The following is a 143183-nucleotide window of genomic DNA, read 5'->3' on the forward strand; positions in this document are numbered from 1 at the left end:
AGGAAGTTTAATCTGGCAGCAATGAGTAGTGAGAAACTGGAAGCAGGGAGACAAGTTAGGAAGTTATTACAATAACCTGTACAATACATGGAAAAGATGGATGTAAAAGACATTACGAAGGAGCCCTACATTTAGAGCTGGAAGAAACCTCAGACACCTTCAAGTGCAAGATCCTGGTGCATGACAGATGAAAGAATCGAGAACCTAAGACCATAAGATCCTAAAGAGAAGAGATGCTAGAGGCCACTGGTTCAACCCCTTCATTTTACAGTGGAGAAAACTTAGAACTAGGAGGTAAAATGACTTGGCAAAGGTCACCCAGATAAGAGTGGCAGGGCCTAGGTTCAAACCTGGGTCCTCCAGGGACAGATTGGACACCATTTTGGCTCTGCCATTTTAGGATGGAATGACTATAGGCCATCATGAGATCATGGCTCTAGAACTTGACAGGAATTTGGAGGTTATCTAGTTCATTTCCTTCATATTATAGATTCAAAAATTTAGATTGGGAGAGGGAGACAGATCAATCATGCAGGTTGTTAAGGGCCAAGCCAGAATAGAATGAGAAAGGAGTCATTTTCACTCAAGGCTATAGGGTTATATAATTGGAATAATTGCTGTCATCCTGACCTAGATGTGGGAGGAAGTCAGGAAACAAAGTCCATTTAAGGGTGAAGATGAGTTGTTAGGGTTAGGGATCATGCAGTAGAATTGGGTGGGACCTTTGGGATCACTGAAATCAATCCCATCAAAGGATGATGGGAACAGAGATTTTGTGCTAGAGAGTTCCTTGGAGGCTGTCAAGTTCAACCCTCTCATTTTAAAGAAAAGGAAACAGGCCAGAGGCCACTTGGCCAGAGTTATATAGCCAAGAATTATCCAATGCAGGATTCAGACTGAGTTGATTCAGTCAACAAATATTTGTTAAGTGCTTGAGAAGGTCAGGCACTGTGCTAAGCACTGAGGATACAAAAACAGCATAAAGCAGGGGCCTTGAGGTGTTTGCCTTTTCATGGGAGTCTCTGTTTACTTTTCTGTAAAATGAAGTGGTTGGACAAGATGATCTCCAAGGTCTAAATCAGAGGGTCTTGGTTAGTCAATGACTGAAGCCTATAAATGAAAGAAATAATATTGTACTGTGAGAAATGAATAGGAGGAATCTAAGCCAACAATAAGCATTTATTAAGCACCTACTATATACAAAATCAGAGTTTTTGGTCTCCAATTTTTGGGCTTCAATTTTATTGGAAATCAATAATAACACAGGAAGACAACTCCTTTTTTTTATTCTTTGTCTCCTGGGACACTTGTATTTGTTGATGTTTATAATAAATATAATAGAGGATTGGCTAAGGAGAACCCAGTCCTTTTGAGCACACACAACAACTTTGCCTGATACAATCCCAAGTATATTCTAGAACTCTTTCCTGTCTGCTTACCTTATGAGGGAGAAAAGGACCTCTCCAACTGGCTGCTGAGCTAGAAATGATTGTGCATAAAAAGTTTACCAGTTATAGACCAGCATCTGTCACCATATACCAAGTTAAGGTCAAAATGGGTACATGATTTACACATAAAGGGTGATACCATAAGCAAATTAAGAGAACATGGAATAGTTTATCTGTCAGATGTATGGATAAGGGAAGAAGTTAGGATCAAAGAAAATATAGAAAGCATCACAAAATGTAAAGCAGATAATTTTGATTATATAAAATTAAAAAGTTTTTGCACAAACAAAACCAATGCAACCAAAATTATGAGGAAAGCAGAAAACTGGGAGAAATTTTGCAACAAGTATCTATCTCCCTACATATTTGAGAACTGAGTCAAATATATAAAAATACAAGTCATTCCCCAATTGACAAATGGCCAAAGGATATGAATAGGAAGTTTTCAGATAAAGAAATCAAAGCTATCTACAGTCATATAAAAAAATTCTCTAAAACACTACTGATTAGAAAAATGCAAACTAAAGCAACTCTGAGGTACCACCTTACACTTATCAGATTAGCTAATATGACAAAAAAGGAAGATGTTGGATGTTGGAGGGAATGTAGTAAAATTGGAACACTAATGCATCATTGGTGGAGTTGTGAAATGATCTAACCATTCTGGAGAACAATTTGGAACTATGCCCACAGGGCTCTACAACTGTGGATACCTTTGATACAGCAATATCCCTGCTAGGTCTATATCCCAAGACATCCAAAAAAGAGAAAAGGACCTATTTGTACAAAAATAGTTATAGTAGCTCTTTCGTGGTAGCTAAGAATTGGAAATCAAAGGGACATCCATCAATTAGGGAATGGCTAAACAAGCTGTGGTATATGATTGTGATGGAATATTATTGTGTTGTAAGAAATGACAAGTAGGATGATTTCAGAAAAACCTAGAAAGACTTACATGAACTGATGCACAGTGAAGTGAACAGAACCAGGAGAACACTGTACACAGAAACAGAAATATTGCTCGATGAAGAATTGTGAGTGACTTAGCTATTCTCAGCAATAATGATTTAACACAGTCCCAAAGGACTCATGATGAAGCATACTATCTGCCTCCAGAGAAACAACTGACATTGTTTGAAAACAGACTTTTCACTTTCTTTTACTTTTCCCTTTTTGTACAAAATGACTAATATAGAAATGTTTTACATTGCTGCACATGTATAACCTTTATCTGCTTATGTCAGGGAGGGGTAAGGGGAGGGAAAAAAGGAGGGATAGAATTTGGAACTCAAAATTTTAAATAAAAATGTTTTAAAAATTTTTTAAAAATATTGCCCAAGGGCAACCTGAGGGTGATGATGGAATGGACTGTCATGAGTCTCCAGGTGAGAAGGCAGTTGGTAGTAATGGTGGCCGCAACCTCCTGCTATGGCTGCCTATCTCTCCACCTTGACCAACTTGTGGCAGTGAATATGGTGACTCTGTTTCTCTGCCGCATTGCAATTTATTCTTTCCTGCTCTTAGGTGAAGGAGTTGGTTGATTGTTGTCTGTCTTCGAAGAGGACATGACATCACCACGATAAAGTGAAATTTCAGTGTGTTCAACTGTGGCTGATCAGACCAATACGAGCTTGGAGACTAGGCTGCAACCTTGTAAGCCTCAAAAGGTCAGGAGAATCATCAGGAGTCCAGGAACTTCAGTCCATACCTGAGTTTGCTGGCAGCTGAACCTGATGAGGCAAGCCTCAAAAGCCTTGAGGACTAATCTGCTTGGCATGGCCCATAAGTGGATTGACTTCCAGATTATGACTCCTGCTGTAGCAAGGGATTATTACTCAGTCCATCGCCATCATCTGTACTGTGTTTGAAAGTGAACTTCATGAGGTGAATGCTTTGTATTAACCTCTTTGTAGCAGACCAGTGCTGATAATGCCAAGGTCACCGGGTTTCTCCCAGTAGATGCCACTAGGCAGCTAGGTGTCACAGTGATGTGAGTTCTGGGCCTGAAGTCAGAAAGATCTGATTTCAAAACTGGTCTCCGACACTTACTAGCTGTGTGAGCCTGGGCAAGTCATTTCACCGTTTGCCTCAGTCTCCTCATCTGTAAAATATGTTAGAGAAGAAAATGACAAACCACTCTAGTATCTTTGCCAAGAAAACCCCAGATGGAATCAGGAAGAGTTGGACACTACTCAAAACAACTGGACAATAAAGCAGCCCTATGTCCTAGGGACCGAGGTGGCAGAGGGGAGAATGCATCTTGGGTCGGTGGGGATGACTGTGAACTTCTATCCTTGCTATATCTTCTCGTAAAAATCCTTTTTGTAAAACCTAGTTAGTGTTAAGTTGATTAAATCATTTTGGAGCAAAATAAATGCTTTCTGTGCTATTAAATGACACTGATTAGAAGATATTGAAGAGCTAAATTAGCAATTGATATTGGGGGAAATCCTCCAGACTGGGGGCTTGAGGTGATAGTGTTAGAAAGTTACCTCAGCCCTAAGGGACAAATGTAGCTAACTCTAAAGGACTGGATTTATTAGTTCAAATAAGAGAGGAGATAAGGACCTTGAACATTGCTATAAGCTTTATTAAGAAAAAAAGAAAATTTAAAACAAAACCAAAAAATCTGGAGGAATGATTGAGAGGGAAGGAAGCAGAACCAGGTAACAACAGGCACAAGCCTCTGATGCAAACGGAATTGAGACCCAGCTAGAAGGCAGTCGACTCTAGTTAACTGTAACAACCAGTCTCCATCTTAGAAAGTCAAAAATGGCGCACACTGCTGTATCTTGGTGGGAGCTGGAGGCCTATGAGGGTAGGCTATGGTGGCATGGTTTGGTTTCGCTGAACTTATTTTTTTTGTTGGTAGGACAAGTTCGAGGAGTAGGAGGAGGGTGTAAAGGCATCAAGAAAACATACAAACAACAAAATTACTTTACAAAAATCCTATGGACCGAATGACAGGCACCAGCTCCATGCTTTGCAGCTCCCTTTCACAGGCGTCAAGGAGTTGGGGAGACACCTGGTGGCGGAGAGGAGCAGTGCAGTGGCTTCTTCCTCCTGGCCTGCAGCTGCCCTGCGTAAAGGGGGTAAGCAAGGGTTTGGCTGAATGGACCTGGGAGTCTGGTTCCGACCAGAACTGGAGAGAACGGCGGCTTGCTTCATAGCTTTGTCTGTGCAGCTGATGCCAAAGGACTGCCGGTTTCAGTAGGTTCATGTTCTCTTGCTGAATTGTTATTGTAGGTCCTGTGGGATACACAAATCCTGGTATGGAGGCAGATGAAATTAGAGAAAGGGAAAGCAGAGTGGGGTACAGTTTCATTCAGTAAGCGCTAATTAGGCACTCATTATGTGCCAAGCCATGGGGATATAAAGACCTGTGTGTGTGTGTGTGTGTGTGTGTGTGTGTGTGTGTGTGTGTGTGTGTAGATAGATAAGTTGTTTTTCAGTAGTGTCCGTATTTGGGGTTTTCTTGGCAGAGATACTGGAGAGGTTTGACATTTCCTTCTCCAGCTCATTTTACAAATGATTAAATGAAGGCAAACAGGGTTAAGTGACTTGCCCAGGTTCACATAGCTAGGAAGTGTCTGAAGCCAGATTTGAACCCAAGAAGATGAGTCTTCCTGACTCCAGACCCTGTACTCTATCCACTGCATCATCTAGCTGCCTAAGATACTATTATGATTCCTATGTTACTATGAAACAAAGGAGGAAACTGAGGCAAACAGGGTTAAGGGACTTGCCCAGGGTCACATAGCAAGTAAGTATATGAGACCAAACATGAACTCAAGAAGATGAGTCTTCCTGACTCCAGACCCTTCACTCTATCCTCTGTGCCACCTAGAGCCATCTCTCTCTCTCTCTCTCTCTCTCTCTCTCTCTCTCTCTCTCTCTCTCTCTCTCTCCCTCCCTCCCTCTTCCTCTCCCTCCCCCACCCCCGTGCTACCTAGCTGCCTATACATACATATACACATAGACAGCTAGGTAGCATGGTGTATGTGCACATCTGTACATCTATATACATATACACACATATATAACAGTGGCTATCCTCAGGGCGCGTAGGTTCTATTGGGAGGAAATAATTTCCATGCAGATAAATACATAGTTTATGCCAAACAAGGTAGTGTGATAATAGAGAGCCAAAAAAACCCCCAAGTAATAGATGGAGTGCTGGCCTCAGAGCCAGGGAGACCTGGGTTCAAGTCCAGCCACTGACACACACTGGCCAAGTGATCTCAGGCCGGTTCCTTAACTTCTCGGTGCCTCTGGTCACTCTCTAAAACAAGAGGAAGAGAAACTGCCCAACAGCAACACTGGGGAAATTCCTGATCAGGAGTTCCCTTTAGTGAGGAAATCACAAGTCAAGAGTTAAAGAAGAAAAGAAAATAGAAAAAAAAAAAAAAAAAGGAAACACCAAAGCCCCAGCTGCACCAGCAACTAGGGAACTGAACACGGTCCGCAGGCAGGAGGGAACCGAGCCTTAGCTGAGCCTTAAAGGAAAATAGAACGTTGAGCAAAAAAATGGAAACGGAATCTTATGAAATGATCATGCCCAAGCTTAGCCCCACAGAAGGGTCTGAAAATGCACATCCTCCCTTCTTTGCTGGGGTGGGGGGCCATGGGTATGGAGCACCATATTTAGGCGTTTAGTTTTGCTCAATTCTTCTTTTCTCTTAATTCTTATGAAGCACAGCTCTCAAGGAGGGCTAAGGGGAAGACTACCTCAATAAATGAAGGTGAGAGAAAAATAAAGCATAGGAAAATTTAAAATAGGTATTTGTTGGACTGAATTAATTCATGAGATAAAAGAAGAGGAAAAGCTAGAGACTTGATCTCTGACGTTATTGGCAAAGGACCCTCTCCTGCCTCTGATGTAGGCTGCCACCTTCTCATATTTGCCCAGGCTAGAGCCTTGATCAGCTAAGTGACTCACCCAGAGTCACACAGTTGGCATGAGTCAGAGGCTGGTCTCTGGGACTAAGGCCAGCTCTCTAAGCCACAACATAATGCTGTCCAAAAGAAGGGAAAAAATACCTAAATAACCTTCCATGGTGGTCATTGATGGAAGAAGTCACAAGTGAAACCCTCATCTTCAGCACAAGTAGTGGAGAAAGGGAAGTTCCCCAATGTTCAAGACTCTGTCAAATGACTCCCCCTCACTTCCTTCTTCAAAGGGAGCCTTGGCTTCCTTCCCCAGGGCACTGCTGCCCTTTTGACCAGTGCCAGTGATTTGATCCAATCCCACAGGCATTAAGGAAGTGCTGTCCATGGGCCAGGTGCTGTTTGAAAGCAATAGGTTGAACATACATCACATACACGAATATAGAGCAAATATCATGCATGAAAAACAACCTCTGCTCTCGAGCAGCAGTAGTGGAGAAAGTGCTGGCCTTGGAGCCAGACAGACTTGAGGTCAAATCCTGTCTCAGCCTTTACTAACAGTGGGACACTTTTTTTTTTTTTACTAGCGATAGGATTTCTTTCAGCCTCACTTTCCTCATCAGTTAGATAAGGTATAAAAAGGGCACCTAAGGATCAAATGAATTTGTAAACCTTCCAATGTAGACATAGCCTAGCTATTGTGATAATGATACTGTTAGGGGCTCTTCCTATCCCATAGAGAAATAAAAGAATGGCATGGTAGCAGGCACTCTGCCCCTCTTGGGGAGACAGTGACCCCTTCTTGATGCCAAAAGAACCAATAATAGGAGTAGGGAGGGACAGATGTCCCTGAGGAGCTCCTAGTCCAGACTGGGCTCAGTTCCCCAAAGCCACTGCACTCCAAGGTGTGTAATCTTATTATGAACAAGAGGGAAATGTTTCTACATTAAGGACCTTCACCTGGGGAAATCAGGCTGGCAGCTCCAGCAGGGCCCAAACAACTAGAGGATTGGGAGGGAACAAAAATCTTCCTCAGCCACTGTAGACTCCTTCTGATTAAGGAGCTTGATCCAAGGCACCCTTGGAAGACAGAGCCTAAGAATGAGGATCTTTGTCCAGCTCAGTCTTAGGTTAGAGAGGGCCCAAATGCTGTGGAGAGGTACTATCAGCACCGGAGAGGCGGCTAGCAAGTATTTACTCCCACAAACGGTGTATGAGTGTACATGTGTGCAGTGTGTATGAGAGAGAGAGACAAAGGGAGAGAGAGACAGAAAGACAGAGAGAGAAAGACAGAAAGAGACAAAGGCAGAGAGAGGGGAAGGAGGAGAGAGAGAAGAGAGGGAAGAGAGAAAGGAGAAAGAGAGAGAAAGGTGGGAGAGAGAGAGAAGGAGACAGAGAAAGAAAGAAAAAGAGAAGAAAGAAAGGGCAAAGAAGGAGAGAGAGGAGGGTAGGAGGGTGAAGAGAAGGAGAGAGAAAGAGAGAGAGAGAGGAGGGTAGGAGAGAGGGAGAGAAGGAAAAAGAGAGAGAAATATCAGTGAAAGTTCTTTAATTTCAATACTTGGGGGAAACAAGCTCTCAAACACTGCCAATGCCACCTACTTTGAGCAATAGTTCTTTATTCCCTGAGAAATATTCCTAGATTTGGAATTAAAAGGGACCTTGTGGGATAATTAGTCCAACTTCATCATGTAATTGATGAGGTAACTGAAGCCTATGGAGGTGAAATGACTTACTTGAGGTCACGTGCATTATTACATTCATACTAATAATGATGATGATGATGGCAATAGTGATGATAATTGGCATCTTTAAGTTCTGCAAAGCGTTTGTATATCTTCACAGCAACCCTGGGAAGTTGGAGCCATTATTAGCCCCATTACACAGATGAGGGAACTGAGGCTGAGAGGTTAAATGACACAGTGCTGAGTGTTGGGGGCACAAACAGTGGCAGGATTTGGACTCCTTTCTTCCTGACTTGAAATCCAATGCACTGTATCTATTGTGCACTCGGTGAGAGAAGCAGATTTTGAACCCAGTTCTCTGCATTTATATCCAGTTTCTTTTCTACAGCACCACACTTGAGCTGGCCAGCGTCTCAAAGATTCCCTCACTTGATCCTAAAGTAATGTGGAGCCTTCCAGTTTGGACACCCCGTCTAAAGCTGTAATCAGAGATGTTTCCAGACAGAAACATTCCAGCTTCTAAGAAGTAGGTGATGGTTTTGACCTAACAACAATGAACAGAACCCCATTCAGTTCTCCAAACATTGGAAAATAGTCTGAACCTTCCCAATGTAGGGGCTAGCATAGGAATGGGAGGAGAGAGAGGTATTCAGCAGGCCCTCCCTGAAGAATGATGGAAGGACTTCATGGATTGGGTCAAGCACAGCCCAGGAAAAGCTTGAAATGGGGCTAGAGGTGGAAAGTCCAATGTGAGGCTGGCCAGTGTCATGTCATTGCTCCTGATAGGGCTGTAACCTGAGGCCCCACCTGGGAGCCAGGACTGAGTTGAAAAGAGGCCTCGGAGAGACAGGCAGCCCTGGGACCAAGGACAGAGCACATACCTGGGGCTGCCTCACGATCCACAGGCAGGCAACTCGGTGGACTCAAGGGGGCAGTGGGTAAGTCACTTGCTCTGAGAAGAGATGATAAGATTAGGGTGGGGAAAGCAGGTCAGCCTAATCTCTCCAAACTGGGATGTACACCTATGTTTAGGGAGAGCAAAAATATATAGGTGCCCCTTTGTTTTTCCTCCCCATATGTTCAGCCCCTGCCTTCACCTTGTGAAGTATCCATTTAGAGCTGGGAAATCGTAATGGAATCAGGACTAAGGGAAATTCTCATTTAATAGATGAAATTGAGGTCAAGAGAAGGAAAATGACTTCCTGAGTGGAGTGAATCATGCTATGATAGATTGATCTAAGCTGTCTAACTACCTATCTGTCTGTCTGTGTATCCATTATTTTATAGTCAGGATATCCAATCATGTGTTTCTTGCAAGTCATTTCACTGTACCTCCATTTCCTCATCTGTAAAATGAGGGGGTTGGACTTAATGACCTCTGAGATCTCTCCAGATCTAAATCCTATGATCCCTCAAACACCAACGTGCCTTCCTCTGCAGAGAGAGACAAGTAGGCTGAAATTGGAACCAGAGAGGTCCTCCAAACCTCCCTCCCAAGCACAGCTGTGGGATACCTCTGGAACAAGATTTTGCCTTGAGCTGAAATTCGGGACCTGGTTCAGGCACCCACTATTCTTATTGTCCAACCTCAGTGGGAGCCTGTTTTGGCTATTGAAGCCAAGCCCTGAGATGCCTCTGCAGGCCTCCAGGACCCCTCAGTCAGGACCCCCTTGACTGCATGGAGACCTGTTTCTGTAATAGCTTTAAGGTTTGTGAATCATTTTGTTTCATTTAATTCTTACAAGGGAGGTAGGGAATGATAGGTGCTATTATTATGCCGATTTTTGGTTGACTTGCCCAGGATCAGTCAGTCAATAAGTATTTTATTAAGTGCCTACTATGTGCCAGACACAGTGTTAAGAGCTGGGGCAAAAGACTGCCTCTTCCTGAAAGGAACTCCCAGTCTAACGGGAGAGATGGCATGCAAACCACATTGTACAAACAAGGTAAACGTCTGCAGGATAATTTGGAGGTAATAGGCTGAAGGATAGTAGCATTAAGGAATTGGGAAGGTCTTCCTATAGAAGATGAGATTTTAGTTGGGACTTGGAGGAAGCCAGGAGGTGGACACAAGGAGGGAGAGCATCCAGGCACCAGAACAGCCTGCTACGAAGCCCTGAGTGGAGAGATAAAAGTATCTAGTTTGAGGAACAGCCCGGAGCCCAGAGTCTCGGGATGGAAGGGTGGGGTTAAGGCGTAAGAGGACTGGAAAGGCAAGTTAGGAAGGCCTTATTTGATCCCGGAGGCGAAAGGGCCACTGGAGTTATTTAATACAGGGATGACATGGTCAGATCGGCGCTTTGGGGAGGTCTCTTTGACAGATGAAGAAGGGAGGAGGGGCTGGAGTGGGGAGAGACTTGGGGCAGGCAGACGCCTCCCCTCGCAGGTTATTGCTATAGCCCAGGTGTGAGATCTGCGTCAGTGGGGTGGCAGGGTCCGAGGAGAGAGGGGGCGTATCCAGGAGGTGGTGCGAAGGTGAAACTGATGAGGTGAAATCGACAAGCCTTGGCTACAGTTTGGGTGTTGGGGGTGAGAGGGGAGCAGGGACACAGGAGGACTCAGGTTGTGAGCCTGGGGGACTGGAAGAAGGGTGGAGCCCCAGGTAAGATTCCAGCTCAGGTCTTGCTGATTTCAGCTGTCTTCGACACCTTGCTTTAGTGCTGGGACTGGAAATAGTATTTAGCCCAAATGAGGGGAAAAAAAATCTCTAAACTTCTTTAGAGATTGGCCCAATGTCACACAACTAGTGAGTGGCAGAGTTGGAATTGGAACCCAGGTCCTCTGACTCCAAGAAAAGCCCTCTTCCCCCTCCCCTACACTGCCTTTCTATTCCTTGGGAAGACGGATCCTATAGGGACGGGGCAGAAGATGACAAGAGGAGATGGTCTAAGGGTCAGAGCCACGGACAATGAGGGGAGCAGGGCGGGTCGGGGGAGAGAAAGGTGAACCCGTCTCCCCGGCCAGGGCAGGGAGGAGCTGATTGACAGCTGCCACAAACAAAGGGCGTGGCCTTCCGCTGTTTCCATTCTGATTGGTCATTTCGCGAGATGGGTGGTATAGAAATGGGTCTCGGGGTGGGTGGGGTGTTCTTTGTTCTAAATGCTGATTGGTCATCACCCTCTTCCCCTCGCGGTCGGACAGAACGGTTCACAAATGGCTTAACCTATTAGATTAAGGAGAAAGGCTTCCATCCGAGGTCACACCCCAGTCTAGGACGTAACTGAAGATGGATCAAGGCTTGGACCCTCCTCCCGTCTTTCGGTTTCTCGAGCCCGCTGACTTCTGGGATTTGTAGTGCAGCCTCCCTAAGAACAGCCCAGAGGGGACTTCCAAAAAACTACCATCCCCGAGATGCTCCGCGGGGAGGGCGGGGCAGCATTGGGAGGAGCTTAATCCTGGACCTCCTGGAAGGGGGACATGGAGGCCCTGGGCGGCCCTGGGAGCTCGTTGTGTGACGGGATTGGCTGGGATGGTGAGGACTTCTTTCCCTGGTTGTCAAATAGAAATCACTTCCACGCACCCAGCCCCACCCCCCAACCTGGAATGATGGTCCTCCTCCCACCACACCCATTCCGCACCTCCCACCCTGCTGCGCCTCCTCCTGCAGGAAGCCTTCTTGGCCTGGGGGCCTTTCAGCTGAGCCATCCCACTCCTTATCAAGCTCCAGCTTACTGTAAACCCGGGGCCGTGGTCCTGTTCCTTTTACCTTCTTCCCAACCAGCTGGTGCAGTGCACGGAGCCCTGGACCTGAAGCCAGGAGGACCCGAGTTCAAATCTAGCCTCTGACACTTACCAGCCACGTGACCCTGGACAAGTCACTTAACCTCTGCCTGCCTTGGTTTCTCTCCTCTGTAAACAGGAGGGTGGTAACGGCACCTACCTTTTAGGGTTGTTGATGGGAGACTATCAGTGTCAATATGATTAACGTGTGTTCGTGGAGGATCGATCACCTTGCTGCTGTTTCTCTGATGTTGGTAGAGCTGTTACAGTAACTGACTTTTCCATTTGAATACTGTTACTACTACTGACAGGGATGTAATTGACATGGGAAACTCCTGATCATCCATAGACGTCACTATCCTCTCACTACGTGCCAGGCATTGTGCTAAGCATAGTGCACATAAGGAGAAGCAAAAGACAGTCCCTGCTCTCAAGGAGCTTCCAGTAAAATGGGGGGAGACAAGCAAATAAATACGTACAAAATGCGCCAAGGACAGGATAAATAGGAGGTAATTACAAGATTATTACGGAATAATCACTGGAGCCCAGGGGAGGACAGTCCCCCTACCAAAGCAGACTGGCGCTGTCTTTGTAACTTGGAGCCTTCAAAGTTCAGTGACTCACCCAGAGTATGTGTCTGAGGCAGGAAAGTAGCGGTTCATATTTGACAGAGCGCTTTATATTTTACAAAGCGCTTTCTCCACAGCAATGCCCGCGGGGTCTATGGAACCCTGGATCTGGAGCCAGAAGGACCCGAGTTCAAATCTAGCCTCAGACAACAGCTGTGTGACTCTGGGCAAGTCACTTAACCTCTGCCTGCCTTGGTTTCTCTCCTCTGTAAAAGGGGTATTGGCATCTACCTTTTAGGGTTGTTGTGAGGTTAAGATGTGATATTAGTGTCAATATGATTATCTCTTATCTCCAAGAGTGGGTATTACCTCATTTTCTCCATTTTTCTCTCTCTATTTCACTCTCTCTGTCTACCCTACTCTCCCCTCATTGTGGTGTAGTGGACAGAGTGCTAGACCAGTAGCCAGAATGACCCAGGTTCTAATGTTTGCTCTGATCTGACCCTCTTACTGTCTGTGTATCTCTGTGTGGCCATGGCCAGGTTTCTTAGAGCCTCAGTTTCCTTAGCTGTAAAATGGGGATTAAAAAATGCCTATAGTACCTACCTAAGTTTTCATTAGGTTCCTGTGGGATAAAATAGGCAAACTGGTTTATAAACTTCAAAATGTTTTAAAATGTTGGCCGTGATGAGGATGATTCATAAAGTGAGAAACGTCAAGACTGGCAAGACAGAGTCTGCTTTCTGAGGAACAGCTTAGCTAAATATTGGGAAGTTTTTCACCAGTAGGTTGGTCAATCAGTGATGAATTCTTTGCCCATGAAACAAAGAAAAAACACAAGATGGCCTCTGTCCTTCCAAGCCCCTTTTCACTTTTCTATTGAGGATGGCAGAGAAAGGGGACAGAGAGTGCTAAGAATCACACCATTTCTAAATTATCTATAAAATTCAACTTAGATGTTCCTTCTCCAAATGTGAAATCCTTATTCAGTGACCCATGCGTAGATGTATTACAGTAGGAAATAAATTCTATCCCTCTCCACATTCTCCCTGTAAATAAAACCAAAGGAAAGAAGGAAGTTGCAACCACGTCCAAAGATAGGCCACATGGGTATATGAAGGAACTGGTAGGGTTGGTTTTCTCATGTGCCTACAGGCACATGAGAAATGTAAGCTCTCCTTATTCATTTATTTAGTCAGTATTTTTATTTTGTTCATTATTTTAAAACACATTATTTTTAAATGGCCAAAGGATAGGAAAGGCAGATGTCAAAGGAAAAAAGACTCAACAAACATACAAAAGATGCACCAAATCACTAAAAATTAGGGACGTGAGGATTAAAAAACTCTGAGGTTCCACCTTGCCCTCTTCAGATTGGCAAAGATGACAAGAACAGAAAATGACAAGTATTAGAGGGACTTTGGGAAAAAGGCACACTTCTGCCATCTATTGGTGGAGCTGTGAACTGGTCTAGCCATTCTGGAAAGGTAGTTGGAATTATGCCCTCCCATTCGTGTGTGTGTGTGTGTGTGTGTGTGTGTGTGTGTGTGTTGGAAGGTCATCTCTAGCTGTCCTGACCTATGTATTGCCAATGGCCTCATAGGACACTGGGAAAAGTGAGGCTGATGACTTCGAACAGCCCTGCCTCACTGAAATCCAATTCAATTGCAAGTTGACCATCACCCTCCTGATGTCATTGGTTCTCTTTGAGTGAGAACAACCTAAAAACAACAATGTGTATGTATGTACACACACACACACACACACGCACACTCACACTTTGACACATCAGTGTACCACAACTAGGCATATATCCTAAAGAGATAAAAGAAAGAAGAAAAGGAGCTATGTGTACAAAAATGTTTATAGCAACTAATTTTGTTATAGCAAAAAACAGGAAACTAAGAAGGTGCCCAATAATTAGAGGATGTCTTGAACTAACTGTGGTATATAAAATGGAATATGGAATATTATTATTTTGTAAGAAATGTCAAAAGAGGGTTTCAGAGAAAACAGAAAACTATGAACTTGCTGCAGAGTGAAACTAGCAGAGCCAGGAGAATATTTATACAATAACAACTGCGTTATAAAGAACAACAACTTTGAGAGATTTAAGGACTCTGATCAGTGTAATAACTGACACTAATTCCAGGAGACCCATGATAAAGCAGGCTACCTGCCATGATAGAGACATGAGGGACGCAAGATGCGGAATAAGATACACGTTGTCAACAGAGTTAATGTGAAGATGTGCTTTGCTTGACTATATTTGTTCCAAGGGTTTTGTTTTTCTTTTTTTCAAAGGGGGTGGTGGTGGTGGGAGATGTTGAAGGAAGAGGGTTGCTAAAGGATAGAATAGTTAAAAGGAAAACATTTAAAAAGGAAAAATGTGTCATTGAAGCCTTTTAAAAAATGTACAGAACCGAAGATGAAGGCCAGAAAGAATCTCAGACACAGGTAAAAACAGCTTTGTTTTGTTTTTTTTTTTAATTATTCACTTATTTATTTTTAGTTATTAACATTCATTTTTATAAGATTTTTAGTTCCAAATTCTTTTTCCTTCCTTCCCTCCCCCATCCCCCAAATGGCAAGCAATTTGATATAGGGTATACATGTATAATCATATTAAACATATTTCCACATTAGTCATGTGAAAGAAGAATCAGAACAAAAGGGAAAACCCATGAGAAGAGAGAGAGAAAAATTAGGTTGCTTTGATCTGCATTCAGAATCCATAGTTGTTTCTCTGGATGTGGATAGCATTTTCCATCATGGGTTTTCTGGAATTGTCTTAGATCACTGTATTGCTGACAAGAGCAAAATCTATCAAAGTTGTTCATTGTACACTGTTTTTGTTACTATGTACAGCGTTCTCTTGGTTCTGCTCACTTCACTCAGCATCAGTTCATATAAGTCTTTCCAGGTTTTCCTGAAGTCTGCCTGCTCATCATTTCTTATAGAAATGTCTTATGTTTCTTATGATATTCCATTACATTCATATGCTATAACTTCTCCAGTCATTCCCCATTTGATAGGTATCCCCTCATTTTCCAATTCTTAACCATCACAAAACTGCTGATATAGATATTTTTGTACATGTGGGTCCTTTTCCCTTTCAAATGATCACTTTGGAATAAAGTAGTGGTATTGCTGCATCAAAGGGTATGCACAGTTTTATTGCCCTTTGGGCATAGTTTCAAATTGCTTTCCAGAATGGTTGAATTAGTTCACAACTGTACCAACAGTACATTAGTGTTCCAATTTTCCCACATCTCTTCCAACATTTTCCTTTTTTGTTGTATTAGACAATCTGATAGGTGTGAGGCAGTACCTCAGATTTCTCTAATTTCTCTAATGCATTTCTCTTATTAATAGTGATTTAGAGCATTTTTTTTATATGACTATAGATAGGTTTAATTTCTTCATCTTAAAACTGTTTGTCATATCCTTTGACTATTTATCAGTTGGGGAGTGACTTGTATTCTTATAAATTTGACTCAGTTCTCTATATATTTTAGAAACGAGACATTTCAAAGTCACTGGCTGTAAAAATCGTCTCCCAGTTTTCTGCTTCCCTTCTAATCTTGGTTGCATTGGCTTTGTTTCCACAAACCCTTTTTAATTTAATGTAATCAGAATTACCCATTTTGCATTTCATAATGTTTTCTATCTTTTGTTTGGTCATAAATTCTTTCCGTAGGACAGCTTTGAAAGCTACATGTTGGATTTACTATATATTTTAAAATAAAAGCATAATAGAATTATGTACGTAATTGTATTTAGTAGACAATCACAGCTGAATGTATGAAATTCTTTTTTGTTCTACTATTTATATTATAACTTCTAAAGTCATTTCATGGGTTGTTTGGTCATCCCACATTGCAGGACTTGTGATAAGTTTGGCAGAAACACAGCCATGAACAAATGTAGCTTGTGTGCAAACAAACACTGGTGATAGAAGATGAAACTGAGAAGTTCAGCGAGGAATTTTCTACGGCATCCATATTGAATCTGTATATGCTTTGCTGTTCAGTGACATCAGGGCAAAGGTGGAAACGGGACAATAGATTTAGAAACATTTTGGAAAATATAGACCAGGAGAAAAGAATAAGAGAGGCCAAAGATCGATAGCCTTATCAGAAGCCTCCTGCCTCTAGATGATGAATATTTTCTTCAGAAAAAGAAAAATCTTTCTTCAGAAAAGAAAAATTAGCGTATGCTGAGTATGACAAGCTCTGACTAACCACATAAAGATGAAATTGCTTATATTTTAACAGACAGGAAACAACTTGTGGATGTGGGAGTTTTCTATGAATCAGCCATCTCTATACAGTCATACTGCCTACTTAAGGCAGAGAGTCAGATATGGCAAAGCTAGGAAACTAAAAGTGAGAAAAAGATAGGGCATGTGATTCAAACCACTACATCCGGACTTATCAAATGATCAGATGAGATATTTGTAAAATGCTTAGCAGAGTAACTGGCACATAGCAGTCACTCAATAAATGCTCATTCCCACCCGTTACTTAATTTTAAAAGTTATTAATGTTGAAAAACAGGGGCATAGGTGGAAGAAAGGACATAGGCAAAGACTACAAAAATTTGTCACCAAATAGTGATTAAGTCCTTACTGTGTGCTAAGTGCTTGGATACAAAGGCCAAGGTGAAACAGTCCCTTCCTTCAAGGGAACCTTTTCCAACCTCGCTGGAGGAGACACGTCCATATGGACATCTCTGCTCGTTGACTTTTTTTAAAAAGTCCTTTTGGTCTCCTTGCTCTGGTAATGGGCTTACATCAGTTAAACTTCTTTATGCAATTTTAATATATTTTATAAATTTCATGTATATACACAAAATACCTATACATACACATGTAAATCTACATATATTTGTGTCTCTATGAACATATATATGTATACACACATGTATAGGAAGGAGGAAACCCAAAACATCTCATCTTCTTTGTTCACCACCAGAGAAAGAGAAGGGGGCTGAGTCATCCATTTATTGTCTTTTTCAAGCATTCTTACTTCCATTTCACCAGCTGATCAAAGATCTCTTCACTTGGTAATGAGCCCTGAAACAAATTGGAATGGTCCAAATTGAGGGGCAGGGCCATTCCATCTAGAGGCATGCTCCTTTTCCACATGGGCTAGCAGTGGAGAGAGCAAGCTGAATGTACTTAGGCTGGAAAGGTAGGAAGGGGTCAGATTGTAATGAACTTTAAATGTCAAACTCAGGATTTATATTTGATCTTAGAGGTAATAGAGAGCCACTGGAATTTATTGTCAGGGTGTGACATGATCACTTGGAATTTGAGACATGGCAGCCTAGGGCCATACTGGCTTAGAACATAATCTCATTTGTAAAATCTTACAGGGAAATATGATTGATAATTATGAACTAAGCAATGGAAAATAAAACCAATTTAAAGAGAACTTAGAGACTCAACTGAGCAAAGTCAGTGTGAGAACATCTAAGGATGAAAATGGAAGGACAATAAGTGGAAGGAAAATGGAAAAGATCTGCAAGGATTTTGATGACAATTTTTTTTACCCTGTCAAGGACAATTAACCTGTGAACTCACACTTGAATGCTAACATTACAATCCTGATGTACATATAGAACAGATAAAGATGGCACTAAAGAGAACAAAGATGGGAGAACCACCTATGCCAGATGAAGTTTAAATGGACATGATCCATGTTGGAATCAGCAGAATTCTCTCTTCTAGCATTCACTGAGACCTGGTTCGCTCTAGATGACTTGAATTGGCTGCTCTTTGTTTTATATCCTTCAAGTCACTTGGCATGATGGGAGGGTCAACATACTCCATGCTCCCTATTTCTACTTCCAAATTCACCCTCTACTGTCATCACTCTGTCCTTCTTTGAAATTAATGAGTTTTAGTCTAAATTTAGCTCCCCATCCAAATTCTGAAGCCCATTATCTATTGACTTTAGGATATTTTCTCTACTTCCTCAATGAGTTTAGTGCCTGGACCACAGTCTTCCTCTCTACTGCAACTCCTACACTCATTCTAGGGGACATCAAGATACCTCGAGAGTGTTTAATGACCTCAACTACTCAGTTCCTCAATCTACTCAAATCTCACATCCTATTCTACTCCACCTCACAAGGATGGTCATACCCTTCATCTTGGAATTACTCACAAATGTTCCACGTCCATGTTCAAGAATTCTGAAATTGATCAAAATCTATTGTAATTTCAACTTTATGTCTTACTGTATCCTACTGTTGTTAAAGCCAGTTCTTTGTCATCATCAGGAGTTTCAATCTCTCCATCCCTTAGTACTTTCTCAAGCCATTACTCCCCTCCTCTGGCTCTACTCTCCTCCCTTCCCAATCTCAACCTCTTGGTAAGCCAGTTCAACTCTACACTATACTCTCCTCTAAAATCCCTTCCCTTCTTATCCTACCACTGACCACACCTTGCTAAGACCCACCTTAACTTTTTACCCAACCTCCCACCATCTTACTCCTTCTATCCTACTCACATGATGCTGAACAGAGTTGGAGGAAAGAATGACATTATGCTGACTGGGTCCACCACAAATTTGTTATCTGATTTCAGCAGGACCCTCAGCACCACAAGGCAATTTTTCTATTTATCCCTAGCAAATTTGGTCTCATTCACCACTACAGTTGGAAACCTTCTCTTCTCAAGTGCCTTCCAACACCCTACCAGCTGAGTCCTTGCCTCACATTGTACAGAAAAAACATATCAGTCACCACCATTCACCAAGATGTTTCTTCTTTTTTCACTATCTTTATCACTCATCATATGCCAATCAAAATGAATCCCCCTATTGTCCATATCAAAAAAAAATGTATGTCTCATTTGATATCGTTAGTCTTATCGCCTCTGTCAGGGGGTGAGTAGCAAATATAAGCTCCTTCAGAGCAGGGGTTGTTTTCATTTTTGTCTTTATATCCCCAGAGCCTAGCACACAGTTGTCACTTAATAACTGCTTATTGATTGGTTGGTTGTGAAATATATCGAGGAGTTGATTTACAAGACAGCTATCGAAAAGAAAAGATTTTAAAGACCTGGAAAAACACTTGGGTCATGTGAATCCAGAATTATTCAAGACTCTTTGAAAAAGTTTAACAACAGAAAGAACTTTGTTTGATGACCATTGGATGATAATTATCAGATGATGTATCAAATAGGAGATGTGCTCACCAGGCGTTCATCACAGTGATGGTGCTGATTTAGAATAGAGTCCATATAGAAGAGGCATTTCCTATGGATGGTGAAATCCACCAGATGTTACTGTTTGCAGGTGACAACTGACTGGTTGCATCAAATCTTGAACCACTGTGGAGATTCCTGGAAGAGATCTGTAATGTCTCAACAGAGTTTGGCCTGACCAGTCACAGGAAAAGCTAAGTAGATGAAGAATGCCTGCCATTGTCCAGATTGTGACATAAGTTAGATGGATGACCACTAGACTTGAATGGACAATTCAAATGATCAACAGCACTTGGCACATTGTAGGTACTTAATATTCATTGACTGACTGACAAGTTGGATCCAAAATCAGACAGGAAGACAAGAGCAGGCTGGATTGCCTTTGGGAAATTACAAAATTCTTTTAATGACTCCAAACTTCTCTTGGAAATAAAGGCCCATCTTCTTAATACCAGGTTGCTGTAGATGGTGTGACTATAAGTCACAGAACATTTTAGTCTTTAGAGAATTATAAATGGATATCCCTCAGAAGATCACGGGGAGCTGCCTGGTGGTATGAATAGACTGTGATATGTAACAAATAAGGAACTATGAAAAAGAACTGAAATAAACAGATATGTAGAATCCAAAAGGATAGGCTAGTCATGTATGGAGACCAGTGGACAAACCATGTGGTTTGTTGACATCTTTTCAATAGTCAGCGAAATTAAGGAAGAATCCCTGGCAAGTTGGGTAAACTCCCTGTGGGGGACATATAGGATATATATATATAGAGAGAGAGAGCACATTGATAAGACAGCAAATCAATTTGAGGATTTGATTATTTGAGAGGCTCCAAGGGTGATGTGACTTGGCCTATGAAGCTAGCTAAGTACATTGAATCTCAAAACCAAGTTTTGTCTCCAACTCCAATTCTCTTTCCACTGTACCCCTCAATATCTTCCCCCAAAGAGTTGTTACTAGAGCAGGAGGACCACAGCATCAATATTCAGAGAGTATTACTGGCCAGCCCTTTAAGAGAGAAGAACAACTGAGCTTAGAACCTCTCTAGCTCTCTCTCCTCTACCCCCAGATGCCTCTCTAGGTCGAAAGCATCATTAGTTTAAGTAGGAAGTTTGCAGATGGCTTTCTTCCTTCCTCAAATGCCTACAATGCCCACACTCTAGGTTAACTCCTTCCATCCCAGCCTTACCCAGTGGAATTTGTCTTGAGAAGCTCATTTGAGGACCTGTTTGGTGAAGTTTAAGTGGCATGAAAATTGCTAGTTATAACTCTAACCTCCAGTGTTTGATGAATTTTGAAAGAATGTATGAAACAATGAATAAAAGAATGCACAAAATACGAAGAAACTAGGAGTAACCAAGGGAGAAGCAAAGTGACTGCCATATGTGCCAGTAGAATCTGGATTTTTTTCACATCTGTGAAAGAACCTTCTCATTTTCCTTCATCTACAATTCATTTCAGTCATTGTAATGATACGTACATGGACATTATATATAGACACATATACATGCATACACACACACACACACACACACACACACACACACACATATACATGCACATACACTTGAATGGGTCCTACAAAGCCCCTTGAATCTGTGGCAAAAACCTAGTGATGACTGCCAAGCCTCAAGTAGGAATGGAAGAGAGGACCAGGGCTGAGTCTCAACTGTTAGAACAGTCACTATCCTGGGGAAATGGAGACCTAAAACCTTTGGATTTCAGGGTCAAAATGCCCTTCTTTGACCTTGGTTGCAGATGCAGGAAGGAAGCACCACTCTCCACAAAGGCAGATCTCAGCCCATCCCTAGGGCTTAGTAGATGAGCCCAAGGGAGCTGTTGAGGGTAAGTGACTTGCCCAGTGTCACACAACTAAGCATAAGATGGAAAATTTAATGGGCTATGCTGCCTGAATTCCTCACCTGAGGGGTAATCAGGACCATGATATCCTCTGTAAAATGAGGGGGTTGCATTAGTTAGTCGACATGTCTTTATTAAGCATCGACTTGTGTGCCAGGCACTGTGCTAAGTATGATTTCTTCAGGGCTTTTTCCAGCTCTAAATTTCATGATTAAAGAATAATGGCTTTCTTCCCCACCCCCACCCCCATCAACAGAGGAAGAGAAGTAAAGAGGTCAGGTGCCAATCAAGGGTGAAGGTTGGCATTATAGTCACTCCTTAGTTCTATAATGTTTTCCCTATTTAATCTTGGCAACAACCCTGTGTTCGAGGCACTGTGTTGGGGGAAAAAGGCAACACGGTAAACAGTCTCTGCTCCCCAGGATCTTACATTGTACTGGGGAGATGAGGACGTAGAAAAGTGCCAACAAACAACTCCCCGATGATGAAGGCAAGACTTGGTGCTTGAGGCGGGTCCTGCAGGATGCTAAGAATTCTAATAGGTCCCAGGTCACTCAGGGCCAGAGGGGGAGAGCTAGGACCCAGGGCCAGCGCCCTTTCTCCGTGAAGCCACTAGAGCTCCAGTCCCCCCGCCCCTCAACCACACCAAGGCCCCTCCCCTCTGACTCACACAAAACCAACTTTACCCAAAAGTTGTCTGGCCAGTTAGCTACTGGAACACCGAGCCAGCCACGAGCAGCAGGAGGCTCTCAGGCAAGTAGAGAGTGGGGCAGCCACTGGGGAGGGGATAAAGTCCACCAGGAATAAAAGGTGAAGGATGAAGAAACAGGAGGAGCTCTGGAGGTGGACGGTGGGGACAGAGGGCAGGGCTGCCCTACCATCAGACTGGCATCCTGCAGCAGGGGAAGCTGAGCTCGCCTTTCTCCTGGCTGCCAGAGTGGGGAGGAGTGTACCACAGCTCCCTGGGCGTGTGCTGCAATCTGAATGTAGTTATTTTCCCCCGAGGGGAAGGTGGGGAATGGATTTCTTCCTTTTGACTTAAGGCAGGGCAAGTCTGGAAAGAAATCCCCCATCTAGAATATGGACAGAGACCCTGGAGAAAGAGGTAGAAGTCTGGGAGAATTCTATAAAGAAGTTAACAAATGGATTAAGAATGTCTGTAGGGAACACATTTATTGTTGAAATCCCAAGCCCATCCCAATTGGAATTCCTCTCATCCCCTTTAGTTTCCGAGGGAAAGACAAATTCAGGCCAAGAAATCTGATATGACAGATTCTGAATCACAGGAATCTGAGTTAATGAGGAAAGGCCTTGACATTTAACTGTTTCCAGTTAAAACTGGCCTCCCCAAGGAGATTGTAAGTTAATTAGTTATGGGCAGAGAAGGTGCCTTTTCTCTTCATCACAGTGCTAGGCACCAAGGAGCCACTTGGTGATGGCTCATTTGAGAGTGAAGAAGGACAAGACCAGGGGATGGCCCTGAGCTGCTGGGTGAGGGTCATCCTCCCAGACGCCCAGCTCTGTGGTCCAGCAGATCAGAGACTCTTCCTTCGGTATCCGGTCAAAAAAACTCGTTCTGTACGAGTTCTGTTTTAACAGACCATTCTAAAAAGAGTAGGCATGGATCCATTTCAAAGTGGTTTCCTATGTGTGGTAGCTGTTTGGCTTATATTTTGGTATGGTACAGCAAGATTGATCGATTTAAATGATGGGTTCCATGAACAAGTAAGGTTGAGTCATAGAAGGTTATCGTGGAATTTAGAGCTGCAGAATCATTTAGTTCATCTCTGAATATGAGGAATCCCTTTAACATTAAAAAAAAGAGGCTGCCACAAGGTAGCAGTTGTACTATTCAGAATATATGGGTAGGGTGGGCTATAGACAGCCTGTAAGACTATAACCAGGGTGGGGCAACGGGAACTATGCTCCAGGGCACTGAAATTTAGAGGTCATATTTTTTGAAGGAGGGGACGTATATGTATATGAAGGGCATCTAGGTGGTGCAGTGGAGTCGAGAAGACCTGAGTTCAAATCCAGCCTTTGACACATTAGCTGGGTGACCCTGGGCAAGTCACTTCACCCTGTTTGCCTCAGTTTCCTCATCTGTAAAATGAGCTGGAGAAGGAAATGGCAAACCTCTCTAGTATCTCTGCTAAGAAAACCCCAAATGGGGTCGCTAAAAGTTGGACATGACTGAACAATTACAACAATATATATAGCCAAAAGCAAATAAACCTTTCCGAGGTTTGCTTCACAGAAACAGATTAGGTCTCAGTTCCTACAAGTGGCTCATAAGGGAAAAACTTTATGTATGCCTTAAGCATCATAGAAGCAATTCTAATTACTAGTTACCTTCCCAGCTCAATTAAATAGTTCCAAATTGCTTTCATTTTTACACAACAAATTAAAAGATGATTTGAGGGAGGGTTTACAGCTACTTACTCCTGACCCTGGGACCAAAATACTTGCTACCACTCTGGGAGCAAGTCAGACAGGAGTCTAGCCACCTAGCCACCCACCTAGTCTGGACCCCTTAGGCCACCTACTTCTCTTCTCAAACAAGCCTCTGTCTGAAAACTCCATGAGGTTGAGTGTAATAGAAGGAGGCGGTGGGGAATAGTAGAAAGTGTCCTGACCTCTGGAGTCAGGACATGGAGGCATTACTCCTTGCTGGGGTACTAACAGGTGAGGATGACTGGGGCAACTCCCTTCAACTCAGTCCCCTAAACATAAATACTTGCTGTGTATCCAACGTGAGAGATCTTTGGTGGTAAGAGCCTGTAAGTATCATCGGGCTCAACTCCTCCTCATTTTACAGATGGGGAAACTGAGGCTCCCAGAAGGTTGAGTAATTTACCCAAAGTTTCATGGATTGTAAGTGAAAGGCACTGTGTAAGGGGCTGGGGGTACAAAAATAAGAAATAATTCCTGCCTGCAAGAAGCTTGCTGGAGAGTTGGGGCTCCCATACAGTAAGGGGCACATAAATATAGACTGAAGTGATATGAAGTGAAATACCATGATGTATTGGGGTTGGCGGTGGGGGGGGGTGGGGATTCAGCCAAGTCTCTGAGCTCCTGTTTCCTAGAAAATGGGGGAGGCTGGATTAAATGATCTCTAAGAACTCTTCTAACACTAAAATTCTGGATATCTCTGATGATCTGAGAAGTCAGTTTGCCGGGCAAATCAGCGTGGAAGTCAGGGAACCAGGGTTCTGGTCTTGTCTCTGCTACTAACTGGTTTTGTGAGTGACCACAGGCAATTCATATTAACTCCTATTGTCCCCATTTATAGAATGAGGAAGTTCTACTAAGAAAAAAAAGCACTTTTTAAACATCCTTCTTTTATTTTGACTACTAAACTCTCCTATCCTGCCCCTCCCTGTCCCATTGAGAAAGCAAGTCGTGTGATATTCCACAATACATGTGAATTCAAGCAAAATATATAGAAAACTTTTTTAAAAGGCAAAAATTATTGTTTTTCAATGAATTTATATTTTATTAATCACAGCAGCGTCTACCTGCATGTGTAAAATAGCCACACACATCTATGTGACATGGCACTTATTTAGCCTATAGACTGTACGTTCGCTTATTTATTTTACTGAGTTAATGAGGCGGACCCCTGGTAATTTCCCTAAGGATTCCCAGGAGTCTGAGACCCACAAATTGGGAACCACTGATCTAATCCAACTGCCTCATTTCTAAAAATGGGGAAACTGAGGTCCAGAGAAGTTAATTTCTTGATTTCATTTGGTTCCTGGCCCTGAAATTGTCATTAGGTGCTCTAAACTCTGGGAAACACATCGTTCTATTTTTGTATTGTTTTATTTTTATCTTTGGTTTTTATATCAACATTTCTGACATTGGGGACTCCCAGGTTAGGAAACTGCTCAGCACTGTTTTGGTGTGGAGGGGGTAACTTAGTCTTGGAGAGTTAACTAGAGGACTGAGAAATTAAGAGACTCAGTCAAGGTCCCACGGTCAGGATGGGGCAGAGGCCGGACTCTATCCCCCAAACTCTGCTGAGAGACAGAGACAGAGCAGACAGAGAGACAGAGGAGGCAGAGAGATAGACGCTGCTGAGAGAGAAGCAGTTTAACAAAACCAGTCAATACATTGACGGAGCCTCAGAGAATGAGCAGCATCTGACTGTATCAGAACTGTTTCCTCATTAGCTTACAAAGACTCCCCAAACTCCTAACCTGGGTCTTGCTCAGGAAAAGGGTTTTAAAGGAAAGGTGAAAGATGGGCTCCCTGAGGAGAGTGAGAGACACTGATTGCCAGGGCTGGCCCGGGGTTCCAGAGTCCCTCATGGATGAGTCCTCGAGCCTGGCTGTCCCTTTGTCTGCCTTCAAGTAGATGATCTGGCCTGCAGGAAAGACAGAGGGGAGGGGAGAAGAGAGGGGAAAATGGGAAGGAAGAAGCGGCCCCACCCAGGGTGTGTGACTAACTTCTCTAGAGGTTCAGGAGCCAGTCAGGCAACATTAGAGTAGGTGGGGAGCTGGCCCAGAGGCCTCTAGCGGGTTGTTTCCTGGGCCTGGCCTCTTTGGCCCCAGGCTCAGCCCTCAGGTTTCCTGGGGTGGATCGACTGGTCCTGGGTGAGATGGCGGCCTGGGCAGCCAGGGCTGGACTGCACTGGCCACCGATTTCTCTTCCTTCACAGCCCCCTTCACGATGCCTCTGGGCAAAATGCAGGGCCTGAAAATGGGTTTGTTCTCATCCTCATCATCCAAATTACAGCTGATAATAATGGTGACTATCTTGCCTAAGGGATAGCATGATAGGCTTTGGGGTAATGAAGACCCCAACTCTTTGTGAGTTCAAATCTGGCCTCAAACACTAGCTGTATGACCCTGGGCAAGTCTCTTAACCCTGTTTGCCCCAGTTTGCTCAACTGTAAAATGAACTGGAGAAGGAAATGGCAAACCACTCCAGTATCTTTGCCAAGAAAACCCCAAACTCGGTCATGAAGAGTTGGAAATGACTGAGATCAAATTCTGCCCAGATGCTGAATAGCTGTGCAGCCCTGAACTTAACACTTAACCCTTCTCAGCCTCATTTTACTCATCTGTAAAATAGGGATAATAATAGCACCTACCTTTCAGGATTGTTGTGATGATCAAATGAGATCCTACTTGTAAAGCACTTTGCAAGTCAAGTGTTCACTGTAAAAATGCTAGTTATTGTGATCTATTTGATATATCTGCTGAACATCTCATTGGAGGCTCACAACTAGTTGGTGAGATACATTCTGCAGTCTGTATTACTTCTGCTTTCCAGAGTAAGAGACTGAGGTTTAGGGACATTCAAGGACTTTACCATAGTCACAAAACCACAGAGATGAGATTAGACCTGAGGTCCTCCTGGCTCCAACTCATTGGACTTCACCCCTTCTCAGCCCAGGTCTGAAGGACCTTTTCCTTTAGCCTCCTTCACCACCTGGCATAGACGACTTAGAACTAGAGGTTCTAGGTTCAAATTCTGCTTGCCAAAAAGACTTTTATGGAGAACTCACATGCGGCAGGAGACCATATGGTGGTCAGAAGAAGAGATACAAGGACACTCTCAAGGTCTCTCTCAAGAACTTTGGAACATGGGAGACACTGGCACAGGACCGCTCAGCAGCGTGCCACAGCAGAAGGGGTGTTGTGCTCTTTGAGCAAAGCAGAATTGAGATAGCACAAAGTAAACGTGAGATGCGCAAATTTAGAGTATCCACCTCAAAAATTCATAGGGACTATCTGTGCCCAACCTGTGGTAGAGCATGCCAAGCTCATATTGGTCTGATCAGTCACAGTCAGACACACTGAAACTTCACTTTATCATGGTGATGTCATTTTGGTCCTCTTCGAAAACGAAGGACAACAACCACCACCAACCACCAGACCACCTGAGAGTCATTGTCTAGCATCGTGCTAGTCTCTGGGCCTCCAAAGACAAAAATGAAATCATTCCTAACCTAGAAGAATCAACATTCATTGGGGGTGGGAGGGGGGGCGGGGAGCAGGTGGAGGGGAGGGAGGGAATTGCTTTTCTTTTCTTGGCCCTAGGTTCCTCTGTAAAATGAGCAGGTCTGAGTAGATGACTTGAGGTCCCTTCCAGCCTTAAATATGTGATCCAAGAGAGTTTAAGAAGCCACCTTTCTCATTTTACAGATGAGGAAACTGAGGAACAGGGAAATTAAGGGACTTGCCCAGGGTCACACAACTAATAAGTGTCCAAGTTGGGAGTTGAATCCAGGTCTTCTGGAATCTAAATCTGTCACCCTAAATCCCATGTCTGCATCATTCAGCCTCCTGGCTTTCCCCCACCTCCCCAGAGGGCTCCAGGCTGCTTCAATTGCTTTGCTCCATTGAAATCCCGGAAGTATAAGTTGAAACCACTAACTCAGGGTTTCCTCTAGGCCCCTTCCCTTCCCTTCTTATGCAGCTGGAGGTAATTTCAGGGCCCCAGCCATCCTGGGAGAAATCTGGAGGGGCAGCAGAGGGAGGAGTCAGAAGCTGGGGTGGGATGAGGCTTGGGAGAAATTGGGGGGTGGGAGTAGGACTGGAGGAAGGTGAAGAAACCAAGTAGAAACAGAAGCAAAGGGAGGTACGTTGTGCTGGGTGGTGAGAGTGGGGATGGGGTCTGGAAAGACTGGGTAAGACTAGGGAAGTTGGGAGTCAGAACTCAGGTAACCTGTTTGGGGGGACATAGGTGAAGGGTTGAGTTTGGAGGAGGGAGGCAGTGTGGGGGGAGTGGGGAGGCAGGCAGAAGCCCCTTAAAGGAAATCCATCCATCTCCCTAAATGAGAGTGAATGTAGAACTCCCAAGTGTGAGAATATTGGATGGTGGGGAAGGTTGCTTATAAATGATTCCATAAGCTAGTCCTATGTATGAGCCGACTTTCTTGCCAGTTTAAAACTTTCAGCCCCCTAGCAAAGGCTCTTGATTTTGCTGCCTGAAGAGAGGAGACAGAGGAAGACAATGCTGTCATCTGGAGCAAGAATTCCCAATCCTCCAACCATGACCTGGTCCACCCTACAGTACAGACATCAACCCTACTGTCCCTTCTCCACAAGAATAGCGTGGGAGACTGTCAATGCTTTGCTAAAATTTCTGCAGCTGCTAAAACCACAGCATTCCCCTGGTCTATTTAACCCTGTCAGAAAAGGAAATGAGGCTAGTCTAGCATGATTTGTTTTACAAAGAGCCGCCCTAATTCTATGTCTCCCCACCCCAACCCCCACCCCTTCTTAGGAAGTTCACGTAATGGCACCTTAATAGATCCCCCTATAATTTTGTGAGACATTGAAGAGAAGAATCTCATTGTCCTATAGGTTGTAAATTCCATTTTCTTATCAATTTTTTTTTAAAGGGGACTTCTGCCCTCCATTTTTGTGGCAATTCTCCATTGTCTTTTTAAATTAATTTTTTCTGAACAAAAATCAACTTTTTCTCTCCTCCCCTCCCCTGAAAACAAAACAAATATATATAGCCAAGCGAAACTCTGAATTGGCCAAGTTAAAACAAAAATGTTTCATTCTGAATTCATCAAATATCTATCTGGAGGTGGACAACATGTTTTTATCATGAATCATGGAACTGTGTTTAGTCATTGTGTTTCTCAGAATTCCTAAGTCTCTCAGAGTTGTTTGTCATTCCAGTAATGAAGTTAGGGTATAAATTGCTTGGTGCATGCACTTTGTATCAGTTCCTGCAGATCTTCCCTGGTTTCTCTGAAACCATCCCCTCCATTTCTTACAGCACAATCATATTCCAATGCATTAACTTGTCCAGCTATTCCCCAACTGATGGATATCCTTTGAGTTTCCAAGTCTTCTATACAACAAAAATAGCTGCTATACATATTTTTGTACACATGGATCTCTTTCCTTTTTCTTTGATCTCTTTAGGGCATAGACCTAGTAGTGGTATCACAAGATATGAACAATTTAATACCTATTTGGACATAGTTCAACATTGCTTTACAGAATGGCTGGACCAGTTCACAGCTTCATCAGCAATGCATTAGTGTCCCTGTTTTCCTACAGCCCCTCTATCTTTCTTCATTTTCCTCTTTTGTTAATGTTGCTAATCTGATGAGTGTGAGATTGAACCTCAAGATTGTTTTAATTGTCATTTCTGTAATTATTAGTGATTTAGAGATCATTTTTCCCCATGGTTATTGCTAACTGAAAACATATCCTTTGTGTGGCTTTTATCCTTATAAATTTGAATCAGTTCTCTATATGTTAGACATGAGACTTTTTATCAGGCAAATGCTGCTAAGATTTGTTTTTACCCTTTACTTGCTTATTTTCTAATTTTAGCTGCATTTCTTTTGTTTGTGCAAAACCTCAAAATTTTATGTAGTTAAAATTGTCCATTTTGCCTTCTGTGATTCTATTTCTTGTTTGGTCATGAACTCTTTCCCTATCTTTCTGACAGTTAAATTCTTCCTTTCTCTTTTAATTTGTTTATGATATCATCTCTCATGTTTAAAACATATGCTGGTTTAGGACTTATCCCACTGCATCCAGGGCCATCTCCAGTTGTCCTCATCTGTATCTTGCCCCTGGACTCAGATGGCTGTGGAGGAGTTAGTGAGGCTGGTGACTTTGCACAGCCCTGCCTCACTTAAATCCAGTTCAGTGCAAGTCATGACATCACCTCCTCAATGTCATGATCCTCTTAAAAAATGAAGGACAAACAACGATATCTTGGTATACAGTGTGATATGTTGCTCTATATCTAGTTTTTGTGAGACTTCTTTCCAGCTTTTCCAATGGTTTTTGTTGAAGAGTGTGTATTTTTGCCCCAGTAGCTGGGAACTTTGGGTTTATCAGATGGACTACTCTGCTCATAAACTTTGTATATTATATATCTAATCTGGTCTACTGAGCAACCTCTAGTTCTTACCCAGTATCAATTATTTTGATGATTATGGCTTTGTAATATACTTTGAGATCTGGTACTGCTAGACTCCCTTCCTACTGTAAAAAAAAAAAATAATAATTTCCTTGAGATTCTTGATCTTTTGTTCTTCCAGGTGAATTTTGTTATTTTTTTCTAGCTTTATAAAGTAATTCTTTGGTAGTTTGATATTTAGTACAGCACTGTATATGTAAATTAATTTAGGTAGTATTGTCATTTTTATTATATTGCTTTGATCTACCCATGAGCAATGAATATTTCTTCAGTTATTTAGATCTGTATTTGTGTGAAGAGTGTTTTGTAATTGACATTTGTAATTTCAAATAACCTGACAAGTGACTCAGCAGCCACATCTGCCAGTTCTAAGGTAGGGCCACTTGCCTTGAATTCATCAAAGGCAGCTAGGTAACCTCTTACTATGATAAAATAATAATAGCTAGCAGTTATAGAGCACTTTATAAATATCTCATTTTATTCTCACAACAAACCTTGGAGGTAGAGGTATAATTATTTCCATTTTACAGTTGAGGAAAGTAAGGTTTACAGAGTTTATGTAACTTGCCCAAAGTCACATAGCTAGTAAATATTTGAGGCTACATTTTAAAAAGTTCAATTTTATTTTATTTTCAGTTCCAAGTTCTCGCCTTGTCCCATGCATTTAGAAGGCAAGAAAAAGAAAAACCCATTACAAATATGTATACTCATTCAAAACGAATTCCCATATTAGCCATGTCCAAAAAAAAAATAGAAAAGAAAAGGAAAGGAAAAAAGAAAGAGGAAGAAATCAATATGCTTTCCTGGGAATCAATCCGCACTCACTTCTGTTCTATCTTTATGACGTCAAAGATAGTTCTCCTTGGCAGATCTGACCAAAGCAAAATAAGCTTTACTGCTATAGTGCAAAGGTCCTTTATCATCATTCTATTTCCCTTTTAGAGTTTCCTCTTTTCCCCAACATAGTTTGAGTCCATTTAATTTTCTTTAGGTGAGCTTAAGCAGCCTCAGCTCAGAGACCTCTGACATAGGATCAGGCTAGGTTTTTGTATTCATCCCCTGTTACCTGTTGGGACTTTCTATACTTTCTTTTTTATTGCTACATTTTATTTTGACACAATCCACTTCCAAAACTGACCTTCCCCACCCCCACCCCCCCATATATAAAAGCACATTGCCTGAAAATAGTTCAGGAAAACTGCCCAATACTATTTGCCAATGAGATTGTTAACAGGAAAGGAGAATGCGTCTGTCAACTCTGATAGTCAAACACCAATGTTCATTGCTGTATTTAACCTCAGTTTTTGGTCTCTTATTATTGTATATATCTTTCTAAAATCTGAACTGGTTGATGAGTTCCTTGGGTATCCCCTTGGGGAAAATCCCTCCTTTTCCTCTTTATTGGAATTGTTTCTCTTTCTGTTTAAAGAATTTCATTTGTGAGTTTCTCATCCTGTCTGGACTGATAATCACTGTAGAATTTTAGTGTTTGAGAGTCTACCTAACCTTTCTCTGAATACACTGAAACCTGCTCTCACCAAATCGAGGCTGTACATCAGAGTTCGATGTTCTCCTCTATCATGGATGCAAATTTAGAGAGATTCTGCTTCCCAGTCTCTGTCATTTCCCAGTTCCCGTTGGTGAGACTCAGAAGGAGAAAGTTATTTCTCCTTATTGGTTCTTCCACCTTTCGAAGTGAAATTGTCATTATTATTTTTACCAGCCCTGATCAGACGATTGACATTCCTGTTTTTTAAGCTGTGGTCCAAACTGAGTCAAACTACATTGTTAACCAGCTTTTTGTTTCCCCAATGACCCTTAGATAGTAGTTGAGTCAGGATTAGAAGGCTCCTACGGTCACCAGTAAAATTCAACAAACGTAGACGGAAGAGCATATTCTCCAAGTAAGACAGCACCTTATTAGCAGGGTAATATCTGGTAATAAAGCAGATCTAATGACTGCCTCAGTTAGCCAAAAAAACCCCAAAAGGAGAAGCAGCTCTTTTTTTTTTTATAAGATTAGAACAAAGTACAGAACAGGGTAGGTAAGGAAAGGATACAATTGGTTCCAGGATTGGAAGCATCATGGGGTTGAAGACAACATGGGGTTCACATACACATGGGGGCAATACCACCCCTCTCTCTCTTAGAGGACTGCTTTATTGATTTATGGGATCCATCTGCATCCCAAAGCTACTGACAGTGGTGGACCAGGGACTCACTGACTCCTGATAATGAAAGGTTACTTTTCATTGGGCAAAGATGGGCTAAGATGGGACCAAGTCAGCTTGTAGGCTCTCAGAGATAACATACAGATGTCATGGAGTTTTCTCAGGAGCTAAAGTTATGAGAGATCACAATTTTTTTTGGAACAAAACATTTTGCAGGTGGTGCTGAGATAACAATTCCCTTAGAATGAAAGTGTTTTATGAACTCATTGAACCTCTAAACTTAGTTCAGAGTTAATTAAGAGTGATCAATAGGAAGACTATGCTTTTGGCATCTAACTATGAGAGAAGACTGAACTTTTGAACTCATGTGTCTCTTCACTCAGAGACAAATAAAGGCTTGATACAGGATAGACCCAATCACAGAATAGAATCTAATATAAAATATAGGATCAGTGTTTGATTTTCACAGTACTAAGATTTCTGGCTCTGAAAATGCAGGCTGTCATGGGTATGAAGGCTCTGAGAAGCAGGCAGAGCAGGTTAGCCAGCAGTGAGGCAGGGGCTCTGAAGTTCCATCAATTCTCACTGTTTAAAAAATTCTCATGGTTTTCCATTGCCCTCAGAAAAAAGTCTAAGGTTCTCTGCCTGGCATCTGGGGCAGAACTGGGCAGAAGGAATTTAGGATCTCTCGTGAAGGTGGCAATAGAAGCTGAGGGAGTAGATGGAGAAGTAGAGAAGAGAGAAAAACTAGGAGATCCAAGAGAATAAAAGGAACCACCCAAGGAATCCACCTTGGGAGATAATTCTAATGACCTTTTTTTCCTCTTATCTTTCCAGATACTCAAGCAGTCATGTATGGGTCAATCCCGAAGAGGTACTGTGCCTACTCCAGCCTGTTCCAATTTCCTGCTCCAGGGTTTTAACTATCCTTAGCATTAACTTAAGTTTAAACACTAACCATGTCTTAACTAAGAATCCTGACCCCTAGAGCAGACTCAGTTGGGGAGACGGAAAATTAAGTGGCTTCATTGTGAGTTCAGGGAAAGCATTTAGGAGACTTGAGTCCCCATCTTGTCACAGACACTTATGAGCCATGGGACCCTGGGTAAAGTCCTTTAATTTCTCTGTGCCTCAGTTTCCTCATCTGTAAGATGAGGGAGTTGGACTGAATGCTGTTTATTGTCCCTTTCAGCTTAAAATCTTGGATCTATGATCCCTCCTCATCTGGCCTTTGATCTCAGCCCTTTCTTTTCTCCACCCCTACCTCCTCAATCCTCTAGAGGGTCAGGCTCTCATGGGGATATTGGAACCTGAGTCAAAGCCCTGGTTGTGTCTGGGAAGCAAATTATTCCTCCCCCACTGTTCTTCCGTCCCTGTCCCCTTCCTGATGCTTTTACAGTTGTACCTCAATTTCTCCCCTCCCTTTTCTTCACCTCCCATGTTTCTTTGTCTCTCCACTGAGTTTCTTGCTCCCATTCCCTCCTGGCAGCGCCTCCCCATTTGAGTCAACAGTGCAGGAGCCAGGCCTTCACGTGTGGAGGGTGGAAAAGTTGAAGCCTGTGCCTGTGCCCCCAGAGAGCCGCGGAATCTTCTTCTCCGGAGACTCCTACCTTGTCCTGCACAATGGCCCCGAAGAGCAGTCCCACCTTCACCTCTGGATTGGTCAGTAGAGGTGGAGTACAAGGAGTGGGCACAGGCTAAGACTAAGAGGATGGGACTGGGGGGAAATCTGGAGGCAAGTAGTAGAACCAGGGAAGGACAGGCTTTGAGGGTGGTGAGAGAAGTACCAACGAATGTCAACAGGGATCTCAAAGTTGTCTTTCTTGCCTCTTGCTCCTCTCCTCTCCTCTCCACTCCTCTCCTCTCCTCTCCTCTCCTCTCCACTCCTCTTCTCTCCTCTCCTCTCCTCTCCCCTCCCCTCCCCTCCTCACCTCCCCTCCTCCCCTCCCCTCCTCCCCTTCCCTCCCCTCCCCTCCCCTCCCCTCCCCTCCCCTCCCCTCCTCTCCTCTCCTCTCCTCTCCTCTCCTCTCCTCTCCTCTCCTCTCCTCTCTTTTCTTCCTCTCCTTTCCCCTCCCCTCCCAGGTCAGCAGTCCTCCCGAGATGAGCAAGGAGCCTGCGCAGTATTATCTGTGCACCTCAACTCCTTGCTGGGGGAGAGGGCAGTGCAGCACCGGGAGGTCCAGGGCAATGAGTCAGACCGCTTCATGAGTTACTTCCCTCGAGGCCTCCAGTACCAGGTTAGATCCCAGCCTGCCTGCCAGGACTCTCAGTATCTTTGATCTGTGGGTAACTCATAGGTGAATGGCAGATGTGTGACCCCGGGGTCAACTCTGGGAATCCCATTCACCCTGACTGCCTGTGTGTCCATCTCTTTAAAAGTGGCCATTCAGGCCTAGAAGACAAGACTTCCCACCTCTTCTAAACATCAACCTGAATGGGCTTTGGGGGGCTTTATTTCATCCTCATTTCACCATCCATGCTCTCCATAGGGCGATGATTCCCCTTTGCCCTAGGTGACTGGCACCTGGGGTTCTTCCTTTCTGGGTGCTTGGATCCATTCCCTGTCCTCCTGGAACCACTGGGAAGCAGAGTGAGTGAGTGTCTGTCTCTCTCCAAGGAGGAGCCTTAGGTGAGGCTCAGTCTCCGTGATCCCTTCTATATTCTAGGAAGGAGGTGTGGAGTCAGCGTTTCACCGGACCTCATCTGAAGCTCCCTCAGGTCCCATCCAGAGACTGTTCCAGGTCAAGGGGAAAAAGAACATTCGAGCCACGGAGAGGGCCCTGAGCTGGGAGAGCTTTAACACCGGAGACTGCTTCATTCTGGACTTGGGCCGTGTGAGTTGGCAAGGCTGCATGAGACAGGACTGATTCATGCAAAACTTATAGAGTCATTTATATGATGGAGGTGGAGTGAAGGCTACACAGGAGGACGAGTGCTCATCCTCAATTAACTTAGGCTTTGTTTAATGAAGGGCCCATGTAGGCAGGGCCATCTGGCCCTCTGCTGTTGCTAGGGAAAGCTCCAGGAAAATTTCCATGGCTCTAGTGTCAGCTACCAGGGGCATGATGGGAAAGAAGTATACTGACTCCCACCCAAATGTTAAGCAGGCCTGGATGAGTTCCTCCTTTGTATGGCTAGACCCAGTCAAAAATCAGGCTTGTACTCAACAGCCATCAGCTGCTCCTGCCCTCTCCTGTTTGTTTGCTGAGCTGCTGCTGCTGGACTCTTCAGCCCTGGGAGTGGGTGCTCTTTCAGGGAGCCCAGCCCAAGGCTGTTTCCACTCTGTTGTGAGTCAGACCTAGACGCTTCAAGCAAAGTGGGAAGCCTGTGTTTCTGACAGGCTGACAACTGTAACTGGAGGGGCATGCCCAACATCCTCACTAGAAGGATATAAAGCCTAGGGCAGACCACAGTGTGGGTGGTTACCCCTCCTAGCATTTTTAACAAGAGAAATCAGGTTAAAAGGAGCCCTCACTATGAGCCCCCCCCCCCATTAAAGAAATAAATTGAGTCTTTGGCATGTTAATAGAAGTGAATGGAGTGTATAGGTCACAGGAGATCACAGTCCTAGCTGACATTTGTGTAACAGTTTGGGATGGAACTGGATTGGTGATTTCACTAGGACAGGAAATTCTCAACGAAGAGACTCCTCACCAGTGCAGGTCTGCATCTATCTTGTCCACATGCAATTGCCGAGGCCATGGGAGGTGAGGCGACTGTCCAGGAGGTATCAGAGAGAGGCCTGGATTGGGGCCAGCCAGTCTGTCTCTCTTATAGCAAAGTGCCATTTTTGGAGTCAAGACCCTTCTCTTTGTCAGAATCAAAGCTACATGATCCTGGGCAAGTTGCTTTCTGTATTTGAGTCTTAGTTTCTGCATCTGTAAAATGGGAATAATAATACCTGAAGGAGAGGCAGTGTGGTTTAGTGGTTAGTAAACTGACCTCAGAGTCAAGAAGACCTGGGTTCAAGTTTTGCCTGTGATGTATGGCACTGTACTGACTGGGAGATCCCAGGCCTTTCAGCCCCAGGCAGCTCTCTACAAGCAAAGCAGTTGCTCGCATATATTGGTAGAGGGTGGGGAAGTTTCTTTACTTAATATTCTCTAAACCAAAGGAATGATGTATTCAGGCAAAAAAGAAAGGAAGAAAGGAAGGAAGGAAAAGATAGGAAGAAAGGAAGGAAGAAAGAAAAAAAGAAAGAATCCAAACTACTTTGTATCCCACAGAATTGTTGTTGAGGCTGAATAACAACATTTGTAAAACACATTTAAATGTCCATTATTATCTCACTTTTTATAGGTGAGATAAACTGAAGCCTAGAGAGGTGAGTGGTTTGCCCAGGGTCACAAGTAGGGACGTACCCTTAGGAGCCAGAGCTTTTCCTATGAGCCCTCAATGTCCTGTGCTTGTCAGACCTTATCTGGAGTGCAAGGGAATGGTTCTGAGCACCACTTGTTCAAAGAGATATTAGTAAGCTAGTGTGACCAGAGAAGGGCGGCCAGGATAGCGAGAGGGAGCTGTTCCTTTGGGGATAGCTGCCACTGTTATGAATGTTATACCCTTATGTTGGGCTGAAAACTGTCTCTTACTGGTTCTATCCTCTGGGTCAACAGGTCACTTATTCTATTGATTTCGAAGGTAATTATCACATCACAATTGATTGTGAGACCAGTTTTCTGACCAAACATTCCCAGTTCCTTGAATGGGTCTTTCTGGGGCATGGTTTCTAGACCCTCTCACCCATCTGGTGTGGTATTTGGAAGAGGTCTCATCCCCTTGGCCGGTTTGCCTCACTGGCAGAAGGTGGTGGTGACAGATTCCTTCAAACCACAGGTCATATCTATTATCAGGTGGCTGGAAGGAGGAGGTGAGGTTTGGGGATAGGAAAGGCATTCACTCCTAACTCTCCCTCACTCTCCTTCTCTCAGACCATCTTTGTTTGGTGTGGGAGCAAATCCAACATTCTAGAACGAAACAAAGCCCAGGACCTGGCTCTGGCCATCAGGGACAGTGAACGGCAGGGAAAAGCCCAGATGGAGATTGTCACCGAGGGGGAGGAGCCAGCAGAGATGATCCAGGTTTGATGGGAAAGCTGGAAGAGAAGGGCAGGGTGGGGAGGGAAGAATAAGCAGAGCTCAGGAGGATGAACCATGGACAGGAAAGGAACGATACAGGTTGGAGGAGCCAATGTGGTATCTAGAGTATGACGGGTTGGGGAGGTATCAGGAGTACATGAAGTCCTGTAGAGATGGTCTTGATCTTTGCAGATCTTGGGGTCAAAGCCAACCCTGAAGGAGGGCAACCCAGAAGAAGACCTCAGGGCTGATCAAACTAATGCCCATGCTGCTGCCTTATATAAGGTGAGGCCCCAGGGTTTGGGACTGGTGGGTATTGGGATTGCCAGTCTGGGAAATTGTGTTTAGAATCAGGAAGTAGGTAGAGGGACAAGAGAAAGAGGGTGGTGGTCAGAGGGACTAAGAATAATGTTTGTTCATTAGATTTTTCACATATAAAGAGCCAGAGGCACAGGAGTGCAGACATACATACACACACACACACACACACACACACAGACTCACTGTAATGCAACAAGCCGTGGTGAGGGGTAAAAAAAAATATTCTCCATATTAGATGTGCATGAATTAGAGGGGAAAAAAGAAAATAGGATGCATGGTTTTAGCTGGAAGAAGTCAGAACTGAGTGCCTTATTCCAGTCCTTGGACAGGAAAAATTAAAAAAAAAAAAGTGGGCTAATTTTAGGCCCTCCTGAAAGGAAAGCGTTGCTATCTCACCCTCTTTCCACCTAGGGTTTTTGGGAGAAGCATTATCCTTAGCCCATAATATTAGGAATAGATTTCTCTACTGGCTGTAGACTGTTCAGTGCTTTGGGAATGTCGCTTCCATTTCCACCACTGGATGTCTTCATCTCACCCCTACCTCCTGGATAAGAGGTTCTTAATGTGGGATCCACAGACCTTTAAGTGATCTTGGAGAGATTTCAGGTGATCCATGAATTTTGATGGGAAAAAAATTACATATTTATTTTCACTAACTTTTGGCTTCCGACATAATCCACTGCATTTCATTTTATGCATTTAAAAATGTTTTGAGAAAGGGTCTCTAGGCCTTTCCAGACCATGATTCAGAAAGGATTAAGGCCCCCTGGCCTAGATGATACCCCCAGATTAGTGCCTCAGAGGGTCAGCTTCAGAGTGGAGGAACAGGGTGGGTGGGGGGGAATGGAGAAGAATAAAAAAATAGTTCATGTATATAATGCATTTCTCAATTCTTAAATTACTGTCTTGTGGCTCATTATCATTATTATAGACTAAGAGTGAGCTAGAGAGTGAATGATCTTTGGGTTGAGAATTAGGGAAAATGATGGCATATAGAGGACTAAGGATCATGCGGGCCTCATCTTACCCTTGGCCTTTGTCCAACTGCTAGGTTTCTGATGCCACTGGCCAGATGCACTTGTCCAAGATGGCAGACTCTAGCCCATTTGCTGTTGAGCTGTTGATTGACGACGACTGCTTTGTGTTGGACAATGGCCTCTGCGGCAAGATCTACGTCTGGAAGGGTATGTAGGGAGAGTTTGAACGGGAATTGATGAGGGATTTACGGGGCCTCTTCTTTCTATCTTGTATATGAGTCAGCTTTCTGCTTTGATATCTGCTGGTTATTACTAAGGATTTTTGGAGTTTTCCTAGACTGCGTGTTTACATATTGGTCACTGTCCTTTATTTCTTCCTAGTCTTTTGGGGCATCTTTGAATCTAGCTTGATTTCGTCCTGAGAATGGCACTCTTCAGGCTCTGGGTTTTTTGGGTTTCACACTAGCATTCTACCTTGCTTACTGTCTGCATGTGTTCATTGTCCATGTTAGGGCTATTCTGGGGGCAGTTTCTTTTTCTGGGGGCATTGCTTCTAATACTTTAGCCCAGACAGGAAGCATGGAGGGAAAAAGAGAGAAGACTGGACCCGGCACTGGCAAGGACCTGGGTTTGAATCCTACCTTTGGCATTCACTGGCTGTATATGGTTATTACCCTCTCTCAGCCAAGTTGGGGAGAATAAGACCTACAGCACCGACTTCCTGGGGCTGTTACAAGGGTTAAGTAAGTGGTGCTGGGAAGTGCTTTGTAAGATTTAGCTCTTATTATTAACTTACTGCAGTTGGTAGTTTTTTAAAAAATCTATCAGTGCTATGCTTTGATCATTTTTAGCATTGATTTTTTATTTTTATTTATTTTCTTGTGTATTTTAAAAGCCATCTTTTCTCTTTGGGATTTGTTTTTGGGGTGGTTGGAGCAGTAGGGTCCCCTTCAACCTTCTTGCCCCAGCATCTTTTATTAGTGACTTGGGATTGGGAAGAGACTGGAGACTTTTGAATTGGTGCCAGAATCCATTAGCCCCAGGCTGAGCCATATGTCTACAAGCACGAGTCATGAGTCTCTTTTGTGGCATAGATCAAACAAAATCCCGATGAAAGGCATCACTTTTTAATAACTGGGGAAAAAAACTTAGAATTTTTAGAAAAGAACATTTACATTAAACAGCAAAGGAACCAGAATTTTAGTGCCCTTTACCACCTCAAAGAAAAGCTTTAGGAAGGCACAGGGTAGCATGGGACCATGACAACCTGGAAAGGTCTTCACATCTGCATCCTAAGTTTTATAATGTTGAATGTTACTTGAAAAACTTGACAATACACTTGACAAGCATTTATTAAGTGCCGGACTGGGGATACAAAGAAGGCAAAAATAGTTCCTGCTCTCAAGTAGCTCATAGTCTAATGGGGAGAAAACATGCATATACCTCAGTATACCCAGGAGATGGACAATGTAGGTAGAAGGCAGTGGTGGGTTTGAGAAAGGTCTTTTGTAGAAGGCAGGTTTGAGTTGTCTCTTGAAGGAAAAACCAGGAGGTTGAAGTAAGGAGGGAGGGCTTTCTAGGCATGGGACAGCCAGTATGGGGCTACTGAAATGGGAGACATGGAAACTAGCCAGTGTAACTGGATGGGGAGGAATGTGTAAGACAAGATTATTATCTTATATCATCTTATAGCGTGAGAGCAAGTTTCAGACAAATAAGACCTTTACACAGGTGATATATGTGAATCTGCACAGAGCTTTTTGAGGAGTCTTTCACTACAGGAACTTCTTAAGTATATGTTCTGTTTAGTTTGATGTTTTGGAAATGCTGAAGGAGAAGACAAGTTCTGGGTCATTGTCAGATGGAGGGCCAGCTTGCAAAATGCAGAGGAAGGATATCTAGGCAAGAGTTATGCAGGCCTCCATTTCAGGATAGATGCTGCCCCAATGCAGACTAGCGGAGGAACAAGATGAAGCCTGACCCATGGGAAGGTGAGAGAGCATAGGCTGCCTTAAAATCAGCAAACCCACTGCCTCTTCTGTCTGGCTTGCTGCTTTTTTCCTTTCACCCCTGGATTTCCTGAACAAGAAAGCAAAACCTGCTGCCTTGACTTCATCACCCAATCTCCCTGTGGTTCCCTGAATTCTGGCTTCTGTCCCCTTCATTCTGCTGAGATTGTGACAGTCACTCATGACCTTCTAACCATACTTTTCTTAGTCAATAGCACCTGGCCTGGGAAAAGGCATGTAGGGACAAAAATGCTGGAGTTAAGATCTGAGTTCAAGTTCGATCTGTTACTATGGGCAAGTGTTTTGACCTCAGTCTATTTCTTCATCTGTAAGAGGGCAAAACTTGTTGTGTCTTCCTCACAAGGATGTTGTGAGGACCAAATGGAGGCTATAGGTACAGTGTTTTGCAGATTGTAAGCTCCATACACATCAGCTATCACCATGGATGACCCCCTCTTACCTGGAAATCTTTTCTTTGGCAGAGGTGATATTACACTCTCAGTTTCTTATTCCTTGTTTTTTCTTTTTTTTTAAATCTATTTATTTATTTATTTAACTTTTAACATTCATTTTCACAAAATTTTGGGTTCCAAATTTTCTCCCCCCTTGTCCCGTCCCCCTACCCCAAAACACCGAGCATTCCAATTGCCCCCATCACCAATCTGCTCTCTCCTCTATCATCCCTCTCTGCCCTTGTCTCCATCCTCTCCTCTGTCCTGTAGGGCCAAATAATTTTCTATACCCCTTTACCTGTATTTCTTATTTCCTAGTGGCAAGAGTAGTACTCGACAGTTGTTCCTAAAACTTTGAGTTCCAACTTCTTTTCCTCCCTCCCTCCCCACCCCCTCCTTTTGGAAGGCAAGCAATTCAATATAGGCCAAATCTGTGTAGTTTTGCAAATGACTTCCATAATAGTCATGTTGTATAAGACTAACTATATTTCCCTCCGTCCTATCCTGCCCCCAATTACTTCTATTCTCTCTTTTGATCCTGTCCCTTCCCATGAGTGTTGACCTCAAATTGCTCCCTCCTCCCCATGCCCTCCCTCCCATCATCCCCCCCACCCTGCTTATCCCCTTATCCCCCACTTTCCTGTATTGTAAGATAGGTTTTCATACCAAAATGAATGTGCATTTTATTCCTTCCTTTAGTGGAATGTGATGAGAGTAAACTTCATGTTTTTCTCTCACCTCCCCTCTTTATCCCTCCTCTAATAAGTCTTTTGCTTGCCTCTTTTATGAGAGATAATTTGCCCCATTCCATTTCTCCCTTTCTCCTCCCATATATTTCTCTCTCACTGCTTGATTTCATTTTTTTAAGATATGATCCCATCCTCTTCAATTCACTCTGTGCACTCTGTCTCTATGTGTGTGCGCATGTGCGTGTGCATGTGTGTGTGTGTAATCCCACCCAGTACCCAGATACTGAATAGTTTCAAGAGTTACAAATATTGTCTTTCCATGTAGGAATATAAACAGTTCAACTTTAGTAAGTCCCTTATGACTTCTCTTTGCTGTTTACCTTTTCATGCTTCTCTTCATTCTTGTGTTTGAAAGTCAAATTTTCTTTTCAGCTCTGGTCTTTTCATCAAGAATGCTTGAAAGTCCTCTATTTCATTGAAAGACCAATTTTTCCCCTGAAGTATTGTACTCAGTTTTGCTGGGTAGGTGATTCTTGGTTTTAGTCCTAGTTCCTTTGACTTCTGGAATATCCTATTCCATGCCCTTTGATCCCTTAATGTAGAAGCTGCTAGATCTTGTGTTATCCTGATTGTATTTCCACAATACTTGAATTGTTCCTTTCTAGCTGCTTGCAATATTTTCTCCTTGACCAGAGAACTCTGGAATTTGGCCACAATGTTCCTAGGAGTTTCTCTTTTCGGATCTCTTTCAGGCGGTGATTGGTGGATTCCTTGAATACTTATTTTGCCCTCTGGTTCTAGAATCTCAGGGCAGTTTTCCTTGATAATTTCATGAAAGATGATGTCTAGGCTCTTTTTTTGATCATGGCTTTCAGGTAGGCCCATAATTTTTAAATTGTCTCTCCTGGATCTATTTTCCAGGTCAGTTGTTTTTCCAATGAGATATTTCACATTATCTTCCATTTTTTCATTCTTTTGGTTTTGTTTTGTGATTTCTTGGTTTCTCATAAAGTCATTAGCCTCCATCTGTTCCATTCTAATTTTGAAAGAACTATTTTCTTCAGTGAGCTTTTGAATCTCCTTTTCCACTTGGCTAATTCTGCTTTTGAAAGCATTCTTCTCCTCATTGGCTTTTTTGAACCTCTTTTGCCAATTGAGTTAGCCTATTTTTCAAGGTGTTATTTTCTTCAGCATTTTTTTGGGTCTCCTTTAGCAGGGTGTTTAATTGTTTTTCATGCTTTGCTTGCATATCTCTCATTTCTCTTCCCAGTTTTTCCTCCACCTCTCTAACTTGATTTTCAAAATCCTTTTTGAGCTCTTCCATGGCCTGAGCCCATTGAGTGGGCTGGGATACAGAAGCCTTGACTTCTGTGTCTTTCCCTGATGGTAACCATTGTTCTTCCTCATCAGAAAGGAAGGGAGGAAATACCTGTTCACCAAGAAAATAGGCTTCTATAGTCTTATTTTTTTTCCCTTTTCTGGGCATTTTCCCAGCCAGTGACTTGACTTCTGAATATTCTCTTCACACCCACTTCACCTCCAGATCCTCCCAGCCAGTGCTTGGGGTCTGAGATTCAAATGCTGCTTCCCAGCCTCAGGGCTTTGGGCGGGGGCAGGGCTGCTATTCAGTGTGAGATCAAGTTCAGGTGCTCAGGTGGGGGCAGGGCCACCTCTAGGGCTCAGTTCCCTCAGGGGGTTTATGCAGCGACCTTCAACAATGGATCCAGGCTCCTGCCTGCTTGGGGAGCCCTGGTCTACTGCCACCTCCGCTGCTGCCTCCCGAGGGGGCCTGAGTTATGGGGGGACCCCACTCCCCTCTCGGCAAGCCTAGAAGACCCTCTCACCAACCTTTGGGGCCCGTACGGCCGCTGGAGATTCCATCCCTGAAGCCTGCTCGGATCTGCTCCTCTCAGTGCCACACGGCCATGGCAGGGCTGGGCTCAGCTCCGGGTCTGGGGCATGACGGACCTTTTGCAAGAGGTTTTCAGGCTCTCTGGAACAGAAATCTCATCTGCTCCGTTGTTCTGTGGCTTCTGCTGCTCCAGAATTTGTTGGGAGTTCTTTTTTTACAGATATTTTATGGGCTGTGGGTTCGGAGCTAGCATGTGTGTGTCTTTCTACTCCACCATCTTGGCTCCACCCCCCTATTCCTTGTTTTTTCTATCTCCTTTGCTAGTGCAACCCCCCAAACTATGGACAAATTCCAAACACACATCAGCCTTCTGATCTGCCTCTGTATAACTCCCCTGGGGACTTCTCTTTTCCAGCCATCTCCCCTCCAGGCGTCATCCTCATCCCTCTCCTTTTCCACTCAACTACAACTGTGAACTCTGCCCCTAGCTCTAAGTGAACTGGCCTGGAACCAGACCTCCCTGCCACCTTCCAGCCATCTCTCCACCATTTCCCCTTCTTCAGATGTTGTCTTCCCGCAAGTGACAGAGACTATCTTGCTTCTCTCTAGACAGTGCCTGGCTTAAATTCTCCATCTACTTATCTTCCCTGGCTTCAGCACCTCGTCTATACAGGTCATATCTTAATCTTTCCATTATACTGTGCTAGAAGTTGGTGTGGTGTGGAGACTTTGTCTTGGCTTGGCTTTGGCTGGCTCTGCCATCAACTAATCATGTGATGGGAAAGAAAATCCCTTATCCTGTCCATGCTTGTTTTTTGTTTGCAAAACAAGGGAGTTACAGAATCAGAAAGCTCAGTCTGTGCCTGAACAAGTCCACCTTAGAACACACCCAGCAGATGGCCATTCTGCTTCTGCCTGAAGACCCCACACAAAGGGGATTGATTCACGGCTTCTCAAAGCTGCTCATTTCACTCGAAGACAGAGCATGCTTGGAAACTCTTCCTTATACTGGATTAGATGATTTCCTAGACAGCTATAAAAAAGCATGACTGTTCCTGAATTTTCAGCATCTGTTGGGCATTTCTGCTTGGGTGGGCAACATTTCTCTTAAACTCCAACATGTCGAAAGCCAAATATATCATCCTTTCTATAATACCAGTTCATTCTCTTCCTGATTTTTTTCTTTTGAAAGTAACATCATTCTCTTAAGAGTCATTTTTTACTCCTTTTATTCCCAACAATATCTGTTCACTTATAAGGTGGTACAGTGCAGAGAGCACTAGGTCTAGAGTAAGGAAGGCCTGAATTTACATCTGCCTTCAGATACTGACTGGTTGTGTGACTCTGGGCAAGTCACTTAACCCCTGACTCAGTTTCCTCATCTGTAAAATAGGAATAATAATAGCATATACCTTCCAGGGTTATTTTGCAGATAAAATGTTTATAAAGTGCTTTGGAATCCTTAAAGCACTGAGTTAATGTTAACTAGCTTTACTAAAACCTGTCACTTTTTCCTTAGTATTTCTTGTATCTGACCTTCCTTCTCATGCTTTCCCTCTGCCCCCTTAGCTCAGGCCCTATCTTATGTTATTGATCAGTTTTTCTCATGGAAACAATTGATGAGGTAGAAAAGAGTGCTTCCTGCACAGCAGATGGAGCAAGCAGGGCGTGAGATAGGAGGTAAGACCAGGATGTGACCAGCCAGAACAGTGACTACAAACGATGTAGATGCAAATGGTGCCCTCAGAGTTAAGAGCTGCTTTTCCAGTACTTTGTCAAGCCTGTAGTTTATTCTGTAACCAAAAGGTGTCCTAAAATCCTTTCCCCCCCCTTATCTTGAAGCTGTACCCAAAGACTTGCTTTTGTGTCCCCTTATCCTGTGTTCCTTCATCCTTTAATTTTTAACCTGTGTCCTCCTGCCCTGTCCTTAAATCCTTAAACCATAAAGAATTCCCTGTCTCCCTCATCCTATGTCATCTGATTCTGAATCTCAACAAACCCAGGATTGAACCAGGAACCTTTAGATGCTGAGGTTTAGAGTTGTGAGAGCTGGTGCAGGGGTGAAAGAATTCACTTAGGCCTCTTTTAACCAATGGGACCTTTTTATTTTATGTGAAAAAGCATCACAGGTGACCTTGGCAAGAAAGCCAAGTGAGACCCTAATATCTGGGGGGGTTACGCTTACATAGAAGTTTCACAATGAGGATGTAGTTTTAGAGATTTTTACAGAGCTTAAAGACAGGACAGGATGACATAGGATGAGGGAAACAAAGAGAATTCTTTATGGTTTAAGGATTTAAGGACAGGGCAGGAGGACACAGGTTGAAAACTAAAGGACAGGGGCACACAGGATAAAGGGACAAAAAAGCAAGTCTTTGGGTACAGGTTCAAGATAAGGGAGGCAAAGGACTTCAGGACACTTTCAGGTTACAGAAGAAACGAGGGGCTTCACAAAGTACTGGAAAAGCAACTCAACCATCAGGGCACCATTTGTATACACATCATTTATTTACTTTGGTCATTTTTCTGCCTGGTCACATCCGGCTCTTATCTCCTATTTCACACCCTGCTTGCTCCATCTGCCTCAAGTACTCTTTCCTACCTCACCACAAAGTCATGCATGATGGTTAAGACTAGGCTGCCAATGTCTATTTAATTACAATGCAGAAACTAGAGAAGTCAAGCAAGAGGAGAAAAAGTGAATACCCGAAAGGGAAATGAGAACCCAGCAGGAAAATTTCATGATCAGCTGCCCTGGCAATGGAAGCCCTTCACAATCTGGCTCTAACTTACTCTCACAAACTCTTAAGTTCCTGTACTTTAGGAGGGCTGCCCCTCCCCCTATAGGTGGGCTTCTCTCTTCCTCTTCACTTCTTGGAATGTGGCTTCCTTGGCCCCTTGGGAGCTCTCTGCCCTTGGCACTCACCACTCTCATTCCTTGGTCTTCTGTTTTGTCTTCAAAGCATGCTTTTCTATGTGCTAGTACCTAGCCAACAGTCTGATACGTAGTAGGTGCTCAGTGCTAGTTAACTCAATCCAAAAGATGACCTTTGGTGTTTCTATTATAGACAGATGATCCTGGAAGCCACTTAACTGGGCTTATTCCCCCTAGGAAGAATGTCCATTCTAAAAGAAGTCCTTCGACCCTGGAATGGCCTTGTTTGGGGGGAGTTTTGTGGGGTTGATTACAACCTTGGGTATCCCCTGAAAGTACTGGAATGAGGGCTGAGTCTGTAAATCTTTTCCCAACCCAGGGAGAAAAGCTAATGAGAAAGAACGACAAGCTGCCCTAAAAGTGGCAGAAGACTTCATTTCCCGGATGCGGTATGCCCCCAATACCCAGGTGAGGCCCCTCCCCATCCCCCTAAGGCTCACACCTACGTCTTGGAACATTTCCCTTTCAGGCTTGGAATTATTAGGTACAGTCAAGTTCCCTTAACATAGACTAACTGAGTGGGAAGGCCAGTGTTAATTGGTAAAAAATCTAAATTACAGATTATTTTCCCACAAGTACAATTTTATTATTTAAGTACACAAAATCCTAACAAAGTCATTCCTAGTGTGAGGAGCACAAGAAGGAGGTCTACTTTAACAAAAAGTTTCATATGCAAATTCCAAACTAGCTGTTTTCATTCCAAGCAATGTTTTTAGGAGCAGGTTCTCTAAATTACACTTACCCTCAATTTTATTTACACTGTTTTTGCAGGTAGAGATTCTGCCCCAGGGTCGGGAGAGCGCCATCTTCAAGCAATTTTTCAAGAATTGGAAATGAGCATTCATTGCCCTCCCCCCAACTCCCTTGTTTCCCTAGCCCTTCAACCACAGATTACACTGTTTATACTTTGCCTTGCCATGGCTGGCCAATGGTTACCCTGTGCCCCCTAGCCACCTATGCCTTCTTGCTTTCATCTTTAGCCCCTTGTACTTGGTCATCTTGGAGTTAATTAAATGACATTAACTGGACCCACTCTCCCCCCATTCCTTGGAACCTGACCAATCCTGACACTGATCCTTGCTTTATTTCTTTCTCTACTAGATATGCCAGGGGTGGAACATGGGCTTGAGAACTAGGCAAAGGAGGCACCGAATATGCCCAGGTCTGGGAGTCTGGTTTCTGGCTCAGGCCCATCTCTGGTCACAAGCCTCAGGACCAGTCACAACCTAGAGCAGACTGGGGAGGGGTCTCTGTCACTACTCTGGGCCACCTGGAGAATACAAGAGGGACCATTAATGGCTGTAGGACAGCAAAGTTTCTGCAGCTGGAAGAGCTGGTAGTAAATATGGCAGTCTGTCAGGTTTGGCACTTTGTTCAGAGTGGGAATCAGTTTGGTTTTCATTCCCAAGTGAGATAATCTTGTAGTAAGCCCCGGATTCTTATAAATTCAGGATGTACCCCGTATGTCTCACATCTTAGTAGGTAATTGGTCATACATACAATTCCATCATAAACCAATGATCTAAGTTATGTCCTACAGAACTGAGTCTCCTTACCTGAGAGTCACATGCTCTAAGTATTCTGGGAAGAGAAAGCTGGATGAAGGAGTCATCACAAAGACACAGGTTCCAGTTTTGGCCTAGCCTCTAACTAGCTGAGAAATTGTGAGAAGCTTCAACTTCTCTCCATTTCCTTCATCTCTAAAATGAAAGGGATGGACGAGGTGGTCTCCAAGATTGCCCTTAGCTTTAGGATTCCGCATCTCAAATATGTTAATAGAATGTCTGCTGTATACAGCATGACAGAGAGAAGTGGGGGTGAGGATGGCACCCCTGGAATAGGCAGCAATAGAGCCCAAGGGTCACATGAAACAGAAAAATGCTACATTCAGTAGGGCCACCTTTTCACTTGAATTACGCCAGGCCACACTGCCTTCTCTGGGCTGATGTATTTAGCTGGAGGCTTAGCCACAGAGCTCGAGTCCAGCATCTGGAAGATTCATATCAAGTAGGTGGATCTTTCTGTAACCTGAGAACTGTTACTGTTTGACCTGCATGTAAATATGAGGTGACCTCAGGCACCACTCACTGTTACTCCAGACTCATCACCAATGTGAATAAATGAACAAGCATTTATTAAGTGCTCTCAATATGCCAAGCACTAAGGAGACAGATACAAAAGAGCCCTGCCTGCCATCCAGGGTCTTCCTCTCTGACCTCTCTGTGGGAAGGGTGGAAGGGTGGATGGATGGGAGGGGGCCATGATGATCCAGAACATTTCAGGAAGTGAGTGGGGCCCCATGGAAACAGATCACAGTCTCTATACACAGCACATGGCTTTTTAGAGGCAAAGCAAAAACCGCATACATACAGCCCTTAAAATTAAGTATCAAATATCATTTTTCCCCAAGTTCTCCAATCCCTGTACTTCTGAGTAAACCTTCTGTTGTTCTAGCTGGTCTGGTAAGGGTCCAGCCATTGGGAATTAGAGGAGACAAACAAGAAACTAGTTCTCAAAACTGGCTCACATCACTCTGAAGCAAATTCAACGGTGGACTAAAGTTCCTGTTTGAAAGGCAAAGAGGGTATCATGACAGTTTTTAAGTGCCAGAGTTTGGTAACATGGGAATTGAGGGGGAGGCTTATGGTCTGAAGGAGTAGAGGCCCCAGGGACTCAAGGAGATGGCAAGGACAAGGGGAAACCTAAGGCCAAGCTAGGGTGAGGCTGACCCAGCCAATCCTCTCCTGGTTGTGAACCCACAGCTCTGCATGCCCAAGCACAAGTTGTCAGGAAGGAGCCAAGTAGGCTCAGTGGTAACTGGAGGAAAAGTCAGGCAGAAGACAACATGAAAGAGTCATTCTTAACCCTTTCTGCAGGAGAGCCAAGGTTTCCATTTTCTCCTGCACAGATCCTGGCTCCCCTGCTTTAAGTGAGGGTGTTTCTGGGGCCTTCCAATTTGTGGACAGCTAACTGGGTTCCATACGATTGAATAATTCATGTTTGACCAGGGCAAAAGGCAAACTCTTCTTTCACCCAAGACCCCTACAGACCACAGCTACAAAGAGCAATGTACCCTGTAACCTACTGGCAATGTACACAACAGCTCCCTCAGTACTGAGCACCCCCCTTCTGTGCTGCTACTGCCTCTCACTATACTTAGAAAATTAACGGAGATCCTAAAACTTTGACAATATTTTTTTTATTTGAAAACTGCTCGTGTGAATGCTGGTCCTTCCCCTGCCAGGCTGTCTTTAGCCCTGTCTCTGAACACGACCGAACCTCAAAGGGTAGTGCACAGGGTCACAGGGCGTCCAGTCTGGAGGAGCCACTTGGTCCACACAGAGGGGCAGAAGGTGACCCAAGGCAAGCCTCCCCCAGATCTGATCCTGGGGTTGCTGCTAGCACTCCCTTTTCTTCTCCTAGCCTACTTCTCTTCAGATTCAAACTATTTTTGTTCCTAGTCAACAAGACACGTTGAGCCTGGAAAGTGCTTATGTGTAGGAATGAGTCTTCTATAGGTTTGTTCTTTATCATGTGTTCGTGTCTCTTACCTCAATTCTACCCATCCCTCAACAAATGTTCTGCAAAGCAAAAGCTTACAAAAGCTCACTGATCTTGGCTGAATTTCGAAGCAGGAGCCCTGTGGTTCTAAGCAAGGACTTTGCTACTCAGAATGGGTATGTAAACCTTGGAAAATGGTCTGCACAAAGTGGGGTCGTTTCTAAGTTTGGATGCCTGTGCATCCCATGGATCTGACCCAAGGACACTTACCCACAGCCTGGGAGTTATTGGGCAGGCCTGTCTCCAGGCCAGGATTCTCTAAAAGCTACACCTCTCTAATAAACAAAAGGGCTGACCAGGCCTAACCAAGCTATTCCCAGTGATGGCCCACATGGCCTTCTCCAGGATCTTCAAGCTCTGGCATCGAAATCTTGGGGCTTCTGGAGTCAAACAGCCAGCACGCCCTCCGTTGTGTCTAGCTGTAGGTCGCATACTCCTGTGAAGTTGAGGTTTTTGGGGTGGGTGCCGTGTGATCCAGAAACATTATGTGCTCCTGACAAGCCCATTGGAAACAGCCCTTTGGTCCCTTTGGTCAAGTAGGTGTCCAGGCTTCTGAGCAGTTGCTTCGGATTCTTTTTGGCCAGTACTTCTAGCTCTGGAATGGATAAGGGTAGATTGATTCTTTTATCCAATCCAGACAAAGGGATCAATCTGACAGTTCTGTGAACTAAGATAAATCTTTCAGCTGGTCCATATAGCTAGAAAGCCCAGGACCCTGAAGGTAATAGCTCTGGGAAATATTCGTGGCCTCCAGAAGCTCTGGGTGCTCCAAATAAGGGAACTTTAAGAGAAGGCAGCAGAAAGGGCCTTTCAAAGGTACCAAATCTAGAACTAGGCATGAAAGCAGTACTGGGGCATGTTTGGGTCTAAGAGAAGCTAGAAAGGTGGAGTATAGACAGTGAAGAAGAGTGAAAAACAGTGGGAAAAGAAAGCAGGTCTAAGACACACATCAGTCATACAGGAAGTCTGATACAGAACTGGGGAGTCAGTGTAAGAAAACGGCAAGGCGGAGAAGAACCAGACATCTTACAGATCCTAGAGCTGTAGGAATTGGTCTTGAGGAATCTAAGGTTCTCTTGGAGAAAGAGGCTCCACCTGGTCTGGAACATACCTTTAAGAACAAAGCTGGAGTCTAAAATGGTTTTCTGTTGCGTCCTCCAGATGTAAGCAAGGTGGAGGAAGGCAGCTGCATACAGGTTGTTCACTACAGGGATCACAGTGTGCTGGCGATTACATTCTCTACAAGGTAGTGAAGGAAAACAGAAGTAACTGACTTTTAAAAGCTCAGCAAGCCATTCTCATCTTACCTACTGACACGAGGGAAAAGCTCCAGAACCGCTGTTGTTCCTTCCATGTCTACGTCTCACCTACTGTTCATTGATCAAAATAGCCACAAACACAGGCCATTTTCTGATGTTTCCCAGATTATGCCTGGCATGGGCTAATGCCACTTACTTTCTGCAGCAAAGCCCAGAGTGCCTAAAGTGGACTTACTCATGTAGAGTGGCAAGCATGGATTTTACCACAGACTATATGCCTGTGACTAGTTAAGGACCAGCACTGGAGGGGGATAAGGGGTGCTCTTGCCAAGCCTCAAGTCAGCTAATTTTCCATGAGAGCAGCCTGGGGACTCACTTGGAGAGACACTCTTCCCGAAGGGCCTGGATCACTATTCGAGTAATGTTTATCGACATCAGACAGAAGGGAAAGTGCTGGAACAGAAACGACACCAAGTCAGGGGCTGAGCTAGCTCTGTGCTGCCTTTTCCCCAACTTCCACCTTCTAAAATCCCTCTGAGGCCATCATCCCACCACCACCTCCATGAGCTCCACCTTGTTGGGGTGGAATCTGAACCCAATATCCAGCCTCTCCCTGCATATCACACCATGCCCCTAAAGGTGAGGGGGCACTGGAAGAGTCGATCCCCAAATACTCAGCCACAGACTCTGAAGACGTGGCTCACGGCTTTAGATTATCTCTTTTCCACACTTGGTCTCTGGCTATTTCACTGTGAAGTAGTCCCTCCACCCAAGGGTTGGCAGAGAAGATAGAAAGGTGACAAGGCAGCACTTTTCCTTATGGTTAGCACTATCTGTTACCACTAACCCTTAAGAACAGATTAAATTCCTTTTCATATGTCACAAGCATATGGTTCAGCAAAATACCAAGGCGGCCAAATGGATACCATGGCATATTGGGCCAGGTGTCAGGAGGTCTAGCTTCTAACCTAACATTGTTTATTGACTATGATCTCGGGCAATTCATGTCAAGTTTCTAAGCCTGTTTCCTCACCTGTGAAATGGGATATTTACCTTACCTATCTCATTCACAGGGTTGTTGTAAGGATCTAATGAGACAGTATGTGACGACACATCTAAGGTTGTATGGTCCCATTCAAATTTAAGGTATTTATCATAAGATACATTTTAAAGAACAAAAATTAATTTGGAGCAAGTTTTTAAAATTTAAGAGCAAAACCAATTTAAAGGCAAAATTATTCTGCCCTGAAGAACTTTATTATGTGATAGTGGCAGCCTACTTTTCAAGACCAACTGAACCAGACACTCTGCTCCAAAGAGTGGGCCTAAAGGAGCTGGAGGTGAAGCTCTCAGGGCCAGGGCCTTTGAGGACAAAGTGATCTTTCAAGCTCCTTTAGTCAAGTCCAGAGGAGATCCTGGGGTCATCCCTTAGGCTGGGTGCCCCAAACCTATGTCTGATCCCTTAGGCAGCACTTTGGAAGAAGTGAGAGACTGAATCCATCCTTCCAAAACACTCAACGGTTGATCATGCAGAAAAATTTCATTTGTCTAAGGAATCATAGAAGAGACTTTTTAGGGTGTAAAATGATTTTAAAAAATCACCTCATCCACCTCTTTCATTTTGCAAATGAAGAAATAAAAGCCCACAGGGTTGAAGTGACTGGGTAATGGTCACACAGCTAATTAATAGTAGAACTGGGTTTAAAAACCAGGCATGTGGACCATCAGATCAGTGTCCTTTCTACCACAACAGGCTGCTTCTCCATCTTCCTGCCTCATACAGAATGTTAGTAAATATTAGAGAAAGAACACAGCCCCCCTGAATCCTGTAGAAACAAGCTAAAATTAAATCATATGGTAGTAGGCAGATAAAAAAAAATGCTACCTAGTTTTTGTTTTTTTAGAAACAGAACTGGATTGATGAAGGTCTGGCTGGGCTGGTTCTAGGGAAATGTAGTGAAACCCTTCTCTGAAATAGTCCCTAATCCTGGATATAGAAAATTAAGTGGTCCTCCTTCCCCAGACCCCTTTGGTGAAGACAGAAGTACCATCTCGTCTGTGTGCAGCAGTATCAGTGAGCTCCTGTCTCTGTCTCAAGGCCTATGAGGCAGCCTCACTGAACACAGACTATCTAGATACCATGGAATCATTCTGTTCACACCCAGTTGACACTGAGGACAAAGCAGGCTGGATTTGACATACAAGGAGTAAGAGTTTTTTTCTTAGGAGACCAAGCTTTTTCAGAAACCAGCCCAGAGTTTTCTTCCAGGGCGACACAGGCATGAAGACAAGTCATTCTGGTCTTGTCCTTTTCTGAACTGGGGATTGCAATATGAAGCAGTGCTAATAAGGTCAATGTGGGGGAGCAAACAGTTGTGTAAGGACCAGCAGGGCATTTTCACTTCTGCCCTGGATGCTGGAACTAACAATGCACACAGCAGGAAACAGGGTCATAGGCTGACAGAGAATTTAATCCAACCTCTTCATTTTATAGATGTAGACGTGTAGACACCGAGGCCCAGAGAAGAAAAATGATGCCCAAGATGACATAAAGAAGGGAAAAAATAAAAGCAGCATTTGAACTCCAGGCCTCTACCTTTAGACTCAGTGTCATGGTGAAAACACCAGCAGCAGGTGAATTAGATGTGGTTTCCCTTGAAGCCTCAGATAGAAACAGTAAGAGAAAAAAGTACTAAAGCTGAGACAGCCGGAAATGTGCTTTCAAAATGGTTTCCCATTCAATTTGCAGGTGAAGTAAACTAACTTACCAATGATTATCTTTATTTAGAATACATAAATGGGAATGCAGGAAGAATTATTCATGGAAATAAAAACATACTTTGCTTTTTACAGTAGAGAATGTCTTTGGAATCAAATGAGCTAAATCCCTGGGTTTCTGACAAAATGAAATCCTTCTTTTTCTGTCCTTCCCTTCTAGAGGGTTCTAAATGCTCCTTCAAATCACATAAACATTCACGTTGTCTCTGAACCGATCAATCGAGCACTAAAGCATTGTGCCCCATGTGCTAGGCACTGGGGATCCAAAGATAAGGACAGAGCATTCCCTCACCTCAAGGATTTCTAGTCTATTGGGGAGAAAACATGCCCCACAAGGATGGAAACACAAAAAATATAAGAGTGAATATAAAGGAATTGGAGGGTGGGTTTGTTGTTTGACCTTTGTTCTTGAAGAGGACCGTGACCTCAGGAAGCTGATGCCATCACTTGCAAGTGAATTGATTTAAGTGAGGAAGGGCAGTGCAAAGTCACCAGCCTCACTCCTCTGGAGCCATGTGGAACCTGTGGTCAGACATAGATTAGCAGAACTGGAGATGGGCTGGGGGGCAGGTGGAGGAAGAAGACCATCGCTGGGGGAAATCAGGAAGGCTTCATGCACTTTAACTGACCTCTGAAGTCAACCAGGGATTCTAAGAGGTAGAGAGAGTGAAGGAGGACAGCTGGAGTCAGAGAAGAGGGATTTTAATGCCTCCAAGGGGCTCTATTTTATCTCAGAGGCAAAAGGAGCTAGACTCTTAACAAAGATGCCTAGCACTATGCCTTATGAACTGAAGACATTTGGGTCCCTGAGTGGGGCAGTGACTCACCTGGGCTCACCAAGTCTGAGGCTGGACTATGATAGCATAAGAAGTCCCTGATTACCCCACTGAATAATGGGGGCTTGCAGGCTCTCAGACACTGCTCCTGGATATATTGTGCGTGATTTCGGATAATGCTTTTACTTTACATAAAATTCTTACTTCCCCCCGATTCAAGTCAGAGAATAAAGATTCATACAAAGGACTGAGAAGAAGAAAGGACAGGAATTCTACTACAGAACATTAATTCAGGCCCATGGGATGCCCCTGTCTGGGGTTACAGTGAAGGCCTGTGGCCTGCTGTGAACCTCCCTCAACCCTCACTTGGCCCAGAACTAGTCGCAGTGCCAGTTAGGGTATGGGAGGAAATCCACAGATACCCAGGTCAGCCATACCTGAATGTGGTGCTGGGAAAGTCGGAAAATTTCATGGGCTAGCAGAAGGGTCTTTGAGTCCATCACAAGGTAGAGCAGATGCATGAGGGCCAGGAAGCCTGCCCCTCGAAGGTCTGTGGCTGGGTTTGAACCTGTAACATAAAAGTACTGGAGAAGTGGAGAGTGACCAGTGCAGTAGGAAGCTGGAAGATGGGTCTTACCTGGGGGTAGCAAGACTCAGGAACCCAATGATCCCCCTATACCTCCCCTAGCAGGTTGCCTGAGGACTCCTGGGATGGAGAACCCTGTTCCTGAGTGTCATTCCTTGACAAATTATCTTGCATGGTTCTAACAAGGTAACTGGCACGGTGCAGCAAATACTGGGTCAAATCTGGTTACCCCAACTTTCTGGGAGCAGCTCCCCTACTTTTACAGACCAAGACAAAATGGGCAGATGGTTTTTGTGTGTTCCTACTTGGAATCAAAAGAAAGGTCCAAAGTCTAGTACAAGTTCTTTCAATTTACCAGTTAAAAGAAACAAAACAGTCTCATTAGCCTCCACCCATACCTTGACTCAGAGGGTCACATGATGGCTGCCCTCCAGGCCCCACAGTCACTACTGCATTCCCAGAGATCAATCCCACCCCCTCACCTCACCAAGCCCCATTCAATCCTCTCTGGCTGTGCCTCTGCGTGGGCTTGGCCACTTCATGCCCACAGCTGGGTGTGGAGTAGGAAACAAGCACCCTTTCAGCTCCTCTCACCTTGAAAGCCCAGTTCCTCCCAGTGGGTTCCATAGAGGGCACAGTCAAATCTGGAACCCGTGAGCTTCTTATAGATGGTCTGAAGGACACGGCCATGCACAGGATCTTCATTATCTAGGCCACCTAGGTCATGAAACACGGAAGTCCTCTTTCCATCCTGCACACTTCCCCCATGACAGCTCCCCAAGGAGGAGAAAAGCTCTAAGGCTGTAAGCTGAGACATCCCCAATCTGAAGCCAGGCCAGAGTCAGCTCAAAGCCCATTTTCCTCCCAAACCTCCAGCAGCGGCCCACCTTCCTAACTACCTGAAAAGGCTTCCAATGCTTACACCTAACAGGAGACAAGGTGGAGATCAGGAACCCTCTCCCACTCCCACCCCCATTTTCACAGGAATATAAGGGAGGCAATGTGGAGCAGAGAACAGATCCCTTTCTACCACACTGGAGATGACAGTTAAGCCATACTTGGGCCTGGCTCTACAGAGTAGTCACTTACACTGGGCGATGGCCAGGATTAAGTCCCGTTCCTCCTGAAGGCCATCGCACAGCTGGGGAAGCCCAAAAATGCAGCGAAAGAAAACAGAGAGCCGTCTTCGGGGAACTGCTGACTGGACTTTCTTCTGAGGAAATGAAAGAAGGAATGGGCTGGAAGACACTCCAGATGCAATCAAGTCCATTTACCAGCAAGCAGGGGCTCAGTGGGGTCCCCAGACCCCCCCCCCCACAAGACTGGATCCTGGGCCAGAGAACTGGAAAGGACCTCGAAGGTCCTTGCTGTACCTTGGGGTGTGAACCCAACTAATCCCTAAGCACTTTGCAGCCAAAACCTGCTGCCTCCAGCTTGGACTGCCATGCACCACTGTGCATTTGGTACTCTCTCTGGACTTTCCTGGAAATGGGAATAACTACCTTGACTCTTGATACTGTACTACGGCTGCTAATAAGTATCTGTAGAAAATAGCCCACATGGCCAGATGTGTGTTAAGATATGCTTTCCTGCTAGTTTGCTCCATGGGTTTCTCTCCTTTCTAGGTAGACAAGAATGACCAGGTTTTGTAGCATGAACTTTTTTGCCATGGACCTTTATGGCAATCTGGTGAAACCTATGGACCCTATCTCACAATCATGTTTTCAAATGCATGAAATACATAACAATTACAAATGAAACCAGTTTTACTAAAATATAATTACATTTATTAAACAAACAAAAAAACTACTGGACCCCAAGTTAAGAACCAGTCCTGGGGGTGTAAGTAAGGAATCAGGAATCTGGCCCAATGCTGCTGCAGTTAGAGCCTTGCTGGGAGAACTAACCACAGGAACCACATCACAAGGACGTACTTTCTAAGCTAAGAAATGCCAGGGTCAAATGTATCCAGGGAACAGCCTTCCTTGGCCTGAGAATGCCACCCTTTCACAACTGCTACCACTGGCCCTCCTCCTGTTCTCAAAGACTCCCTTCATGACGAGACAAGGATTTCTGAAATCCTCGTCACTCTGAAGGCGGTCCCTGGTCAGTCAGGAGACTCCTGGGAGCCTCAGCTGATGCTTCTTGATTTTTCCCCATCCCCACAGATTATATAATAATGACTTGGTTGAGTTCTTCTTCATCCTGGGTCCACAGGCCAATTCTGTGGCAGCTATACACAGGATGCCCTTCATCCTGTTTGGCTGCCTTCTCCTGGTCCTGTGATGTAAGCATGGAGCCTGAAGGGAAGCTGGTTTGCTTCAGTCTTAAACCCATTATGGTCATACCCTGAAAATGGAGAGGTCAGCTGTCTGGAAGTGTTGGAGGGCCTCATTGAAGGAAATCAGCTGCCTGGGCCTGTCTGGGCTCTCCCAGCCACCTGCATACAAAGAAGATCTGACTTTGAAGTGCACATCCTGTCTCAAAGCACATTTGTACAGCTACATGTGGTCCTGACTCACAACCCAGTCTTATCCACTCGACCTCTAATCAATGACCCATGTGGAAAAACCCCAGAGGACTGAAAACATGCAGGTGCCCTCAGCCTAGTTACCAGACGTAGGGACCCCAATGTCTTCATCTGACTTACTGTGCAGCTCAGACCTTAGGCCAGGGAAGAGGGACCCAAAGAAGGGAGAAATTTGTCTCGGGTGTCCCCCCTCCCCCCCCACCTCCATCCTATTAATTTCAGCTAAGCAAGCTGTTAGCTGACAAGTAAGTCTTAGCTGATAAGGACTTACTTATGTTATTATCCCTTTCAAGGTGGATTCTAGCACCTACAGGGCAGGTCTGGGGCTGCTCTCTCCCCTGGAAAGCCCTTGGTCCCTGGCTTCCCCTCCCACATCCCAGACCTTCAAAGGGTTGCCTACGGTACTTCCTAGAGGCACACCAGGAGAAGGCCAAAGTTGCTCATTCACTAACTCATCCTCACAACCCTGAGGCAGGAATCCAAGATTATTTATTCTCCCCTTTGGACAGGTGTGGAGATTGAGACTCAGGAAGAGGGTTTGTTTGAAGTTGGTGACTTCCAACCTTTCTGAATCTGAGGAACAATTTTGTGCAGCATCTTTACTGACACAGAATAAATCAGAACCACCAGTGCCTCGTTGGCATATGGATACACAGATCCCTCGAAGTCCAAATCTTGGGAACCTCTGTTCTGAGTCACCAAGTTGTCGAGGAAAGATGAAAAGATGGAAGTAGTCTTGGCTCCCCATCCCAGTGCCTCCTGTAACAGCTAGCTTCTGCAGAGGCTGGCTACCCAGAAGTTAAAGCACACAGGGACGCAGTCCCTTCACTTACCTGCCCCTGGCTGAATATTTTCCACTGCCTCCCATTCCTCCTGGGCTCTGAGCACCTCCATACTATCACCTGCAACCATGAGAAAAGGAGACCTATCGATGATTAGGACAAACCTGTAGATCTAAACTGGTGAGTTACGTCATTGCTATCGCTGTATTTTAAAAAGAGGAAGGACTCTAGGGGACTCCAAGGACTTCTTTAATTCGCACCTTCCCACTGCATCCGGGACCATCTCAGGTAATCCTGATCTATACCTGGCCAGTGGACCTGGATGGTTGCAGAGGAACAAGAGAGGCTGGTGACTTCGTATAGCCCACCTGCACTGTAGTCCAATCCACTTGCAAGGCATGGCATTGCATTGCCAACGTCATTGTCCTCAATGAGAATGAAGGACAAGTAACGATAACAACGATACTTTATACCACTAGCTTGGGGTCCGAATGTTGAGCTGACTTTCCCTATCACTGAATTAGACAAGAATTTGTGTAGGCAGGAATTCTGCTTCTTCCTCAGCCATGTCTGTGGAAGAAAGTCACGATCTAGCTCAAGGCTAGATCTAGATCAAGATCTAGCTCAAGAATCCCTCCCCACAACGATGGTCTGATGCAGGCTAAAACAACTATTTCCCTCATGTGTCCAGAGGAGAGGACTGAACCACAACTGACTTTTTTTTCCTGGTAATGAGTGAATGACAGGAACCTTTGGACCCCTGCTCTTCAAAGTCTGGAGATACACTCACACATTCCTGCCTACAGTGACTGGAGAACTCAGCATTCTTTCTCCACTGTTGTCAGAGACACCGGGGGGTAGGACTAGCCTCCATCCTGACCCACCAAGAAAAGCAAAGAGAAATGTTGGAAGTCACAGCGTGTTAGCCCTGACACAGTAGAGAGCAGCAGTGAATACGGTGGGAAATGCCTAAACATTCAATCCCTAGGAAGTACAGTTGCCAGTTTTTGTGTAGATGAGATGGAATGAAAATCTTGCTTCCAGATGACTGATGATGAGGCACACTTACAAAGACACTGAACAAGAGACCCGGTGGGCTGCAAATGCTGTCTCGTGAGGGCTTCTCTTTGCCACAAAGGAGGGTTCTAGGGTGGAAATGGGGTTACTAGAAAATGATAACGATGTTGGGGAAAAAGAAGCAAAAGCTACCAAAAATATTTTTAAAAAGAAAGATTGTGGAGGAAAGAAAATAGCAATACAGAAGGTAAACATCCCAAATTTTTAAAAAGAGAATGGAGTCTGCCAACTCTAGGCCAATGAACTTTATCTTTAATTTTCTGGGAAAATGCCAGCATATGTAACAAAAGGGATAGTTAGTGAACATCTTGAAGAGGAAGCAGTAATGACAAAGAGCTAACATGGCTGCATCAAAAACATGTCATGTCAGACTAACCTCATTTTCTCTTGGAAAGCGTTACTAAGAGAGGGTGTAGGAGTATGCTATACATAATTTACCTAGATCTTAACAAAGTAGCACTTGATAAATTCTTTCATGCCAACAAGATAGAGATGTCACCTACACAACAGTAAAGCAGATTCAGAACTAGTGATGGCTGACTCAGGCATTAATGGTTTAATGTATTAATGTAATCCAGATCTTTAGTGAACTGTCCCAGGGATCTGTAACTGCCTCTGCACTGGAATGATTTCATCAGTCTCCTCAATAAATAAATAAGCTGCAGGTGACAAAATTGGGAGGGAGAGCTAACATATTTGATGGTGTCAGGATTTGAAAAGAACTTGACAAGTCAAAATATTGGGTTGATGAAAGGAGCAGAACCAGGAGAACTTTGTGCACAGCAACGACCACAGTGTGCGAGAGTTTTTTCTGGTAGACTTGGAATTTTGTAATAATGCAAGAACTTCTTATAAAAAAAAAAAAATCCCAATGGTGGTTCTCAAGGCAAAATGCCTTCCACACTCAGAGAAAGAAATATGGAAGTCATTCGCAAAATGTAGCAGATCATGTTTGTGTATGTGTATGTTTTTGTGTGTCATGTTTTGATTTGTTATATGATTTCTTCCATTTATTTTAGTCTGACTACATAGCATGACTATAGTGAAAATATACTCAATAGGAAAGTATATGTAGAACCTATACAGAATTGTATGCAGTCGTGGGGAGGGAGGGGGGTAGTGGGGGTAGGTGTGGGGGGAATAAAATCTCAATTGTATGGCAGTGATTGTTAAACATTAAAAAATAATAAAAAAAAAGTAAATTTCTCTGAAGCTTCAAAAAAAAAATATTGGGTTGAACCAAAAAAGATATAAGGATAAAGAGATTTGAAAACTCAACTTTACAAATAAAAGATGGGAATTGATGACTAGATAGCAGTCTGTCTGCAAAACATCTGAGAGTTTAGGGGACTACAAGATCCCTGAGAGTCAACAGAGTGACAGAGCAGTCAAGAAAGCGAATGCCACCTTGGGCTGTATCTTAGTCTGCCTCCAAAGTGGTGTGATCTGTTCTGGACATGATTTAAGGACAGAGAGAGGGGAAGCTAGATGGCTGACTGGATGGAGCACAGGCCCTGGAGTCAGGAGGAGCTGAATTCAAACCCAGCTTTAGACACTTACTAGATGTGTGACCCAGGACAAGTCACATAACCCCAATTCCCTCTTTCCCAATCCCATCCCCTAAGAAGCACAGAGATAAGGTGAAGCATGTCTAAGGGATGATAATGAGAAAGACTGTAAATTTATACCAGATAAAGAAATTGAGGATGTTTAGCCTACAGAAAAAGACCTGCTAAGGGAAAGGAAGATGTGATAACTATCTTCTAGTACTTTGAGAGCTGTCTCATGAGAGGGATTCAACTTGTTTTCCAGATCGCAGAAGTGAGGAGCAACGTGTGAAAGTTGCAAAGAAGCCAATGTAGGCTTAATGTCCAGAAAATCTCCTAACAACTGGAGCTCTAGAAGATGGAATGGGCAGCCATGGAAAGCTATGGATACTCTTTGATGGGAGGCTGTCAAGAAAAGCTGAATGTGTCGTAGAGATGCTTCACTTTCAGATATGGCTTAGACTAGATGGCCATTGAGAAGCTCTCCACCTTTGAAATTCTGTGATTCCACAAATTCCATCACATTTTGTTTTTATAGGCTTCTCAAAATTCCTTTGCACTGGTCTCTGGGGCAGGAACGAGCACCAGTTAGAAAGTGTGGAGAGATGTTAGGATTCAGACTCCTCTGGGGCCGTGGCTGATCCTGGAGACTTGGAAGAGAAAGGGTCCTCATTCTAAGCTCTCAGGACAAGGGAGAGGGGCTGCTCTTGAATAGTTTGACTTGGTGTCATGGTAGACTGGCCAGAATAAAGAAGATCCCAACCTGAAATGTCAGTCTGGCATTTTAAGTCCAACCCTGGGGTCGGTCTTTTTCTCTCAGCACTCTGTAATCTGCTCTCTCCGATCCTCCTCTCTCTCTCCAGAAGATAAAAAGGTAAATATTCTTCCTCTTTTACAGCAAAGGAAATTGAGGTCCAGGGAAGATGACTGAGAAAACAACCCGGTAAAGTAGGAAAAGAACTGAGAATAACAATTGACGCTTGCTTTTTTTCAAAATGCTTTCAGGGATATTCTAACTGCTCCACACAACAATCTTCAAGCTAGGTAAGGCAGATATTATTTTTATGACTTCAGAGACCAAGAAACAGAAACAAAGATTAAATAACTTGCTCAATATAACCTAAGAAATCAGCAGCAGCGCTGGAAGCAGAGTCTGGGTCTTCTGATGTGTGAGCCCAGTGCTCATAATCACAAAGTCAAGCAGGAATTCTCTGAAAGGGAGCACAAAAGAAGCAAAAAGAACCAAGAACAGATCTTTGGAGGCCCGAGTCAGGCTATCCTTACACTGACAGAGACTCAAAGTTCAAAGTTTGTCTGGGGGTTACCAAGAAGGCTCACCGGCTGGCTCCAATCCACCATCTTCCTTGGTCAGAGCCTGGAGGACTGGCTGGTACTTCAGGGCAGAGATCTGCAGGAGCCAGAGACGTTAGTATCAGGAGAGCTCAAACATAACTTTCCCCAATGATACCTCTAGGAAGCTCTGCTCATTAAAATGCTCTGTTGCCATCAGGTTTTCAAGTCCTGTAACTGATTAAATCCTGGGGCCTCAGGAGGAAAGGTAAGAAAATATGAAATTACCAGAAAACTGCGAGCTCGGAGGAGCCCTGGTGTTTTTTCTTTTCCTGTACTGAGCTTAAACTACAATGATGACCACCCTAATCCCAGGCTTTACAGCCAGACTGAGAAACATCAATCTCACATCATTCCAGATGAAGCCTTATTTAAATGAACTGGCCCTTCCTCCTTTTGTGGTCTCTGCTTCTTGAGAAAACATGCCAAGACAAGCATCTTAACTAGTGTTCTAATACTTCACATTTATGGAACACTTGGAGGCTGACAGGGTGCCTTCCTCACAAGAACCTTATGGGAGGCGGGGGAAGGGCAAGCCTTATTCTCATTTGCCAGACACACAAACTGAAGTTTAGAAAGACTATGTAACTTCCTCCTAATCACACAGTCAGCATAAGATTCAGGATCTGAACACAGGCCAACTCACTTTAGGGTCAAGGTTCTTTCCCTTAACCCATAGTTACCCCAGGGTTGCAAACTGGGGGTGTGGCCATACCTTAATGAAAATATCTGCAAGTTGTTATCTATAAGGTGGGGACTTTGCTTCCCTATCTAAAGCAGAGACGGTAAATGTTAAAAATGAAAGGAAATTAATAAATTTTTTCCAAAGTGCCCCTTGATTTTTGGGACAGAAGTCCAAATCCTGAAATAAGGCTAACTGGAACTTCAAAGCCTATATAATAATCACAAGTGATGATGTAGCAGTACGGAGAGCTAGAGAACATATATGTATATAAAAATACTTGCTGAATGACTGATCTATGGGCATTTCAAAAGGTCAGAACGGGCACACACTGAGAGATACATACAGGTACACATCTGATGGCTGGAAGGAAGCTGCCTTGTTCATCAATTTGTAGAAAGGACTCAAGAGAAGTCTTCATAACCTAAAGGAAATAAGGAGAGGAATCAATTTACTAGGCACATATCCACCTCCCAGATATGATCCCTAATTTAAATGATTTAAAAGTTTAATTCCTATAAGTGTCTCAATGCATCTTGATTCCAATGGTTCTTAAAATGGATTAACTTCTGAGAAGGTAATTTAAAAAAAAAAAGAAAAAAAAGGGAAGAGAAAACTACTGACTGGCCTCACATCCTACTCCTTCACTTTACAAATAAGCCAGGGGTCCACAAAGAGCTGAGCCTTGAGCAGGGGCCCCCAACTACAGGGATGTCTTCCATATCCCAAACACTTCCCTCCAAACAAGCCTCCTTCAAGGTCTGATGCTACTAGGAACCCTCACTACCAAGAACCCTCCCCATACTACCCCTCTACACACTTTGAACTCTTGAAAGTCTGCACTACACAACTGGCAACTGGTTACACGTTATCTTGCTTGCCCAATTGGACTGTTTGAAGAATCCCAGGCTCTCAATTTGGAAAATATATAGGAGATCAGCTAATCCAAACCATCCTTGAGTAGTAATTCCCTGTATAACATACCTAACAGGCAGTGGCCTCCATTCAATGATGAACACTCTCTCACCCAGCATACCCTACACTGAATGTCCCAATCATTCTGAATGTCCTGAGGGTCATCATCCAAACCCCACTGCCCATCCCCCATCACTTGATTCCTCATTCCCATCCCCTTCAATCCTCCCTGAAAAATTCCAATCAAAACCACCCACCTATCACAGTGCCCTCTGGAATGCCTGTTCTATAGGCAATAAACTTCCTTTCATCCTCAATCTGTTCCTCTTCCACTCCTTCTAGCTGTCACTGAAATCTGGCTTTCCCCAAAGATACAGTCTGTCTGGCCACTCTCCAGCACCGGCCATCCCTTCACTCATTCCCCTCAGCTTGCTGGTCAAGGCTCGTTGCTCACCACTGCCACTTCCAGGTTCTCCCCTCACCCTCCCCTTCCTTCCCTGCCTCTCCACCCCATGCTGCTCATCTCTATAATCAAAATCCCAGTATAGATGATTCTTGTCATTCATGGCGGCTATGTTCAAGAAAGTCATGGTGAACAATGAATAGGCAAATACAAAACCATTGCTCCTGGAGGAAATACAGGGTTAGGTTCCTGTGAGCCTACTTACTGAAGCACTTTCCAGTGCAACTGCATGGACAGATTGGTAGATTTCCTTTTCCTTTTTCTGGTTGTACCATACTGTTAACATTGAACTCAGGTCCAACAGCACTATAATTCATGTCTAACACACGTACTTTCTTCATAAGGTACTTCCCAGCCTTCTTCACTTTGAAACACTAGGCAGCACTAAAGCACTATGTTTGGGGGTCATTTTAAATGACAAAATCACTAGCAAAAAAAAATGTGGAACAACATAACACTAAACAAACCACAAAAAGGACACTTATTTATAGAGCTGCAACAAGATGGCAGAGCATCACTTCATTCGACCTCAACCAGACACAGGCTAAACAACTCAAGTGTTTCATCACTCTGCACGTGTCCATAAATGATGGTGAAAATACTGTAAGTTACAAATAAAGTTTAGTAAGTAGGCAAATACCCAAATACAGAATGTGAACAAGAACTGATGTAACTGCTATCTATAAGCCTCCTCAATAGGCTGGGTACATGGTTCACAATTGTTCTCCTTCGCTCACACTAGGGGACTTTGGCATCCATGCAGACTCTTCCTCAAACACCCTGGCTGCCCACTCAGATCCCCAGCTCACTTACTTTCTCTTCAGGTCACTGCACTCTCTTGGTTCTCCTCCTACCTCTCTGACTGCTCTTTCTCTATCTCCTTCTGATCTTCCTACAGCTCATTCCCTCTAAGCACAGGTGTCCCTCAGGGTTCTGTCCTGGGCCCTCTTCTCTTCTCTCTCTATACTACTTCCCTTGGGACTCTCCTCAGTTCCCATGGATTTAATTACCAGCTCTATACTGATGATTCTCAAATCTACCGATCCTGCCTGAAACTCTCTGCTAATTTCCAATCTAGCCTCATCTCTAATTGCCTTTCATACATCTCAAACTGGATGTCCAAAACACAACTCATTATCTTTCCTCCTAAACCTATTCCCCTATCACCCCCACCCCCCACCTTCCCTATTTCTTTTGAAGGTAACACCATTGTCCCAGTTTCTCAGGCTTCCAACCTAGGCATTATCCTTGACTCCTCACTATCTCTCACCCCCCATATCTAATCTGCCAACTTCACCTTCGCACCATCTCTCTTGAATATGCCCCCTTCCCTCCTTTGACGTTGCCACTTCTCTCATATAGGCCCTTATTCCCCCATGCCTGGACCACTGTAATAGCTTGCTGGTCAGTCTGCCAGCCTCAAGTGTCTCCCTATTCCTGCCCATGCTCCAAAAAGGCACCAAAGTTAATTTCTAAAGTGCAAATCTGATCATATCACCCTCACCCCCACTCAATAAACTGCAATGGCTTCCTATTGCCTCTAGGATCAAATACAAAAACTCTGGCATTTGAAGTCACTTATAACCTCTCCTCAGCCCTACCCCATTGTCCAGTCTTTCTTACACCTCACTCCCCAACACATACACTTGGCCACCATGATGCTTGGATCCCTTGCTTTTCCACAAACAAGACTCTCCATCTCCTGACTGCAGGCATTTTATCTGGCTGGAATGCTCTCCCTCCTTATCTCTGCCTACTAGCTTCCCTGATGTCCCAAGTAAAATCTCCCCTTCTACACAAAGTCCTTCCTAGCCCCCTTAGTTTTTTTGCCTTCTCTCTGTTATTTCCTATTTATTCATTACTTGGCTTGTTTGTGTGTTCTCTGCCTGTGAGCTCCCGGAGGGCAGGGGCTATCTTTTACCTCTTTTTGTATTCCTAGAGCTTAGCACAGTGCTTGCGCATTAACTAATCCTGACTCACTGTCCAGTCTAAAGATCTGTGGGGACAAGAAGCTCACTCTCTTTGAAGCAGCCCATTCTCTTTAGAGAATTCTGGTAGGAAGGTTTTCCTTCTATTCAGCTGAAATCTGCCTGGGTAACTTTCCCCTCCTGTCCCTAGTGCTATCCTCCAGGACCAAGAAAAATTAGGTTACTTCCTCTTCCCCTTTATGGCCTTTTAAATGTTTGAAAACAGCAATGATGTCTGGCCTCACCTCTGTGCCCTGCTCCCCCGCTCCCAAGTCTTCTCTTTTTTAGATCAAACATCCCTAGTTCCTTCAACAAGTGTCCACACGCATAGTCACATGTTCTCTCACTATCTGGACATGCTCCAGCCTGTCCATGTCCTTCCTAAAGCAAGGCATCTGGGACTGAACATGACACTCCCTCACAGCCTGAGCAGCTCACAGCACATGACAACTATTCCTTCCCTCATCCTGGTCACTGTAAAATTACACAAGCATTTAAGGCCACATTAGCTTTCTCTAAGTCCTTGTAAGCAGGGGCATCTTTTGCTCTCCTTGTCTCTTGGTTTCTGGACACAATGTGCTCTCAACACATGTTCAATAATAATTTCATAGATGTGGAGCTAGAAGGAACTTCAAAGGTTATCTGGTTCAACTCCCTCATTTTATAGATGAGGAAACTCATTACGAATAATTCTCTGTAGGTTCTATATTTTTCGAGGCCTCATTTTATAAATCCTTTTTCTCTTCTATATAGTTTAAAGACATCAAGACTAGGAAGACCTACCCAGGATTCCTCAGAGTAACTCACCTATCTTGCTACAGAGAAGTTGAACGAATAAAAATACTAAAGCAACACAGAAACAGCTTTATCCAAGGACTGGCTACTGTAACCACTGGCAACAGACAATCAGGACTTTGTGGAACTTACATGAAAACTAGGTTTATTTCAAGAGAAATGAACTGGTGTGTGGGTCCCAAAGAGTTCACAATCCATACAGAAGTCTGCACATTTACATCAGCAGGACAAAGGAAGGAGGAGATATCAGAATCTCTACTTGAAGGGGTGTGGCATGGGAGGGAAAAGGAGAGAAAAAGACAAAACCCTTCTTGAAGGCGAAGAGCCAGGTGAAGGCAAAAGATACATCCTTTTCCCTGGGGAACTGCTAGACCATGAAAATAGGAGGGTCTCCTTATCTGCAAAGCTAGCGCAGACAGACTGGAGCCTGCCTTCACTCCCAAGTACAGACAGGGAGTCCAGTTTGGGATGCAAACAACAAATTATGGCAGCTGGGGGGGCCTTCGTCCTTGACACGTTCAAGGCCTCCTGAACTCCCTGGGTCCAATTTTTCTGGAAATTATGACAACTCAAAAAAACAACTTCAGGGGGCCTCAACATTTCTTATCATCAGTAACAGAATATTTTAAAGTAGGGCTAAATAAGATACTTGGTCTCACTCAAAGAGATACCAGAGAATCTAAGAGTCATCAAGACAGACTAAGCAAGGTGTTTAATAGAGACGCAACAGCAGAAACAACAGAGGATACCCAAAATGGCTTAAAAAAAAGGTTATTTCCCAAGTTTCAGGTTTCTCACCCAAACAGGAGGGCTGTAGGAATAGAAAACTAGACTTTAAACTCCAGAAGGGCAAGGATTATGTCTTACTTAAATATTATTTCTCCCCCAATGCTTAGCAAGCAATCTACACAAATTAGATCCCCACCACATCTGACAAGTTGCACTTGGATGTAAACAGTTCCTCAAATAGAATAGTGTCCTGGATGGAAGGAGGGTTTAAATGTGATGAATTAGAGTCAGCAGACTATAAATCTTTCACCATATATTCTGAAATTCCCCTTTGGGCAATGGATGTTTTATCTTCCATTTACATCAAAAACAATATTCTCTAATACTCTGGGCCCAGGTAAGAGCACTTACCTGTCCATCTTTTCTCTCTTCCCCATTAGGGGGACAGCAAGCTCCTTCATTCATGTCTCAATAGTATTCCTTTAGGAAAGCCTTGAGAACTCAGTACAACTTGGCTCAGTACAAAATTTCTGGCAAGGCCAGAAATCAAGAAGCCACAGGTAACAGTTGAAAAATCAAGACCTCCATCTTTTCATTGGTCACGCAGGAAGAGGCTAAAGAAACAGGACTCAAAAGAAATCAAAAGGCAGCTGGTAACTTCAAGATTCCCATCCAGCCATCTTTGGGGGCCTCAACTCGCCTTTAGAATCTTTGAAAGATGCAATGGTGTTGGTGACTCAGATTTGCTAACTCTTCTGGGCTGCAAGGAAGCTTGCTGCTCCTGAAGATCAAGCTTCTGGGTCCTCAGATCCAAGCGAATTGTCGATTCTCCTTCAGTTCTGCTAGGATGAACATCAGGCTATGCTTCCGTGTACCAGAAAGTACTCACAAAATCCAGGCCCAGTGAAGAATTGGTCTTCTTCTGTAGGGAACAAAGCCCTAGGCAGCAGCTGGGGCTACTGTGTTTAACCCTGCGATAAAAAGCAAACCCACTTTATCATCTACAAGGGTGGTCTCCAATAGAGAGGGCTGGTACCCCCAGGAGGCAATGGCGTCACTCCACAGGGTAACCAGGCAGAGGATGACAAGTCTCCCATCACCTTCTAGCACTAACCAATCTACTATCTTTAATACAATTCCATCTTGCCCTTCCCTACTGTCCCCCTATTCCACTCCTTCCCAGTGGCTGTCTCCTCCCAACTTTTCCCCTCCTGAGCCTGGCACAGGCTCCTCAGGTCAGGTATAATCTGCAGCAGCAGCTGAGCCAACCATGTTCCTCCTCCTGCCCAGTCCTACCCCCAACAACATGCTCACACTGTCCCCCAAGATTATCCTATGGCTGAGGCAGATGCCCACATGGGGGCGAGCTGGACCATCCCTTCCTTTTTGTTTTTGCTGGATCAGAGTGAGCTACGTAGATAAGCAAGGATGTAAGCATTCTGCACCAACAGTCTCAGTATATTATCTTTCCTTCAGAAACCACCCTCTTCCCAACTCCTACCTCTGATCAGGAGGCCACCATCCTTCCAGTCAGCTCCTTTGTCCTCCCCTCACAGATCCAATCAGGTGCCACGTCCTATTCATTCTACCTCCCACACCTTGCATCTACCCTCTTCTCTCCACTGACATAGCCCCTCACCCTAGGCTACTGCAATAGCTTCTTCTCCTGACCCTTGAACTTGGTTCTCCTTAACGGACCTCCCAAATTGACAATACTAGTGTGTGAGTCACTCCTTTATCCAATCAAACGACAGTTCACTACTGACTCTTGGATCAAACGGTATGTCATCTTTACTTCATCCTTTTTAAATGTCTATTGTTTGTGCAAGTTTAATAATGTAAATAATTATTAGTATCATAGTAGTAGTGAATGTAAATACTTGCAAACATACATGTATTTGGGGGGTGTGCTCAAATTTGTTTTATTTTCACAGGAATGTGGCCAAGAATGTCTGGGGACCATTCATCTAAAATGTCTTTGGGGGGTCTGAACCATGCCTCAATCAGTGTCGGGAGCTCTGTAACTTGTGGGGAATGAATAATCTTAATGAGTTGCTGGGGGCCTGCAAGATCAAGTGAGCTGCCCAAAGCCACAAAAGCTTATGTGTACATGTGTGTGTCAGAGGAAAGATCAGAATCCCAGGCTTCCTGATCCAAAGGCCAGCCTTGACTCTATTATATCTTGCTGTCTCCCTTCAATTATCTTACTATATCCTATCTCACACATTATCAGCTCATCTGGAAAGCAAGAGATAGATCAGGATGACCAAAGATGGCCCTGGATGCAGTGGGGGACCTTGCTTTTTTAAGCCAAAATGTTTCCCAGGTCTCTGACTGGGGCAACTTAAGGCTAGGTAAGAAATTTGGCAGAGAATAGCCTCTTTACCTAGTCCAAAAAAGAAAAAAATTAATCTGGGAGGGGAAGATCCTCAAAGTTTCCTGCCAAAACAGAAACAGTTACTATTTACATTCATTGTGAGCCAATCAGAGCCAAACAATGACCAAGTGGTGCTTGGCCTCAGATCTATTGTGGGCCAATCAAGGAGAGCCAGAGTGATTCGCGTTTAAGGCATGGTTCTTAAGAAAAATAATCTAGCCTGTAAATCCCAAAATGTCTCCAGAGGTTTCAAGGATCAAAATTTACATTCCTTTGGGCAGAGTGCCTGCAGGTAAGGGTATCATACCCTATGTGGACAGACAAGGAAAGGGAAGGGAAGGCAAAGAAAGAGTAAGCTGTGTTGCCCAGATGGCTCCAGAAGAGAAAGTTGGTGACTTTGCACAGCCCTCCCTCACTGAAATCCAATCCACTTGCACGACATGGCATCACCTCCCTGATGTCATGGCCCTCTTTGAGAACGAAGGACAAATAACAACAGCAGGAAGCCAGGGACGTCCAGCAATCCTAAGCAGGCTAAGCTACAATGTGGAAAGCAGAGGTAAGAAGATCAATTTAATAAAGCATGTTCTCTTCAGTGTAGGTTGCAGTCCTGCAGGCAACCTTCATTAACACCTCCTGTTTTCAAACATTAGCATGTGGAAAATAGGGAAAACTGTTTTTTGTGGCAAATAGAACTAGGGTTGGAAGACAGGTCACAGTGTCAGGGTAAAGTAGATAGGCACCCCCATTCTTGGAAGAATTATTTTTTAATAAATGTAAATCCTTTTCAAATAAACAAATATTTATTATTAAGTACCATTTCCAAGGCAGCTAGGTGGTGCAATGGACAGAATGCTGGGCCTGGAGTCAGGAAGACCTGAGTTCAAATCTGGCCTCCTACACTTATTAACTCTGGGACCCTGGACAAGTCACTTCATCCTGTTTGCCTCAGTCTCCTCATCTGTAAAATGAGGTAGAGATGAAAATGGCAAACTACTCCAATATTTCCCCAAATGGGGTCACAGAGAGTAGGACATAACTAAAAAAATGATCGATGCAAGGCATTGTACAAGGTGCTGTCATTTTCCCATGTTCACTTTGTGCATGAGAACAAAGCCAAAATGGGAAGAGAGGCAGCTGGACAGAACAGAAAGTACCACACACCCTAACCTGTTATCAGACACTAAGACACATCTTTGTGATGTCAAAGTTCTCCTGGTGATGCTATGAAGCTGGAAATCATGGGACATCCCAGTCTCAAATTGGAGATCCCTAAAAACACCATGGAAAGGGAAAAATTGGGAAGGAGGGAGTGGTGAAAGGAAGACAAGACCACACCCATATCCACCCCACAGTAAAAGACCCTCTAAGGGAGGGTCTGAGCTTACAGAGCTAGAGCTGGAAGTGACCTCAGAGGAAAGAAGCCTGGGGTAGGGGGTGGGGGGGGCCATGTGGCTTTCTCCAAGTCTCCCAGGCAGTAACTGCTGAAAGTGAGATTTGAACCCAGGTTCTCAGACTTCGGGCCATACTGCACTGCCAATTCCCCAGGCTGGAAAAGCATGGGTGGGCTGCCATCTACACTAGGGGAAGAAGTGACCTCCTTGATTAGGTCATTCATATATGCATGGAAGAGGAAAACTCTCTGAATAGGTATTTTATATAAATAACTGACTTCATCTGTGTATACACACGTATATACAACATATATGAAGCATGTAGCCACAGCATGATAGCATCTACTCTAAAGGGCAGCCAAAAAGCAAGTGTGGTTTTGGGCCTCATTCAGAGGCCAAGTTTCTAGGAATAAAGAAGCGATGGGTCTGCTCTATTTCTGCCCTGGTCGGACCCTATCTGAAGTCATATCATCAGGTGACGGAAACTGGGATTTGGGGCCCAAAGAAGAGAAGACTCAGGGGGCACGTGCTTGTCTTTCCAAGCATCTGAAGCCTTGGGGAGGGGGCATCATACTTGCTTTGTCAGCCTCCAGGGGCAACATGGAAAAGGGGCAAATGAGACCCCATGTCGGGGAAAGCTTTCACACCGTGAGAACTGCCTTGATAACAGGTGGGGCTCCTTTTTGGAGGTCTTCAGGCACAGGCTGGATGGCCACTTGTCAGATATAGTATAGTTAGGATGCTTGTGGTGTGGGGGAGCTTGTGGCTTCCAGGCTGATTCAGTCAAAAGGCCACACCTGAGGACCTAGAAGGCCACAGGAGGTCTTAAGGCTGAAGATCACCTATCGGTTCTTTAAGGAATGCACTGAACTAGATGCCTGTGAAGTCTCTTCCAAAGATCAAAATATATGTTCTGCAATTCACTAAAACAAAGGACAACTGTAAGAATTACAAGAGAATTATAAGCATCTCAAGCTGCCAATAGGAGTTTATACCTTATTTCACTCACAGGAGAAACATTTCCAAGGCAGATCATGCCCAGGAGGGTCTATGTTGAAGACACCTGCTGTACCTTCACTATGGTAAAGGCTGATTACAGTTTCACTGGTTGTCTCTAAGGCTGTTTTGCATCCCCAGTGAAGTATGAAATCCCCTACAGGGCACCTGTTTCCATGAAAACCAAACAAAGGAACAGATAGGGCTAGAATCATAAATTCCCAACAGTCACTTGAGGTCAAATCTGTGGAAGTTTACACATTCTCCTGCATGGGGCAACAGCTGGGGAGGATGAGTGCTCCAGAGATCTGCATTACACAGAAAATTCAAACCTCTGAGCCTGAAGACAACCCCCACCTGGGAAAACGAAGACCACAAGAGGTCTGGTGACCTCTTAGAAAATACACAAGTATTAAGCAGCAGAGCCAGAGTATAAACCCATAGTAAGTGACTCCAGATGCAGGAGTGTCAGCAAGGGAGGGAAGGACAACACAAGGAGCTCTGGATCTGGAGCTGAATTCTGTTCTAGTTTACCTGTGACCCTTTGGCCAACTCTTATCATCTCTCTGTGCCTCACTTTGCTATTCCTAACAAAGGACATTTTCAAATAAATAAGTACCATCCATTCCTATTTGCAAGGCACTGTTTTAGGTAGTGTGATCTTTCAAATGGTCACTCTGGGAATGAAAAAACAAACTGAATTAGAGGCTGTCTCCAAAAAAAAAAAAAATGGGGATGAGGAAAGGCACGATGGATAGTGCTGAAGCTGGGAGTCAAGAAGACCCAAGTTCAAATCTAGCCTCTGACACTTACAAGCTGTGTGACTATGGGCAAGTCATTTCAGCTCTAAGCCTCAGTTTACCCATCTGCAAAATGGGGATGTTGTAAGAGTCAAATGAGATAATTCAGGTAAAATGCTTGGCCAATCTCATTAAAAATGCACTATTTTCTGTCTCTATAGCATCTGTAACATTTCCTTTTTTCCACTCACTCAAACTTGGATTACTACCTTCTAATTGGTTTCTTTGCCTCTAGTCTTTCCCTATTCCAATCCATTCTCCAAATGTTGAAATTGAAGTCTAATCATGTCATTTCCCATCCAGTATAACTCACTGGCTTCCTATTACTTCTAGAACCAAATAGAAACTCTTCTGTGTGACATAGAAGCTCTTCACAAACTGATACTCCCCTCCCTCCCCACCCCTTCCCAATCATCTTTCCACTCTATTTACACATTTCTCCCCTCCTCACTCTCTTTGGTCCTCTACTAGCATTCTATCCCCCGCCTCCAGGCCTTTGCCCTAGTTTTGCCCTCCTCACCTCGGCCTTCCCCTCCAAGGCAGTTTTCCCTCTATTAGAATGGAAGTGCCCTGGAGGCAGAGGGTGATTTTCTTTTTCTTTTGCAATCTCTGAGTTTAGCATAGTGCAAGGTAGGCAGGAGGTGCTTAACAGATGGTGACTGGATTGGACTGGATTGCCAGGCCCCGGGCTCAGGGCTGAGGAAAGGGAAAAAAGCGAAAACATTCCCTGCTCTCAAACAGCTCAGTCTAATGGGGAGACAACACTGGAGCGACTCTGTACAAACTTGCCGGGTTTTTGTAAAAAGTAGTTTTATAGACGTTTCCATATAATTGGCTTCCTTCGCAGCCCTCCATATTGTATTTGATGCACATAACAAGGGCCACAGGCTTCACCAGACTGTCGGGGGTCTGTGACCCCAAAAGGGGACGACCCTGAGCTGCAGAAACGGTGCCAAGCTGCCCTGGTGCGGGGGTGTTGGGGGGGGATGGGAGGTCTCTACGCATTAAGGGCCCATCCCCAATTCCCTTCCAGAGGTTAAAGCCCAGGATGCACCGGGGGAGCCCCCGGCGGCTGGAGAGGTTACTTTGTGTTAAGCCGTCGGGTCACGCCCTCCTCCCTCCTCTAACGGAAGCTGGGGGTGGGGGGGCCGCCGGGGCATTGGGCCTTCGGCGCGTGGTCGCGTCCCGCCGAGACCTACCTGCCTCAGCCTCCGACACCGCCCTTCTTCTTTCCGCCGAGCCCCTTTCCCCTTGAGACGCCTGGGTCCAGCAACCACCGCCTCAAAGCAACTTCCCCAACGTCTGCACTTGCGCCTGCGCAGAGCTCCGCCCTCGCGGGCCAGCCGGAACTACACTTCCCAGCAGGCTTCGCGAGTCCTCCCTACGGCTCCAGGCCAAGGACTATCCTCGCAGGACCGGGCGGAGCGTCGAGGGGCAAAGTTCGAGGTCGAGCCTCTGGGCTGCGCAGGCTAGCGGCCAGCCCCAGTGGCGCGGGTGGGCGGGGTGGGGGCGGGGCAACGCCCCCCCCTCCCCGCCCTACTTATCCCGGACCGAGCATCCTCGGCTCCATTATCCGGGGGCTGTCAGCATGACGTTGTGGCTGTGCTGGGCGCTGGTGCTGGTGGCGGGGGTCGCGCTGCTCGTGACCCGGGTCCGGAGGCTCGGGGGCGGCGGTGGCCCGAACCCCTTCTCGAAGGACGTGAGGAGGCCGCGGGGGCCGCTGGTGACGGACAAGGAGGCCCGCAAGAGGGTCCTCAAGCAAGGTGCGAGTCCCGCGCCGAGCCTCAGTTTCCCTCTTTGTAAAACGCAGCAGGAAGCGGAGGGTTGGCGGGGAGGTGGCGTGGGCCCAGGCCCGTGGGTTTCAGGGCGGGTCACCCCCCACGTAGAGGCACCCCCACATACCCCCAGCCTCAGTTTCCCCACAGGTCAGACTAGGGTGTGGCCCGGAGCCCCCAGAGGGGCTGTCGGGGCCGAACGCGGTCCAGTTCTAAGTGTCGGGTCAGCCTGGCCCAGCGCCCTCCGGCTACGAAGCCGTGCAGGTGCCTCTCTAGGAGCCTCCCGCAGCGCCCTTGCCCATTAGCGTTTGTTTTTGTAGACGGCTGTGGACGGTAACGAGGGCAGCCTGGCACGTGCTTCCACAAACCGGATCCAGAGGCTGAGTTTACTTCTTTCCTTTTATACCTAAAGGCAAGGTCTAATTTACACCTTTCCCTGTTTCCCTAGGCCTGGGCCACCTAAGTTTCCATCAGTTCAAAATCCATCCTCTTGCTGAAGGAGTCCGAATGCAGATAGAAGCATTTCCCACCCTTCCCATCCCCCTCTTTTACTTTATTCTTTTTTTGTCCGTGTGTTCTTCCATAACAAGACCAACCTGGAAGTGTGCTCCACATGACTGCATATGCCTAAGACATCAGATTGCTTTATTTTCAATGGCAAGGAGGGGAGGGTGGAAGACCGGGAGTTAGGAAGGGAGAGAATCTAGAACACAATCTTAAAAAGTGGATGCTAAAAAATATTGACCTGTCATTGGAAAAATCCCAAATATTAAAAATGTGACCTCAAAAGAAAAAAAAATCATTCCCTGATTCAAGATTAAACATTATTATTTTCAAATTCCTCAGTCATTTCAAGTAGGGGTATGCTACAGCCAAGCTTTGACTTACAAGAGGCAGATTTTTAATTTTCGTTGTATGTATATACACTTTGGAAATTGGCAGACCGTAAAACAGGTCTTGATTTGTTTTGATGGTTGTTGAATAAAGTGATGAAGAAAATATTAATAATGCATACTAAACTTAAAGCGTGTCATGCATACTGGAGATGAAAGGGTGTTTCCAGGAGAGATAATTTAAACATTTACAGCACATGCCTGACTTAAATGTACTATTATTTGGCCACTCATCTCTTTCCATGTTTTTTTTTAAACTTTTAATAGTATTTTTTCCCCCAACTTACATGTCAATTCAATTTTCAGCATTCATTTTACAAGATCCTGAGCTCCAAACTCTTCTTTCCTCTCTCCCTTCCCCCTTCCTAAAATAGGCAATTTGACATAGGTTATGCATGTGCTATCATGCAAAACACATTTCCACATTAATCAGAGCTATGAAAGAAGAAACAAAAGAAAATAAAGTGAAAAAAGTATGCTTGTCTGCATTCAAAGTCCATCAATTCTTTATCTGGGTTTGGATAGCATTTTCCTTCAGGATCCTCTATCCTTACCTTAGATCACTGTGTTGCTGAGAAGGGACTGAGTCCTTCGTAGTTGACCATCACACAATATTGATATTGTGTACAATGTTCTGGTTCTTCTCATTTCACTTTTTGTCAGTTCATACTAGTCTTTACAGGACTTTCTGAAATCTGCCTGTTCATCATTTCTTATTTCACAATAATATTCCATTACATTCCTATACAATAGCTTGTTCAGCCATTCTCCAATGGATGGCATCCCCTCATTTTCCAATATTTTGCCACTACAGAAAGGGATGCTATAGATGTTTTTCTGCATGTGAGTCCTTTCCCTGTTTTTATGATCTGTTTGGGATACGGGTTGAGTCCTTATATTGCTGGGCCAAAGGGTATGCAGAGGTTGGTCTTCCTAGGCTAGGGCTCCTTCCGGACTAGCCATGAATAATTAGGACTATAGCTCCACGTCCTGTAGGAGGGCTATAGGGGCCAAGTGTGGTCAAGTTCTTAAGTGTCTGGTTACCTGTAGCGGATGGCCCTCCTACGCAGCTAGGTGAAGTGGTGAAGAAAAGAGACACAGGAGGCTGGAAAAGATAGACCAATTCCATTTATTGATCCGAGGGTTGGGGTATATATAGACAGAAATTGCAAGTCTACATGACATTCTGCTCGTCTCTTGTCCCAGTGATTTGGCCAGTCTTATTGTCTTTAAAGACTGTTAGCTTAGAGGACATCTATTTTACATATCCCTTGTTTTCTATAATTCTCATGTTTGTGTCACGGAGACAGCAACATCTGGGGGGCATGGAGAGCCATTCCGGATGATAATGAGCACAGTCTCAAAGAACAGTTTCCCCCAAGGTCTTTCCTGATCTTGTCAACAGCACTCCACCCTGGCCCTCAACAGTTACCCTGGCAGTGACTTCTAGCCACGAAGTCCTACAGGTCCCTCACAGCGAACTGTCTTGAGCTCATGTTTGTGCAGAGCCCAGTTACTCTTGGAACTTGTACCCCTCACCCCTGGCACCGAATAACTGCTTATTGAGTGTGCTAGCCATCCAAATCCTGGGCACATCCTTTCTCTTCACTGTATCCTCCCATCTGCTGTGACTCTCTTTCATCCTATGTCTTGTCTCCCCTTCTCAGATAAACTCTCTGAAACTCAGTGCCTGCCTTGCTCTCTTCTCAAGTCCTTACAATCTGACTTCCAACCTCTAATTTCAGGTGCAACTGATCTCTCCTCAGTGAAGATTCCTTGTTAAAAATAATTTAAAATTTTGAACAAAAACCTATCTTTTCTTACTCCCTCCACCCCTACTGAAAAAAAAAAGCCTCATATAACAAATATGCTCAGTCAAGCAAAACTAATTCCCACATTGATCATATAAAAAAATTTTCCCCAGCTGCACCCTGAGTCAGTTACCTCTGTCAGGAGGTACCACTGGTCCTCTGGAATAATTCTCAATCATTGTATTCACCAGAGTTCTTACCTCTTTCAAAGTTGTTTGTTTTGACAATATCCTCCTGCTTTAACTTTTTTCCCTCTGTGTCATTTCATTCCAGGCTTTCCTGGCTTCTGTTATAGTACTATATTTATATATCATGATTTTTTTTCAGCCATTCTTCATTGAAGGGCACCTCCTTAGTTTCCAGCTCTTTACCATCATAAAAAAAAGCTGGTAGAAATATTTTTGCATCTGTGTGTCCTTCCACTCTTTGACCTTCTGGGTTATAGGCTGAGTAGTGGGTTCATAATTAAGTAACTCTTTGGGCATGGTTCCAAATTGCTTCCCAGAATGCCCAAAGCACTTCACACCTCTGCCAATAGGGCATTTAATGTTCGTATGAGCTTCTAGCATTTGTTATTTTCCTTTTTTGTCATCTTTGCCTATCTGATGGATGTGAGGTGGAACCTCACAGTTACTGTAATTTGTATTTTTCTAATTATTAGTGATTTTGAGCATTTTTTTCATATGGCCATTGATAACTTGGGCTTCTTAGAAAACTGCCTATTTTTATCATTATCAGTTGGGAGTGGCTTTTATTATAGATTTGAATGAATTCCTTATAGATCTTGAACAAGAAATTCTGATCAGTGAAACTTGTTGCAAAGATTCCCCCTGCGTGTTTCCCTTATAATTTGAGTTGCATTGGGTTTTGTTATCCAAAACCTTTTTAATTTTATGTAATCAAAACTGTCTATTTTAGATCCTCTCTAGCCCACATTTGTTCATGATTTCTTCCCTGTCCATAGATCTATCTAAAAAGCAATTTCTTCCTTGCTCACCTAATTATTTATGATGCCATACTTAGTGTCTCCAAGTTATATATCCATCAGTGATCTCTTAATTGCCAGTTCTCGTGGCCTAATCCTCCTTGACCTCTCCTAAAAGGTATTAACCACCTTCTCCTCTTGGAAATTCCCTTCTTTCAGTTTTTGTGGCACTGCTTTCTCTTGGTTCTCCTCCAACCTGTTTGACTACTCCTCAATCCCTTTGGCTGCATCTTCATTCCTATTGGACCTACTACCTCCTGGCATCCCCAACCTCTACCTTGGGGCCTCTTCTTTCTCTACACTCTCTCACTAGGAGATCTCAGCAGCTTCCCTGGTTTTAGTGATCCCCTCTCTATTGATGACTCCTACATATCTAGATCCAGCTCTAGTCTCCTGAACCGCAATCCTACATCACCAAATATCTATTAGACATTACAAAGAGGAGATCCCATGGGCATCCCAAATTGAACATCTCCAAAACTGACCTCATTCTCTCTCTTCTCAAACAGTCCCATCTTTTGAACTTCCCTGTCCATCTTCCCAGGCTTGTAGCCACAGCATTGTCCTTGATTCTTCAGTTTCATTACCAGTCAGTTGTCCAGTCTTACTGTTTTTCTCCTCATTCCATCTCTTCCATAGTTTACCTTCCTTCTACTCTAGCCATCATCCTAGTTTAGACCCTCATTCCCTCTTGCCTGTACTATTATAACTTTCTGATTGATCTCCCTGCCTCAAGTGTCTTCCTACTCTAATTTAGGCTCCATTCAGCTATCAAAGCGATTTTCCTAAAGCTTAGGTCTGTCCCCTCCCCCTTTCCCTATCCTTTCCCAATTCAATAGACTCAATGGTGCCGTGTTACTTCTAGGATCAAATATTAATTCTTCTGTTTGGCCTGTAAAGCTCTTCATAACCAGGCCCTGTGCTAACTTTCCAACCTTCTTATCTCCTTCACATGCTCTACCTCTGTTCTAGCTATGCTAGATACTTGCAGCTGCTCATTTAAAAACTAATAGCCACAGCTCTCCTTTATATATCACTTACTATGTGCCAGGCACCATGCAAAGTGCTTTACAGCTACTACCTCATTTGATCCTCACAACAACCCTGGGAGGTGGGTATTCTTATTATCCCCATTTTATGGATGTGGAAACTGAGGCAAACATAGGTTATGTGACATGCCCAAGGTCACACTAAAGCTAGTAAGTGTCTGAGGCCAGATTTAAACTCAGCTTTTCCTGACCCCAAGCCCAGCTCTCTGGGCACTATGACAACACCAGCTTCTTCCAATCTGTGATGCTCATCTCCTCACTGCCTTTCCACAAACCTAGACTATTTCCCCTCCTCACCTCAGCTTCTTATGCTCCAGTGTCACCTTTCTTAGTTTCCTAGCTCCTTCCATCTGCTCTGTATGTGCCAATATCTGTACAAGTTGTTTCACCCATTCAACTATAAGCTTCTCAAAGGCAGGTCTCCTTTTCTTGTATCTCAGCACTTAGCAGAGGACCTAGCACATAGTTGGCCCTTAATTCATGATTTTTGATTTTCTATTGACTGAGTCCAAGGCCAGCACTCCCTACCCTGCTGGTTTCCAGGCCTCATCTCTGTTTCCAAACTGACTAGGCAAAGAGACCAGGGGATGCTAGAGGTCTTCTTGGGACAGGTCTACTGCATAGACCTTGGAGATAGGATGGAGATATGTAGGTGTGGGTTGGATGAGCAAGGGGAATTTGGAAAATATTAGCTGCCCAAGAAATCTGAAGTAATAGCAGGTGGAGGATATTTAGCTTAGAGAGGAAAGACCTTAAAGAGAGGCATGGTCAGTGTCTTCAAGTATCAAAGGCTGAGAAGAGGGATCAGACTTACTCTGTCTGACCCCAGAGGGAAGAACCAGGAACTATGGGCTGAATCTCAAAGGGGCAGATGTAGATCTGATGCCAGGAACACTTCCTCACATTAGAACTGCTCCAAAGTGGGTTGGCTGCCCAGCCCCTTCCCCAAAGCTGAGTCACCCCTCCTTGGATGTGTCTGATGTGGACTCAGGTCCTGCCTCCCAGGCCTCACCTATGAGATTGTACAGTTTAGCAGAAAGGACACTGGATTTGGAATTCAAGGACCCAGCTTTGAATCATGGCTCTGTCACATTTGCGTCCAGGCTGTCCCATATCATTTGTTATTTTATTCAACAAACATTTCTTAACTGCTGAGCTTGTGCGAGGTACTCTGCCTTCTCTCTGCTCCTATGCTGGTCATCCATTCCTAATCCTATGGTTGCTGTGTTTGTCCTTTGTTCTTGAAGAGGACCATGGCATCAGGGAGGTGATGCCATGATATGCGAGTGAATTAGATTTAAGTAAGGGAGGGCTGCACAAAGTCACCAGCCTCACTCTCTCCTCCCGAGCCATCTGCATCCAGTGGCCAGATATGAATCAAGATAACTGAAAATGGCTCCAGATGCATTGGAGACCTTGGCCTTTTTAAGCTAAAGTCTTTAATGGGTCTCCTTTTGACTGAGGCAACACTGATTCAGTGATTAAGGCTAGGTAAGAAACGGGGCAGAGAATGGCCTCTTTTACCTAATAAAAAAAAAATCGGTCTGGGAGGGGAAGACCCAGAATCTTACTATATTATTGTTTGGACTCCAGGTTCTAACCTCACCTTTGTGATTCTCAGCTGCTGTTATCTGATGAGTCAGGTGCTGCTTAGCTGTGGAAATTTTTCATTGGAATAGACTATGCCAATTCAGATTACATATCTCACTGCCAGTCTTGTATTGTGGCTTTTCTTATTGTATGTGACCAGAGATGCTAACTTAGTTTCATGTTCCACCTCCCACTCATCTGGTATTGTCTCAGAGGTTGATATGCTATCTCTCCCATACTTCATTTGACAGCTTTCTCTGCCAGCCGTGTGCCAGACCAGCTGGATGCCATAGTGATCGGGAGTGGCATTGGGGGTCTAGCGACAGCGGCCACCCTTGCCAAAGCTGGAAAGCGAGTCCTGGTGCTGGAGCAACACACCAAGGCAGGTGGCTGCTGCCATACCTTTAAACAAAGTGGCCTTGAGTTTGACACAGGTAAAGTGAGTCAGGGGAGGAATTGGCATTCTCTGTTTCAGGGCACTTGGGAGGGTGGCAGTGCAGGGTAGGGAAGAGAAGGTTAAACTCAGAGTCACAAGACTGGAGGCCAGAGCTGGACTCTGCTTCTAACTGCCTCCCTGGGCCTCAGTTTCCTTATTTGTAAAATGAGGAAGATGGGACCTGTTGGCCTCTGAGGTCCCTTCTATCTCCAGACTAATGATCTTATTGAAGCTTAGCTGACACCAAGTGACTTGGATCAGGAGTTAGAGGGGACCAGACTAAAGCTGAAACTGGGCATCCTCATTGGTCTAGTGAGTCTCTCTCCCTCCTGGGGACTCTTTTTTTTCTTCTGATACACAAGAATTTAATGTTCAAACAGGGAGATTTGCTTGGAGCAGGGGAGGTTATCCCTGCTTCTGGGTCAAGTCCAGACAACAAGCCTTTTTAAAGTCCTCACTGTGGGCCAGGTCTAGCAGTAAGCACAAGGGGTATAAACAGGAGCAAAAAGAGACAGTCCCTGTCTTCAAAGGGCTTATGTTCTAATGGGGAGAAGGAGTGGGGTGAGGTGGGGTGGAGCATGGCTGGGCTGGGCCCTTCCTCAAACATGGAGGTTTTGAGATGCACGCAGCTGATGGAAGAAGAGAACCCTGGGAGGGTGAGTCAAGCAGGGAAGGAAGCTGAATCACTGGGGCAAAGTCTGGAAAAGGAAGGCTGGCTAGACTAGATCTCTTCTCAAAAGGGTGGCTCAGAGAAGAGCTCATCAGTGAGAGGAGGCCCCAGTGGGGAGAAGACACCTAAACAGGAGTGGCAGAGTCTACACAGTAACAAAACAAAACAAAGGCCAAGCTTTTATGAATTGCCTGCTGTGGGCTCTTTACAGCTATATCATGTCATGTGATTCTCATAACAACCTTGGGAAGTAGGTGCTATTATGATTCCCATTTTACAGATGAGGAAACTGAGGCAAACAGAATTAAGTGACTCATCCAGGATCACACAGCTAGTGTTTGAGACAAGATCTGAACTCAAGTCTTGCTGACTTCAGGCCTAGCTCTTTGGCCAGTGCACCACTGAGCTGCCGAGTAAAGGACAGCTGGTCTTGGGCTTTGCTGTTACCTAAGGCTGATCCCAGGGTTGATCTATATGAGGGAAAGTTTGGAAATTTCCAGCCACCTTCATGTGACTTTCCTTCTTTCTCTACCTCTGTGGGGTTATGCGCAGCAACATATCCATTCCTTGCCACTGTTTGACAGGAATCCACTATGTTGGGTGGTTGAAAGAGGATGGCTTTAACCGCTTCCTCCTGGACCAGATCACAGAGGGGCAGCTGGACTGGGCTCCCTTGGATTCACCTTTTGATGTTGTGGTACTGGAGGAACCCAGTGGGAGAAGGGAGTTCTCCATGTATTCTGGGGAGAAAGCCTATGTTCAGGGCCTCAAGGAAAAGTTTCCTCATGAAGAAGCCACCATTGACAAGTACATGAAGATGGTGAAGGTAAGACTGGGCTGACCTGGCAGGCTCCTCCCCACATGCAGAGTCCCAGGAAGGGCCAACATTGAACTACAGGAGGGTGGAGATTGAGGGAGGATGAGAGTTCTGGCCCCAACTACTTCTCATTAGGACATTAGAGGTTTGCCTGGCATTTCCATGCCTTGGGGACGTTAGGGATTTCCTCCTTTACAAGCAGTAAGGGTTCCCATGAAGAGACTAAGACGTGATCTGGCAGAGGTGGACAGTTAAGTCTTACCTCACAAGTCACTTCTTCCCCAAACTGCCTGTCTGAGTGATTGAGATCTGGCCCATGTCACTGGGGCCTCACCTCTTGCGCTGGTTCTTGGCTGCAGTAACTTCTTTCTCCCTGGGTTCCTTTCTTTCCCCAGGAGGTAGCAAAAGGAGTCCCTCATATAATCAAGCTGAAGTTCATCCCTTTGCCTGTGGTGAGGCTAATGGACAAGTTGGGGCTGCTGGCCTTTTTCTCCCCTTTCTTGCGAGCAGCCACCCAGAGCTTAGCAGATGTGCTCAACCAGCTGCATGCCTCCCCGGACCTCAAAACTGTGCTCAGCTACATCTTTCCCACCTATGGTATGGACCTTGGCTTCTGGGGACACTGGAGGTAAAAGATGCAGCTGGATAGGGAGGAAGTGGCCTGTGTGAACAGGTTGCTGGTTTCTTGGCTCTCAGGTTGTTTCTTCCTTTCTTTACGGGACATGGGCGGATGGTTTATACCTATGACTCTTAAGAGTCTGTGATCAAGAAGGCTGGTCATCTGTCATTCTACCCCATAGAAGTTCCCTTCACTCCATGCCCTGGAACTCTTGCTGTCCTGTGAGATGTGGCTGTCATCTTTAAATAAACCATCCTTGCAGTGTTGAGGGAGAACTCTCCCATTAGTCCAGGTTTGGTTGGTTACGAGGTTCTTTGCTGGATTAGGGATTGGGAGAGATTCTGGTCCTGGAGGTAAACTGAGGAAACTCATTTTGGAAGGGATTGTTATCCTTGCCTGTAAGGTGTTAGTGCTAAGCCTTAAACACTTATGTTGCTTCTCTCCCACAGGTGTTCCCCCAAAGAATGCCAGTTTCTCTATGCATAGCATACTTATCACTCACTACCTGCATGGAGCCTTTTATCCTCAGGGAGGCTCCAGTGAAATTGCTTTTCACATTATCCCAGTGATTCAGAGGACTGGGGGTGCAGTCCTTACCAGGGCAACAGTGGAGAGTGTGCTGCTGGATTCTGCTGGAAGAGCCTGTGGTGAGAGCTGGGGGTCCCATCGTGAGAGAAGGGTGAGAGGGATGGGCTTAGGAAAGTGAGTCAAGGAAAGAGGATTAGGTAGAGGCTCCAGGGTGCAGATGATGGGCTGCAGAGCTGGCTGCTACATGTGGGTTGAACAATGGGATCTATAGTCAAGATCAGGAATGAGGAGTGTGACTTTAACAGGACCCATCAGAGGGCAGGGCTCTGCTGAATCCTTCATTGGTAAAATAGTTATTGAAGGTTTCCTATGTGCTAAGATACTCTGTATGGTAAGGGCTGTGGAGGCTACAACATTGAGTAAAACATGGTAACTGCCCTCAGGGAGAAGGAAATCAGGTTCAGAAATATAGTTATGTAATCACAAGCACTTTTTAAATACCTATTTTGTGCTAGGCTCTAGGAATGCAGAGACAACAATGAAATCACCCTTACCCTCGGAGAAATTACATGCTGTCAGAAATTACACATACATTTATAAAGGGTATACAAGATCAATGTGAAGTAAAAGTTTTCTGTGTGGGGAAGAATGAGCTTCTGGGAAATTGACATTGGGACAGGCTTCATGTAGTGAGTGGCACTAGAGTAGAATCTGAAGGAAGCTAGGAAACCCTAGAGGCTAAGTTGAGGTTGGTGTATGTTCCAGGCAGGAGAGACAGCCTTGTCAGGTTCGATGGAGGGATGTGGCAGGTCCATTCACTGGGGTAGGCCACAGGCTGCAGAAAGGGGAGTAAGGTATAAGAGGCTGGAATAGCAGAGGGAAACCACTTGTAAAAGCTAAAAAAACTAAAAAGAAGACGTTTGATTTTGAGGCAATTAGAGGCATTAGAGAGTTGCTGGAGTTCAGTAAGTGGAGAAGGGACATGGTGAGGCCTGTCCCTTAGGGAATTCTTTTGGCAACTGGGCTGAACCTGGATTTGAGATGGGGAGATCAATTGGGAGGTTGTTTTAGTAGTCCAGGCCAGAAGTACTGAGGGTCTAAAATAGGGTGGTGGCCGTTTGAGCTGAGAGAAGGTGGATATCAGAGATACTGTGGAGGTGGACATGATAGTATTCATACCCAATGGCTTATTTGTTATAAGACAGAGCAAGGAATCATTGATAATGCCAAGGTTGTGACATGAGGCGCAGATACTGTTAACAGGCACCAATAAGTCGTAGTAAGTAGTAAGTCATAGGCAACCATAACATTAATTAGAATATGATAGGCGTCATTAGACAGGGACAGACCAAATACTAGGAGAGTTCTAAGGACAAGAATGGATTACTTTGGCAAAAGAATTTTCATAGGATAAGTGACATTTTCAGTATGGGTGAAATTGAGGCAGAAATAGATGGGGGATATGATGTCAGGAAATAGCTTGAGGAGGAGGGCAACTAGGGAATGGGGAACTGGGGCTCCTGAAAAAAGCTTCACCTGCTGCACTGTTATGCTAAGGCTTCTCCCCACGTAGGAGCCTGTGTATGAGCCCAGGTCGCACCTTTGTGCTTCTTGGGCCAGTGGGGCTTCTCTTCCCTCTCTGTGCTTTCCAGACCTTATCCAGTTTCCTCTGTTCCCCAGGTGTCAGCGTCAAGAAGGGCCATGACCTGATGAACATATACGCTCCCATTGTGATCTCCAGCGCAGGAATATTTAATACCTACGAGCGCTTGCTGCCTGAGAAGGCCCGCTGCTTGCCAGGTAAAAGCCTCTTGTCCTTCCCCACTGTACTTCTAGGCTGGTTCAGCTGTGTTCTGCAGATCTTCCCCCTTAGGAAAGATGGAACACTGCCTCCCTTGTGCCCTCTGAAAGGCCAGGCCTGGGGCTTGGGTGGCAGCCTCCTTTGCCATCAGCCTCCATCTTTCTGATCCTTCTTGTCCTCTTCTTGTACGTGGACTCCTCCTCCTGTCCGTGTCTCACTCCTCTTGGATGTCCATCTGCTGGTGGCTAGCACTTTCATAGCATGTGAAGGTTTCCACAGCGCTATGTAGATAATCTCTTGTTTGATTTTCAAAACAACCCTGGGAGGTAGTTGGTATTATTAATCCTATTTTGTAGATGAGGAAACTGAGGCGAAAAGAGGTAAAGTGATTGGTCCAGGGTCATACAACTAGGAAGTATCTGAGGCTGGATTCAAACTCAGGTTCCCCTTTCAGGAAGCAGGGCAGGCTTGGTGGCTCTTAAGCCACAGTCATTTATAGTATGCCCTCAATGCTCTGAATCTCCATACTCCTTTTCACTGTGCACAGGCAGAACAGACCATGGACAGACATTTGTAGGCCCTCAGACAGGCTGTGCACCTCTCCAAGCTCACACACATTTGTGGATTTTGGAGAGAGAAGGTCAGGTTCTGGGGCGGGGCTTGTGAGGAAGGAACGATAGGAGGCTTAGGGTTCCCTTGATTGGGGGCTTCGAGGCCAGAAGAAACTTGTTTTGGTGGGAGAGGGGCATTGTGGTTGAGATGTGGAAGATGCCTTAACTAAAGCAGAGTGACCATGAAGATCAACGAAGACCACAGGCATTTACTGAGCTCCTAGTGTGCACCTGGCTCTGGGCCGAGTGCTGGGAGGATAAGGGATTTGGAATCAGAAGACCTGCATTGGAGTCTGGGCATTAGCTCAGTGAGCTAAAACCCACCATCCTCTGAACAAGAGTGCTTAGGAGGAAGAGCAGTGAGGAGACAGGCTCATAGCCCAAAGGCAGTGGTATTAACACCAAGGGGCAAAGTGGTGACAGAGGGTGATGGAAAAAAGGGAGCTCAAATCTGTGACTGCAGATTTCTGTTTTTGTTGAGAAGCTGGAGTCAGAGGAAGGTGATGGTGACTGACCAGTATCCAGCAGAAGTCATTTTAGGAACTGTACATGCACAATGGGAGGACCCAAGGAGTCACATCCTGTGACTGGGGATTTGTCAGTTGGTTTGCTCATCCATTTTTTTTTCAGTCTTTGCCATAAGGGAAAGTTTGCTGAAGAGGGAAGAAGGGAGGGACATATTTAGAAATGACCGTATTGTCAAAATGAAAGGCATCAATTAAGGGGAAGGTTCACCTGGATGAGACCCATCACTGTGGAGAAAAGGAGGGAGGCTCAAGGTCAAGGTGAAGGAAAAAATCAAATTGATTTAATTTTTAAAATGCTACCTGTTTCCTTTTGATTCATATCACCTCCATTTCCAAATATATTCCCTTCCCCTCCTCAGGGAGGTCTTGTAACAAAAATTTTTTTTAAAAAGGGGGAAAAAGCATTTCAGCAAAGCAAACTAATCAGCGTCTTACTAAGTGCTTACTATGTGGTTGGCACTGTAGATACACAGGCAAAACCCAGCTCTGGCTCCCAGGGTTCTCCCAGCCTAACGGAGGAGATGCCATGTACATGGTGATGTGCAAACAGGATAACTTAGAGATGATCTCAAAGGGAAGGTACAGAGACTGAGGAGGATTAGGAGAAGCTTCTCACAAATCAGACTTTAGCTGAGATTTGAAAGGAGCCAGGGAAGCTAAGAGGCAGAGATGGGGGAGGGAGGCACACAGTAAAGACACCTGACATCGGGAGATGGAGAGTCTAGTTTGAGGAACAGCCAGGAAGACAATGGATTGAACAGTATTTGGAGGATAGTAAGTATAAGATGATTGGAAGGGTGGAAAGGGGTCGGAATATGAGGGGCTTTGAGAGCCAAACAAGATTTTTTTTTTTTGATCCTACACATAACAGGGAGAGTTTTGGAAGTGGGAGTGACCAGGGCTGACTTGCACTTTAGAAAGGTCATTTTCACCAAGGAGAGAGTGGCAGAACTGGAGGGACTAGAGATCTGAAGCAGGGAGACAACCAGGAGGCCTTGCTGTTGTTCAGGTATAAGAGGGTGCACCATGGTGGTGGCAATGTCAGAGGAAAAGAGGGGAGTCTGCAGAGATGATACGAAGGTAAAATGTACAGGCCTTGGCAATGGACTGAAATGGGCAAGCAGGGCATTGGAGAGTGACGAGTCAAGGATGATGTCTAGGTCATCAGTGTGGGTGACTGGGAGATGGGGTGCCCTTGGCAGTAAATGGGGAACTTCAGAAAGAGGAAAGATATTGAGTTCAGTTTTGGACATGTTGAGTTAAAGATGTCATTGGGACATCCAGGTCAAGATGTCCAGTAGATAGCTGGAGATGTGAGACTGGAGGCCAGGAGAGAGGTCATATCTGGACAAATAGATCTGAGAATCATTTGTATAAAGATGATGATCGAATACATGAGAGTTGATGAGATCACCAGCAAAACAGCAGAGAGGGAGAAGAGAAGAGGACCCACTGTTAATGGGCATGGCTTGTATTCAGCAAAGCAGACTGAGAAAGAGCAGTCCAACAGCTAGGAGGAGAACTGAGAGAGAAGGGAATCAAGGAGAAGAGGGTGATGACAGTGTCAAAAGCTGCAGAGAGGTTTTGAGATTCAGGTTGAGGAAGACCACTGGCTTTGGCAGTTACGAGGTCCTTGGTGACTTTGGAGAGAGCAGTTGTGTTTAATTGGTGACGTGGAAGCCAGACTGAAGAGAGTTAAGAGAAGGAGAGGAGAGGACGAGCAGGCATGTGGTGTAGATGCCTGTTGGAGGAGTTTAGCCACAAAAGGGAGAATGGAGGATGACAGTGTTGATGGAATGGTCAAGTGATGATTTTTATGTTCTCTTCAGTGAGTTCTTTTTTTCTCATATTTTTAAAATCATTGACCAGTTTTTCTTCTATTTCTCTAATTTGGCTTTAAAAATCCTTCTTCAGCTCTTCCAAGAGTGTTCTTTGTGCTTGTGACTGGTTCATATTCCCTTCTAAAGTTCCAGAGGGGAGTACAGTCTCTCTCTACTGTACTCTCTGCTGACCTCTTTAGTATTTGTGTTTTAGTCCTTGTCCCTATAGAAAGATTCTATGGTCTTTTCTGCTTTGCTTCTTACTCATAATGATGATGATCACGCTTTTCCTGGCTTTTAAATAGAACTCTGCTTCTAGGGCACAAGGGGCTCTGTCCCACAGTTCTTGTGTGTTGAACTTGAGGCTTTGTGTGTTGTGGCCTCTGGTTCTTTCAGCTAAAAGCTAAAATGCTCCAGCTTACCTGGTGCTGAGCTGGCTGGTGTGAGAAAGCAGAGGCCAGGTGAAGTCTTTTTGTATTTTCCCCCCACTTACCCTGGAGCTAGCTCCTTAAGTGTGGGGGTGGGGTGGTCAGTCTACAGCAGGTCTCCTCTGCTGAGCTAGAGCATACGCAAGCTCAGGGGTTGGTGATCCCAGCTGCCCTAGTGTCTTCCTGATTCCCTTGGGGTGGTGAAGCATGCCTGGGGTCCTGGTGTTGGCAGTTGCAGGTTCCACCTCCCTGGGGTTCAGGATCTTCTCCTGGTTTGCTGAGGTGGGGCTGTCTGGGACAGCTCCAGTCCTGCACTGTTCCCTTTCAGCCACAGCAAGAGGGACGCCCCCCTTTGCGATTTTCCAGCCTTGTGTGCTAAGAGACTGTTTGCCTCTTTCAGGATTTTTCTGGGGAAATATTTTATGGGTCTTTCAAGGTCAACAAGGGGAGGGGGAGAGAGCATTTACTGATCACTCTGCCATCTTGGCTCCCAGAAGCTCAAGTAGGTGACTTACAGACATTTAATCTGCGGGCTAATAGTCTCAGGAGTGGCTGCTGCTGATACCTGGGGCTCCACGGCTTTGGACTGATATGCCCGAGATTCCACAGTGTGGCCGTGGCCTCAGACCACTCGGGGGTTCCTGCTCAGTCCTGCTGTGGTGGGGACATGCTGGTACAGCCTTTGTACTGTGCACTGTGTGCTCCTCCAGCCCCATGAAACAGATCCTTCCTGTCGACCTTCCAGTCTGTCCTGGGCTGTGAATCTGCCACAGTCTGTCTTCTATTGAATTCTGCCCCTCCAAAATCTAGTCAGGTTCTATTTTTAGAGGTATCTGAAGGAGTTTTGTCTAAGAGCTTAAGTGAGTAGTTGTTCTCACTCTGCCATCTTGGCTCCTCCCCCAAGTGATGATTTTTTCTTAATGTGGGGGAGACATGGACATGTTTGCAGACATTAGGGAAGTCACCTGGAGACAAGGAGAGACTGGAGATTAGTGAGAGGGGGCTATCATCTGGAGAAGATGGGGTGGAACAGAATCATGTGCAAGGAGAGAGAAAGGAGAGAGGCTTTGTCTTCGTGTGAAGAGGGAGGAAATAGCAGTGGAAGACATGGGTGATGTGAAGTGAGGAGCAGAGAAGAGGGACTCTGAGAATGGCCTGTTTTTCAGTGAAATATGAGGCAAAGTTCCCTGCTGAAGCAGGGGACTGTGGGAGCCTCAAGGAGGGTGGAACATGTTTGGAAATATTGTTCTGGTGAATGGGATGATTCCACGAAGGAGACATAAAAGAGGGGAAGGAACTAAGTGTTTGTATATAGTGCCAGGCACTGTGCTTTACAGTTATTATCTCATCTGATGCTTACAGCAACCCTGCTGTTGTTATCCCCATTTTATAGTTGATGAAACTGAGGCAAACAGTGGTTAAGTGACTTGCCTGGTGTTATCCACAGTTAGTGACTGATACCAGATTTGAACATGGGTCTTCCTGACTCCAGGCCCAGTGTTCTATCCACTCCTCTATCCAAGTCTGGGCTTGCCACAATGAGGGCCTTATTAAGATTATGCAACACAAGCTTGTTGGATCCAGCTTCGTGCAGCAGCACAAGAACAGGAGCAAAACTAGGGGATGGTCACCATGGTCCAAAATTACAGTTCCATCAGGGCAAGATCCTTCCTAGAGTGAAAGGGCAAGGGGCTAGAGAGAAGGAGATAGTATAGAGGGGAGCTGATTCACCAAGGGGTCAAAATGGAATGAATGAGTGGATGGGAGAGAATGCCACCAGTGAGGGGTGATGGACTGGGAAAAATCGGATAGGTGGATGGGACTAGAAGCAGTAGTTTGGGGTGGCAAGGCAGAGAAAGGTAGAAGGACAACAGGTTCTGTCAGTCAGGTAAAGGAATTTCAGAGCTCATGAACATGGATGTGGAGCATGTATGGGTGATGGCAGCATCCAAGATATGACCTTTCTGTAGGAGTGATGGGCAGTGAGTAAGCTGGAGAGGAAAGGGGTTTTGAGGGAGTGTCAGTAGATATGTTGAATGCTCTTGGTATGAGAGCAGGAGTAGAAAGGGAAAGAAAGACTGTGACCCAGGCACTGAACTTGCTGAAGAAGGAAGGACAGTGTCCTGGAGATCTGCAGACAGCAGCTATTAGAATCATGATTGGGTGGAAAATGTGGATTGAGTGTACCTTGCAGGAGGAAAGGTTACTGAGACATGGCGGTGAAGGGAGAACCTGGAAGTGACCATGGGGAGCAAAGAGTATTCCAGCACCCCTTCCAAGATCAATGGATGGTGGGGAACATGGCATAATGAGTGAAAATATGGCAACAGCTTGGTACCCAACTCTTATAAGATGCCCTCTATCTCTGGCCAGGAACATAGCATGTCTGTATTTTCAGCCTTGATTCAGATATCCAGATTGAGATTTCAGACACTGGTTTCATAAGCTGTTCATTTCCTAAATTTGTCTCATTCTTCTAAGACTTTTCTCTATAATCAGCAGCAGTGATAAAAACGCCTGGGCCACTTAGCCTTCAATTTCATAACAGAAAGAAATAATGAAAAAGTTTTTAAGCATTATAAAGTGCTGTCAAGAGAAGTGAAGACAGTCTCTGCTCTCAAGGAGTTCATACTCTATTTGGGGGACAACACTAGTGAGCTGGGTGCAGGTAGATAGCAAGGCCCAAGGGTTTGGGGGGCTCTGGGCAGGTCAGATGACATCACCCACAGGAATGGAAGGAAAAGCAGCAGCAGGTCAGCCCTGGGGGGACTGGAGCAGACAGTAAGGCCTTACTTGAATGGTCACAGCTGGTGAGACCATCTCATCTAAGCAGCCTGAGCAGCCACATGGGGTGAGGGAAGGGAGAGGGCGCCCCCAGAGGGCACTGTGGCTCAAGACTTCATAATCGTTGGCAATGCCTTCTAGATCCTTTTTGTCAGTTATTTATCAGCACCACAGTCACCACAAGTTTGTGGTAGTGAGGTTTGGCAAGTGTGAGAGGTTCTCTGTCGTATATTGGATATTTGCCATGGAAAGACACCAGAACTCTGGATCAGTGATAGCTGGTTGACAGATGGCTTTGTCTGTACCCTTTAGGGAGTTGCCATGTGCAGTTGATAGCATACCAAGAGTGGGGAACCTGCAGCCTCCAGACCACATGTGGCCTTCTAGGTCCTTGGGTGCGGCCTTTTGACTGAGTTCCAGTTTTACAGAACAAATCCTTTTATTAAGGGGATTTGTTCCATGAAGTTTGGATTTGGTCAAAGGGCTGCACTTGAGGACTAGAGGGCCACATGTGGCCTCAAGGCCACAGGTTCCCCATCCCTGGCATATACCATTCACGTTATTGTTGTTTGGAGGACAAGTTGACACTCCTGTCTCTTTGGGAACAGCCTCCTATCTGTTGCTTAGCTTGAAGTCTCCTCCTCTGCATTATTCTACCATCTAATTATTAGACACAGGTCACAATTTCCCTCTGCTGATCTGAAGGATCTGAAGAGATCTTTTCTCAAGTCCCTTGACCTTTCGTCCATGAAATATTTTAGAAAGTAGGAATAATGTCTTGATCCACTCACAAGAAGAAGCAAGAGTGTCCAGCATGCTGTCCCTTTGGTAAAATGGGTAAGTTTCAACCACCAGGTAAGCTTGTCTGAAGTAAGTAACATTAACCAACCCCATCTGTAGGCATATATGTGGCTGCCAGTCTGTCTCTGAGTCCTGAGGTCACTAGTCTTTTTGACAGGTATACAGACCCAGCTGGGAATGGTGCAGCATGGCTTGTCTACACTTTGTATCTTCATCTGCCTCCAGGGCTCCAAGAGTGACCTGGGTCTGGAAGCCAAGAACCATTATATCTACTTTGACACAGACATAGACAAGGCGTAAGACCTAAAGGAGGAGAGTTGGGGCTGAGGGGCACCCATTGATCCTCCTCCCAAATTGATTCAGAGACCTGGGATTTCCATAGCCAGTTGCTCCCTCTTCCTGTTTGAAGTCAGACATCCTTCTAGAAGCTCCTGTACCTTTTTTTCCCTTCCATCTCCTCTACCTTCCCCTTACCCTAGCTGCCGGGATCCCTTGTTAGACTGACCATTTTAAGTTGTCTCTGGCAGCATTTTTGGATCCAAGGAGTTTCAGGCTCCTCTTCTACTAAACTGTCCTGTTTGGGGAGAATGATTCCTGTCCCCTTCTTGTGAGAGGGTTAAGACACCACCTAAAAGTGTGGGATTCTTTATTTAAGGGCCCCATTGATTCAAACTGTAGAGAACCAATCATGTGGCTGATCTCTTCTTTCCCTGCAGGATGGAGAAATACCTGTCCCTATCCAGGGACAAAGCTGTGGCACACATTCCCTTTTTCTACATCACATCACCATCAGCCAAAGACCCAGCATGGGAGAATAGGTTCCCAGGTGGACCAGAGGCCATGGAACAGGGGAAAGGAAGAAGGAGGATAGGCCCAACACCAAGTAAAGTGACCAGAATTCTGTCTCCACAGACAAATCAACGCTAATTATTATATTGCCTGCCCGCTATGAGTGGTTTGAAGAATGGCAGGACGAGCCCCAGGGCAAGAGAGGGAGTGACTACGAGGCCCTGAAGGACTCCTTCATAGATGCTTCCATGTCTGTTTTGATGAGAATTTATCCTCAGTTGGAGGGGAAGGTACTGGAGTGAGTGGGAAGAGAGAAAAGAGGGTGGGTCATGTAAGTGGGTGGTAGAGAGGTAGCTCAACCTTTACCATCTCTCTCCTTGTCTTGATACGAGAGGAGTTCTAAAGGAATGTCACACTGTGGGTAAGGGGATATAACTGCAGGCACCTATTGTTCTGACTCACCTTGGAGGCATACAGCCTGGAGAGAATGAAAAAGAACAGAGATGCTGGAGTCCGAGGGCACTACTGGATTTCCTCACCTCGACTACTTTCCTTACCTTCTCAGGTGGAGAATGTTTCAGCAGGGTCCCCACTGAGCAATCGGTTCTTCCTGGCTGCCCCCCGTGGAGAGCTCTATGGGGTTGACCATGACCTGAGCCGTCTACAACCCCACGTAATAGCTGCAATGCGGGCCCAGAGCCCCATCCCCAATCTCTACCTAACAGGTATGCTCTCTCACTCTATAGGGATTTCTGCTCTCCTTAAATTCCCTCCCTTCCCTATCCACTCATGTGCCCCTAAACCTAAATCCCTTCATCTCTCCTCAGGCCTTGCCTTAACATAATAAGCATATGTGAGCAGTAAGTGACATATGTGAACTCCCAAGGAAATCAGGGATATGGGGTTGGGGGAAGTGATGGGGAGAAGGAACAAGGAACAAGCAATATATGTGCCTCAAGACAGTCCCCTTGGATTTCCAGGACTGGTCTGAGCAAAGTGACTGCTTAGCACTTGAGTCCCACTTCCACCTTTAGCAAGTAGCCATTTTGTGTTGACCTGATTAATGTCCCTGGAAGAGAAAGGAAGAAGGCGCCTATGCCAGACCAGAACTCAGGGTCCTTTCTCTCCTGAGCTTCAGCGCTGAGCTGACAGATGCAGTGGTATCTTGCCGCTTGGCCCAGGATTCAGTTCACAGAATTCTAGAACTTGAGTTGGGAAGGACTTAAGTGAACATTTTGTCCACCTCCTACAGGAGAGGAATTTTCATTCTAACATGCGTTCTCTGAGTGAAGACCTGAGGAGAAGCTCCAGTCCAAGCCAGTAAACATATATTTAGTGCTAAGCACTGTGGATGCAATCAAGAAAGAGAGAGACAGTCCCTGCCCCCAATGAACTCACAATCCAAAGGGCTCCCTCAGCATGCAGAAGGAGGCAGGGGAAGCAGTGGGGAGACCAAGGGGTGCCTGGTAGAGAATCCCCTTGTTCCTTTCAGGGCAGCAGATGCAAAGTGGAATGAATTGAGAGTCCAGTTTCTGCCCTCCACAAAGGAAGCCATTGGGTGAAGTTTGGTACTCAGCTCTCCAGTCAGAAGGGAGAGGATGCTGAGGGATGTGGAGTCCATCAGGGCTTGAGTCAGCAGCTTGGTGATGAGATTCAAAGTGATGAACTCAACCTGGGAAGGGCAGCTAGTTCCAGGCAGATGCACCCCCACCACTTTTGGATAGCTCTTGTCATTAGGAAGGTTTGCCTGACATGACTCCCATGACCCTGCTTTTGCTTTTGCCTTTCAGGGCAGGATGTGCTCACTTGTGGGTTTTTTGGAGCTCTCTATGGGGCCATATTGTGCAGCAGCTCCATCCTGCAAAGGAACTTGTACCAGGACGTCCTGCGCCTCCGATCTCAGGTCTTAGCTGCTGTGCCCAAGAAGATGAATTAGCACAATTCAAGTAGACCCTCTATGACAAGAGAGTCTTTGGTCCCAAGTGAACCTGAGAGAACAGGGAAGATTCCAGGACCCTTGACTTATATAATCTGTAATGTAACCCATTACCCACTACACTGTGCCTTGTGGAAAGGAGTAACCACTCAATAAATAATAATCATTTTAGCAGTCATCGTTGGCTTGATTTCCAATGTGTATGCCAAAGTGAAGTTCTTTTATGTTAAACTATGGTTCTCAAAGTCAGGTTCTGGAAGCTCTGCTAGCTGTCTTTGGGGAGTGGTATTGGTAGCTCAACTTCTATAATGTGGATTAGGTACACAAAGTGTAGTAGTCCATGACCATACAATCCAGTGTGTGATAAACCTAAAAATTCAAGCTTTTAGAAGTAAGAACTCATCATTTGACAAAATTTAACAAAAATTGCTGGAGAAACTGGAAAGCAGTTTGGCAAAAACTAGGCATTGACCAACATCTCACACTATATATCAAGATAAGGTCAAAATGAGTACGAGAAGCAGTAGTGTTTTTGGCTGCAAAGGATCAAGTGCTCTTTCTGGATAAGAACCAGAGCACAGACTAGGAGAATAGTGACCACACCTTTCCCCGTATCACTCACACTTTGGAAGTACCAGAAATTGCCAGATCCCCAGAACTAGCTCTGAAAACAACAGCATGAAAAAACCTGAAGCTTGGGATGATTCCTCCCCTCACTATCCCTTGTGAGCAGAGCCCAACTTTAACAAATTTAAAGTCAAGAAAGAGCCTGGACAAATCAGCAAACAACAATAACTTGTGATAAGAGGGAAGGTAGATTAAAGGAGGCAGTGGTCAGAAGCAAAACACTTTTGAAGAGGGATTGGGTTTAAAAAAATAGGATAAACAAGAAAACAGAAGAAAACATGGAGAAAAATGCAGTTAGCAATACAAGTATGAATGTGAATGGGATGAACTCACCCATAAAATGGAAGCAGGTAACAGAGTAGATTAGAAATTGGAATCCCAAAATTTGTTGGGAAACACACAGAATGGAAAGACACATGTAGGATTAAAACAAGGAACCTCTTATGCTTCAGCTGAAGTAAAAAAGGCAGGTGGCAATCAAACTCAGCAAAAGCAAAAATAGATAATTAAAAAATAATCAGGGAAACTATTTTGCTAAAAGGCACCTCTGACAACGAAGTAATATCAATACTAAACATATGTACAGTAAATGGTAGAGTATCCAAATTCTTAAAGGAAAAGTTAAATGAGTTAGAGGAGGAACTAGCAGAACTATTAGTGGGGGGGGGGGCCTCAATTTTCTCTTCTCAGAACTAGCTAAATCTAACCACAAAATGAAGTTAAGGAGACCAATAGAATTTTAGAAAAGTTAGCTTTGATAGACTCTGGAGAAAAATTCACAAAACTTGAACATGTATCAGGACATAAAAACTTCACAAATACAAAAAAGCAAAATACTAAATGCACCCTTTTCGGATCATAATGCAATAAAGATTACATTCAATAAAGGGCCCTGGAAGCAGAGATTAAAACTTAATCAGAAACTAAATATTCTAAAGAATGAGTAGATCAAAGAACCAATCACAGAAAGAGTAATTTCATTAAAGATGACAATGAAACAACGTACTAAAATCTGTGGATGCAGCCAAAGTAGTGCTTGGGTGACGATGACAGTCTCTAGATGAGTACATCAGTAAAAGCAGGTCAATAAACTGAGTGTACAACTGAAAAAAGGAAAACATTACTAGTATCAAAAGTGAAGCAAGTGAATGCACCACCAATGAAAATGAAATTAAAGTCATTATTAGGAGCTTATTTTGCCCAGTTATACACCAGTAAAACTGATAGTCTATGTGAAAAGGGTGAATATCTACAAAAATATAAATTGCCCAGCTTAAGAGAAGAAACAGAATACTTAAGTCACCTTATATTAGAAAAAAACATTGAATAAGCCATAAATGAACTCCCTAATTAAAAATCCTCAGAACCAGATGAATTTACAAGTGAATTCTACCAAATATTTACGTACTAATTCCAACACTATATAAACTATTTGAAAAACTAGGTGAAGTCCCACCAAATTTCCTTTTATAACACAAATATGGTTTTGATAACCAGGGAGAGCAAAATCAGAAAGAAAATTCTAGGGCAATTTCCTTAATGAATATCAATGCAAAAGTTTTAAATAAAATTCTACTATGGAGATTACAGTAATATATCACAAAAGTCATGTATTTTCTATTGAGTTTGTTTACTTTCCCTAGTAGAATGTTTTTTGTGGTAGAGATTTGTATCCCAAGGACCTAGAACCATTTAAGTGCCTGGTAAGCACTTAAATGCTTGTGGAATGAATGAGTGGACCACCCACTAAGAGAACAGGTCCATACTATCTTCTGACTCTTCCCCTAGCCATCCCTGGATCCTCCACCTATGGGTACATACTGTGACTTAAGGGGATCTGTAGAAGATTCATGTGGGTCAGTCAAGGCTAAAGCAACAGACCTTTTTGGTTATCCCCCAGAGGAGAAACCTCTGAGGTGCTGTCTGTGCTGCTCTCTACCTCACACTCTGGTTTCAGGGAGTAAAAGGAGGAAAGAAAGCCTTGCATCTTTTTGGTTGTCCAAAATTGTCCCATTGTCCCATGAGAGTATGGGTAGAGGAAGACAGGGAAAAGTGAAAGGGTGCTAGGATAGCCACACTGAGGCCAAGGCTGACACCTTCAATGCTATGGCAGCCCACCAACCAACCCCCCTGTCCAATACTGGGCCTGGGACTGATACCTCCAGAGCAAGTGAGAAAAAAGAAAGGAATACAATGAAGGTGTCCTTCAGAAAGACTTGGGTACTATGGTCTTCAGGTCAAGGCATGAGGAGCTATGTCTTATGCAACATGCTTGTGAGACACTGCTTCCAAGACTTGGCACATCATTCTGTCAACATCTTGCTGAAATTTATCCTCCCTCCATTTATCAGGTCAGCTCAAGCACCTATAGACAGATTCAGGGAAGTTCAGCTGTTTTATTCAGAAGGGTGAGGTCTCACTCAGTTAGATCTGATTGGGGTCCCACCTGTGAGGTCCTGGGGTAGGAGATATCAATCAATTAGGAAACTGAAGTTTTCTAGACACTTCTAAGCAGAGACGATCCAGACATGAAAGGTTCCACAGAAGAGGCAGAGTTAAAAGGGGATGGGGGGAGGAGGACTAGGAAGGAGAGGCCATGATGAGAGCACAGAGAGCTTGTTGAATGGAGAAAAATTAGGTCAGAAGAAACAAAAAGTTTTTCCAGGCTACAACAGATAACCTAGCCCTGACTTTTCTGAGGACCAAATCACCAGGTATTGACTGACTCAAGCACCTGATTCAGTCTCTCTGATCCCTCCACCCTGGTAATCCCTAGTGTTTGGTAGAAGATCAGCCACCTTCTTGTCATGATAAGAGCCTGGAGTGTAGAACCCCTGGCCACCTGCCACTGTCTCATGACCCCTTCTCTCCCTCAGTCCCTATAATTGTGTCCCCCTAAGCCAAGCAAAAACCTCTTCCCTCTGCTGCTATTCCCGACTCAAATCTCCATTCTACTGGGTTCTAGCCTTTGCCAACCACTGTCCTTCTCTGCTTCTCACTTCTATTATGCACTCTGGGCCCCCACCCCCAATCACCACTCCCCTTACCAAATAAGCTTTTATCCTAGATCTCATCCTGTGACTCTTTTTTTAAAAAGAGATTTAAAGTTTGCAACTTGAAAAAATGATAAATCACATGACCACTTGGGGACTTGGGGGAGATTATATTAGCATTGTTGAGAAAATACCTAGAGAAAAGTGGATTTTTTGAATTTGACTTGATAAAGAAAAAGTCAGTTTCTGTCCACCTAGAGGTTCTGATTGAAGGCATTAGAAGCTGTCAAAAAACTAAGACAAGAAACTTTGGAAAAAAAGCTAAAGGATAAAACTAAAAGTAGGCTTCACCAGAAACTAGTCAGAGTTGAGTCAGAAGACTTCCAGCCAAGACAGCTGATTTGGCGGCTGTTTAGCTGGGAATTTACTGATTGGCAAGGAGGAACTGTTTGGCTGATTGGATGGAGTATCTTGCCACTGTGTGAAGAGGTATGGAGGGACTGTTTGTGCTGCTTTCTACCTCACACTCTGGTTCCAGGGAGTAAAAGGAGGAAAGAAAGCTTTGCATCTGTTTTCCTGTGAGCTGTGTGTTGCTGTGAGACTAGAGGTTTGGAGCTGAGGGAGGTTCTAAAACGCAGAAATGAGGAAGGAGACATGCTAAGGATGAGGAGCAGCTTGCCCAAATGCAGTTGGGAGGCAGAAGTTTTGAACCAGGGAAACATAAGTAGGGAAATTCATTCTAGAATTATCATGGAGGGATTTTAGAGCCAGAAAGAGAAGTTTGTGATTTATCTTCAAAGTAATTGAGAGCCACAGAACTTCCCTGAATCAGCAGTTACATGGTCCAATCTGCCCATTGGAAATACTGAGTTGTGTGGAGGATGGGTTGGGGAAGGCAGAGATTGAACCTAGGGAATCTGATTAAGAGGCTGTGGCAATGATTGAAGAAAATGACAATGAGGTCTTGGATTAGGAAAAGTCATTATCTAAATGGAGAGAAGACAATATGGAACGGATAGAGATTGTGGAGGTAGATTTGGCAAGATTTGGCAATGAGCTGAAGCCCTAGGGACTGGAAGAATATTGGACTTCCTTATTTGTGTGCTGATATCTCTTCAGTAGGATGGAAACTCTGCGACCACATGGACAGTTTCTTGATGTTTTCATATTCCTAGTGCCCAATGTTGCCTTAGCAAATGTTTATGGAATTGAACCAAAGAGGTCTTGGCAATTCTCTGGACCAGAGGTCTCAAACATGACACCCATGGGCAAAACACATCTAGTGTTGCCTGAACCAAATTAAAATGCAATTGGGAAATATTTAACCAAAGAAAGAAAAATACAATAACACAATAGATAACATTACATTTTAAAACCAAGTCAACTTGCAGCTTTTGGGATCCTTATGTACTGATCAATAGCCTCCCTTCCTATCTGAGCTGGCCACCAATGTTGTAGCCCAACATGCTGAGGAGGAGCTGGTTAAACCCTTGACAAGGCATCATCTTCTTTACAAGGTCAGCTTCATCCTTGCCTTTGCCTCAAATTCCCAGGTCCTAAAAGCTGCAGCACTGGTAAAGCGATAATTGATCAGGAATTGATAATTCACTACTTCTGAGGTTCACACCTGAATTCCTTTAAAGGCTTCCTTCAGGGGTATGCTTATCTCTCTATCCTTTTATTTAAGGACTCTGTCCCATATTATTTGTGGTTATTCAACCTAGGAAACACTGCTTAATTCTTGACTACGTATAAGACCTTCTGTCTCTTTCCTGATTCCTGGTCCATCATCCAATAGTTTTCTTGCTTGAACTCCATGTTCTAAAGTCATCTTTGGATTTTTCAGCTCTCTTTTCCCTTGTGTTGAAGTTTTTCATGAGTTGGATGCAGCAATGATTTTTAGTGTAAGAGGTGAATTGAGCTTATATTTCCACAGAAAATATGTAATATCTGTAATACCAGTGATAATTATTTAATATCATTTTTATCCTGCTTATTTTGTTTTTTCTTTTTCTGTTAATTAATTTATTTGTTTTCAGTTTTCTACAATCACTTCCATAAATCTTAGATTTTCTTTCTCTCCTTACCCCTCCCTCCCTAAGATGGAATGCTATGTTATATGGATTCTATACATACATTCTTACTAAATACATTTTCACCTTAGTCGTGTTACATGGAAGAATTAAAATGAATGGGAGAAAACATGAAAAAAAACAAAACAAAACAAAACACAAGAGAAAATAGTCTGCTTCATTCTGCAATCCAATTTCATAGTTCTTTCTCTGGATTTGGAAGGCATTTTGCCTCGAGTCCACTGGGAAGTTTTTAGGTTCTTGCATTGCTGTGAAGGGTTAAGTCTACCAGAAAAACTCCTCTCACACTGTGGTTGTTGCTGCGTACAAAGTTCTCCTGGTTCTGCTCCTTTCACTCAGCATCAGTTCATGTAAGTCCTTCCAGGCCTCTCTGAAGTCTTCCTGTTCATCATTTCTTATAACACATTAGGATTCCATTTCATTCATATACTACAACTTGTTCAGCCATTCCCCAATTGATGGGCATCCCCTTGATAACTAGTTCTTGGCCACCACAAAGAGAGCTGCTGTTAAATATTTTTGTACATGTCGGACCCTTTCCCCTTTATATGATCTTTTGGAGATACAGTTCTAGAAGCGCTACTGCTGGGTCAAAGGGTATGCACATTTTGTAGCCCTTTGGGCAAAGTTCCAAATTGCTCTCCAGAATGGTTGGATCAGCTCACAGCTCCACCAACAATTAATTGTAACTCTCTCACTTCTCCAAAATTTATCACTAATATCATTTTTGAATCCTCAATAAGTGGCAGAGTCTGAACTAACCAACCAGAAGAAGAGCTTGGACCTAACAGCTTCTTTGTTCTCTAAGTAAACTCAGAAATATCTTTTCCTATGTCAACAAGGCCAGATGGGACTATCTTAAGAGCATTTTTTATGAAACCCTAAGCCCAAAACACTACCTTGAATAATAGGACTTTTTCTTAATATTTTATGGACACATATTATGTTATGGCATATTAATGGTCATAATTTCAACTGACACTTTGCCAACTCTTTTCTCTTATTGTATTTATCACTTATTCAATTAAGATATCACTTAGCCTGTTTGCCTCTTTAGCCAAACTTTCAGGTTGACACCAGAAAGACTGTATATCAATTAAGGGAATTCCTTTAAAAGAATTTACATCATGTCACTCTATAAAGAAAATGAGAAATGTGGCCTATGTGGGGTGGGGTGGACCCTGGAGTGCTGACCAATGGGAGGCAGGCAGGAATTTCAACTGGAAATGGCATAAAAAGGCTTGCATTGGTCTAAACAAATGTAGTAGTCCATTAGGAACTACCCATTTATTCATTCAGGAATGAATGCAAAAATTAATAAAACCTTTCCTGATTTCACAACAAATGTCCTTTTCTAAAGTGAGTATGTTTCTCACAATTGGGACATCCAGGACCTGGCATAAAGGTTGTTTTACCCAATGTCAGAAAGGGCTCCTGGTGCTGGAACAATACACTGAAGTCTATTTGTAGCATCACATTTTTGCCTAAAAGGACCTCGAGATGGGCATAGTTGAAGTGGTGAAAATCTTTAAAGAACCTGCTGCCCCTGAACTCTATTGATAAACTAAAGATTTCTTACCCAACCCTAAGCATTTTGTTCCCTGAGGATTTCTGAGCAAAGAAGACTGCTATGAACTGCCTAGTGGGAGGGGAAAGGGGGAGAAGCAACTCACATCTCCCATCCCCTGCCATGTGTCTGTGAACACATGATGCCTCTGTTTCTTCTGTCTCTTTTCATCTTTATTCTTCCCCATCTTAGGTGAATGAGTATCTAGAGGTGGAATTGGCCAGGTTAATGTGATGTAAGCTTCAAAAAATCAGAAGAGCCATTGGAGATCCCCTCAATAATGAGAGTCTGTAGCAGAGACCACTGGAGTTGACAACAAAAGTAGTCAAGTCTAGGATGGCACCTGTGTGGCAGTGGAGCAACCCAACTAGCAGCCCATCAGCCAAGACAATGAGAACTGAAATAAATTAGGCCAGCGGCGCAAGCGAGTGACTTGTCTGTCAAATCACTATATCCCAGAGCAAATGTGACAGAGAATCTATGAATGGAAAAAACAACTTCTAGAGCTGATGTCACTGTGCAAGATATGTAGGTTCAATCTGGAAAAAAAAAAAAAGAATTCTGGAAGTAAAAAAAAAAGATGAATAAAATCAAAATTAAAAAGTGAATTGAATTAATTAATAAAATTAGGAGCTAGATTTTTTAATGGGCTATTTTTAGGCTAATTTGATTTATTAAAAGAAAGAGCAAAGCCTAATTATCATTATGGAAAATTAAAAAGAAATGAGGCCTTTTAAAGAGAAAATGGCTATAAAATTTTTTCAGTTATGGTTACTGTGTATTTCCCTCTATATTATTTCTCCCTGTTTATCCTTTTCTCTCTTCTTTCACCCTGTCCCACCTCAACAGTATTTTGTTTCAGACCACTGCCTCCCCAACTCCTCCCTTCCTTCTATCAGCCACATCTCCCCCTCTCTTTTCCCCTTCCACTCCTATTTCCCTGTAAGTGGAGGGGACACTGTTCCAAGCTTTGTGCGAATGTTTTCAGAGTTAATTCTGGGGGTCTCCCCTGTGGTCACAAGCTCTGGTGTGCTAGTGCTCCTTCTTGCTGTGAAACTGACCTGGAATCACAGGAATGGCAAAGTAACAGAGTTCTGCACCTAGTGCCAGCAAAGGGTCCCCTGTAATCTCCTTCTGACCAGTTGTTCAACCCCCTTACATCTGTGGGATGAGAGCTCTGGAAAGTCATTGTTGTCAATTCAGTTGCCCCCAAGGCTTGTTGCTGGCACCCTAGGGGAGGCAGGGCTGAGCTAGACTGTGCTCCACTCTCACCACAGTGAGACGGACTTTTCTTACCAAACTTCTAAGTCATCTTGGGCTGGAAAATTTTTCTACCTTGTCCTTTTATTAGTTCTGCTGTTCCAGAATTCACTTTGACGTCTTATTTTTAAATTGTTTGGAGGGGAATTTGGAGACCTCAGGAGAGTCCCTGCCTTAACTCTGCCATCTTGGCTCAGCCCTTTAATTTTATTTTTTAAAAACATTTTATTGTAATTGTTTTTACTCAGCTTGAATGATAACATTAAACTGTAAGGTAGTCATTGACAAAACAACAGATTTATGTTGGATATCCGATTCATTTAGATTTTTTGTTTTCATGATTATAAGAGTCAAAAAAATTTCTATTCATAAAGATACATTGCAAATGAAATTAAAGCTCCCATTGCCTGCTTTATAACATAAGGAAAGGCTTCTCTCAAGGAACACAAGACTTCTCCAAGTTTTTTAAAATTAAATAATTAGAGCAAATGTTTTGTCCTAAAATCAATGGGTTTTTTTTTGGATAGGTCAACATCTTCAATACAGATTCTACCAGAAAGAAAAGGCTTGAGAATCCATGATTTAACTTTAATGCTACCAAGATAGAAATACTTTTGGAAAGAGTTTTGAAATGTTTCCATGTTTTGTAGATTTCTCTTTTTAAAGAATTTGAAAAAGGATTTTCTATCTCAGTTTCATTTAGATAAAGTTCCCCCACCAGCATTTGAAAATTTGCAAAGTTGTTGGCCTCTATTCTCTTTTTCTGTATTGGTAGTTGTATTGTTAATGTATTTTTGTTTAATTTGAAGATCTTTCCCACCTATTAATAAGCCCATGTGACCTGCTTAAATCACATGGAAGCCTAAGTCATATGTGGTGGAAGGAGCTTGTTGAGTGGGTGGAACAGGAAGGGTGGAGCAGAGCTGGGAGGAAGTTGGTGAGAGCAATTGAAGGGGGGGAAAGAGAGAGAGGACAGGCAAAGAGACAGCTAGGGTTGTGAGTATTTGTTTTAAGGAAGGCCCCAGGGTGAAAAGGGGGAAGACTTGGGAATGGAGGTGTCCCTTGCAGTGATAATGTGCATTAACTTCTTTGTTGCTATGATGGATTTGGTTTTCTGGTGTTGGGATTTGGCTTTCCGGTGTCTGAATAAATGTTTTTCTTCTGCCTTCTATGTGGACAGTCTGTTACACTTTGAGATTCAGAACTACACCAGCATATTTACAGTCACTGTCAGTGCTGTGAATACTACATTGGCAATACAGTAGCTTAGCCAAGAAAGCTTGCTGTTTTTCAACAGTATCCATAATGATGATTTCAAGACAGAGAATTGAAAGATTAATCTCATCTATAAGGTTAAAAATATCTGCCAAGTAAACCAACCAATGAATAAAAATCCTTCCCTTCAAAGGGTTTTAACAGTATGTTTTCTTTTTCTTTCTGAAAAAGAAATTTCCAGCTTTGCCTTCAAGATTCTCAAGATTTGTTTTCTTGAAAGCCAATGAATTTCAATGTGATAGAGAAGCACCTGGAGTTCTGGTCTCATTTCTTAACAACTTTTTAAAATACAGTAACTCAGAGATCTGCTTCTAACAAGGTTGATGACTTTTCTGGGTTTTGACAGAAAATTTTTCAAAGTTGTTGGAAAGGTCTTTGTTGCCAGTGCATGTTTCTGTAAAAAGCCATGAGTGAACAATATAAAAAGCTTAATTTTTTCTTTAAAGTGGCAAAAAAAACCAGCATGGAAACAGCTCCCTCTGTGCCAGGAGTATCATTCTTTTCTTTCTAAGCAAATTTTTATTTGGCATAATAAAATTTTCCATCATTTCCAGGATGTCAACAGACCTTTGTTGTTTCCAAAAAGAACTCACAAATTAAAAATTCTTCTTGATGACGTTAGCATGTACATAGTGAACAAAAGCAGGGATCTAGCTGTACTGAGAAATACTGGAAAGGGAATGATGAGGTTGAGAATTCCTCAATGACTTGTTTCAAAACTGTTAAAATGAATGTCAACTCTTCTAAAACACATTTTATCATTTAGCAATAAAGCCACTTTTAGTTTTCTCCTCTGTTCCAGTCCACAAATCAGTTTGATCATTTCCAGTGTTCTTGACTTGACTACAATCTACCCATTGGTGTGGGGCTTCTTTTGTTGGGCAATCTGGTAAGTGACTTTATAGGATTCTCCAAGAAAAGATTTTTGAGAAGTAGCAATTTCAAGTTTTGGAAGTACTCCAGCTTCTTTCAAATTGAGCTTTCTTTGAATGACAATAACTTGCATCTTTAGATGTATGTCCAGGATAGATAGACATGAAATGCTCTTTCAGTTTTACTGCCTTTATATTTCCATTAGTAAGAATTTTTCAGTTAAAAAAAACCTGGCTTCTTTGTACTGTCATGTTCAGCTATGCAAATAAAACTGTGTCATGTATAGCCTTCATCATACATCCTTTTCTTCTACATTTCAACTTCAATTGGGGTTATAAAAATATAAAATAAAGTTAAAATATTTGATCCAAGTAATATTTTTGAAACAATATTTATGTTTTTAAAGAAATCTGCTCATAAATGCACAGACAACAAGTAATTTATATGTCAGCTAAATAAATTGTAATATATGAAACAGATTTTCATGATAAGTAAAATAAGGCAGAATTTATAATTTATTCTATTTTAACACTTTTGATGGCTTTTCACCCTCTAATAGACACAAACAGATTAGAGTAGTAGCTCGGAAGTCATGCTGTTCCTGGAATTTGACAATTTGCACAGAATCTGTGGCTTTCTGTGCCTTCCTAACCATGATGTCAACCTGCTTCATGTGACTGATAATGTTGGATGTCCTCCTCATTGGTGGGGTTTCATTTCTCAATGCCCCTAGCATGCATGAAGGGCAAGCAGAGTTGGTGAGAGTGAGAGAGAAAAAAGATTTGGCCTCTTCTGGATTCCAGCTTCAAGATAGAAGATGGGACGTCCCAACTTCTCTTCAGGTCACTGAAGAGAGAAAGACTGGACATAAGCTGCCATGAGAGGAGCTGGCAGTCTCTGTCACATCCCTATTGTCACCTTGCTACACTAGAGCCTGTGGGAATTTCCCCTTGGGTGGGATCTGGGACTCCTTCTGGTATTTGATGGGAAGGTAGTTGAGCCCTGGATATAGAACTTGGAGGCTCTTTTCCTGGTAAAGAAATAGTGATAAAGAGCTATTGTTTAAACATAAAAATTATATCCTCTAGATTAATAATATTTAAGGGAGTAAACAGATATAATTCTAGCCTAGTATCCCTTCTCTTTCCCTAAGGAGAACAAAGTGACCAGGCTCTGGCACCAAACTCTTGCTTCCCCTCCTGACTGGAATCACTCTCCTTTGGAGAAGGATGGAAGGAGGAGACACTAGATATGTCTATTCTGTGAGTCACACTGAGATAAAATCATGTGAAGGCACATAATTTCCATGGGCAAAAGGAAACAGAACAGAAACAAAGACCTGGAAATCCATTTCTTGGAGCTCAGAGGTGATTAGGAGAACAGTGGAAGGAAGTCCTTCCCCTCTCACTGATTCAATTCATGGGGCCTATGCTATAGGTGAATTATGATCTTCACCCTCTGAAAACAGCAGAAAAGAATGAGATTGACCCAGTCTGGCAGTTTTTAAAGACATGGCTTTTCGTGACCACACGGACAGTCAAAGGAGGCTATCGCCATCTCTGTGATCTATGTGGTAGCAGATACAGAGACTGCCATATTAGGCAATGTGGACATGCTCCAAAGGCACCCAATGACCAGGCAAGCCCAGCTTACATATGTAGTGCTATTTTGTACTTCTTGTATTGTTATAACTATGCTAATATTCTATGTTCCTGCTATTAATCCATGTTATGTTGTTATTTTTCTTCTTAATTAAAATAGCATATTAGGTGGTGCTTTGTATTATGATATAATATGTAATTATATATTTTGACTTGGTATTACATTAATGTGGATTCAAATGTAAACAAATAATTTTCAATGGACTGAAAATTTCTACCCTTAGGGAGAAATGTAACATCTGTTTCAAAATTCTGTTCTATAGAGGTTATATTTTCTGTTATTGTAGCCTTAAGAGCTAAATGGAATGTTGCAGAAAAGGCAATTTTTACTGTTTGGAGAGACTACTGAGAGTGAGAGTTTGAGAAAAAGTGAATATTGTTTTCCTGTCATGGTTTCAGAGAAGATGGAGAAGATGAGAAGAAAGGAGATATAGAGGTCATACTTGATTGTACTGTTTTAACATTTTTCTTATAAAGAAGATAAAGTAAATTCTGATGAAGCGATAGTGTTATCTGAAAGAATTGATGATGTGGAATAGGGTTCTCAAGAGTAAAAAAAGAAGTCATCTACCATTACAGTGAAGGTTTGAAAAGATTATAATTGTGATCATTCTTACAGCCAAAATATTTTAAATATTGTCAATTTTATTTTTTGCATTGTTAATAAGTTGTATTTTTAGCAATAAGTTTAACATTTATTTAATCAAAGGAGAGAAAATTATTTAATATAAAGAGAGATATTAGTAGTTACATTGCAAAAGGAGATTTCTTCAATTCAGTCAATAAATATTAAATTCAATAAATGTCAAATGAAATAGAGTGAGAATTCAAACCAATTGGCTGACTAATAGGAAGGAGATTAAATTTTTATTTAATAAATAATAAATGGATTGTTCTATAACTCAAGAGGATAAGACTAAATATAAGAATAAGTCAAGAAGTATCTTGAAGTTAAAGGATATAAACAGGAAGTTTTCAAAAGAAGAAATCAAAGCTATTGTTAACAGGATTTTTACTGAACCATTACTGAGAATGATCAGAGCTACACAAAGCAGGCCTAGAGATGGGAGTGCCAGTAATCAAGTAGTTTAATTAATCAATTTCAGATTGAGGAACGTTCTTTTAGCTGGAGTGAAAGTATGGGTCATATATTTATATCAAAACCAGGGAAGGAGGGAGGAAGGTAGAATACAATCATTTAGTGGTTTCCCATGAGAAACCCATAAGTCCCATAATGCAACAAGGATTACCTCCCCTAAAGTACAGAACCAGAGTTCTGTGCCTGGAACAAGTTCTTCAGTCTTTGTTTTGCTTCACTTACTTCACTGGGCGGGCTGAGCAAAGCCTATGGGATCCTCCCTGAGACTGGGATACTCCTTGGGAATAGTCTGGAGTTCACCACATTGCCAGGGCTTGAAAACATAGGTACTGATCAAGCCACACTCCTTAGGGTTTTTTTCTTGGAGAATTTTGGCTTCCACTTTGAAAGGGAACATAGAAACTGGGGAAGTGGTAGAGTCTTTTGGTAAAGGTGGGTATATTTTAGGTAGCTGGGTAGTTTGGGGATTGTTAAGGAGAAGTTTTTCAAATGATTTAATCCTTTCTTTCACTGATTCCAATTCAGACCTATGCTCTTGTTCCTTTGCCTCAGAGTACCATTTATTACAGTTGTCCCACTACAGAAGCTGTTTCCTTATTCATCAGTTTCTGCCTTAAATACTCTAATTTGGTTTTGTGAAAGCTGCCCCAATGAAGTCAGCAAAGTTTAGGGTCATCACAAGTCGAATCAACCCAATTCTGGCAATCTGAAGGACAGCCAAGGCCATACTTCTCGTGCATTTGAAAGGCACATATTCATTCTGGGGATTTGCTAATAGGAACTACTCTATCTTCCCCCATGCCTTTGCCACATATCTGTCCCATTATGAAGAAAAACAAAAAGTTCCTTTAAGTATACAAATATTTATAACAGCTCTTTTTGTAGCAAAGAATTGAAAATTGAGGGTATGTCCATCAACTGGGCATGAACAAGTGGTGGTGTATGAGTGTGATAGAATACTATTGTGCCGTAAGAAATGACAAAGGGGATGATTTTAGAAAAATATGGAAGACACATAAACTGATGCAAAGCGAAATGAGCAGAACCAGAAGAACATTATTCACAGTAATAGCAATATCCTAAGTGATCAACTGTGAATGACTTAGTTACTCTGATCAATACAATGATGCACAATTCCAGATGACTCATGATGAAAAACTCCATCCAAAGACAGAGAGCAAATGAAAGAACTCTAAGTACAGATTAAAGCACGTTGTCTTTCACTTTCTTAATTTTTCTTCACTTTTTTTTCATTTGGCATAGGGAAATATGTTTTGCATGACTTCATATGTATAATTAGCATCATAATACTTGCCTTTTCAGTGGGTTGAAGGGGGATTGCAGGGAGGGAAGAGCATTTGGAACAAAAAAAAATGAATGTTGAAAATTAATTTTTTTTTAAAAAAGCATCCTGAGGGGTGACACGTAAGAAATGCAGTTGATCCTATAATTCTTGCTACCTGATTGATATAAGAAATAATTTTGATATAGTCTCATTTTGTCACATCAGTGGTCATGTGAGTCTTCTAATGGCACTAGACTGACTCAGAACCTTTTACTTTGACCAGATGAGACTGGATTGAGCTGATTTTCCTACTGTTTTCTATCAGTTGAGTGCTGAATTGTATCACACATATTCATGCTTCATTATTCAGTTTTTGTTGTGTGTTTTTAAGAATGGTTATGGCTCCAGGGAAATGCACATAAGTCATAGCTCTTAAAGAGCACACTTCAATGACTATTAGAGAGACTGCAGGTGCTGTTGGTGTGAGGAAGGCAAACACTTCAAAGCTTATTCAGGCCTATAATAAAACCGAATCAGTCTAACTGAAGCTCAAAGGAAAAAGCTATCAAAAAATGAAAAACAATGCCAAGAACCCACAAAGTTGGCTACAAGATAGACAAAGTCATCCTTAGAAAGGAGGCAGAGATTTACATATTGATACAGATTCCTCTAAAGTGCAGGGTAGATGTGAGAACAGTGAGACCAGTAACAACAAAACAAAACAAAACAAAAAACACTCTGTTAACTGTTGCCATGAGGAGAAACTACGCTTCACCAGTAAGACACTACAAATACTAAAGTACTAGATTGGAAAAGGGTAATTTTTACTGAAAAAACTCACATTTTTATTCAAGGCTACACCAAAAGCACTGTCAGAACTCTAAGTGAGTCTGTTAGGACATCTTCACCAGAATGCAAAACATCCACCTAAAAAATGCTTGGGGGAATTTTTAAAAATATCATTATTATTTTGGAAGTTTTCTTTCCATTGAGGGAAATACGAATCCTGAAATACTGAGAATTGTTCTGGAAATACAGAAATTCTCAAACGGAGATGGGAATACTCCATCTCCATACTCCATAAATGATTGCACATCATACCAATTGCCAAGGAAGGTTAAGAAATTTGTATGAGGTATGATTCTCTAGCTTCACTCTTGTAGGATGAAAATGGTTATATCACTCCCTCACAAGGTTCTTAAGGATACCCTTGTAGGCTTGCAGTGTCCTTTCTTCAATGTTATTGGTTCCAACTCTCATTCCAATGTACTTCCCAAACTATTAACCTATAGTGACTAGGTCCCCAGTTCCATTTAACCAATTAATATAAATTAGTTTCAACAAAGAGATATTTACTTCAAAGACCCAAAACCTCAGGAAACACTCCCCTATAGCACCTTAGCCTCTGGAAAGGAGGGTTCAGACTTATGGAAATATCAACATAGCACTGGTTCCACCAAATTCATGTCTAAATGTAGGCATCACTTCTGGATGATGCCTGGGCTGAGTCCCAAAGGTCACTTCTCAGAGCCACAAAGTCAGACTAGTTGGCTGCAAACCACAGCACAGCTTCCACTCTTGGACTTCTTTGTAGCTCATCTTCTGACGTTTTGAAATTTTGAGTCAGCTAGGTGGTGCAGTGGCTAGAGGGTCAGACCTAAAGTCAGAATGACCTGAGTTCAAATCTGACCTCAGACACTTACTAGCTGTGTGACCCTGGGTAAGTCATTTAAGTTCTATCACTCAGTTTCCTTATCTGTAAAATGTGGATTAAAAATAATAATGCCTACCTTGAGGAATTGTGAAGATCAAATGAGATCATAACTGTAAAGAACTTAGCATAGTGCCTGACACATAGTAGATGCAATATAAATGTTAGCTATTATTGCCATCACCATTGTTATTATTGAAATTCACATGGTTGTAGCCTATAATCTCCTTCACTTAAAAGAATAAAGTCCCAAGGAAACAACTGAGGCTCGTATTCAGGGGTCACATATTGACTTCAATGGGGAAGGCCTGTCTTTCTTCTCTCACCAAGAAGACAGGACCTTTTTAACCAAGATCCTCAGGTCCAGGTGCACTGCTGTAATCCATCACTTAGCCTCCTTTCTCTTCATCTTGTTAGCAGACCTGTTGTTGTTGTCCTTTGTCTTCAAAGAGGACCAAAATGACATCACCATGATAAAGTGAAATTTCAGTGTGTCTGACTGTGGCTGATCAGATCAATATGAGCTTGGCATGCTCTACCACAGGTTGGGCACAGAGAGTCCATGTGAATATTTGGGGTGGATATCCCCAATTTGCGCATCCTGCGTTTACTTTATGCTGTCTCAATTCTGCTTTGCTCAAAGAACACAGGACCCTTTCTGATGTTGGCATGCCATGCTGAGTGGTCCTGTGCCAGTTTTTCCCATGTTACACAGTCAAACTCAAAAGTTCTTGAGAGAGATCTTGAGAGTGTCCTTGTATCGTTTCTTCAGACCACCATGAGATCACCTGCCCCTTTGGGGTTCTCCATAAAATAGTCTTTTTGGCAAGTGCACATTTTGCATTCAAATAACATGGCCAACTCATTGGAATTGCACTCTCTGAAGCATAGTGTGAATACTTGGCAGTTCAGCTCGAGCAATGACTTCAGGGTCTGGAACCTTATCCTGCCAGGTGATCCTCAGAATCTTCCTAAGACAGTTCAAATGGAAGCAATTCAGTTTCCTGGCATGGTGCTCGTAGACTGTCCATGTTTCACAAACATATAACAATGAGGTCAGCACAATGGCTCTGTTTGGTAATCAGTCTAATACCTATTCTCTCCCAGACTTTTCTTCGGAGCCTTCCAAACACTGAGCTAGCTCTGGCAATGCATGTATCAACCTCATTGTCAATGTGTACATCCCTGGAAAGTGCACTACCAAGGTAAGTGAACTTATCCACAGCATTCAAAACTTCTCCATGTGTTGTAACTGATGGTGCCACATATGTATGGTGTACTGCTGGCTGACAGAGCACCTGTGTTTTTATGGTGTTAATTATTAGGCCAAAATTAGCACAGGCAGCAGAGAATTGATCCATACTTTGTAGTCTCTCAGCTTCAGAGACTGCATTGAATGCACAATCATCTGCAAACAGAAAATCATGCACCAACACTCCCTCCACTTTGGTCTTGGCTTGTAGCCTTTCCAAATCGAAGAACTTGCCATCAGTAAGACGTTGATGTCTTTCAGAGATTTGGTGTACAGCACTGCATTTGCTCATCTGGGTCAGAACACTCACAAACACCAAGACTGGTTTGATGAAAATGATGGGGAAATTCAGAAGCTGCTAAATGAAAAATGAGAACTCCATAGGATTTACCAGCAGGACAGTTCATCCACCTCTAAGAAGGTAGTATTTAATTCCATCAAAAGCAAAGTACAAGCAAAGCTTGGAGAGATGTAGGATTCCTGGATCAGTAAGAAGGCAGATGAAATTCAGTTTTATGCTTATAGTAACAATCCAAAGTGCTTTTATAATTCCCTGAAAGCTATTTATGGACTAAAAACCTATAGTGCATCACAACTACTCAGTGCTGATGGACCCACATTGATTAGTGATAAGGATATGATCCTAGAGAGATGGGCTGAACACTTCCATAGTGTTCTCAACAGAACATCATCAATCAATGCTGAGGCCACTGACTGTTTACCTCAGGTTGAAGTCAATCCCTCCTTAGCTGAACTTCCAATTGAAGAAGAGGTTTTGAGGGCCATTAGGCTCCTTTCATGTGGCAAAGCACCTGGTCCTGATTCTAATCCAGCTGAGATTTACAAGGTAGGGGGACCATTGCTCACATGAAAGCTGAAATAAATTTTCCAGGTTATATGGCAAGAGGAGGTTATCTCCCAGGAGTTCAAGGATGCCTCTACTGTCCATCTCTATAAAGGTAAAGGGAATAGATTGTCCTGCGACAATCACAGAGGGGTCTCTCTTTTAGTCAGTGCTGGCAAAATTCTTGCTAGAATCCTCCTTAATACGCTGATCCTTCACCTGGAAGATGGTCACATACCTGAGAGCCAGCATGGCTTCAGAAAGCGCTGAGGAACGGTGGATATGGTGTTTGCTGCCTGACAACTCCAGGAGAAATGCCAGGAACAGAATAGAGGTCTGTACACAACATTTGTAGATCTGACCAAGGCCTTTGATACTGTCAGTCATGAGAGCTTATGGAAAATTATGTCAAAATTTGGTTGCCCAGAGAAGTTCATCAGTATTGTACATCAATTTCATGATGCCATGTTTGTCCGGGTTCTGAATAGTGGACAATGCTCTCTTGCCTTCCCAGTCACCAATGGAGTGAAACCAGGTTGTGTGCTTGATCCCATGCTTTTTAGCATGTTTTCAGTAAATGACCAGAGTCATCTAGTGGAAGGTAAATGCAAGCACACAAGCTATTGGGAAAGGAATTCACTATTTGACAAAACCTACTGAAAAAACTGGAAAGCACGTTGGTCAAAACCAGGTATAGAACAACATCTCCCATATCAAATAAAATAAAGTCAAAATAGGCAAATGATTTGGACATAAAGGGTCATGCAATGGGCAAATTAGGGGAGCATGGAAAATTTTACCAGTCAGATCGATGAATAAAGGAAGAACTTAGGACCAAATAAAAGACAGCATCATGGAATATAAAATGGATCATTTTACTCAAGTTTTTGCACAACAAAACTAATGCAGCAAAGATTAGAAGGAAAGCAGAAGAAACAGAAAAAAAATTTATACCAAGTTTCTGTGAGAGAGACCTGACTTCTGATACAAGTGAAAAAAATTTTTTATAGAAAAGTCATTTTTTATTAAAAAAAAAAAAGGCATTCCCGAGTTGACAAATGGTCAAAGTACACGAAGAGGCTGTTTTCAAAAGAAATCCAAGTGATCTTGGATCATATGAAAACATGCTCTAAATCACTTACTAGAGAAATGTGAATTAAAACAACTCAGAGCTACTGCCTCATACCCATCAGACTGGCTAATATGACAAAAAAGGAAAACAATAAAGGTTGATAAGAAGGGAATGGGGAAAAAATCCATTGTTACTGGAGTAGGGAAGTGCTGCAATCACTCTAGAGAGTAATTGGGAACTATTCTCAAAGGACCATAAAACTGGGCATACCTTTTGACCCAACAATCCTTTTGCTAGGTCTGTGTGCCAAAGAGATCAAAGGAAAAAGAAAAGAACCCCCATGTACAAAAACATTTTAGCAGTCCTTTTTCTGGTGGCAAAGAATTTGAAATCAAGGGAATGCCCACCAATTGGGGAATAGCTGAAAAAGCTGAGATATATGATTGTGATGGAATACTAGTGTGTTCTAAGAAATGATGAACAGGACAGTTTCAGAAAAAGCTGAGAAGACTAATGAACTAATACAAAGTGAAGCAAGCAGAATCAGGAGACTGTCATACACAGTAACAGCAATGGTGTACAATGATCATGTGTGAATGACTTACCTGTTCTCAGCAATACAGTAATCTAAGAGAATTCTGAGGGATTTATGATTTTAAAAATTGCTATTCACATCCTGAGAATGAACTGATTGGCTCTCAGTGCAGACTTAACCTTTTTTTTTTTTAAATGTTTTGGGAGGGGTGGTCTGTTTTCTTCTACAACATGACTAATAAGAAAATGTTTTACATGACTACACATACATATATTTTTTGTTCTAAAGTAATATTTTAATTTTTAAATTATAAAGCTCTTTACTTCCTCCTACCTCCCCAACACACATTGTAAGAGGTGATTAATTAGACTCCTATTCTATGATTCCATATGGGTGGTGACAGTAAGTTCTGATATTGTAAATTCACTTGCTTAATCACAGGAAGCTAACTAGAGGACCTCCACCATTGTTTTTCTTTATTATGGTGACCAAGCCCAGCATGGTGGAGGTCACTCAAGTACATGGATAGTTCTCCAGCTATTTTTGTTGCCCCTCTTGCCCTTGTCATCCCTTTATTGCCCAACATGGAGAAATGACCATGGGCACTAGAACAAATGGCCCTGGTTGCCAGCCAGCTGCCCACATTTCTATCAGTTTATGGGTGTGCTCATCAGGACCTCCTGAAAGGTTAAGCTAGGTCTGTGAAGCTCTGCTCATTAGTCCATTTATCAACCAATGGGATTCTGTATTTTGTCTAGATCCTCCTGGAGGGTCAAGGGCAAGGTCTATCAAGCAGTGAGATGGTTTTTTGGTTCTGTCTCATCTATATTTTGTGGGTATCAAGCACCATAAAACTCAGATTCTGGAGGAAGGGGGCATCTCAGATTGTGAAGAAAAGCTGAGGTTCACTACATTGAAAGGAAACACAGACCCATTAATAAAGTGTCAATGGCTCAGAGCTCTGCCTCAGTTTCTTTTATTGCAGGTTGGATCATTTTACACCTCATAATGTACACTGGAAATAACAAGCAAAGAAACACAAAATTCTTATAAGCAGAGTCAGGCAATACAAATTTCCACAGTGACTACATCAAAAATGCATGTCTTATCCTCACTGGTCCATTACCTCATAAGCAGCTTTCTTGCTTATTGATACTGGAGAATCATGGTTGATCACCATGTTTAGTGAGTTTTAAGTTCTTCAGAATGGCTTGTGGATTACAACATTGATGTTACAGTATAAATTCTCATTCATCTCTGCATCACCCCCATATAAATTTTCCCAGGATGTCTTTAGAACTATCTATTTTTTAAAGACAAAAGTAAAATTCTGTTACATTAATATACCATGATTTTCCTGTCCTTCACCAATTGAAGTACACCCTCTTTATTTTCCAGTTATTTGCCACTACAAAAAGAGATGATATAAATACTGTGTATTTTTTTATTTCCCTCTTTGATTTCTCTGGGATACAGTCCTATTAATAAGTGAAAGTTGATATACAGGTTAGTACCTTCTTGGGCATAGTTACAAATTGTTTTCCATAATAACTGCAGCAATTTATAATTCTCCCAGTACTGCATCAATTTATATGTTTTCTCACTCCTTTTTTGTCAACATAAACAATATGAGCATGCCCTGTTCTGGTAATCTGAGCATTCTTACAAATATTCATCCATTTCATTTAAGTTGTTAGGTTTTTTTATCATAAAATTCAACAAAATACTTTCAAAAAATATTCTTTACTTCTTCATTGGTTGCCATTTCTTATTTATACTTTGATACTGGTAATTTGGCTTTCAATTTTCTTTTCAGTCAAATTAGCTGATATATGTATTGTTTTGTTGTTTTCAGAAACCTGTAACTCCAAGTTTTAATATATCAGTTTGATTTTTACGTTTCGTTTTGTAGATCATCCCATACAGTTTTGTGGGGCTCGGTCCGGGATCTGTGGCTTTCCAGGGAGACGGCTGGCAACTCAGTTCAGGGGCAGGTGCCCATGGGGAGATTTCTCCCCTCCACGGTCCTTGAACCTGACTGTCTAGCCTCCCTCTCTGCAAAGTAACGACCTGAAGCAGAGGAACTCAGTGAGAACAGAAAGTGTAAAGACTCTGAAGCTTTGAAGCATTTGAAATTCTGACCAGTCAGTGCTGGAAATTGCAGTCAGGCAACTTGTGTGTGCTTGACCTGGAGGTAAGCATTCGGGGGGTCTGGGGGTCGAATTTGAGAGTTTTAGACAGACTCAGGGAGATCAGCGATGATTCCCAACCAAATTAGTGGACTGTAGACCCCAAGGGAAAGGGCCCCCCAGAAACACTATCGGGTGACTGCTGGTGGGTGGGTGACCCCCACCGAGAGCTAGCAAGAGAGCTAGGATAATTTGCTGAGTCTTGGACTTGGAGGTGTCTGGCGACAGCCCTCATACAAAACAAAATGGGGAAGAAGCAGTCCAAACCCCAAGCTTCGGAGTGGAGTCAGGATATACCAGTAAATAGTCCCTTGGGAAATCGATTGCAAATTGGCACAAATTATTAAAATATAAAGGGAAGGATAAGAAGATGATTAAGTACTGTTGTTTACTTTAGGTAGGCACTCAGCTCGGGGGAAATGTCTTCTGGCCAAAGTACAAATCCTCCGAGGACTGGGTTTGCCAAAAATTTAAACCTATATGTACTATTTTTTTTTTTGTTAAATGTTTTGTCTGTATACGTTATGTTGGTATTTCTGTGTGAATGAAAGTCTGTGTCTCTGTTTTATCTGATACTTTCTAAGGTTGTAAATTTAGCCAGCCAGCAGGAGCAGAAAGGCTGAGTTGGACTGTCCTTGAAATTCCTGGGCCTGGTGGGATATTGCAGGAACTGGATAGACTCATATGCAGTCCTAACTAAACCCTTATATAGTCATCTACTGGAAGGAATACCAGAACATATTCAACGGGACTCTGAGAGTGAACAAAGTTTTAAACGACTCAAGGAAATTTTAATCTCAGCCCCAGTATTAATGTTACCCTCAATAGAGAAGCCCTTTCATCTCTTTGTGAACACAGACAAGGGGATGGCCTTGGGAGTCCTGGCACAAATAAGAAGAGGGCAGAGACATCCGGTGGTATTTTTTTAAAAAATGTTAGATCCAGTAGCAAAAGGATGGCCAACCAGCATACAGGCTGTGGCAGCCACTGCCCTTTTAATGGAGGAAAGTAGAAAAATAACTTTTGGAGGCTGTTTGGTTGTAAGTGTACCTCATCAGGTGCGATCCATCTTGAATCAGAGAGCTGGGAGGTGGCTGACGGATTCAAGAATTCTGAAGTATGAGGCCATATTATTAGAAAAAGATGATTTAATACTGTCTCAAGATCATAACCTCAATCCAGCTAGTTTCCTGTCAGCCTCTCCGGAGGAGCCTGTAAACCTGGAACACTGTTGTTTGGATATAATTGATTATCAGACAAAGATACAGGAGGATTTGCAAGAGCCCCCGTTATTTGAAGGTGTGAATTGGATTATAGATGGGTCCTCCCAAGTGGTGGAAGGGAAGAGACTGAATGGGTATGCCATAACAGATGGGGATAATAATTCTCTAATACAGGCCAGCAGCTTACCTTGGTCAACTTGGTCAACACAAACTTGTGAACTATAAGCTTTATATCAGGCTTTAAAACTGTTAGATGGGAAAGAGGGATCTATATATACAGACAATAAATACGTCTGGGGAGTGGCCCATGTCTTTGGGGAAATTTGGGAAGAAAGAGGAATGGTGAATAGTAAAGGAAGAGAACTAGCTCATACCACATTACTAAGGTATTGAGAAATTTATTGTTGCCCAAAGCAATTGCTATTGTACATGTGAAGGGACACCAAACAGGGAACACCTTTGAGGCTAAGGGTAATTGCCTTGCCGATGAGGAAGCAAGGAAGGCCGGGGAAAGGGAACTTAGGCAGACTGAAATGTTGGTATTAATTCCTACCTTGCCTCCCAATCTCCCCTCCCCATCCTACACCCAGGAAGGAAGAAAAAAGGCTCAAGACTTAGGAGCCAAAGAGGCAGAAGGAGGACGTTGGTTTCTCCCAGACGACCATGAGGTACTGACCAAGGCGGGGATGAGACGAGTCTTACAACATCTACATCAAGGTAGTCATTGGGAAGTCCAAAACCTGTGCGATGCTGTCTTGACTAAGTTTGTGTCACCGGGCTTATACACTCTGGCCAGGCAGTTGGTGGAGGGGTGTCTGATTTGTTGAAGGATGAATAAGACTGCTCAACACCATACCCCACAAGGGGGCAGGCCTCTGGGATACAGACCCTTCCAAAGCATTCAGGTGGACTTCACAGAAGTACCATCAGCGGGCAGTCTCAAATACCTGCTGGTCATAGTAGACCACATGACCTCCTGGATAGAGGCCTTTCCCTTATCACGAGCCACTGCCTCCAGTTAGTAAGATATTATTGGCACAGATAATTCCACAGTACGGCATGGTGGAGAGGATAGATTCGGATCAAGGCACCCACTTTACTGCCAAGGTTCTGCAGTCATTAATAAAAGCACTGGAGATTTCTTGAAAGTTCCACACTCTTTGGCACCCTCCTTCCTCAGGCAAGGTAGAAAGAATGAATCAGGATATCAAGAAACAGCTAACTAGATTAGCCTTGGAAACACAGTCACCATGGACTAAGTGTTTGCCATTGGCTCTCTTTTAAGAATTAGGACAAAACCTCGCAGAGATGTGGGCCTATCTCCTTATGAACTTTTGTATGGGCATCCCTACCTGGGGATACAGGAAGGAAACTGGGATCCAATTGCTGATAATAGGGATAGATTTGTAAGGGAATATATGTTTGCTTTAACTAACTACGTCTTAAAGGACTTATTGCTCAGACTCCCCCTCCAGGTTTTGTGGTGCACAAGTTTAAACCCGGTGACTGGGTCTTGATCTGGGTGTGGAAGGAGGAGAAGTTAACTCCGAGCTGGGAAGGTCCCTACCAGGTTCTCCTGACTTCAGACACAGCTGTAAGAACCCAGGAACGAGGCTGGACTCACCATACCAGGGTAAAAGGCCCTGCGGAGGCCCCAAAGGAGTGGACTGCAGACCCTGACCTGGCAAATGAACTGAAGCTCCGTTTAAAGTGTGTGAGAACACAAAAAATTTGGAAAGGGATAGCCAATGAGGCCTGTCTGTAAATTCATTATATGTTTTGTTGTTTGGGAAACTATACTAGGGCTATTATTGTTTGTTCTTAACAGGATCCTCTGTTCAGCAATTGTCTTATGCCAGTTACTGCAATATCTAAATCGGACCCTTCCATTAAGACTGCGTGGACTTGATAAACCTTGGGAGCAATGCAACCAAAATGTAATACCCTGGGAATATCCCTTTTGGCATGATCCTGTTCCCACTGCTGGGACACCAAGTTCCAGTTGTCAACCCCTCTCTTGAAAATAGTTTCCTAGCCCTAATCCAGACCATAGCAGATACCTTTGGGGTAACCCACTGTTGGATTTGTGGAGGACCTCAGCGGCTAAGCCAATGGCCATGGGGTAGCAGTACCGCTGAATCCAGCCTGGATTTTAAGTAATAAATCTACAGTACAAAATAGGACAAGATTCTGGACGAGCCAAGAAAAACACCAATGGTCTTTGTCCAAATCAATTCCGGGTGAACACTGTTTAAATCAAACAGGACCTGAGTTGCATGGGACATGGTTGGGAGAAAGTAATTGTAAGTGGACATTCACACGAAGGCCAGAAACCCTGGCTCGTATTGACTGTACCCAGTAAGCAAATAGATGGAATCAGACCAGTGTCACCTGTTCTGACGGTAGGGTGATCTCCTCCTGCAGCCATTTATTTTTCCTGTCCTTTTCATATGAAAGCAGAACCAAAGAGGAACTTCACAGGAGTTGTGGGTATAAGTCTTTTAATCCCTCTGATCCCAGAAAACCATGTGATGGAGGTCATGGTTATTTGTGGAATTGTAATATATGAATAGTACTAAGAATAACACAGAGTATAAGAAGGGGGTATGGAAGTGGGAGAATGGGACACATAGGATGATGTTTGATAGTTTCTGGAGTGCAATCAATAGAACAGGGGAAAACTATAAAAGTTGTTTATGGATGAGGAAACAACAACTATGGAAGTGTAAGTCAGAGATCATGAAAGGACGACCATTAGGCCCAGAAGATGTGAAGTACTTTCCAGCTGGGGATTACAGGGCAAGCCTGTTTCTAGAAGAGAATCCTGTTTTGAGAGGACATTATTGGATATGTGAACAGACAGCTTATACTCACCTTCCGTTAAATTGGAAGGATGTTTGTTATATTGGATTGGTGAGACCTAAATTCTTCTTACCTGAATCAGGGAAACAGCATCTAAGGGTCCCTTTATATGATGATCTAGCCAAAAGGAAGAGGAACATTGACACCTCCCTCACTCGGACTGGGAATGCAAATGGGTAGGGTGACACTTGGCCTCCTGAGAGGATAAGCAAAGAATATGGGCCCACAACTTGGGCTCAAGATGGGAGTTGGGGTTATAGAACCCCTATATATCTATTAAATAGACTAATCAGGCTCCAGGCAGTGGTAGAAACTATTACCAATCAAACAGCAAAAGCTTTAGACTTATTGGCCTATCAGGCCACACAAACTAGGGAAGCAGTACTGCAACATAGGTTGATCTTAGATTATTTACTTGCAGAAGAAGAGGGAGTTTGTGGAAAACTCAATCTGTCCACATGTTGTTTGAGAATTGATGATAATGGAAGAATAGTGAAAGAGATCACCAAGAATATCAGGAAAGTTGCCCACGTTCCTGTACAAACTTGAAACTCCCTTTTCAATACGTCCTGGTGGTCTTGGTTTGAAGGGAGCTGGTGGAAAAGATTACAGTGGTATGGCCTCATAGCAATTAGTAGTATTATATTACTTCCTGTCTGTCTGCCTTGTTTGATTTCACTTATCACTAGGATAGTTAGAAATTTTCTGCTAAGGCTTGCTAGAAGAGAGAACCGAAGGAGCCATTTGGTTGATGATACTAAAGAGGGAAGGATGGGCACCTGTGGAGACAAAAGACAGAAGAGACCCTGATAGAGATGAAGAAATTGGTAGACAACGTGAGATCATGCTACAGAACTTTGGTTGAAATATCCGTGAGAAGTCTTCAGATTAATAAATAAGAGGAGGGATTGAGTGGAATAGATTCAGTGAAGACTTCTCAGATTGTAATTCTTCTCCCAGAGGTAAAGGAGACCGAGAGGCTCAGGTTACAATGCCTTTAGAGTGGAATAATTCCCATATAAGAATATAGACTATGTAGTGCATTAGGGTCTCAATGATTGGATAAAACTTACATAACTTTTCGATGCCTTCATTTCAAAGGGAATTGGCTAGATTTCATGTCTAGACTGTAAGACCATATTTATCAACTAATGAGAATAATGGTCAGTGGTGGAAGGAGGGTTTTGCGTTAGGGTCTATATGTATCACTGCTTTTCCTTTGTTTTCGACTTTCCCTGTTCCAGACTACCTGGTGGAGGGATTGCCCTGCTTTTCGAGAATCAAATAAATAAACTTTCTGTCACCACTTTGAGAGGCCTCTGAGTAGTTAATTTAAGTAGGGGATCTTGCCACGCTGTACAATATGTTCAATGTTCTCCTAGTTCTGCTCACTTCATTCATCATCAGTTCATGAATTTCTAGGTTTTTCTGAAATTCACCTGGCTCACCATTTCTTATACCACAACAGTATTTGCTTGCATTCACATACCACAGTTTATTTAGTCATTCCCCAGAAGACAGGCATCACCTCAAGTTCCAATTTTCTGTCACCACAAAAATTGCTGCTAAAATTTTGTACATAGAAGTCCCTTTGCTTTTCCTTTGATCTCTTTGGGACACAGACGAAGTAGTGGTATTGCTGTGTCAAAAGGTATGCACAGTTTTATAGCCCTTTGGATGCAATTCCAAATTGTTCTCCAGAATGGTTGGAATAGTTTTGAATTGTGCATTAGGGTTCCTATTTTTCCACATCCCCTACAGAATGTCATTTTTCTTTGTGTAACACTGTCCTGAGGTAGTGTGACATGTTACTTTAAAGTTGTTTTCATTTGCATTTCTCTAATCAATAGTGATTTGCAGAACACTATTATTTCTTGGATTTCTTCACTGAATATTCTATACTCCTTAACAAAAATGGGAATCTTATTCATCTTTTCATATGTGACACTAATTAGAGGACAACCATTTGGCTACCATAAGAATGTAATTGTGCTATTAAAATGCACTTTAATGAACTGCTTCCTTTTGTCCTTCAGAGTTCTGGGGGAAAATCACATTGCATCAACATCTGTCACATGCCTTCATGATACTTTGTTCTAATTAAAGTGATGCCAAATTTTTATGGTCCACACTGGCTACTCAAACAAATTGGAGCAGAAGTAGCACAAACAACATCAGGAACACAGCTCAGATTAGCATATATTTGTCATTATCTTCTGTTTTTTCATACTTTGGGTTTTGTTTTGCAATTTCTTGGTTTCTCATGAAGTCATTAGCTTCTATCTGCTCCATTCCAATTTTTAAAAATTATTTTCTTCAGCGAGCTTTTCAACCTCCTTTTCCATTTGGCTAATACTGCTTTTTAAAGCATTCTTCTCCTCATTGGTTTTTTGAACCTCTTTTGCCAATTGAGTTAGCCTATATTTAAAGGTGCTATTTTCTTCAGCGTTTTTTTTTTTGGGGGGGGTCTCCTTTAGCAAGCTATTGACTCACTTTTCATGATTTTCTTGCATCACTCTCATTTCTCTTCCCAATTTTTCCTCCACCTCTCACACTTGATTTTCAAAATCCTTTTTGAGTTCTTCCATGGCCTGAAACCACTGCATATTTATTTTGGAGGTTTTGGATGTAAGAAGCCTTGACTTTTTTAGGTCTTCCTCTGATGGTATGCATTGTTCTTCCTCATCCAAAAGAATGGAAGAAAATACCTGTTCACCAAGAAACTAACCTTCTATACTCATTCCTCCCCCGCCCCGGGCACTTTTTCAGCCAGTTACTTGACTTTTTAGTCCTTTGTCAAGAGAAGATTATACTCTGGGGACCTACAAGTTCTCAGTTCTTCCAAGGTGGCACAATCAAGGGAGAGGAGTTTATTCCTCTCCTGGCCTTCTCACTGGTCTGGGAGCAACCAAAAAGGTAATGTGAATTATCTCATTGGAAAAATAACTGACCTGGAAAATAGATCCAGGAGAGATAATTTAAAAATTATGGAACTACCTGAAGACCATGATCAAAAAACAAAAGAACCTAGACAGCATCTTTCATGAAATTTTCAAGGAAAACTGCCCTGATATTCTAGAACCAGAGGGCAAAATAAATATTGAAAGAATCCATCAATCACCTCCTGAAAGAGTCCCGAAAAGAGAAACTGCTATAGGAATATTCTAGCCCAATTTCAAAGTTCCCAGGTCAAGGAGAAAATGTTGCAAGCAGCTAGAAAGAAACAATTTGAGTACTGTGGAAATATAATCAGGATAACACAAGATCTAGCATCTTCTACATTAAGAGATCAAAGGGCCTGGAATGATATTCCAGAAGTCAAAGGAACTAGGATTAAAACCAAGAATCACCTACTCAGCAAACATCAGGACCACAGTTGAGGTTATGAAATGTTCATCAAGCATCATCAAAAATTATTCATCACATGTTACGCATAGGCTCATCTCATGGACAAGAGGGCATCCCAAAGTATTTTCTATGCCATGTGCCCAGGGATCAAAGTTAATACTAGGGCTCTCTAAATACAACCATCTACTCAAAAACTGCTCCCTCTCTAAAGGTTCATGGGAGCATAACATTACATCTTTGCCCCTTTACAGGCCTCTACACAGGGGAGGGATATTTCCTCCTCCCATGATGCCTAAATAAGGGAATCTCTGAACTGCATCAAGGGACTCAGACTCACAGTCTAGTCAGCTGTGGGAATCTTCCCACACTTCTTATAGTCATGAAGGATCACTATACAATGAATTCTCTAATGCACATAGTGCCTACCATTTAAAGGCCTTCATATCAGTACTGCACTCTTAAGGTTTTTTTCCCAAATGAATTCTTTCGTGATAAGTAAGTTGTATCCTCACTCTGAAGCTCTTTCCACATTCATTACATTCATAAGGTTTCTCTTCAGTATGAACTCTCTGATGGCTAGTAAGAAGGTCCTTCCTCCTGAAGGCCTTTCCACATTTCCTACATTCATAAGGTTTCTCTCCAGTATGAATTCTCAGATGCTCTGTAAGTTTAGTCTTATCCCTGAAGGCCTTCCCACATTCAATACATTCAAAAGGTTGCTCTCCAGTATGAATTCTCTGATGCAGAGTAAGGAGCTTCTTGCTCCTGAAGGCCTCCTTACATTCACCACATTCATAAGGTTTCTCCCCAGTATGAATTCTCTGATGCACAGTAAAATGTGCCTTATTAGTGAAGGTCTTCCCACATTCACTACATTTATAAGGTTTCTCTCCCGTATGAATTCTGTGATGAACTCGAAGTTGTTTTTTACTACTGAAGGCCTTCTTGCATTCACTGCATGCATAAGGTTTCTCTCCAGTATGAATTCTGTAATGCTCTGTAAGTTGTGTCTTATCCCTCCACAACTTCCCACATTCACTACATTCATAAGGTTTCTTTTGAATATGAATTCTCTGATGCAGTGCAAGGTGCTGCTTACTCCTGAAGGCCTTCATACATTTACTACATTCATAAGGTTTCTCTCCAGTATGAACTCTGTGATGAACTGTAAGTTCTTTTCTACTATTGAATGACTTCTCACATTCACTACATGTATAAGGTTTCTCTCCAGCATGAATTCTGTGATGCACTGTAAGTTCTGCCTCATCCGTGCAGGCCTTTCCACATTCACTACATTCATAAGGTTTCTCTCCATTATGAATTCTGCCATGCACTCTAAGTTTTGTCTTATCCCTGAAGGTCTTCTTACATTCACTACATTCATAAGTTTTCTTTCCAGTAAATTCTCTGCTCTCTGAAAGGAAGAATAAAGAGTTGGTTAACTCTGCCTCTCTTACCCTTTTTCCAAGGCTCTTGGTTATTCAAAGGTTTTAGAGCTCTTCTCTTGCTTTCTCACTTTTAAAAACCTAGTCTCATTAGTATTTCACCAAAAACCAATTTATCTTATTTGAAAGAATGATGAGTCAAAGGTAACATATGTAAATGATTTGAATGAAGATGAATTTACCTGGAAGGATAAATGAACCCTCACTCTTCTTTAAACGCATAACATTTGATTGGAATAAGACTATTTAGAAAAAACAGATGACTTTGAGACTTGTAATTGTACCCTTATCATCTGAGGTAAAAATAGGAAAAGACTGAACAGCAAGAAAATAGAGAACTGAGTTTAGAGTGAGGAAGAAAAACAGATACATGAAGTAAATAGAATAAAGAAGAAATATGAAGGGAAAAATGTGACAATTGTTGCCAATAATTTCCTCTAAAAATTCACCATATCTACTTTGTAAGGAATATATATCTATAACATTAAGACATACAGGTGTTTTTGTCAAGAGAAAGTATTAATAATCACCTGAAACGCTACTCAAACTGTGACAATCAAAGAAGTAAAAATGAAAACAATCTGGAGGTAGCAATAAAGTCATGAGATCAGCAAAGTTACATTAAAATGATAAATTTTGGCAATTATGTTGAAATAGCTACTTATTAAGCAGCTGCTGCCCTTTTGCTAAAAAAGAAACATCAATTTCAACTAGAGACAAAAAACTAAAAATTTTCACAACAGCTTTTTGTGAAACAGCAAAATACTCAAACCCTATAGGTCCAATGATGGTATGGCTACATAAGTCCTGTCATATGCACATATTAATGTGCCTTTATAAACATATTTTCAAAGCATAAAGAAAAACAGAATGACACATAACATGATAGAATGAAGAAATGGAATGGGGTTAGGATCAGATATGTGAGAAGGAAGGAAGTTTTGTTTTTCATATTCCTAAGTGATAAGGGCTGTGACCTAGCATAGACAGGTTAGAGGTCAGAAACTAATGGGCAGGCCCAAGGAGCTGCGTGAGGAAGGGCCTATCAGAGAGGAGAACATGAAGTCACATGGTCAGAGGACAGTATCATGGAAGATCCAAAGTTCAGAAAACACCTTAAGAAGCCCATCTTTCTGAACATGTTGCAGTCGTCCTCTAACCTTATTGAGGAGGCTACCTGGCCATTCAGGGGAATGGACCTAAAGATTAATAAAGGTTTTCCTGATTTCATAACAGGTATCATTCTTTAAGGCGAGCATGTTTCTTCTCCCTGCTGAGGGCTTGTTACATGGGCTCACTTATAACAGATATTTTGAAAAGTATTAGCAGCAAAGCAACATAATCATAAATACAAACCAAAGGAAAAAATCAGAAGAGAACAAGGAAAACGTGCACATTATTTAATATCTTAAGTAATATACTCATTTTTAAAGGGAGAATAGATTCATAGAAGTGAGACATGAGAATGCCCATTTAAGAGAAGATAATCTTCAATGAACAGAAGAGAAATAAATACCTGTCTTATACTAAGGCAACAACTTTCTTTGAGTGGAGGTACATTTCAGCAAAGAAATACATAAAGTAATTTCTTGAGGTAAAAAATTAAGTTTGAATGGCCATTTTCTTCAATATTTCACAGGAGTTTTGACCTAAAATGACCAACAGATCCCTAGTTTGCAATGACCCATCTGCTTGGTTTTTATGTAGTCACCTGGACAGCTGCTTCTGGGAACATCTGCCTTTGGCATCCAAGATCCTTCCTTCCTTTCCAACTGGTAAATCACATCTGGTTTGGTAACTGCAAATCCTGTTCAATGAAAGTGTTCTAGGGAGTCATCTTAGAGTTCAATCATAAAATAGATATTACATATTGCACAATTTATGTGATACAAAATGGAAATATTCCTTCCACCTATTAGTAGAAAGGTGGGGAAACAAGGGTGCTGAATATATCCTTATGCCACCAAGGACAATAAATTAGTTTATTTTGTTCGGGATTTTTGTTTTTCAAATGTGGGGTTTTAATTGGCTGGGTGGAGGAAAAAGTAGGTTTTTTTTTTTAAGATGTTAGGGAGAGGACAAATTACATTTTTTAAAGAAAGCATCCATAAAAGTTAAAAAAAAATTAAAAAATAGTTTAAGCCCTCTTTTGGGGAAAAAAGGCAGCCTGAAAGCAAGACCTCAAGCAGAGTACAAAGGACCACCAAAGAACATTCTATATTATGGTAGAATGGATTACTAAGAAGGACTTATAAAAAAATGGTTCACTTGACTCACTCCCCCTGCTGAGACAGTGGGAACACTGTGTATGTATAATGAAAACTTCATTGGGCTTAAAAAAAAAATCTTGATGTGAAGCAATAGAGAGGGGAAGGTACATTCTCAAGGATAACAACAAATCAAGAAATCAATTTCCAGGTATACTATGCAAAGACTATTTTCCTGGAAACAAGTTGCATGAGTCATCTGTCTCCCAACTACAAAAGCATTAGGAATACTTTCCACTTGTAGGCCAAGGAATAACTCTTCAGATGTTGAAAGTTGTCACAGCATATATCAAGACTCCAAAGGGGTAGCTTTTCTTACCCACAGACACCAAGTTGCTATAGTTCTCCAGCATCACATCCCTGTACAACTTTTTCTGACATGGGTTCAATTGTACCCACTCCTCTGGGGTGAATTCCACAGCCACATCCTGGAATGCGACTGATTCCTGAAATACCAAAAACATTGGTACTTACCCACCCATAGCTCTAAGTGTTATGAAGTTCAAATGTAAACTGCTGGCCAATAGGGTGAGGAAATTTAGGTGCCTGAGTCAACCACAATGACTCCATTTTGTAGTTCAAATCTGGAGGTAACACAGTTCTTTTTCTGGTCAATTACAGGTCAAGTCCAACTTCTGTCTTGTGAGAAAAACTTATTCAATTGTGGAAATTGGGAGAAAACCTTATTGCATTGTTTGAACCTAGCCCCAAGTGGCTGGGAAACTAGAACATCTCTACCTGCTTGTTACAGACCCTTAGTAAAAGACCAAAGTGATGCTGACCAGAAGTTCTCACAATTCTACATCTCAAGCAACATGTATGTCTTCTCTGAAAACTGGGCCCATAGTGAACAATTAATAACTGTTTCTATGTTCCTTTGATTGTATACAGACACTTGGGGGAAACAGGACACCTCTTGTTCTTAATTCAGGGCACTGAAGCAGTTGTCCCCTGAGAGAAGGGGAAACAAATTTACATGATAACTTCATTAATTATTTAAAAGGAACAGCAAGTTTACACAATGGATTTGCAGTTTCACATGCAATCATCTTTTTTATCATACTGTTAGAAATGTTTGTTTCATTCCATAAATTAAAAATTAAGTGATTAAGAACTTTAAAAAAGAATTCCTCTCTGATTAGTTTGTAAGCTCCTTAAGGGCCAGAGTCATTATTACCATCCTTTGTATCCTCCACATTTAGTACAATGCCTTGGCATTTTGTAGATGCTTAAATAAATGCTTAGTGTTGTAAAGGGTTGCAATGACACTCATTTTAAATGTGCGGGGTTTCTTTGTGTTTTCTTTTTTTACAATGGGCACCCATGTCTCCTACTTCTGCCCTCTGAGTTGAAGCAGCAATATGGCTAATTCCTTTCTACTTGCTGAAATAAGCAATGAAAATGAAATAGTTGAAGACAGCTATCCTATGGTCCCAAATCTTTTATTCCAACCCAAACAATGCCAGCCCCATTGACCAATGAGCCTTATCTCTTCACAACTAAGGCAGCTACCTTCCTCTTTTTATCCAATGGCTGTGCTCCTTTAAATTTGCTGCTCTGAAATGAACATGAATGTGTTCAATTTTCCTGGAACCCTAATAACAAAGGTGAGTATGGGGAACTACAATCTCTTGTCTGTAACAAATTTATACTGCTAAAAATTTTTACCACTCATTTCACACATTAGAAAAGTGGACCCAGAGAGAGAAAGGGACTTGCTTAAGGTCAAAAGGAGAGTAAATGGTAAATGTGTTCTGACACCAGATCCTCTGGGATTCAAATCCAGGAATATTCTCACTGTACCATGTTGCCATTCCCTTTCTGTATAATAACACCAAGGCCACAACTGAGTTTGTGCACAAAAATACTCCTAAGAGCACTCTGGTGCAGCGGAGAACTGGAAACAAACTGAATTCTCACCAATAAAGAGCTAGAAAAAAATGACATATGTATCAGTCATTTATGTACTTAAAAGTGACAGATGTGAGGAATTCTGAGAAATATTGGACGATATACATTAACAGTGTAAACTAAGCAGACTCATCAGAACATAACACAAAATATTACAAAAATATAATTTTATAACATGACAAAGATGCTGAACTATGAGTAACTGATAACAAAATTTGAACATATAACTTAACAGACTTATGGATAGGTGAACAATTTATGAACAAACAAGAGACAGACAGTAAAGTCAGGTACACAATGGACAATTTCGATTACATTAAATTTAAAAGGTTCTGCAGCAATAAAAAAATATATATATAGCCAGGATTAGAAGGAAAGCAGAAAATAGGGGAAAAATTTTACAGATAGTTTATTAGATAAAGGTGTCCTATCTAAAATAAATGAAGAACTATGTCAAATATATAAGAATACAAATCACTGCCCAAATTGATAAATGGTCAAAAGATATGAACAAGCAGTTGTCCAATGAAGGCATCAAAACAATTTCCAGTCATATAAAAACTGATCTACATCACTAATGATTAGAGAAATGTCAATTACAATAACCCTGAGATATCATTTCACATCTCCCAGACTGGCTAAAACAAAAGGGGAAAGTGTCAAGTGTTGGAGGGGATGTGAAAAAACTGGGACACTATTTCATGGTTGCTGCAATTGGAATTGATCTAACCATTGTGGTAAACAATTTGGATTTATGCCCAAAGACTTCTTAAACTACCTATACTGTTTGACCCAGTAAGACCAATACACGGTCTATCTCCAAAGATGATTTGGGATAAAGGAAAAGAATCTACATGTTGTGAAATATTTAAAGTAGCTCTCTGTCTGGCAGTAAAGGATTGGAAATTGCTGAGATGCCCATCAATAGGTGGTAGTGGTTTTCCTTCGCCTTCGAAGAGGACCAAAATGACATCACCATGATAAAGTGAAATTTCAGTGTGTTTGACTGTGGCTGATCAGACCAATACGAGGTCAGAATGCTCTACCACAGGCTGAGCACAGATAGTCCATATGAACATTTGGGATGCATACCCCAAATTTGCATATCCTATGTTTCCTTTGTGCTGTCTCAATTCTGCTTTGCTCATAGAGCACAGTACCCTTTCTGATGTGAGCACACCATGCTGAGAGGTCCTGTGCCAGTGTCTCCCATGTTGCACAGTCAAACCTAAAGTTCTTGAGAGGGCCCATCAATTAGGGAATGGCTGAAAAAGTTGTACTATATGATTGTGATGGAATACTACTGTGCTATAAAGAAATGACCTACATGATGTCAGAAAAACATAAAAAGACTTGCATAAAATAATAAAGACCAAACAATCAGAAGAACCAGGAGAACACTGTATAGAGTAACAGTAATATTGCTTTAAGAACAACTTGGAGTTAATATGTTACTTTATCTTTTACAAATATCCAAAATGACTACAAAGGAAATATGAGAAAGATGCTATCTGCATCCAGAGAAAGAACTGATAAATTGAAGTACAAATAGAATAATTTTACATATATACATATAAAATACACACACACACACACACACACACACACACAGACCTATTTGTGTCTAATGGTAGCCATCTCTAAGGTAGAAGGGGGATGGGAAGAAAAACAAAAAACTTTACTCAATAATTTTTTGCACATTTGAAAGGAATAACAAGTTGTACATAGTAGATTTGCAGTTTCATGTACAATCATCTTTTCGGTCATAATATGTGATGGAAATGCTTGTTTTATTCTACAAATTAAAAATGAAGTTTAAAAATGTTACCACTTCTCAGAGCAGAGAAGATGGAGACCACTAGAGGAGGTTTACTGTCAGATAAAGTCATCATAGGTTTGTGTGTGTGTGTGTGTGTGTGTGTGTGTGTGTGTGTGTGTGTGTGTGTCTCAAAGACTTCTTTGTTATAAAGGAGGATTAAATTTGGAGGGTGAAGGAAAGAAGTTTTTTTTCCCAGAAACATCTGAGGTGAAATAGCACAAAACCTTATGAAAAAATAAAAGAAACTCTTCTAATTGCTCCCTAACCACTCATTCCTCACACTGATGACGCAGTTTCTGTTCCAATGACTTATGTGCCTTTAAATGCTTTCAGTGAAGCCTCCTCCCCAGCCACAAGAGGTCCTCAAACAGCTGTTTGCCAGCACAGCAGTAGACAAACATCATCTCTCCTCTGGGTCACTCACATGCTAAAAGAGCCAGGTAGCTCAGAGGCTGTGGCCTTGCTTGCGGAAGTAACCACAATTGCTTCTATCCAGTTCCCCTTGTACACAGAGGGGCTTTGGAAGAGGCCCTTCTGAGGCCAGTAATGTTTATGTAACAAACATTTGGAAACTTCTTCCAACGGTAAAAAAAGATACTGACTCTTCCTACTCCAGGGTGGAGACTTTAGTCCCTGGTGAGCCAGTGATTTAACTCCTTCCATCCAGGTTGGACAAAAGAATGAGGATCCAAAGAGTCTTCAAGAGCTTAGGAAAATAGGCTGAATCTAACAAGAAGGGCCCTAGGATGGATCAATGCAAGCTACATTTCTGACCTAACAGAGGCACTGATGGAAGTCTAACTTCAGGACTTCAGGGGACAAGTTCCCCTCCTCCTCATATGGGACTGGCATATTGCTACAAAAAGCAGATGAATGGTTTTGGGGATCCAATGTGGATGTGACAGTTGATTACAAGTCTCTATGGGCAGCCTCAAAAGAATCTATTAAATGAAAACAACAAAATGACAAAAATGTCTATTTTAATTACACAGGTGCCCTGATTAACCAAACCAAATACACAAAATGCTCATTTGAAACAAAAAAAAACCCCCAACTAATCACTAAGGGAATGATTATTTGTCTTAACAAGAGGATTCATCTATTAAATGAATGTATAAAAGGAGGCTTTGCTTTATGAAAGAATATACTACAAAGGTCCTATAAACTTCTCTGATGTATTTATAACATGATTTGATTAACACAACTTTTCATCCTCATGACAACTGCATTAAATAAGGCAAAATAAAATAACTCCTCTTTAGTTTTCTCCCCTTCAAGAAAGTTCCTATCAAGGGGGAGAGTCCCAGAGCAGGAAATTACCTTGTGACTGGGAAGGAGCCAGAATTTTTTTTTATATTCAGCTTCAAAAGTTCAGGATAGCTAATGATTAGAAATGGGCAGAAAACCCACACCAAGTCATTTATTCAATGTAATATCTGGTTAAGAATAAATCCTTTTTAAAAAAAAGAAAAAGGCTATCTCGTGCGGGTCAAGGGAGTCAGTCTTTTCTTAAAAATTTCAGCAGCCAGAACAATCAGATTTTGCAACAACTACAGAGGCCTTCGAAATTTAGCTTTATCAGAAGGGGATTCCTCAGTTCAAACCTGGCCTCGGACACTATAAACCGTGCCGTCCCAGCCAAGTCACTTCACCTCTTTGCCTCACTCTCTTCATCTGTAAAATGAACGAAGGAAATGGCGAAGCCCTCCATCATCTCTGCCACAAGACCCCAAAGGGGGCCAGGAAGAGTCAGACGGGACTGCAAACGACTGGGCCACATGAACTGCACACAAGTCACTTCCTAAATCTGTGCACACGTACCTAGGTACGTCTGGGTTTGTACACTCCTTGTTTGTGGGGAACATACGCCGGTCTCTAAGTCATCACTTGGCTCTACGTTCATGACCCCCCCCACGCCCACAATTTCTAGGGGTACAGCACTGGGGAAAGAACCACATCCCGGGGTCTCAGGCCTCAGACGTGGCACTCACCTTTCTGGCCCGGGGTCTCAGCACGGGCGCCATCTCTCCTCCTTCCGGGGCGGGGCAGAGGCCACACCAGGCAGGGCTGGGGAGGGAAGGAGAGCCGTGAGCGGAGGGGTCTGCCCCGCTATGGGCCTAGGAAGCCCCACTTCCCCCGGGGGGATCAAGGAGGGAGGGCGGCGCAGGGGGTCCATAGAGAGACAAACGTGGGGAAGACACGTGACCCTCTCAGAAGCGGGGAGGATGGGGGTGGGGGCCAAGGACCCCGGCCATGTTAGGGAAGGCTTCTCTAAGGAGGGGATGCCCCGGAGGATGCCGGGAAGAGTCGACTCCACAGGGAAGAGCCGTCTAAGGACAGACGGAAGCACACCGGGAACACCTACCCTCGGACTCTGGGCACAGGGGAAGGGCGCGAGCTCATTCTTGAACCATCCCCCCCGCACGGGCCGCTCCCAAACCCCTGGAAGGCTCCGGGGGCTTCATTCCTCCTCCGGGAGACTCCCCTCTCCTTTTGGGGGAGCTCTCCTCGGGGGCCCCGATCCCGCCGCACCCCCGGCCGGCCTCGGGGGCACCTCGTCAAAGTTGAGCGAGAAGCCACTGCCACCTGCAAACCCAGAAAGGGAGCGGAGGCAACGAGGCGGAAGTGACGTAAGAAAAATGTGTGCCCTGGCATTGTAATATGCCCACGACGCCCGCATGGCTTTGTGGGAATGGTAGTCTAGAGGCTCAGGCGCCTTCTGCGCAAGCTCCTGGCCTGGAATGCAGTCCCGCCTCCCTGCTTGCCCCGCCCCCCCGGGGGCCCCTGCCTTGGAGCCCCGCCCCTTCTGCTCAGGAATGTCTGCCACGTGGTAGGTGGACCACATAACAGTAAGAGCCAGCCTGTACCTGGAGCGTCCCGCCTCCGGCTCTGTTAGGCACTTTAAGGTGATAATACTTAATATGAATTTTAGACTTTAATAAGGGCCAAAGTTTGAATTAAGAAGAGCCTGAACCTAATAGTCCCCTTTGTTTAACTTAGAGGATGCCTTTTGATGTCAAGCAAATGGGACTTCCTTACCAGACCCTTCTTCTAGCATCCTAGTGTTAAGAGAAAAACACAAATACCTTGGGGTGTGACTTCAGCTTTGTCAAACTTTATTAAGATAAACAACTTCAAAGGCCTGTTTAGGAGAGGATATCTGTTATCCGGCTGATGGGACTTTTTCCTTATCTTAAATCACAGAGACATGCTACGGAAAGAAGATGCCCATAGCTTGGGATCATAAAACCCAACTGATGATACTTTGTTTTCAGTGTGTTTATCTAAGAGAACTCCTTTCTCACGGCAAAATGTATATAAGCCAGAAGATTTCTGTACTGGGTAGCCAGAACATTTCTGGCTCCATAATGCATTATGTTACCGTTTTCTTTAATAGGGAATTGATTAATTAATTAAATCATAAAATGTATGCATTCAGCCTGTTGCCTTTCTTTAACCAAGTTTTCAGGTCAACAACCGGTGACTGTCTCATGGGGTCCTACCCACAACCCTGGGGCCCCCATTTTATAAAGGCAGAAGCTAGGGCGAAGGGACCGTGCCTGGGTCTCTCCGCTGCCTGGACCAGCTCCCAGCCCGATCCCTTCTCCCTCCGTTCTTCCCCAGCCTCCAATGGCCGCAGGGGCGCTGCCTCGGTCTCCCATCCCCCGCTGTCCCGACCCGGGAGGACTCTGCCCGGCTCTGCCTCCCTCCGGGCCGATGCCCTGCCCCGGCAGCTGCCCTGCTCTCTCCCTCCGTATTGGAGGAAGTGACGGGGGACAAGCGAGAGGAGAAGCAGACGTCGGGATGTTCGGACAGAGCCGAGAACGGCCCCGGGAAGCCGGAGGCGCGGCGCGGTTGTCCGGTCCTGGGCCTTCCTCCTGGCAAAGACGCTGGACACGTTTGCCGTTTCCTTGTCAGGCTCATTTTAGAGGCGAGGTTCCACGAAGCTAAATGCTTGGTCCCGCTTCCAAGAGCTCCTAAGGTCCTGGGGCCAGCTGTGCCCTCCGTCCTGCTGTCTCCCCTCCGCGCCTGTGCCACCCAGATGTTCTCACGGCTCAGCGAGCGCTTCAGGAGCTGACCAGGTTCTAGCCTGCACTGTCAAAGGTTATCCATGTGTTCGCTTTTACCTTGTCTCCCCGGCCAAACATTCCCCCTTCCCTCTAGAAGAATCCTTCCGTGTAACGAGGAATGCCAAGAGACAGCAGTCCAAGGACCGTCATTTACACGTTCCTTGACTCCGAAAGCGCAAGGCATGTGCCACAAGTACGAGCCACAACATCTGCAGAAAGGACAAGAGGAGGAATTCAGAAAGAAGGAAGGGGGTGTCTGTCTTCCCTGGCTCTTCCCAGCTACTGGGACTTTGAAAATCATTTGCATTTCATAATACCTAATCCTTGAGGAGAAAATGGCCTCAGGCTAAAGGTAATCCGATTTACCAACTGTATTATATTAAATGTGTTTTATATCACAACCTCGAGATTTTAGCATGGATTTTTATTTTCAACAAGATGGAGGATTGGAAATGTCTTCTCCATTCTGACATCCTTATCTGATAAATGGCTATCACTCAAGTAGAAATTTTAAAATACAGGAGTTTACTTACCTCTTCAGTGATAAACATGCATTTATTTCTTTATTGTTTTCCTAGGTCAGAAAATATTTTTTCACAAAATTGCAGGGGTTTTAAAAAAATGTTAAAAGACATATCCAACAAAAGCAAAACACCTATGTTTGCTTTGCTGTATTAAGTGATTCTTAGAAATAAAACTCCTTCACACATCTTCATTTATCGGAAAGAAAGATTTATGTGTCTTTTTTCATCCTACAAATTTTTCCTAATTTAATACAGAGATGTTTGGTTTCTGGAGGTGAAGAGGTTATAGGGGTGATGGGGGACCCCAAAATACCGACGGTCCGGGTCGTGCTCGAATGAATTCCACTCAAGCCTTCTTAAAGCCAAAGAAAACAAAGTTTATTAAGGATTCGCCTAATTGGGTTGCCTCTTAAGGAGCCTAAGCATTAGTAACGCTTGTATTCACAAGCGGGCCAGACACAATCCCAGCTAGACAGAGTCTGAGCTGGATTCAATCTGAGCGCCTTCATGGAGGCAAGGTGGGACTTAAATACAGAAAAGAGTATAGGAGGGATCTGGGGGTGGGGGTCTGGTAGTCCAGGGTGATGGGAGGAGGGGTTTAGGAAGGGTCTTGAGGAGAAGTCCAAGGAGGGAATCCAAGGAGGGTCAAAGGCTGGAAACAGCTGGAGGCTATCAGGAGACCGTAGACAATGGAGGGCTTGGGTGGGAAGCAGGTGGGGCAACCAAGAGTTTACAGACAATGGTCACAGATTTGAGTATGAAAAGCCAGGTTCTGTGGAGAGATACAAGGTGAGCTCAATTTGAGTATCAAAGGCCAGGTTAAGTGAGGAGATTCCAGGGGAGCTCAAGGAAGTTCCCAGAGTCTGAACCCCATCAGAGGTATGTTTGATTGTACCTTATACCATCAAGATATGAGCAGTGTGATTCTTCTTTCAGGTATAAAAGTTTATTTCAAAATTTTTTTTCCCTCAAGGTGTAAAGTTTCTCATTATGAAAGAAAAGTGCTTAAGCTAGAATTTTGATATCATAATATATATTCGTGCTAAATTGCCTAGAATCTTTAGTAGTATTTTAAAATATATTTTTAATATCCAATAACATGATAAGAGAGTGTATACTTTGATGGTATAAAATCTTGTACTTTAAAATCAAACTACAAAAAATCCAAACTATATTTTTACTGTAGTCTAGATTTTGAGGAAGTAAATTTGAAGTATTTCAAAGGAAAGGTTCAGAGCTGTGGTCCTGTTGAAGAAAGTGAGTTAGGGGGAAATCAGCCAAAAAGAGATGGGAAAAGTTCAACAATGAAATGCTGAAGAAAGAAAGAGAAAATTCCAGTTGAGCAGAAAAATGAATTGTGTCTGGACTGTTGACCTGAAAACTTGGTTAGAGAGAAAAGGCAATAGGCTAAATGCATACATTTTATAATTTAATAAATTAATTAATCAATTCCCTACTAAAGAAAACAGTAACATAATGCATTATGGAGCCAGAAATGTCTGGCTACCCAGTGCAGAAATCTTCTGGCTTATATACATTTTGCCGTGAGAAAGGAACTCTCCTAGTTGAACAAATCATAAATTTAGTAAGACAAGACAATTAACAAAGTAATGTTGGTCAGGCCTTGGGATTCCAGCTGGGTAAACACATGTCTCAGTGATAAAGAAGGAAATCCCACCACTAGTAAGTGGCAAGCTTCCTGCCCTAAACAGATAACTGACATAGGAAAGGGTAAACAAAGTTCAATAGAAATTACGACCTAAGATGTCTATATTTTCTTTACCATTCAAGATAGTGTCTTAGGTTAAAGGTCTCCTAAGGAATGTAGAGTCAGCCTTGGCTGGCTTTTGCTGGCATAGGAAGAGGCACTCTCTGAGTTTACTTCAGAGAGAACAAAGAGATTATTCCAAAATTTTATATTAAACATTATCAGGACAGACTGAAGTGTATCCATGACAAACTAACCAACCAAGTTAGAATGAAAAAAATAAATGTACAGACAATAGAAGCAAGATGAAAATAAGAAAGAATATATGAGTATTGTATGGTCCTAGAAAAACTGTGCCAGGAATGTTAAAATTCAGAATAAACTGAGGCTGGTGATAAAGACTGAAGATGAGAGAAAAGATGGTTATGTTACTGATAAGTCATGTTGGGAAGGAAAAAAAAGCTCAAAGAAGAAAAAGGATGATAACTGACAACACAATAGAGATCTCAGTATTTATTTTTATTTTCTTTTTTTCTTCAAGAATAAAATAGTCCCTCATGTGGAAAACATGTGTGGGTTAGAAAGACTCTCACCCAAAATTTTAAATAAATTAAGAGACTTCTCAAGGTAAGAACAGAAAGTGTTTTATTCAATTCTCACGAGAAAGGGGAGTCCCTCCACCAAGATGAGGCTGATGGATACAAAGAATAAAATACCATTACATACCCTAACACAGAGAATCTCACCTCCCCACTGTCCCACCTCTCCATTGGCTGGGAGGCAGGCTTACAATCTATGTGCAAAAAACTAGATAAGACCTGGAAAATAATCACCTATCCTAACACACTTCCTAATTTAATACTTCACTAACTGCTGATATGGCTATTCTATAACTAAGGTAAAAAGGAGGGGAGGGGGAAAAGGGGAGCTTAAACTGTCAATGTGACAACAGTATAACAAAGGGGAGATCTGAGCAACTTCCAAGTTTTGACTACAGTCCACAGCACTTTCACAGAGAGAAGGGAGGGGCTCAACTGCCCACAAGGCTGGATTCCTGGAAATCAGGTATCCAGAAAGAGAGGCCTTATGGAAAAGAAATTTTATTTAGAAAATACAATATTCCCCACATTTTTATTATGAAAAGGCTTCACATTGTCCTTATTTCACTCAATCCCTCCTCTTATCTATTATCTGAAGACTTTTCACACCACTGCTGATATAGATTATCTGTTAATTGATCTCCTTCACTTTTTATACTCTCATATCACTCCTTTGTCTCCTTAATGCTTTTGTCTGTATTGAAAGGAGAGGACCAAGTTTGGACGAGAACATGGGCAATCTTTAAAATTCCTGTTTCCACACCTAAATCCATTCCTCACATTCGTTCCCCTGTGAATTCTTCCCTTTATCTATCCCCTTTATATGAATATAGGAAGGGAGCAAAGTTGACATTGACAAATTACAAGGGGGCAGTTCCCTTGCTATAAGTACAGACACAGAAATTTAAAATACGAAGGTAAATCAATGAATTATCCTTTCAGAGGTTCCATCTCATCTGGGGAGGGACATCATCTAATGCAGTTTTCTGATCTCGATGCTCCTTCAGGCCTTCTTCTGCACAGTATCTCTGCATCTTCTTCTCTTTATCTTCTTGTAGAAATTCAGATGTCCCTTCTGCAAAACTGACCTTAATACTATTTTAGATGACCACTCTTAAGCTTTATACACTTATCACTCTTAGAAAATCAAAACTGAAACTTTGGCCAATTGTCATGTTTAAGAAATCCATGTTAGAACCCAGTATTTCATTAATTCACTATTCATTTCCCCCATCAGGAGGATGAGATTTCACTAAGGAGTCAATAACAAGCTCCAGTACTTACAAAATAATCATTTTTAACATAGTACATATCAAATGAGAAAACAATTCCAACTTCTGATCATGTGATGCTTCTTTTAAAGCATTTACAAAACAGGCCACAAAACCATTTTTCTTTTAACATTAACCAACTGAGACAAAATAATAATGACTGTGTGTGCCAGCCTCACAAACCTCATTATCCTGATGGTCTCCACACTATTACTAAGAATTAAAAGACCCTAATTGATTGTTGTTAAGTCTGAAGTAACTTAATTTTAGACTTAACCTCGGATGTTCCCGTAACAACGATCTATAATTTAATAAATCTGGTATTAAACTTACAATCCTCTGATACAGGAGATTGCTACTAACAGTACGGACATTGCAGGAAAACAATATCTCCCTAACTTTATGTTAGTTCCAGGCAGGAGCAGATTGTCAGCTGGCATTCAGCCAGTCTTAAAGTCCGCCAGGTGTCAGTGGGGAAATTAAGTCAGGAGAATCCTACCTCACCCTAGGATGAATAGCAGCTCTCCCACCCTTCCCATAAGATCACCTTTTTTCAGTTCATACCAGCATCTCACAGGCTTACTGGCATCATGGATCAGAAGCTCAGACCAACTTTTTGCTATCCAGCCCTGAAGTTAGACTCAGAAGAACAGTCAGTTAATAGTCCCATAAAATCTTAAAATAGCAAGTTCCAATAACCAGGTTTCAAAGACTTTTTTCCCATGGAAAGAGATAGAACAAGTAACCTGTCTCTTGACTACAAAAGATTTAGGAATATGTCCCTCGTGTATGGCAAAAAATAACTGTCTAAATCTTGAAAGTTTTCATAGCATTTATCAAGACTCCAAAGGGGTAGCTTTTCTTACCCACAGACACCAAGTTCCTATAGTTCTCCAGCATCACATCCCTGTACAACTTTTTCTGAGATGGGTTCAGTGGTGTCCACTCCTCTCGGGTGAATTCCACAGTCACATTCTTGAATGTGACTGA

At 43.2% G+C, this 143183-nt stretch overlaps 4 protein-coding genes across 7 annotated transcripts; 2 read left to right on the plus strand and 2 right to left on the minus strand.

The window, feature by feature from the left end:
• Nucleotides 1-22018: 22018 nt before the first annotated feature.
• On the plus strand, nt 22019-47804 carry CAPG (capping actin protein, gelsolin like). Its single transcript, XM_072637004.1, has 10 exons — nt 22019-22138; nt 33304-33340; nt 33956-34128; nt 34549-34703; nt 35133-35300; nt 37395-37544; nt 37734-37826; nt 38914-39046; nt 47096-47184; nt 47548-47804. Exons 2-10 carry the CDS (start codon nt 33318-33320, stop codon nt 47611-47613), a joined length of 1050 nt encoding a protein of 349 aa, XP_072493105.1. The 5' UTR covers nt 22019-22138; nt 33304-33317; the 3' UTR covers nt 47614-47804.
• A 1085-nt stretch (nt 47805-48889) lies between these two features.
• On the minus strand, nt 48890-75441 carry ELMOD3 (ELMO domain containing 3). Of its 2 annotated transcripts, none has more exons than XM_072637003.1 (12): nt 75340-75441; nt 68985-69544; nt 64051-64128; nt 63011-63080; nt 59100-59168; nt 58085-58176; nt 56826-56946; nt 56331-56453; nt 55588-55718; nt 51973-52049; nt 51449-51576; nt 48890-50932 (listed from the first exon to the last, which is right to left on the minus strand). In XM_072637003.1, the coding sequence occupies exons 2-12, from the start codon at nt 69036-69038 to the stop codon at nt 50724-50726; spliced, it is 1152 nt and encodes a 383-aa protein (XP_072493104.1). In that variant the 5' UTR covers nt 69039-69544; nt 75340-75441; the 3' UTR covers nt 48890-50723. The 2 variants fall into 2 exon arrangements, with proteins under 2 accessions (XP_072493104.1, XP_072493102.1); XM_072637001.1 differs by having other exon boundaries at nt 56826-56949.
• A 105-nt stretch (nt 75442-75546) lies between these two features.
• LOC140521699 (all-trans-retinol 13,14-reductase-like) lies at nt 75547-96988 on the plus strand. Of its 3 annotated transcripts, none has more exons than XM_072637000.1 (11): nt 75547-75903; nt 82495-82677; nt 83934-84175; nt 84562-84763; nt 85235-85432; nt 86994-87113; nt 94243-94381; nt 94802-94911; nt 94998-95164; nt 95440-95599; nt 96665-96988. In XM_072637000.1, the coding sequence occupies exons 1-11, from the start codon at nt 75729-75731 to the stop codon at nt 96808-96810; spliced, it is 1842 nt and encodes a 613-aa protein (XP_072493101.1). In that variant the 5' UTR covers nt 75547-75728; the 3' UTR covers nt 96811-96988. The 3 variants fall into 3 exon arrangements, with proteins under 3 accessions (XP_072493101.1, XP_072493099.1, XP_072493100.1); XM_072636998.1 differs by having other exon boundaries at nt 75642-75903; nt 96367-96988; XM_072636999.1 differs by lacking the exons at nt 94243-94381; nt 94802-94911 and having other exon boundaries at nt 75645-75903.
• Nucleotides 96989-120751: 23763 nt separating this feature from the next.
• LOC140522187 (uncharacterized) lies at nt 120752-136691 on the minus strand. Its single transcript, XM_072637329.1, has 5 exons — nt 136387-136691; nt 136013-136088; nt 130611-130737; nt 129736-129831; nt 120752-127993 (listed from the first exon to the last, which is right to left on the minus strand). The coding sequence occupies exons 1-5, from the start codon at nt 136674-136676 to the stop codon at nt 127038-127040; spliced, it is 1545 nt and encodes a 514-aa protein (XP_072493430.1). The 5' UTR covers nt 136677-136691; the 3' UTR covers nt 120752-127037.
• Nucleotides 136692-143183: the final 6492 nt, after the last annotated feature.

This window comes from Notamacropus eugenii, chromosome 1, assembly GCF_028372415.1.
Source record: "Notamacropus eugenii isolate mMacEug1 chromosome 1, mMacEug1.pri_v2, whole genome shotgun sequence".
NCBI lineage: Eukaryota > Metazoa > Chordata > Mammalia > Diprotodontia > Macropodidae > Notamacropus > Notamacropus eugenii.

Excerpts from the sequence above, each read along its gene's own strand:
- CAPG (XM_072637004.1), top strand. The coding sequence starts at position 33,318 with ATGTATGGGTCAATCCCGAAGAG. Across the intron at positions 35,301-37,394 it reads TCATTCTGGACTTGGGCCGT|ACCATCTTTGTTTGGTGTGG; the intron begins GTGAGTTGGCAA and ends TCCTTCTCTCAG. Across the intron at positions 37,545-37,733 it reads AGCCAGCAGAGATGATCCAG|ATCTTGGGGTCAAAGCCAAC; the intron begins GTTTGATGGGAA and ends TGATCTTTGCAG.
- ELMOD3 (XM_072637001.1), bottom strand. The coding sequence starts at position 69,038 with ATGAATGAAGGAGCTTGCTGTCCCCCTAATGGGGAAGAGAGAAAAGAT. Across the intron at positions 64,129-68,984 it reads AAGAGAGAAAAGATGGACAG|GTTATGAAGACTTCTCTTGA; the intron begins GTAAGTGCTCTT and ends TATTTCCTTTAG. Across the intron at positions 51,577-51,972 it reads CGGGAAGAGTGTCTCTCCAA|AGAATGTAATCGCCAGCACA; the intron begins GTGAGTCCCCAG and ends ACTACCTTGTAG.
- LOC140521699 (XM_072637000.1), top strand. The coding sequence starts at position 75,729 with ATGACGTTGTGGCTGTGCTGGGCGCTGGTGCTGGTGGCGGGGGTCGCG. Across the intron at positions 75,904-82,494 it reads CAAGAGGGTCCTCAAGCAAG|CTTTCTCTGCCAGCCGTGTG; the intron begins GTGCGAGTCCCG and ends TTCATTTGACAG. Across the intron at positions 87,114-94,242 it reads GAAGGCCCGCTGCTTGCCAG|GTATACAGACCCAGCTGGGA; the intron begins GTAAAAGCCTCT and ends TCTTTTTGACAG.
- LOC140522187 (XM_072637329.1), bottom strand. The coding sequence starts at position 136,676 with ATGCCAGGGCACACATTTTTCTTACGTCACTTCCGCCTCGTTGCCTCC. Across the intron at positions 129,832-130,610 it reads TAGCAACTTGGTGTCTGTGG|GATTTGCAGTTACCAAACCA; the intron begins GTAAGAAAAGCT and ends TTCATTGAACAG. Across the intron at positions 127,994-129,735 it reads TCCCAGAAGCAGCTGTCCAG|AGAGCAGAGAATTTACTGGA; the intron begins GTGACTACATAA and ends TCTTCCTTTCAG.